A 133,949-nucleotide genomic window follows, 5' to 3' on the forward strand; every position below is an offset into this window, starting at 1 on the left:
AGGCCCCGCCCTCACACCCTCTGACCTGTGACCCCAGGCCCCACCCTCACATCCTCTGACCTGTGACCCCAGGCCTCGCCCTTACACCCTCTGACCCGTCTTCTCCCGGGGCAGCGCCTCTCCTCGCTGACACCTCTTCCGGTGAATGAACTTGACCTCAGACCCCTCACCTTCCTCTCCGCAACAGACTTCTGTCCCCAAAGTCGCCCCTGATCTCAGGGACGGAGTTAAAGCAGCCGCCTGTGACCCATTCCTCCCGGCCCACCCGGCTTGGGGAAGGAAGCCCTCGCGAGCCAGCGCCTGGACGGCCTGCCGATAGGCCACGAGTTCCAGGAGGAGACTCACGTGCGCAAGGCAGAGGCGCTCCCCGGGGCGGGGGGGCGGGTGCCGCCACACCCCCAGGGGCTCAGGAAGAACCCCGGCAGGCGCCGCCGCCCCGCAGGCCTGCCTCCCTGCACGCCGTGCCGCACCCGCCGGGCCAGGCTCCTCAGCAGGCAGGAGCGCAGACGTCCCTCCCGCGGGCAGCAGGCTCCCGGCCAGCGCCCTGAGGCACAGGGCAGGCGCGGGGCCACCTTGGAGTGGACAGGGAGCTTGACTCTCCTCCTCTGTTTTGTCCTGACACAGAGCTGCTGGCTGGGCCCAGTGGGCGGCAGGACCCAGGGCCAGCCTGCTGCGAAGGAGGCAGGAGTGGCCAGAATGCCCACTGCTGGGGAAGGGGGGGTCCTGAGACAGCAAGCAGCTGGCGCCGGTGGGCGGGCAGTGCGGGCACCGGGGCTGGACCCTGAGGGGTGACGGGAGGGGTCCTCCTTCCGAGCCGATGGCTGAACAGGTCGAACTCTACTCCCAGGGAAACTGCACTGAAGTCACAGAAAAGGATGTTTAGAGGGCAAAACCCAGACGCCTGCCTTGGGCACCAGGTCCGTCCCTCAGCCTGAGGAGACTTCTTCATTCCCGCTGTACAGCCAGACCCCAACTCTGGAGGGACACACTACTGAGACACTGCCTTTTTCATAAGAGGTGGGGCTACTCCCACCTCCTTCCCTACTTCCAAAAATAAGCACACAAAAAAGGGACCTGGGCCTGGAGCAGAGAGGGCTGCGGTGAGGCCGGATGGAGTGAGCGTGAGTCCCACAGGGCTGCGGCTCAGCTCCAGTCAGCAGCAGGGGCGGGGAGACCCTCCTGCACTCAGCAGCAGGGGCGGGGAGACCCTCCTGCACTCAGCAGCAGGGGCGGGGAGACCCTCCTGCACTCAGCAGCAGGGGCGGGGAGACCCTCCTGCACTGAGCTGAACTCTCAAGGTTGGCAGCGACCCTTGAATGAGGGAAGAGGAGAAACTAACCTCTCTGTCGAAAGCTTCCTAATCAAAACGAAGCTGTGAGTGCAACTCAAAACCCACCAGTTAGACAAGAAAGCAAGTCATTAACATGGCCAGTCAGCAGGGATAGTGAGAAGCAAACAGGTAACCCTGGAAAAGAGGGGTCGTGCGGGATGACAGGCCCCAGCAGGTTGGACAGCTGAGCTGGGCATAGCTGGAGAAAGAACCGGTGAACTGGACGGTACATCACCCAGAACGCAGCACAGAAACACAAAGAAACAGAATATTCAAAAAGATCAGGGATGTAAATGACAAGTTATAAAATGTTTTACATCAAACTCTGACAGAATTGGGATGATGGGGAGGAGACGACATTTAGAAGAAGACTGAGAAAGCTGTAGAGCTGGCTGAAATAAAAGGGATCTTCAGAAACAGAAAGCGCAACGTGCCTCAGAGGACAAAGGAATGAAAGCGACCCACGTCCATCGGGGCAAAAAGCCAAACACGAAGCGGTGGGGAGGCTGCTGCCCTCTTAGATCCCCGGAAGTCACTTCAGCCAGAGCGGGAGAGCGTCCCAACAATGGTGGAGGCGCAGCAACGATGGCCACCCACCTGTTTGTCTGCTCCTGTTATTAGAAGCAGCGGCGATGAGAGCACAGTCCCCAGTATCTGCTCAGCTCAGTTCAGTTCAGTCGCTCAGTCGCGTCCAACTCTTTGTGACCCCATGGACTGCAGCATGCCAGGCCTCCCTGTCCATCACCAATCCCGGAGTTCACTCAAACTCATGTCCATTGAGTCGGTGATGCCATCCACCATCTCATCCTCTGTCGTCCCCCTTTCCTCCCGCCTTCAATCTTTCTAAACACTAGGGTCCTTTCAAATGAGTCAGCTCTTCGCATCAGGTGGGCAAAGTATTGGCGCTTCAGCTTCAGCATCAGTTCTTCCAGTGAGTATTCAGGGCTGATCTCCTTTAGGATGGACTGGTTGGATCTCCTTGCAGTCCAAGGGACTCTCAAGAGTCTTCTCCACACCACAGTTCAGAAGCATCAACTCTTCGGTGCCCTGCCTTAATGCTGCAGCTCTCAATCCATACATGGCCACTGGGAAAACCAGAGCTTTGACTAGACAGATCTTTGTCAGCAAAGTAACATCTCTGCTTTTTAATATGCTGACTAGGTTGGTCATAGCTTTTCTTCCAAGGAGCAAGCATATTTTAATTTCATGGCTGCAGCCACCATCTGAAGTGATTTTGGAGCCCAAGAAAAGAAAGTCTGTCACTGTTTCTATTGTTTTGCCATGAAGTGATGGGACCAGATGCCACGATCTTGGTTTTTTGAATGTTCGTTTTAAGCCAGCTTTTTCACTCTCCTCTTTCACTTTCATCAAGAGGCTCTTTAGTTCTTCTTCACTTTCTGCCATAAGGATGGTGTCATCTGCATATCTGAGGTGACTGATATTTCTCCCGGTAATCTTGATTCCAGTTGGTGCTTCATCCAGCCCAGCGTTTCTCATGATGTACTCTGCATATAAGTTAAATAAGCAGGGTGACAAGACAGTATACAGCCTTGACATACTCCTTTCCCAATTTGGAACCAGTTTCTGGTTTTAACTGTTGCTTCTTGACCTGCATACAGATTTCTCAAGAGGCAGGTCAGATGGTCTGGTATTCCCATCTCTTTCAGAATTTTCCAGTTTACTGTGATCCACACAGTCAAAGGCTTTGGCATAGTCGATAAAGCAGAAATAAACGTTTTTCTGGAACTCTCTTGCTTTTTCCATGATCCAGCAGATGTTGGCAATTTGATCTCTGGTTCCTCTGCCTTTTCTAAAACCAGCTTGAACATCAGGAAGTTCATGGTTCATGTATTGCTGAAGCCTGGCTTGGAGAATTTGGAGCATTACTTTGCTAGCGTGTGAGATGAGTGCGATTGTGCGGTAGTCCGAGCGTCCTTTGGCATTGCCTTTCTTTGGGGCTGGAATGAAAACTGACCTTTTCCAGTCCTGTGGCCGCTGCTGAGTTTTCCAAACTTGCTGGCATATTGAGTGCAGCACGTTCACAGCATCGTCTTTCAGCATTTGAAGTAGCTCAGCTGGAATCCCATCCCCTCCACTAGCTTTGTTCGTGTGCTTCTTCCTAAGGCTCGACTTCACGCTCCAGGATGTCCGGCTCCAATGTCTGTACAGGTCTTTCGTGCCACCCCGGTCCCTGTAAGCTGTGTGTAGGGTGCCAAGTAGCAGGTGTGTGGCCCCCATCTAGTGACTCAGGGTTGAGGGCTGGGTAGCCCCTACCCACTGAGAGGACCGGAGTTAACTACATGTTGCCATTCAAGGCTTCCCCGGGAAGCTGCAAGCCTCCAGAAGACTCCAGAGTCTCCAGACGGTCACATCAGGGGATTCTGCCCCTGCGGCTGTTGTCCAGGTGGGAGACAAATTCTCACCTGCCAAGGGTTTCCTGCTGCGCCATCTTCCACTGTCTTTCAACGCCCGCGTCTGTTGGGCAGAATAGCGTCAGCCCCTTCACAGGAAAGCTGGTGTGGAAAGTGTTTCCACTGGGCTGCTGTTGCCTTTAAGCTTTTTCAGCAGACAGAGCTAGGAGACACTTTTGTGCTGAAGCACGTCTTTTAAAGTCCCTTGGTGCTAAAGTCTCTCAACTGTTGTCGATCTGAAAATGTATCTAAGCCCTCATTCTTGAAAGATGGTATTGAGGTCACGACTCTGGGTTGCCAGCTCGTTGCTCTAAGTATGTTAGAAGCTCTCTTGGGCTGCCTTCTGACTCCCTTGTTACTGTTGAGAAATTGCTGTCTTTCCCACAAACACTCCTGTATAAGCGATCTCTCCTCCTCCTCTGGGTCCTTGGAAAGTCTTTGCTCAGCACAATGACAGACGTCCCTCTCTGTCAGCCATTACTTTATGTGGAAATGGATTAAATGTTCTAATCAAAAGACAGACACTGGCAGAACGGATAGAAACACATGACCCAACTATATTTTGTCTGCAAGAGACTCACTTTAAATCCAAAGACTCAGAGAAATTGAACTTGAAAGGACAGAAAGACACTCGTGCAAATGGGAACCAAGAGAGAGCAAGGGTGGCTCTGCCAGCATCACACACAAGAGAGGCCTTGAGCGAAAAATAGTCACAGGAAACAAAGGACGTTAGATGCCAACAGAGCTTTCAACACAGCAAGGAAGTAAGTTACACACACTCACACGCCTAATGACAAGGCATCGAGAATATATGAAGCAGAGACAGGGAAACTGAGGGAAGAGACAGCTTGACAATAACAGACGGAGACTTCAGTATCCCACTCACAATAATGGACAGAGCGACCAGTCAGAGAGAAAGCAAGGAAACAGGACTTAACCAACACAGCAAGCTAGGTCTCACGGAGCTGCACAGAACGCTCTCCCGACCACACACACACAGTCTCCTCAGATGCACACAAGGCGCTTCACAGACGAGACCACGCATCAGGCCACGTGTGTGTGTGTGTGTGTGTGTGTGTGTGAGAGTGTGTCAGTCACTCAGTTGTGTGCAGCTGTTGCGATCTTATGGACTGCAGCCCGCCAGGCTCCTCTGTCCATGGGATTCTCTAGGCAAGAATATTGGAGTGGGATGTTATGCCCTCTTCCAGGGGATCTTCCTGACCCAGGGATCGAACCCACGTCTCCTGCGTTGCAGGCGGATTCTTTACCACTGAGCCACCAGGGAAGTTGGAAATGAAATATAGCACCCCAAAGCTCAGAATGCACTGAACGCAGGGCTGATGCGGGAAAGTGCAGCTGGAAACAGGGCTTCTCCAGCGTGTGAGGGGTAAAGAGTCTGCCTGCCAGTGCAGGAGATGCAAGAGACGCGGGTCCGACCCCTGCATTGGGAAGACCCCTTGGAGAAGGAAATGGCAGCCCACCCCAGTATTTCTTATCTGGAGAATTCCATGAACAGAGGAGCCTGGTGGGCTGTAGCCACAGGGTCACAAGAGTCGGACATGACTGAGCGAGCACACACACACACAGCTATAAACACATTAAAAATAGGAAAGATGTCAAGTCAACAACATGTCTTTAAAATCTAAGGAACTAGAAAAAGAAAGAACTAGGCGCAAAGCTGGCAGAAGGAAGGAAATAGTAAAGATTAGAGCAGAGATAAACAAAACCGAGAACAGAAAAGCAGTAAAGAAAATCAATGAAACCGAAAGCTTACTTTTTGAAAACATCAGCAAAACTGACAAACCTTCACCCAGATGGACTAAGAAAAGAGAGAGGAGACTGAGCTTACCAAAGTCAGGGATGGAACTAGGAACGCCAAAATCCGCATGCAGAAGAGAAAGGAGCACGAGAGCACGCGAGCAGCCGCACAGACAGGTCAGATGGTCCCGCTGAAATGGACGAATTCCTGGAAATACAAACCCTCCCAGGACTGGATCACGCAGAAATAGAAAATAAGGCTAGAAATATAACTAGTAAGGAAATTGAATCAGTACTAAAACCAATAATAAATCTCTCAACAAAGAAACTGGACCTAATAGCTTCACCTGTGAATTCCATGAAACATTTAATGAGGAACTAATATCAACCCTTCTCAAACTTTTCATAAACACTTCAGAGGCAGGGACACTTCCTGACTCATTATTTGAGGCATTACCCTGAACCGAAACCAAACAAGGGCGCTACAGGGAAACTACAGACGAATGTCTTTTATGAGCACTGATGCAAAAATCATCAACAAAACATTTGCAAACTGAATTCAGCAGCATATGAAAAGGCTAGTACACCGTGACCTCAGCAGGACCGCGAGTATCTTGGCCTGCATTGCTAGGCAACAGGATGCCCGTGCCTGTTCCTCCCAATGTGGTTCTCGGCCCAGATCGGGTGGAGCGTCTAGGAGTCAATCCTTGCCCTCAGAGCTGGTCCACGGGGCAGCAGCAGCCCACTGGTCCAAGATGCCATTGAAAACTGATGCGGTGACCAACCTCAGATCTAGAGTCTGCTTTAAAATACTCCAGGGAAAGTGTGAATGTGCATGTGTTGGTTAAATGAAATGAGATTGGGGCTCATTACACAGTTCCCTGGTTTATGTGCTTGGAATTCCATAATGAAAGTTCGGTGGAAATGCGAGGTGTTGGAGTAGAGATGCCTCGTTGGGATCAGCCTTCCAGGGGTCAGGCTGTGGCACAGTAACAGCAGACATTCTGGAGGGTCCCCACAACCCAGGGGTCCTACTCTAAGCACGTCACATGGGTATCACGTGGGCTTTACAGAGCCCCAGGAGGCAGAGACTACTATCACCCCAGTCCTGCGGGTGAGGAGACTGAGCCGCCTCAGTCTCAGAGAAGGCATGTGTGGACGGGGCAGCCCAGACCGGCCTGTGTTCAGGCTGTGGACACTGTCTGTAGCACTGTTCACAGGCCCGTGTTCAGGCTGTGAACACCCTCTCTAGAGTTGTTCACCTGCCCGTGTTCAGGCTCTGAACACCGCCTGTAGTGCTGTTCACAGGCCCGTGTCAGGTTCTGAACACCCCCTGTAGCGCTGTTCACAGGCCCGTGTCAGGCTGTGAACAGCCCCTGTAGTGCTGTTCATCCACCCATGTTCAGGCTGTGGACACCCCCTGTAGTGCTGTTCGCAGGCCCATATTCAGGCTGTGAACACCCCCTGTAGCGCTGTTCACAGGCCCGTGTCAAGCTCTGAACACCCCCTGTAGCGCTGTTCACAGGCCCGTGTCAAGCTCTGAACATCCCCTGTAGCGCTGTTCACCCGCCCGACACCCCCTGTAGTGCTGTTCACAGGCCCGTGTCAGGATCTGAACACCCCCTGTAGCACTGTTCACAGGCCCGTGTTCAGGATCTGAACACCCCCTGTAGCGCTGTTCACAGGCCCGTGTCAAGCTCTGAACACCCCCTGTAGCGCTGTTCACAGGCCCGTGTCAGGTTGTGAACACCCCCTGTAGCACTGTTCACAGGCCCGTGTTCAGGATCTGAACACCCCCTGTAGTGCTGTTCACAGGCCCGTGTTCAGGATCTGAACACCCCCTGTAGTGCTGTTCACAGGCCCGTGTCAGGATCTGAACACCCCCTGTAGCACTGTTCACAGGCCCGTGTTCAGGATCTGAACACCCCCTGTAGCGCTGTTCACAGGCCGGTGTCAGGCTGTGAACATCCCCTGTAGCGCTGTTCACCCGCCCGACACCCCCTGTAGTGCTGTTCACAGGCCCGTGTCAGGATCTGAACACCCCCTGTAGCACTGTTCACAGGCCCGTGTTCAGGATCTGAACACCCCCTGTAGCACTGTTCACAGGCCCGTGTTCAGCATCTGAACACCCCCTGTAGCACTGTTCACAGGCCCGTGTTCAGGATCTGAACACCCCCTGTAGTGCTGTTCACAGGCCCGTGTCAGGCTGTGAACATCCCCTGTAGCGCTGTTCACCCGCCCGACACCCTCTGTAGTGCTGTTCGCAGGCCCATATTCAGGCTGTGAACACCCCCTGTAGCGCTGTTCACAGGCCCGTGTCAGGCTGTGGACACCCCCTGTGGCGCTTCCCAGAGGGACAGCCTGGTGGCCGCTGCGGTCTGAATCTGTGTGCTAGAATCCCAGCGGCCCCAGGGATGGTGTCAGGACGGGACCCTGGGGGGTTTCAGCTGGGGCCACCGCCGTCCCTGGACGCCCCTCAGGGCGCCCTCGCCCCTCCTGCCGTGTGAAGACCTGGTGCGAGGGCGGCCATCTGTGGATGGAAGCGGGCCCTCACGAGACACCATCGGCCTCCAGGACCGTGAGAGACCAGCGTCTGTGGTGTTCAGCTGTAACGGCCCAAACAGACCGAGACAAAGGCCTGGGAGGGGCCGGGGTGCTGCGGAGGCCGGCAGGGAGCACCCAGCATGGTCTCTGAGCACAGGCGAGGACGGGCCCCAGGGCCGGGAGGGCCGGGGCCGGTCATGGTGGAGGTGCTGCGGAGCACCTGTGCTCAGCAGCTGCAGCCCGCACCAGGCCCGCGTGCAGCCCCGCCCAGCCGCGCGCACCTCCTCCTGGAGGCCCCTGCGTGCCTGGTGCGGAGCCAGGGCCTCACCTGCGCTCTGCGCTGCGGAGAGAGCCGCCCCGCCCCGCCGGACAGAAGGGGGCCTGCTGCCGGCCAGCGGCCAGCTTTCTCACGGCTCAAAGGCCCGTCAGTGAAACAACCCCGTCACAGGACCTGTCTCTTAACCCAAAAGCAACGCTGCATTTCCTCCCGTTTCTGCTGGTTTCAAGTGCTCATACGTACGTGATGTGTTCTTTCGATGATATACTCGCATTTTTAAAAAACAGTGCGTGTGTGCAGAAGTGGGTGAGATCCCGCGGGTGAGCCCATAGTCACAGTGCAGCGCACTCTGCCAAGGCTGGAGTCCTGTCTCCTGGGGGCAGTGCCATCCCCTGGCCCTGGAAGAGGTCACCGCTGGGGGCTCGGGGGATGGGACTGTTTCTGCAACTTCTCGCGTCTATAACCCTTCAAGACCAAAGACAGAGAACGCTGGGCAGGGTCTGGGGAAGGGCAGCAGGCGAGCCAGTCGGCTGCGAAGGTGGCCAGAAGCAGCCCCTGAGGCAGCCCCAGAAGCAAGCCGGGGAGGCGGATGGAAGGCGAGGAGGAAGGAGGCAAGTGCTGGAGACACTCAGGAGCTGACAGTGTGGGCGGCGGAGAAAGGTTCCCAGGCCCAGGTGGAATTCAGAAATCTGGCAAAGAGTGAGCTGTGCTTTGAGCCTCGTGACCCTTGGTTCCATGCCTCTTTAAACATCTGGATTCCCTGCCATAACATCTGTTGCTGCCTATAGCTACAATGAAGTGTCGTCTTGGAACCTAGTGTATGTTTAAGAATGTGTTGCGCTAAGTTGCTCAGTTATGTCCAACTCTGCAATCCCGTCGCCTCTGGCCTGCGAGGCTCCACTGTGCGTGGGATTCTCCAAGCGAGAGGGCTGGACCGGGCTGCATTTCCTCCTTCAGGGGACCTTCCCAGCTCAGGGACTGAACGCACGCCTCCTGCGTCTCTTGCCTCTCGCATTAGCAGGTGGGCTCTTTAGCACTAGGGCCACCTGGGAATAAACTTCTGCAAAAAAAGAAAAGGGAAAACATCGGCTGCGGAGCTGAGATGTAGGAAGTCACACCGGGTGACTGACTGTTTTAGTGAGGAAGCGGATCCTTGGAGGTGAGGACTGGAGCCCCAGCCGGGAAGCTCTCCCTTCAGCACCTGCGTCTTCCTCCACCCTGCGTGCTCACCAGCCTCCCTCCCCGACCTCCCGCCAAGCGGAAACGACACTGCTGCACAGCTCAGGCCTCCACTGGGCATGCGTTGGGTGTGGCGCTCTGGGGAGTCCTCCTCCACCTGCCCCTTGGCCTCACTGTCTTTCATTCCCTCGGAGCACTTCAAAATCCTTAAAACTAACAGGTGCCAAGGAATTCTGATGTCGAACTGAGCGTGGCCCTGGGGCTCCCTGGGACTTGCAATCACCTGCCCAGGTGCAGCCACCACGTGTCTCTTCTCACAGAAATCAATTTACAAAGAACAAACCAGTGAAATACAGATACTCCGCAGGCAGTATCGCCTGCAGTTGATCGTTTCCAGAGCAGTACAGGGGTGGCTAAAGCAGCAGAAATGCACAAGGCGACGTTTCTTTTGAGCTTTTGTTTTTCGCTTTCAACTGCTTTTTACTTCCACATGGGGGAACGAGAGGAGAAATGCATAATAGAAGACATTCCGGGCGACACCCTGATAACAGGTGGGTTGAACGAGTCGCTGAACGTTGAGCTCAGGATGCTGCCTTAAGGCTATTAAGGTTATTACGCTAACTGCTTGATGTACAAGTTAGTCGGCAGACTCACCCTGTACAGTTTTCTCGCAGCGTTTTTTGCATATCAAATTATACAAAACTGCCGTGAAAACAGGCTCAAGACTGAATTGCGTAATTCATGAAACAGGAAAGCCAGACGCAAGGGCACAGAACCCAGGCTTGATTTGTTTTCCGGTTGTCAGGTCTCCTTCAGTTAAACAGGCTCTGAGGCCGTGAGTCATGCTGACTGTGGCTGAGTTCTTGCGAGATGACCAAGGTCTCTAGGCTGGTTCCCTGACACAAGGCAGAGCAGCAGAGGTCAGGGTGTCCTCTGAACTTCAGCCTCAGAATCAGGAGGCCGCTTTTCTGACATAAAAAGAGAAGCAGGAGCTCAAGCTAGCAGCATTTCTCACACGTGCTGATCAGGTATTTTTACACACAGTGCAGCCTTACGCTGAACGTTGTTGCACTCTCCTCTCAATTTATCTTGGCCATCACACCTGAGTGTTCTGTTGCGAAGTGTCATAACTCATCCTGCAAAAGCCGCAGGAGACACAGCAAGCGTGGATGCAGAGAGAGAGACTGCAGAGTGAGAGCCTGGGGTGAGGGATGGGGAGAAGGCAGGTGAAGACGTCTCCTGCGTCTGCAGCCGCAGTGGGCAGAAGCTGTGTCTGTGGCTGCAGGGAGTTAAAATCGCCCGGATCTAACCCCAGAGCTGCTGGGAATCGCCATCTGCCCTGGGCAAGCTCCTAGCCTCTCTGCTGCTTTTCAAAGTGGGATAAAAAATAACCACACCGATTCCTTTCTGTTGTGATGAGGACAGAACTGATACTTGTAAGGCTCCTGGAGCCCGGCAGACACACAGAAGGCACTGTGTTCGCTACTGTTCCCCAGCCCGGACTCTCTCGCCTCCGGGACGCTCTGAGCCCCCGGCTCTCCAGCAGCTGGCTGTTCTCCTAGTAGCCTGGGGGGTTTCCAACCCGCACTCGCAAGGGCAGAGGAGGAAAGGGACAGGAGCGGCCTGCCCACCTGCCGGCTGGCAGTCCGCCAGCTGTGCGGACTTGGCCTGGACGTGCCCGCAACACAAGTCAAGAGACAGCCGGCTCAGGTGAGGGTCTGAGGCAGGAAGGCAGGTGCGGCAGGATGGCGTCTGGCAGCTGTGTGGGAACAGGCCCCGAGTCAGGGACTCCCGAGAATCCCTGTGCCCTCGGACATGGCTGCTCGCACCCCTCCTTGTCCTGCCCTGCCCCCACTCCCGCCACCCGCCTCGGTCTCTGTCCCCCGCCCCCAGCAGTCACACAGAGTCAGAGTCAGCTACTTGGCGTCCGCTGCAACTACAGGGAAAACGTGCGAGCATGTCAGGACACGCGTTTCAGTTTTTCTCTGAGAGTATGGTCCTAGAGCCCTAGAACATATAGTGTGTGTGCTGAAGGAGGAAACGGGAAGATGCTCAATACTTCTAACAGGCAAACAAGGAGGGGAAGGGGGGGGACAAACAGGACAAGTGAAAAGCAAACAGCACCATGGTGGGAACAGCACCATGGAGGGAACAGCAACTTGGAGGGAACAGCAACTTGGAGGGAACAGCAACTTGGAGGGAACAGCAACTTGGAGGGAACAGCAATATGGTGGGAACAGCAACATGGTGGGCTTAAACCCAACTGCACTTCACGTTACGTTAAAGATGGCTCAGCTGGTAAAGAATCTGCTTACAATGCAGGAAACCCCGGTCTGATCCCTGGCTTGGGAAGATCCCCTGGAGAAGGGAAAGGCTACCCGCTCCAATATTCTGGCCTGGAGAACTCCATGGACTGCATAGTCCTAGGGGTCACAAAGCGTCAGACACGACTGAGCGACTTCAACTTTCACTTTCAAGTGTAAATGGGCAAAACTCTCCAATGAAAAGACAGAGACTGTCATACTAAACTTAAAAAAAAGAAACACACGGGACTTCCCTGGTGGCGCAGTGAGTACGAAGCCGCCTGCCCGTGCAGGGGAGATGGGTCCGATCCCTGGTCTGGGAAGATCCCACATGCCGCGGAGCAGCCGAAGCTCTAGGGCTGCAGCTGCTGACCCCAGCCTGAGGGCTGTGCGCTGCAACGAGAGCCCCTGGGCAGCAACGAAGGCCCAGCACAGCCAAACACAAACAGGCAGCTAATTTTCCTTAAAAAAAAAAAAAAAAAAAAACAACTATACGCTGTTTCCAAACAAACCACTTTAAATACAGGGAAAGGTTGAAAGTAAGCGAATGGGAAAAGACATGCCTTGCAAATATAAACCAAACCGAAGTTGGTGTAATCAAAGGAGATTTTAAGAAAAAAAATATTACCAGAGTTAAAGAGACACAAAAATCAGAGGCCAGGTTTGGTAATAGATGCTTTGGAGGTGTTTCCTACTCTTATGATCTTCTTTTATAAGAATTTTGAAAAAATAAAAAAAAGAATTTTGAACATGATGGACCATCACTTAAGTCTCTGTTCTTGTCATTATTTTCCCTTTAATTACAATCAGATCCTTCATCATCAGCCCACCTCTTTGATGCACTAAATAGTATAACAGCATACCCCCAGACACAATTCTTAAGACGTCTCCCTTAAAAATCCCTTTTATAACAAACTTTGCTGCACTTTTACTGTGCTTTTGTGTTGCAAGCCCCTTCGTCTACCTCAGCCGTCTGCTGGCCGTGTGCATCCATTCCCGACCGCAGCGGGCTCTGCGTGGTGAGGCTGCCTGCTCCGCAGACGACTGTCTCCACTCGCTGCCTCGCTGACCTAGCGCCAAACCTTTGCTGCCTGTCACATCCTGACTTTTGCTCAGCGACACTGGATCATAAGCGCACGGATCAGGTCCTACTCGGTTACGAAGTGCCAACCAAGAACACGCTATAATTAATACTTAGATCACCAAAGTGGGAAAACAGATGTTAAGACTTTCTGGGGATCTGTGGGGACCTGAGAACACGTCAAGACACCCCGTGGCCAGGAAGAGCCCGCGGCAGCTCTGCCTTCTCTCCCACCAACTTGCAGTTCCAAAGGGTCCAGGGCAACACACCTTCCAGACGCCGAAGACAGGTGGCCTCGGGGCCATCTGGTCAGATCCAGACCTCAAAGTGAGTTTTGCTGCTGGGGCTAAAATAGGCCACAGGGCATCTGGGCAGTCAGCAGCCAGGTGCCCAGGGGAGGCCGCGAAGGGCACTGCAGGCGGGCAGCGGTGCGCAGGCGGTGACTCTGTCGCTGATGTTTGTTGACTCTGAGCCCCGTCTCCTCACCTGTGAGCTGGAGCAGCTGGCAGGCCCGACAGCCACAGGTGTGCGCACGGGCTTCCTCCCACCCTCCTGGACTCTGTCTCCAACCTGGCCAGCTTGGCCTCCCAGGGTCTGTCAGAAGCTTCCTGGGAAGCAGGGTGGCCTCGACTCTGGCTCCAACCCCTCCCTGAAAGGGAGGAAATTTCTGAGAAGAGCCTGGAATTCCTGTGTTGAACGTTAAAAGGGAAAAGGCTCAGAGCACCCCCGGTGTGGGGTGCAGGGTCTGAGAGCCGCCCACACCCCCGGTGTCCTCTCAGTGGTGGGGGCTCTGGCTCAGGTTCCTGAGCTCCGAGCCCGGGCCTCACCTGCTCGCTCCCCCCACCTGGCCTCTCTCTCTCTCCGGGGCAGGCACCCCTGTAATGAATCACTTGTGCTTGAGTCCTTGGCTTGGGCAGGGGCGAGGCTTCAGAGGCTCCCAGGCCTCACGCTCCCGTGCAGTGAGGAGTGACGGTCCTCCTCCTCCTCCTCGACTCCCTCCTCCTCCACCTCCTGGTCTCCGGGAAGCTTTGCACTTGGAGGAAAGAAGCTGAAGAACCCCAGGAGCTGGCCCAGGGCCAGAGTCACGTCCAGGGACATTTCAGAAGGGAGCGACCAGGACCCAGACTTCAGCGCTTCTGAATTCTAATTCTCTTTTCTTGGCCGGGCCACGGGGCACGCAGGGTCTTTGTTCCTCGACCAAGGACTGCCCCCGACGGTGGAAGTGGAGGCCTAAGGGCTGGACCTCCAAGGAGTTCCCGCCTTGCTTTCCTTTTAACGAATTCTCCCGCACGTGGTCACTGCGCTGCATGGCACCTCTCCCCTCGCTTGGCGCCTGCCTTTGTAGAAACTCACAGCCCGCTTTAAAGTGTCCGTGGGGACCAGCAAGCAGGTGGCCACACTGCCTGTCCGGCGGCCACGGAGCTGGTGCTCCTGGAGTCCCTCGTCCCTCTCCTCTCCCTCCCCCGAGACACCTTGCTGCCCAAGTTCATCAAAAAACCTAGAGCTTGTTTTTAAAGAGCATCGCTGGACGGCATCACTGACTCAGTGGACGCGAGTCTGAGTGAACTCCGGGAGGTGGTGATGGACAGGGAGGCCTGGCAGGCTGCGGTTCATGGGGTCCCAAAGAGTCGGACACGCCTGAGCGACTGAACTGAACCGAACTGAAGAAGAGCTAAGAGAAGCAGAGCAAAGGGACACGACAGGTTCGACTGAAGTTTCCAAACAAGCCTCTGGGGCCAGGGTTTTGTGCCGTGTGGGCTGCAGTGCCCACCTGCCTCAGGCCCCTCCAGACGCCAGGGATCCGAGGACCCAGGTCCCAGAGAAGCTCTCTGCTCCCCCGGCCTCTCCTGGGAACACCGTGATTCTGCCAGCAGAGCGGGTGTGCGAGGAAGACCACGCCTCTGCTCCCAAGGGGCCAGCACAGAGGACTGTCCCGCGGTCAGGGGAGGAGGCCTGGAATGGCCAGGGGCGGGCAGAAAGGCTCTGAGTCCACGCCCGGCGGGCGACTCAAAGCCCGGCCCTAGACGCGGCTGCACACCCACGGGTCAGAAAACAGGAAGTAGCTGGGGTGCCGACAGGTGTAGGCCCCCGGCTCCAGGCCTAGCCCTCACCCCGACACACGTGGCGCCCCCAGAAGATGAACACACGCCCAGCCTGGATCTGGTACACGCAGGACTCGCCCAACAGAAACGCACAGGCGCTCAGGAGATCCTTAAGAGCAGCGCGACACGAAAGGGCCCACACCAGGTCCCTGGAGTGCCCAGGCTGGCGAGGGGGAGAGTCAGTCATCCGTTCACGGGACAGGACACTGCACGGCAGCGACGGGGCGGTGGGCACCTGGGCCGCACGGGAGGCCCCTGCACGCAGGCTGAGTGCACTCACGGGGGGACACGCAGGGGACGGAGAACAGGCACAACACGCTGCGTCTTCACGGGTCGGAGGGCTGGGCGTGGTGCTGAGGGGCACCGGGCGTCTGGAGGCTGGCTGGGACCTGGCCGCAGACTTGGTGGTGACTGCTGGTTGGCTGGGCCCGACGGGGCGTGGGGCGCCTCCGCCTGGTGTCAGCGGCCTGGGGCTCCCCCCCTCCCTCTGCACAGAAAGAACCTCAGCCAGCTTCACAGGCTGGAAGGAAGCCAAGGCACCCGGGAGCCTGGGGCACCTGGAAAGGGCCGCTCTGCGTCCTCGGTGACCTCGAAAGCACCTGCCTTCGGGCCAGGCTGCTCCCGGGCTGCGTGGACGGCTGGTCTGAGCAACCCCGCACAGCAGCCATCCTGGCTGCAGCCCTGCCCCCCGACACGGTGGGGCCAGTTCCTGTCTGCAGAGCTCTGGGCTCAGCGCTGGACATGACATGGTTCTCTCTTCAGCTCTCTGAACAGACCTCAGTCAAGCTACAGAAGAGCATTTAAGGACATACAAGGATGGCTGCAAAAAGCTGGTGGAAAAATCAAATCAGAGTTGTGCAGTATGACCTCATTTTTTACGAAATATACTGTGTGTCCCCGTGGGGAAAGGCTAGAAGGGTAAAACTGAGCACCAGAAGCCTGTGGTGGGGGCTTTTACTTTCTGAAATTCCCACCACGGCTGCGTCTCACTTGTCCAGCTCAAATGGCCCTGGGTGCCAGCCTCCAGGACTTGAGTCTGGAGCAGAAGACACAGCTGCCTTGGGGCGGGGAGGGGGAGCTGAGAGCCTCAGCAGGCGTACCTTGGCGGGGGTGGGGTGGGGTGTGGGGGAGGGCAGCCTGGCTCCCCGCCAGGGCCGCTGACTAGAGCTCCAGGAGGAGGGGCGCCTGGAGGGCAAGGTCAGTGCAGGTCTGCAGGCGGGGTTAGCACGCGCCACACGGCTGGGGCCAGGAGGCGTGAGACCAGGGCCGAGCCTGAGAGAATCAGCCTGTGCCGGTTTCCCTCGTTTTCAGGGCTTCCCTGGGGGCTCAGTGGTAAAGAACGCACATGTCAATACAGGAGAGTCAAGTTTGATCCTTGGGTCAGGAAGATCCCCTGGAGAAGGGCATTGCACCCCACTCTAGAATTCTTGCCTGGCAAATCCCATGAATGGAGCAGCCTGGTGGGCTACAGTCCATGGAGTCTCAGAGTCGGGCACGATGCAGTGATTGAGCGCACACGCTCCTGTTGCGGGCTGGAGGGCGTTGATAAGTCAGTAAGCTCTTCAGCTCACGCCCTCCTCCGCTGTAAACGTGGGTATTATTGTACCGACTTTGCAGAGTTGCAGAACCTAATGGGAGTTGACAGGAAACACCGCATGTGAAAAGCCCAACAACTAAGGAATAGTTCATCGAGGGCTTGCGTCAGGCTCACCATGTGTTACGCTCTGCATTAAGCCGTGTGCCCACGGTCGCTGGGTCGTCACACCGCAGGGGGCTGGTCATCGAGGCGGCCGGCTCCGCGCGCCCCCCAGCGGTGCTGCTCTCCTGCCACCTGGCGGCGGCCGCGGGGCATGACGCCTCCCGGGGCCAGGAACCCCGGGCCGTGGGCTCACGGCCGCTCAGAGTCCTTCCCTCAACACGTACCAGGGACACGTCCAGTTCAGTTCAGTTCAGTCGCTCAGTCGTGTCCGACTTTTTGAGACCCCACGGACTGCAGCAAGCCAGGCCTCCCTGTCCATCACCAACTCCCAGAGCTTGCTCAAACTCATCCATCGAGTCGGTGATGCCATCCAGCCATCTCATCCTCTGTCGTCCCCTTCTCCTGCCGCCTTCAGTCTTTCCCAGCATCAGGCTCTTCTCAAATGAGTCAGCTCTTCACACCAGGCGGCCAGAGTATTGGAGTTTCAGCTTCAGCATCAGTCCTTCCAATGAACATTCAGGACAGACTTCCAGTCACCCCACAGACCTCACCAAGCTTCGACCTCCCTCTGCAGCAGGCAGGGGGCCTGCAGAAGAGGACACGGCGTGCCTCCAGGCCCGGGGTGGGGGCGGCTCGCAGACAGGACGAGCATGGGTGGCGAGTGTGGGAACGGTGGCCACAGCAGGGCCCTGGGGGGCAGGAGGGCGGCTGCTGACGGGCCCAGGGGCAGGCGGCGGGGGGGGGGCGGGCAGCCAGGGGCCAGGGTGCTCCTGGTGAAAGCGGGTCCGTGTGGGCGAGGTGGGAGGCACGGAAGGAGGCCCCCAGGAGACCCAGGCGCCCTGGTCCTCTGGGAGGACGGGAACCACGAGGCAGACGTTTCCAGGTGCCCGGGGGCCAGGAAAGCCACCTGCCTGGCCGTGCGCTCCTCCAGGAGCACTCAGCAGCTTCAGCAAAGGCGCCGGGGCAGGCTCGGGGCTTTGTTGCCCAGCTTGGTGAGACGCCCGTGCACACCTGAAGCGCAGTGTGTACCCTGCCGTCCGGGGAGACGCGCGGGGACGCCAAGCAGGCACAGCGGCGGTGCGAGTCAGCTCCTCCGCGGCCAGCAGCCCCACCACGCCGAGGAGTGCGGGCGGCCCTCAGGGAGCGGTGGACTTGTCCACGCCTCTTTCAGCGGTTTTGCTTCAGGTTATTTTGATGCGTTTAGGATGGTTGTCTTCGTACTGAACTGGCCCCTTTGCCATCGCATAAGGCCCCTCTGTGTCCTTGGTGACTCTCTTTGCTGTGGGGTCTTCTTTATTTGGTATTTATGGAGCCACACGAGCTTTCTTTTGATTGTTGCAATGATACATCTTTTTTATCCTTTTACTTTTAACCTATCTCCCTTCAACTGTCAAATAACTTTTTTTTTTTTTTTAACACGGAAGAGAAAATTCTATTGTGGTTTCCCTTCCCTGGGGTTGACCTGCCCGTTTTTCCTCCTTCATTCCTGCTATTCCAAATTCTCTTACTATTGTCTCTGTTTTAAGAAGTTCCTTTAGCAATCTTTTTACAGCAGGTGTTCTAGTGAAAAGTCTTCCCAGTTTTCCTTGACCTTAGGAATACTCTGCCTTCATTCTGAAGGTATCTTTGGTGGGAATAGAATTGTTTGACAATTTCCTCTCCTTTCAGCACTTGGAAACGTGCCCCTTCCTTCTGGCTTCCATGTTCTGATGAGAGGCCTGCTGTTACTCAGGTCGTTTTCCCTCAGCAATGAAGTTTCTCTCTGGCTATTTTCCATAGGTCTTTTTTTTTTTTTCCTTTGGTCCTAAGAAGTTTAATCTTGCCATGTCTGGTGGTGAATCTGGGAAGTCTGGCCTTGCAGGGTTGTTTAGCCTCTTGAGTCTGTGGGCGTCTCTCACCCGGTTTGGGGAGTCGCTCACCCTCACTTCTCATGTGTTCACTCAGCCCCTCACTCTCTCCTCTCCTCCCGACTCACAAATCCTAGACCTTCAGCTCTTGCCCCGAGGGCTCATGGGCTCGTTTGAGGTTCTTCTCTGTCCCCATGTCTTCTCTATCCATTGACCAGATTTGATTATTTCATTGATCTAGTTTCAAGCTCGCCAAGTCTTCCCTCTCATCTCTCTTTTACTGAGTCCATTCACTTGCAGATACTGTGCTTTTTCTAAGGTTCCTTTTTTCCCTTTATGTCTCTGCTCTTTTTCTGAGACTCCCTACTTTTCCATTTAAGGGTGTTCAAGCTCACGGATGTGTTTTCATGCTGACTTTAAAACTCTTGTCAGATAATTTCAACTCTGCGTCATTTTGATGCCGGGTCTATGAGCCGTCTTTTCTCATGCAAGCTGGAGTTCTCTCAGTTCTTCGTACGGTATATAATTTTGTACCCTAGACGCTTTGAGTATTATGCTATGATATTGGTTCCTATTTAGACATTTTATGTTAGCCAGTGGTCAACCCATTTACGGCTTCTCAGGCGGCACTAGTGGTAAAGAACCTGGCTCCCAGTGCAGGAGCTGGAGAGACAGGGGTTCAGCCCCTAGGCTGGGAAGATGCCCTGGAGGAGGAAATGGCAACCCACTCCACTATTCTTGCCTGGAGAAGCCCACGGACAGAGGAGCCTGGAGGGCTACAGTCCACAGGGTCACAGAGAGTCGGACACGACCGAGCTGCTAAACGCCCACAGCCCACTTCGATTCGTGTGACACACCCCGACGTCAGTCTCTGGAGGCTCTCTACCACTTTCCGGGCCTGCCCTGCTCGTGCGCTGCTCAGAGGCCAACCTGAAACCCGGGTGTTTCCCACACCATGGTTGGGTTTGCAAAGGTTTTGCTGTGTTTGTTCTGGTTTGTGGCAAGCACAGGCTGCTCAGAGAGGGTGCCCAGAACACCCCATGCACAGATTAAAGATTGCTTCCTCCTGCTCCTGACTCTCTGTAACCCTCCCCTTCAAAGAGGACACGGCCCTTTACAGCGCTGGCGGGGCGCTGGCCCTCCAAGCAGTTAGAAAGTGACGCGTAACCTGCAGGGGGCCCCCCACGTCTGCGCGTCCACAGCCCCAGGTTCAGGAGCCGCGAGTCATGCAGCAATGTAGCGTCTCCTGCACTGAAGAAATCCCGCAGAGAACGCAAGCTGCCCTGCATGGCTCAACCCCATGCTGCTGGGGGTCAGCTGTCCTTTAGAGCCAGGGGGTCAGCCGACAGCTGCACGGTGAGCAGCTCCCTTCAAGGGCGTGACAGCGGCTGGAGGAGCTGAGGGCGGACGAGCAGCATGGGCAGCGTCCTCGTCCTCACAGAGGACAGACAGCAAGGAGACGCAGAGCGTCGAAGACGCCACGTGTGCTGTGAGAGGAAGCAAGTGGCAGGGCAGGGGCGTGGGGACGTGCACGGAACCTGTGGGGAAGTCAGGCAAGTCTCCTCCGACACTGCGCCAGAAGCAGGTAGGCGAAGCTACAGGAGGAGGGCAGAGGCAGGAGGCCCGTCCGCAAGGGGCGGTCCTGCCACAGGACAGTCACCCTTCAGGGGCAAAGCTTCTGTGGGCTCATTTTTCTCAGCAGACCTCGGAGAGATGCAATGCTGAGGTGTGCAGTGGCGAAGTGACTGGTGAACAACGATGAGAACCGCACCCAAAACTCTACATTCCAGAATCTTCCGACACCTCTGCAAGAGCTGATCACTAAGATAAGTTGCTGTTCAGTCGCTCAGTTGTGTCTGACTCTGTGACCCCATGGACTTCAGCACGCCAGGCTTCCCTGTCCTTCATTATCTCCTGGAGCTTGTTCAAATGCATGTCCACTGAGTCGGTGATGCCATCCAACCATCTTAACCTCTGCCACACCCTTCTATCCCCACCTTCAATCTTTCCCAGCATCAGGGTCTTTTCCAGTGAGTCAGCTCTTCGCATCAGGTGGCCAAAGTACTGGAGCTTCAGCTTCAGCATCAGTCCTTCCAATGAACACTCAGGACTGATCTCCTTTAGGATGGACTGGCTGGATCTCCTTGCAGCCCAAGGGACTCTCAAGAGTCTCCTGCAGCACCACAGTTCAAAGGCATCAATTCTTTGGCGCTCAGCCTTCTTTATGGTCCAACTCTCACATCTGTACATGACTAAGCTGTTCAAAATAGCAGCATTTTTCTGATTTGGATAGTTTGAAAACTTTGTTTCTCAGTAATCATGTATAACTATTAAATTATTTTTTAATAAATGTCATATCTTTGAAACAGGGAGTTTCAAGATACAACAATGGGACTTAGGCAGACACGACTTCCTTGAATCTGCTCCTGGTCTGGGAATGTTTGTGACCGTCACAACTTACAGCGATGAGGTAAAACACACTTTCTGTCTTGTTACTGAAATTGTACGTGCTCAACACCTAGCATTTCATTTTTAATGAGTGTGATCCTGACAAAGCACCACACCAAAACGCGGGACGTGCCCACAGTCGAGCTGAGCAGCAGGGACTATTCAAAGTGGAAGCTCAAGGCAATACAGAGGGTGGGCCCCACGCTCATGGACCTGAGGTTCTGCCACTCTTGCCGGGCAGAAGGAACCCACAGGCCGCATGTGCCTCTGGTCTTGCAGGAGCTGCAGCCTCACCCAGACACAAGGACCACTCAGGCCACCCGTCCCCCCTCCCATCCGGCGGGGTCTCTGCAGGGACGTGGCAGCCTCTGCGTCTGTCTCGCCTCCTAGGGCGCTTCCTTGCTGGGAGTCGGCAGGGGAGAAAAGGCACCAAGGTCGAAAGGGAAGAAGGTGGGCCTTGGGGTCAGGGCCAGGTGTCACTGCAGACGGCCACCTACAGGTTGGCTCTCGAGCAGCTGCCTCACTGCTTTAAGCCCCCGTCTTCTCCCGGTCCCACAGCGCAGCAGACGTTCCCCACCAGGCCAGCCCAAGGCCCAGCACTGTGGCCTGCCCTTCCGATAATTCCAGCGGGGTTGTGGGAGGCACTTCCCCTTGGATTCATCTTGGGAATGCGCTCACGGGGTGGCAGGTTAGTGGTGGAGCAGGGCCCCGCAGAACAGATGGGCAAGAGGAGGAGGGCACTTGACACGGACGGGCCCAGGCTCCAGTCCTCAGGAGAGCTGTGCTCAAGCCAGGCCTGTGACGCCCCCACGCACGTGGAGACTGGGAGATTCAGTCCCGCTGGACCGCTGGACACCCGACTCCTGCCGGCTGTAGCAGCCTTCTCCTGGTGCCCTGGGCACCCTGTGACGAGAGTTCCCCTGGGTCCATTCTCCCAGTTCTAGCACAGCTGCCTTCTCCACCTGATACCCCCCTCCTTCACTTCCTGCCCAGTTAAACCAAAACACAAATCTCTGCTGTCCTTTTCTGTCATTTTTCGTGCTGCTTAGATGCTCAGTCGTATCTGACTCTGCAACCGCACAGACCATAGCTCACCAGGTCCCTCTGCCCATGGGGTTTTCCTGCCAAGAATACTAGAGTGGGTTGCCATCCCCTTCACCTGAGGATCTTCCCGACCCAGGAATCGAACCCGAGTCTCCTGCCTACCCTGCAATGGCAGGCGGGCTCTTCACCACTAGCGCCACCAATAGTTCCACATTTGGCATGGCCTAGGAGAGAAATGCCTGGAATGTGGGAGACCCGAGTTCGATCCCTGGGTCGGGAAGAGCCCCTGGAGAAGGAAAATGGCAACCCCCTCCAGTGCTGCTGCCTGGAGAGTCCCGTGGACAGAGGAGCCTGGGAGGCTACAGTCCATGGGGTCGCAAAGAGTCTGACACGACTGAGCGATTTCACTTCACAGGAGAGAAAACCCTTACTGCAAAGCCCTGGTGGTCAGGAAGGCTCTCTCCATCGGGCAGTATGAGGACCAGACACAGATCCGGCTTTAGTATTTCTCACATGCTGCTGATTCTGAGTCGCTTCAGTCGTGTCTGACTCTGTGTGACCCCACAGACAGCAGCCCACCAGGCTCCCCCGTCCCTGGGATTCTCTAGGCAAGAACACTGGAGTGGGTTGCCATTTCCTTCTCCAATGTATGAAAGTGAAAAGTGAAAGGGAAGTCACTCAGTTGTGTCCAACTCCTAGTGACCCCATGGACTGCAGCCTACCAGGCTCCTCCACCCATGGGATTTGCCAGGCAAGAGTACTGGAGTGGGTGCCACTGCCTTCTCTGTGCTAGCACCCCCTAAAAGATGATCCTGTGAAAGTGCTGCACTCAATGTGCCAGCACATTTGGAAAACTCAGCAGTGGCCACAGGACTAGAAAAGGTCAGTTTTCATTCCAATTCCAAAGAAAGGCAATGCCAAAGAATGCTCAAACCACCACACAATTGCACTTATCTCACACGCTAGCAAAGTAACGCTCAAAATTCTCCAAGCCAGGCTTCAGCAATACGTGAACCATGAACTTCCAGGTGTTCAAGCTGGATTTAGAAAGGGCAGAGGAACCAGAGATCAAATCCCCAACATCTGTTGGGTCATCGAAAAAGTAAGAGAGTTCCAGAAAACATCTATTTCTACTTTATTGACTATGCCAAAGCCTTTGACTGTGTGGGTCACAACAAACTGGAAAATTCTTCAAGAGATGGGAATACTAGACCACCTTACCTGCCTCCTGAGAAATCTGTATGCAGGTCAAGAAGCAACAGTTAGAACTAGACATGTAACAACAGACTGGTTCCAAATCAGGAAAGGAGTATGTCAAGGCTGTATATTGTCACCCTGCTCATTTAACTTCTATGCAGAGTACATCATGTGAAATGCTGGGCTGAATGAAGCACAAGCTGGAATCAAGATTGCTGGGAGAAATATCAATAACCTCAGATACACAGATGACACCACCCTTATGGCAGAAAGCAAAGAACCACTAAAGAGCCTCTTGATGAAAGTGAAAGAGGAGAGCAAAAACATTGGTTCAAAATTCAACATTCAGAAAACTAAGATCACGGCATCTGGTCCCATCACTTCATGGCAAATAGATGGGGAAACAATGGAAACAGTGACAGACTTTTCTTTTCTTGGGCTCCAAAATCACTGCAGGTGGTAACTGCAGCCATGAAATTAAGACGCTTGCTCCTTGGAAGAAAAGCTATGACCAACCTAGACAGCATATTAAAAAGCAGAGACATTACTTGGCTGACAAAGGTCCATCTAGTCAAAGCTTTGGTTTTTCCAGTAGTCATGTATGGATTGAGAGTTGGACCATAAAAAATGCTGAGTGCCAAAGAATTGATGCTTTTGAACTGTGCTGGAGAAAACTCTTGAGAGTCCCTTGGACAGCAAGGAAATCAAACCAGTCAATCCTAAAGAAAATCAGTCCTGATTATTCATTGGAAGGACTGACGCTGAAGCTGAAACTCCAATACTTTGGCCACCTGATGTGACGAACTAACTCACTGGAAAAGACCCTGACGCTGGGAAAGATTGAAGGCAGGAGGAGAAGGGGATGACAGAGGATGAGATGGTTGGATGGCATCACTGACTCAATGGACATGAGTCTGAGCCAGCTCCGTGAGATGGTGATGGGCAGGGAAGCCTGGCGTGCTGCAGTCCATGGGGTTGCAAAGAGTTGGACATGTCTGAGTGACTGAACTGAACTGAGCACCCCCTTAGGGTGTGCCGGGTACAGGGTGCTCTCGGGTGCTCACCTGACCGCATGTGCTCTCCTGTGGCACCGTGACTTTCAGGCTGGTAAGGCCGTTGGGGCAGATGATGACGAGATACACGCATCACTCAGACTGTGCCTTTATATTCCATTTCCCATTATTCTGTATCCAGTATTTCTATTCCATTTTGTAGAAGGGAAACTGAGGTCCTGAGAGGTGAAATGACCTATACCAGATCACGTCATCACCAAGCGGAAAAACCGCTTGAGGTTTAAATTCAAGCATGTCTTTCCTCAACACGACAAACTAACAGGGACTCAAAACATGTTTGCTGTCTTGAACATTCATTGGAAGCAGAACCCTGACAAGACACTGAGGCTCAGAAATTGAAGTTAATAGGTGATGAATCATCCCTGAATATTTTTTCAGGAAAGAGTGCTGTTATTCATAAAAAATTAGAAATCAATTGGAAAATCTGACTTTTGAGTGCAGATTTAACAGAATATCCTATCAACAATCTGTTAAGTGAAATGAAGTACATGGCAAGATGCTTTAATTTTCTCCAAATCAAAATGGAAAGACTTAAAAAAGGAGAATCTTGGGTGCACTTTGCTATGTGCAACATACACCCGTTCCTGAAGTGATTTAACAGTCTTCTCAAGCAGCTTTAGGTTCACAGCAGAATCCTGCAGAAAGCACCGCATTCCCACGTGCCCTCCTCTCCCACCAGGAGCACCGCCTGCCGCAGCGTTATAGCGGACACGCTGCATGGAGGCATCCTCTTCACCAAAGCCCGGAGTTCATGTTAGGGTTCATCCTTGGGGTCGTACATCTACACGTGTGACGAATGTGTCCATCACCGCTGTATCAACACGGAGCAGTTTCACTCCCATGCAAATCCTCTGGAACTGTCTCTTCATACACCGCCCCCCTGCGCCACCCCCAACCTTTGGTGACCACTATACTGTCAGACTTTATCTTTTGGGGTTCCAAAATCACTGCCGATGGTGACTGCAGCCATGAAATTAAAAGACGCTTACTCCTTGGAAGAAAAGTTATGACCAACCTAGATAGCATATTCAAAAGCAGAGACATTACTTTGCCGACTAAGGTCCATCTAGTCAAGGCTATGGTTTTTCCTGTGGTCATGTATGGATGTGAGAGTTGGACTGCAAAGGCGGCTGAGCACCGAAGAATTGATGTGTTTGAACTGTGGTGTTGGAGAAGACTCTTGAGAGTCCCTTGGACTGCAAGGAGATCCAACCAGTCCATCCTAAAGGACATCAGCCCTGGGTGTTCTTTGGAAGGAATGATGCTGAAGCTGAAACTCCAGTACTTTGGCCACCTCATGTGAAGAACTGACTCATTGGAAAAAAGACTCTGATGCTGGGAGGGATTGGGGGCAGGAGGAAAAGGGATGACAGACGATAAGATGGGTGGATGGCATCACTGACTCGATGGACGTGAGTTTGAGTGAACTCTGGGAGATGGTGATGGACAGGGAGGCCTGGTGTGCTGCGATTCATGGGGTCGCAAAGAGTCAGACTCGACTGAGCGACTGAACTGAACTGAGCTGAATCTCTTAATTGTCTCCATAGTTATGCCTTTCTCAGAGTGTCATATAGCTGGAGCCGTACAGGAGGCAGACTTCCCAAGCTGGCGCCCTTCACTTAGGATACGCACTCAAGCCGCCTCCATGTCTTCATGACTTGAGATCTCGTTTCTTTTCGGCGCTGAATTTTATCCCATTGTCAAGATGCAAACCGTGGTTGCCTGGTGCATTCGCGTGCAGCAGGACATCGCGACAGCTCCCTAATTTTGGCTATTATAATGAAGGTGCCATGAGCGTGTGTGCACGGTTCCGTGTGGACGTAAGTCTCCACCTCACTTTGGTAAATAAACAGCACGATGGCAGGTCTGTAGGGGAATGCATGTCTAGTTTTCTAAGAAACCAGCAGACTCCGCCATTCTGCGTTCCCACTAGCCATGATGAGAGTCCCTGTCGCTCTACATCCTTGCCAGCATTTAGTGTTGTGGGTTGTGTTGTATTTTTGCCATTCCCATAGGTGTGAAGCATCTCGTCGTTGTTTTTAAACGGCAAGTCCCTAACGACATGTGACGCTTGTTTGATGGCAAATATGGCGTATTTGCCATCTGTATGTCTTCTTTGGTGTGTTGTCTATTCAGATCTTTTGCCCATTTTTCAACTAATTGGTTCATTTTCTTGCTGTTTTCAGAATTCTTTGTAGATTCTAGATAGCAGTACATTATCAGGCATGTCTTTTACAAATAGTTTCTCCCAGTCTGTGGCTCGTCTTGACAGAGAGATGGTGCTCTCTTTTGCAAAGCAGAACGCTTTAATTTTAATGAAATTCAATGTTTAAACATTAATGCTAAATGTTTAATGAAGTTTAATTTTAATGAATTCCAGCTTCTCAATTCTTGCATGCATCGTGCCTTTGGTGTTGTACCTAAAAAGTCGCAACCAAACCCAAGGTCATCTAGACTTGCTCCTATGCCACCTTCTAGTCTGGTCTTCGTTTTGCCTTTGGATACGTGCTCCACTTTGAGCTAATTTTTGTGAAAGGTGTAAGGCCTGCATCTACATTCATTTCTTTGCCTGTGGACGTCCAATTGTTTCAGCACCATCTGTTGGAAAGACTGCCCTTTCCCACTGAACTGCCTTTGCTCCTTGTCAAAGACCAGCTACCGCTTTTGTGCTGGTGTTTCTGGGCTCCCTGTTCTGGTTCATTGGTCTTTCTGCTTTTCACCAACAACACCCACTTGGTTATTGCAGCTTTACAGCAAGTCTTGAAATCGAGAGTGTCAAGCCCCTGCCTTTATTCTTCTTCAGTACCATGTTGGCTATTTTGGATCTTTGGCCTCTCCATAGAAACTTTACAATCAGCTTGTAGATATTCACAAAATTACTTGCTGACATTTTCACTGGGATTGTTGAATCTACGGATTGAGTTGGGAACAACTGAGATTTTCACAACGTTAAGTCTTCCTGGCATGAACACATAGTATCTCTCCACGTGTTTTGCCTTCTTTGATATCTTTCATCAGGCTTTAAAATTTTCCTCATGTATCTTTCACATATTTTGTTTATATCCAAGTACTTCATTTGGGTGGATGCTAAAGTAAATGGTATTGTTTTTGATTTCACATTCTATTTGTCCATTGCAGATACATAGAAACTGATTCACTTAACATATTAACGTTGTATCCTATAACCTTGCTATAATCATTTATTAGTTCTGGTAAGTTTTTTATTATTTTGAATTTTCTGCAGACAATCCTGGCATCTGTGAACACAGCTTCATTTCTTCCTTCCCAACTTATATATCATTTTTTCTCTTCTTCTCTTAATGAATTAGCTAGGGATTGAACCGTGATGCTGAAAAGGGATAGTGAGTGGGGAAATGCTAGCCTTCTTTCTGATCTTAGTGGGAAAGCCTCTAGTTGTTCACTATTAAGTATGTTAGTTGTAAGGTTTTTGTAGATTTTTAAATCAAACTGACAAAGTCCCCTACTCTTAGTCTGCTGAGTTTTTACCGTGATGGATGGATGTTGGATTTTGTCAAATGCCTTTTTTGCATCTATTGATATGATCATATCCTGTTCTTTAAGCTGCTGATGTGATGAATTACATTAATTGATTTAAAAATACCAAACTAGCCCTGCATATTAGGAATAAATCTGACTTGGCCATGGTGTATAATTCTTTTTATACATTTCTGGGTTCAGTTTGCTGATATTTTGTTGAGTATATTTGTGTCTAGGTCCATGAGAGATAATGGTCCATAGTTTTTTTGTGTCTTTCTCAGGCTTTGGTATTAGGCTAGTGTTGGCCCCAGAAAACAGTGCAAAAACTATTCTCTCTACCTCTGTCTTCTGGAAGATTGCAGAGAATATGTTGGATTTCTTACTTAAATCTTTGGTGAAACTGACCAGTGAACCCATCCTGGCTTGGGGCTTCCTGCTTGGAAGTTATTATCAATTCAATTTCTTTACTAGGTGTAGGTTGTCTATTTCTTTTTGTGTGACTGGTGACAAATCGCATCTTTCAAGGAATTGAGCTATTTAATCTAGATTACCAACTCTGTGGGCACAGCATGGTTCATAGTATTCCTCTGTGACCTTGTTCCCTAGTATTTCTCAACGACCCTATTGATGCCCATGAAACCTGTAGTAACACTCTTCTTTCATTTCTGATATTATTAATTTGGGTCTCTTTTTTTCTTCATTAGCTGAGCTAGAGGTTTATTGACTGTACTGATACTTTCAAAGAACTAGCTTTTGTTTTCTTGGTTTTCTCTACTTTATTTCCTGTTTTCATTGATTTCGGCGTTCAGTTCAGTTCAGTCGCTCAGTCGTGTCTGACTCTTTGAGACCCCATGAATCGCAGCACGCCACGCCTCCCTGTCCATCACCAACTCGACTCAGACTCACATCCATCGAGTCTGTGATGCCATCCAGCCATCCCATCCTCGGTTGTCCCCTTCTCCTCCTGCCACCAGTCCCTCCCAGCATCAGAGTCTTTTCCAATGAGTCAACTCTTTGCATGAGGTGGCCAAAGTGCTGGAGTTTCAGCTTCAGCATCAATCCTTTCAAAGAACACCCAGGGCTGATGTCCTTTAGGATGGACTGGTTGGATCTCCTTGCAGTCCAAGGGACTCTCAAGAGTCTTCTCCAACACCACAGTTCAAAAACATCAATTCTTCGGCGCTCAGCCTTCTTCACAGTCCAACTCTCACATCCAAACATGACCATAGGAAAAACCATAGCCTTGACTAGGCGGACCTTAGTAGGCAAAGTAATGTCTCTGCTTTTGAATATGCTATCTAGGTTGGTCATAACTTTTCTTCCAAGGAGTAAGTGTCTTTTAATTTCATGGCTGCAGTCACCATCTGCAGTGATTTTGGAGCCCCCCAAAATAAAGTCTGACACTGTTTCCACTGTTTCCGCAACTATTTCCCATGAAGTGATGGGACCGGATGCCATGATCTTCGTTTTCTGAATGTTGAGCTTTAAGCCAACTTTTTCACTCTCCTCTTTCACTGTCATCAAGAGGCTTTTTAGCTCCTCTTCACTTTCTGCCATAAGGGTGGTGTCATCTACATATCTGAGGTGATTGATATTTCTCCCGGCAATCTTGATTCCAGCTCGTGTTTCTTCCAGCCCAGTGTTTCTCATGATTTCTGCATTAGCGGGATCTTATTTCTCCTCTTATGCTTGGTTTGGATTTAGTTTGCTCTTCTTTTTCCTGGCTTCCTAGGCTTAGATGATAGTGCATTTTAGGACTTTCTTGTTAATACACGCGCTCAGTATTATAATTCCCCCTTTCAATACTTCTATCACTGTGACTCGCAGATTTTGATTATGTTGTATTTTCATTTTAGTTCAAATATTTTTTGAGATTTTTAAAATACACAAAATTCACCTTAATAATTACTTAGTACATGGTTCAGCGATAGTAAATATATTCATGTTGTATAATCATCACCCTCATAACTCTTCAGTCTTGGAAGTGAAACTCTACATCCATTAAACAATAACTCCATGCTTTTAAGTACTCTAAGTATCTCAAAACATTGACCCACATAGTGTTTGTCTTATGATTGGTTTACTTCATTTATCATAATGCGCTCAAGATCCATCCATGTTGTAGCACACGTAGGAACTGTCTTCCTTCCTAAGGCTGAGTAATATTTCATTGTATACCATACACTTTGCTTATTCATTCACCTGTGAATGGACATCTGAGTTGCTTCCACATTTTAGCTGTTGTGAACAATGCCGCTGGGAACATGAGTGTACAGATACCTCTCTGAGACCCTGCTCTGAATTCTTTGGGTAGATATCCAGAAGCAGAGTCACTGGACCACGCAGCAATTCTACTTTCGTATTTCTGAGGAACCACCACGCTGTCTTCCACAGTGGCCGCACGGTCTTACACTCCCACCAACAGTGCACAAGGGCTGCACCTTCTCCACATTCTTGCCAGCACTTACCGTCTTTTACAGCAGCCATTCTAATGTGTGTGAGGTAGGCTCTTTGTAGTTTTGATTTGCATTCCCTTAAGGACCAGTGAAGTTGAGCTTTTTTTCTCCTGTGCTTATTGGCTTTTTTTTTTAAGCACTTTGAATATATCTGCCCACTGCTTCTGTTCTCCAAAGTTCTGATGAGAAATCTGCTGGTAATTTTATTGAGAATCCTTTCTATATAATGACCTCAAAAGTCCCTAACATTTGGAGGACAGGGTCTGTTATGCCTACCCTGGCTTCTAAAGGATGTGTGCAGGCTGCCCCAGGAAAACCTGCACAGCTGCTAGCCATGTGGCTGGGGCAGGGGTGGGGGGAGCGGGGAGTGGCTGCTACTGTCTGAGAACTGAAACTGACCAAAATCAACCACAGTTTACCATCCAAGTCTTCCCCCTGGAAGTGGCAAGGCTTCAACAGACTCCAGAGCGCCGACAAAGCTCCGACATAGCTCCATCAGAGCCTCCCAGGATAGCTGTTGTCTCAACATAGATTCCTGTTGCCTCCTGGACCACCACCTTCCCAGAATCTTCGTGTTGATAACTCAAAATACTTTTTCTCTTGAGATGTTTTCCTTGACTCATGAGCTATTTAGAAGCGTGCTGTTTAATCTCTAAATGTCTGGGGACTTTCCAGCTATCTTTTAGTTACTGACTTCTTCTTTAATTTCATTACGGTCTAAGAGCACACACTGTATGGTTTCTATTCTTTTGAATGTGTTAAGGTGTGTTTTGTGGCCCAGGATGTGGTCTGTCTTGGTGAGTGTTCCATGTGAGTTTGAAAAGAATGTGTATTCTGCTTTGTTGGATGAAGCAGCCCATGGATACTGGTTATACAGTTGGTTGACAGTGCTGTTGAGCTCAACTGTGTCCTTATTCATCTTCTGCTAGACCTGTCCACCTCTGATGGGAGGATCAATGTCTCTGATTGTAACACTGAGCTCCTCCATTGATCCTGGCAGTTCTATCAGTTTTTGCTTCATATATTTTGACACTCTGTTATGCATACCCATTAAGGTTTGTCTTCCTGGAGAGAGGGCCTCTTCATTGTTACCTAGTGCTCCGTTACACAGCATTCCTGGTAATTTCCCTTGTTTTGAAGTCTACTCTGCCTGAAGTTAACATAATGACTCCAGCTGTCTCTCGATTAAAGTTGGCTAAAAGTTAACATATACATTTTTCTCTGTCCCTTAACTGTTAATCTATATGTGTCTTTACAGTTAAAGTGGGGGTTCTTAGAGACAATACGTAGATAGTTGTTTTTGTTTTTTTTAATCCACTCTGACAACCTGTTTTAAATGGTGCATTTAGACCACTGACTTTCAAAGTGACTACTGATACAGCTGGGCTAATAGCATCATGTTTATTACTGGTTTCTGGTTGCTACCCTCGTTATCTGTTCCTATTCTTGTTTTCCACTGTTTCTGTCTTTTGTGGTTTTGATTATGATTCATTTCCTCTCTTTTCTTGGTTATCAACTACACTTCTTTTAACTGTCAGTGCTTGCAATATACCTTCACAACCAATCCAAGTCCACTTCCGAATAAAAACTTTTCACTTCACAGGTAGCACAAGTGCCTTATGAGAACAAAGCAGTCCTAATCCCTATCTCCCATCCCTTGCATCTTTGCTGTTACTAATTTCATTTATACATAAACTGTAAACATCAAATACATTGCTATGATTTTGAAAGAAGTATCTACTAACTCAGTTAACAAGAAAAATAAAAGTTTTAATTTCACCTCCATTTATTCCTCCTCTAACGCATTTACAGCTTCCACGCACATCCAAGTTTCCGACCAGCACCGCCATGCTCGTGCCTGAAGAGCCTTCATCGTCCCTTGTGAGGCAGGTCTATGGGTGACAAGTCCTCTCGTCTTTTGTTTGAGAAAAGCTTTCTCTATCACTTTTGAAGGAGAGTTTTGCAGGATACAGCATTTCTAGATTGATGGGTTTTTTTCTCTCAACACCTGAAATGTTTACTCTCCTGCGTGCATGGTTTCTGAGCACTTGTGCACGACTCTCGTCTCCCCTAACCAGAAGGGCCTTTTCTGGCCCTTCCCAGGCTTCGCCTCTGGCGGGTGGCCTCTGTGACTCTCCGCAGGGCGGCTCTATTGGCGCTCCTCCTGCGTGGCGCTCTCTGCGGCTCCCAGCTCTGCCGCTCGGTGTCTGACGCTGACTCGAAATCCTGCTATCACTGTCCTCAGTGTCTGTTCCGTTACTTCCTCCCTTCACCTTCTGGTGCGCCCAGTGCTGGTGTGGTACCTCTTCACCTGTCATCCTGTGATCCCTGTTTATCGTTCCGTTTCACTCCCAGTCTTTTTCTGCTTTGTAGCTTTAAATGTTTCTGTGGACGTATCCTCAAGCTCAGAGTCTTTCCTCAGCCCTGTCCAGTCCACCGAGCCCATCAAAGGCACTCTTCATTTCTGCTAGTGTTTTTCATTTCTGGCACTTCTTTTTTATTCTTTCATAGAATTTCAACCCTTCTCCTCACATTTGTTCTTGCATGTTGTCTACTTTTTCCATTACAGACCACAGAATATTAATCACAGATTTTCTAAATTCCCAACATGATCATTCCAATATCCCTGCCATATCTGAATCTAGTTTTGACACTTGTTCTGTCTCTTCAAACTATGGTTTTCGCCTTTTTTGGATGCCTTACTGTGTTTCTGTTGCTGTTAGAAGCCAGACACGATATGCTGGGTAAAGGAATCCAGTACTGGTCCCCACAAGCTTTCGCTCTGGTACGTTGTGACTGCCTGCATTTGTCTATGTCTCCAATTTTGAGGGAAGTAGCCTGCCCTGGGACCTCAATTCTCTGACATATCTAAGAACTGACTTTCTTTTCATGCAGCTTTTTACTTGTTAAGACAAAGCAACAACTTCCAAGCTCCTTATGTACCAGACTGAAAGTCCTATACTGTTTTTAAAGTATCAAACAATATAGAAATGTACTAAGCAGAAAAGTCAAAGTCCCCAACAAACACCTGCCTAATAGCTTGCAATCTTTAGAATATTTGGAACCTTTATAATCTTCTTCTATGCACATGTACTTTTACAAATAATGCTTCACAAAAATAGGACCCTATACGGCCTACCCCTAATATCGTGGACACCTTTAGTACAGATACAGGTGTTGTAACAGTCTCTCTTACTAGCAATTTTTCATTTGTCTTCACGTAAACTTAATCAGTCCCTACTGAAATCTATTAGTTATGTCAGAAATGCAAACTTTAAAATAATTACCATTACACTGAATAGCTTTACATATAACTTTGTCTACTTGAGCATTTCCATAGGATAAGCTTCTATAGGTAGCCCTGCTGGGTCAATGGATAGATACGCTCTACCTTTTCATATGTGCTACCAAACCATTCTCTGAAATGGCTGTTCAATGTACATTCTCAAAACAGTGTTCAGAGGTAGCATTTCCCAATACTATCCCCACCCCAGGTACTTTTAAGTCTTTGCCAATCTGATAACAAAGAATATCTAACTGTGGTTTGTACTTTGATTGGCAGCAAGACTGAATATTTTTCATGTTATCGGTAATGTGATTTCTTCTTTAAGAACTGCACAAATTTCACTAGACTACATAGGGATGGTTTATTTTTTCAATGGAATATAGAGAGTAATGAACTTAAACTATGGAAATCTTTAATCCTAGGTATTATTGTCAAGGTTACATGGCCCACAAGGAGCGTTCTATTTTACTTCACATTCACCTGGTGAGCACATCATTTGCTTACAATCTAATTCTACAAGGCTTGTGTCATTCGGAGGCAGTAAGCTGGTAAGTAAATGCCCTTGTGTCCTTGCAGATGAACAGTGTCAGCATTAGTCGGGCGTGACAATGATATGCAGAACCATTATGCCCAGGCCGTATTAAACTCCTGCACCCAGATCTCAGCACAGCAACTAAAGAGGGAGCTGGAGAGCTTGGAAGGGGTTCAAAGCAGAGCCACAAAGTTGATTAAAGGGCTTGAAAAATGAGAACTGGGAGGGAAGGTTGAGAGAACTGTGATTATTCAGGCTTGAAAACAATTGAAGGCTGAAGGGTGAATTAATAGTGGAATTTCAATCAATGAAACTCTTACACGGTAGATGGTGATTGGATATTTTCTAAAGGTTCGGAGGCATCAGAAATTTAGTATGTAGAGAACCTTTTCCTGAGAGTAATCAAACTGTCTCAGGGCCAAAGGCATGTGCCCGGAAGTCTAGAGGACACAGCTCAGGAAGCTGCAGTTGCCCTTTCAGGGCGGCAGGTGCCACTTAACGCATGCTTGTGACAGTGAAAGACTCCCGAGGATAACGTGGAATGGAGCGGCGGCGAGGCGGAACGAGAATGGAGTGTTTGCTCTCAGAAAGGTGGCGGGGGTTGCAGGGTGGAGGAAAAGGAGGGACTGGGGGGGGGGGGCACAACGAGGGAAAAGCAGGAAACGAGCGAGCCCCATGAAAGCGCGTTTCTTCCCTTTTACTGTGTCACAGCGGGTCCACTTAGATATTCGAGTCGGAGAACACGACCTTGATGCAGCCATTACTCAAGCAAAGGACAAAGTCAATGAAGTCAGCTTCAAGCTTGAACATCTCATCGAGCAAATTGAGCAAATAGTCAAAGAACAGAACTATCAAAGGGTCAGTCTCCCTAATCAGCTTACACCCTCTCTTCCTGCCAGGAACAGAATTCTTGACTAAGCCCTCGAACCAGGGAAAGACTAAACTGCCTGTTTCCTGGGTTTCTCCAGGACTGCGTGGATGTGCAGGGTTGGTGGGGGTGCCCTTCTGCCGTCTGCTGGACCGTGAGCTCCTCTAGGAGAGGGGCTGCGGCTCGCTCGCCGCAGGGCTGTGAGCTCACAGATGAGTAAGTGAGGGCTTCCCACACACCCTGTGCATCGGCAGCATTGTTTTGCTCCTGAGACGTCGTGCGTCTCCCGGGCCACTGCGCTCGGCGGACCCTGGCTGCACGTGGGCCTGAATCCACCCCCACTCACTAGCCTTCTGCTGTCTCTACGCTTCAGCTTCCTTATCCGGAAAATAAAATGAGCAGTGCCCAGCTTAGCGTAAAGTAAGAACTGGAATGATAAAAAAAAAGTGTCGATCGGGTAACACACACTTTGATGCTAACAAATAAAACATGTAAAGTAACAGATCAAACACTTGATATTTACAACAAAATATGAAAGTATGTTTTATAAGGTTGACGCCTCCTCATCTTTGGCTAAAAACACACCTTAACTTAGAAAAATCAGACAGTGCTCTTTGGCATAAGACATTACCTGAGCGACATTAAGCACCTTGAATGTGTACAGTACCTTCCCCTCAAATTCATGCATGAGGCACCTTAAGAAGCCTAACCTGCAGACTTCTCTTCTCTATAGGACCGTGAAGAAAAATTCCGAATGACCAGTGAAGACACAAACAGCAACGTCTTATGGTGGGCATTTACACAAACACTAATCTTTATCTCAGTTGGAATTTTCCAAATGAAGTCCCTTAAAGACTTCTTCATAGCTAAGAAACTTGTATAAAAATGAATTAAAAAATAAAGGCAAATAATTACCTTCTACCTTGCACGATGTTTGAGTTAATAAAATATATTCATAAGTGTCATTATTTTCTGATTTCAAAGGCATCTAAGGTTGGAATTGATGTTATAGCATTGTAACACTGATAAAATGTCCAACTGTCAAGTACGAATGTCAGAGTTGGACTACAAAGAAGGCTGAGTGCTGAAGAATTGATGCTTTCGAACTGTGGTGTTGGAGAAGACTCTTGAGAGTCCCTTGGACAGCAAGGAGATCAAACCAGTCCATCCTAAAGGAGATCAGCCCTGAATATTCAGTGGAAAGACTGATGCTGAAGCTGAAGCTCCACTACTTTGGCCACCTGAAGTGAAGAGCCGACTCACTGGAAGCCTCTGAGGCTGGGAAAGACTGAAGGCAGGAGAAGAGGACAACAGTGGATGAGATGGTTGGATGGCATCACCGACTCCATGGACACGAGTTTGAACAAGCTCTGGGAGTTGGTGAAGGTCAGGGAAGCCTGGGGTGCTGCAGGCCATGGGGTCACAGCGTCCAGACACGACCACAGACTAGACAACAGCAGTGGTAGAATGTCACTCTAACAGCAGCTTCTGAGCTTGACAGAATGAACACACAATTATGCTCTTAAATCTGGACTAGACCAGCCCTGTCCAACAGAAATAAAACGTGAGCCACATACGGAAATTTAAATTTTTCTGGTTGCCACATTGAACAAGGTTTTTAGAGAGTAAAATTAACCCTAGTGACATGTACTTACCCAACACATCACCATTTTAACATGTAATCAATACAAAATTACTAACGAGATAGTTTGCTTTTCTTTCTTGATAAGAAGTCTTGGAAACTCAGGTGTATTTTGCAATCAAAGCACATCTGAACTTGGACCCAGTCCCATTTCAAGGTCCAATGGCCACAGGACGCTCCTAGCTGCAGCCTGGGGTACATATTTTCCCTAACGCACTCCAGAGTCATCCCGAATCGCTGAGTCTTCCTGTTTCCCTGAACGCCACTTTGCTCCTTTTGCACAGAGACTTCCTCTGAACTAAGTTTGCTCTGCAGGTCCTACCTGATCCCCCTCCACCTGGATCAGGGCGATCGAAACAGCTCTTCCACGGAGAGCTTGGGGCATTCCATGAGGCGTGAAACAATATGAAGGTAGCTCCCCTTCATCCTCTCTAATTTTCTTCTTCCTTTGGACCGCACAGGATGCGGAATCTTGGTTCCACGTCACCTGCACCGGAAGCCCAGAGCCGCAACCACTAGACGCTCAGGGAAGTCCTTCTCTAACTTCTAATTACAAGCCCTTTAGAAGCTACAGAAAATACAACAGTCCTTTCCACCAGCTTGCCTGTCTCTTTGTAAACGGGAAACAATCTTCTCTAGGTCAAGACTTTTCATATGCTCACGCCAGAGGCAAGCAAGGCCCTGGCTCCGCCTGGCCCACCTTTGCCACGTGACCGGGTCAGCTGGTCCTGGGCCCCAGTGACACCCCACCCTAATCCACCAAGCCCTCCTGGCACCCCGTCCTGGCCCACCGATCTCCTAGAACCCCACCCCAGGGTTTCCCGCCCCTCCACCTCCCGTTCCGCTGACCCCACTGGTCCCCCATGGCCCAGGGCCCCTTCCTCTCCCACCTCCAGTCTGCAGCCCTGCAGGCCCCTCCCCCTCCCCCACCACCACAGAACCGGGGCCTCCTGGCCGGTCAGCCCAGCGCAGTGCGCTCAAGGCTGGCAGACGTCCTGCCCCCTGTGGCCCCCTCCACCCTTCGCCCGGGCACTGCCTTCTGTGAGGCCGCGGCCCCCGGGAGGGTCCCCGAGACTCGGCGGCCTCGGCGCACCCACCTCGGCGCCGCCCGGGGGTCCACGCGGGTCCGGGAGTACCACGCGCTGCAGCGCTGGAGCGAGTGCGGCCGGGAACGCCTGAACGTTCCAGCTCCCTGACGTCCGGCCGAGACCACCCGCAGACGCGGCAAAGTGTAATCCTCCCCCCGAGCCCGTCCCTTCCTGCCTTGGTACCTTCCGCGCGCCTTTTGGCGGGAGCGGCAGGCCCTGGCGCGCAGGCGCGGAGTCACGCCCTCGGGCCAGGCTCAGATCCCGCGCGCGGCTCTCGCGCGGCTCTCGCGCAGGTCTCGCGCGGCTCTCGCGCGGCTCTCGCGCAGGTCTCGCGCGGTCTCGCGCGGCTCTCGCGCGGCGGCGGCGCGGCCCTGGGCCCGACATGGCCAGCTGGGTGTTCTGTAACCGCTGCTTCCAGCCGCCCCGGGCGACGTCGAGCTTCAGCCTGACCAGCTGCGGCCACGTGTACTGTGACGCGTGCCTGCGCAAAGGTCAGGGCGGGGCGGCGGCCTCGCGGGGCGGCGGCGCCCTGAGGAGGCGCCCTGGGGCGGGCGCGAGGGCCCCCGGAGCCGCGCTTCCTGGGGGAGCGCTGGCGGCGCCGGGCGGGGCCTCCGGGCTGGGGCAGCCTCGGCACCACCTGCCGCCTGGAGCCCGGCGGGCGAGGGGCGGGAAGCGGGGTCCGCAGAGGAGACGGGGGAGTGAGGCCCGGAGCCGGCGCGGGGGGGACCCCGGGCGGGCCGCGGGGGGACCGGCCGCCACCGCAGCCCCGCGCGCCCAGCGCCCGCGCGCCTCCGGCGCCACCTGGACAGACCTTCTCTGTCTCTGAGGTGCTTCTGTTGACCTAGAGGGCTCAGGCAGGAGGAGAGCCCAAACGAGCACGCAGTGAGCTCTCTCAGGGTGACGGGCCTGCGGTGCCAGCTCGAAGACCCTCTGGCGGAAGTGGCGCCCGTCTCCGTGGGCAGCCCTGAGCAGGGCGTCCGGCCGGCGCCGGGCTCGCCCCGCACGCCGCCCCGCGCGGGCCCGCGTCTGGCCCTCTCCCTCAGGACCCTGGGCGCACGCTTGCCCCTCGCGCCCCTGCCCCAGCGCGCCTGCTCGGCCCGGCGTGTTTCCCAGCTCGCTGCTTCCCTCGCGCTCCTCCGGCCTCTGTCTGCCGTGGTGGTGCCACAGGTGCGCTGGTGCTGGGCTCGCAGGTTCTGGGGTTCGGGGTGCCACAGGCGCGTGCCCAGGTGCGCTGGCCGAGTCTGGATCCTGGCAGACGAGGGGGCAGGCAGCACTCTGGGAGGAAGCGGAGCCCAGCACAGGGAGGTGTGTCCGAGCAGGGCAGCCACCAGGGCAGGACAGAAGCAGGGCTCATGTTGGGCAGACGAGTCTGGGCGGCAGCTGGCCGGACTGGGGGTGAGGCTCCCCTGGCCATCCAGAGTGCCAGGGGAGATAGCAGGTTTGAGGCAAGGCTCAGGACCTCACGGTGTGGAACAGAGGTGCCAGGGACCGCCGTGCAGGGAGACCGCAAAGGGCTGTGAGCGCACAAGGGTCTGGTGGTCCAGACAGTGGAGGGCCGCGGGGAGGGGACTGCAGGGGCCGGAGTGAGGGGGGGCCGGAGGCAGGAGAACCACACGCCTGTTCTCACCTGGGGAAGAGCCTTTCCTAAAGAAGCTGGGTGAGGGCTGGAGGAGGCTGGGGTGGGGAGAGACCGCCAAAATGTCAAACCAGGTCGCCCAGGGCAGTCAGGGCGCCGGCCTTGGTGTGAGGATTACCTGCCTAAGTGCCCTGCGGAGAGGAGAGAGGGGCTGGCTGGGTGCTGGGAGGAGAGAGGGAGGGCTGGGGTGGAGCTTAGGGGGTCTGTGGGGAGGGCAAGAGCCCTCTTGGAGGCAGTGGGTGGGAGAGGAGGTGAGCCCTCCCTTGGAAGACTAGGCCTGGGATGGGGAAGGGGAGGCGTCCCCTAAGACACAGGAAAGGGGCCTAGCCCATCAGCCCTGGTGTGGGCAGGGGGAGCGAGGCACGCCTAATGGGGCCTCTTTCTCAGGCGATGACTGTGGAGGGGACAGCCCTGGGACTGGGCCGTTGATGCTCCCTAGGAGGACCTGGGCCAGTCGGGTGTAGATGCCTCGCCTCCGAGCTGCCTGGTGGAGAAACCAAGATCAGAGGCTGTGAGGACCGGGCAGGGCCAGAGAGGAGCTGGAAGCGAGGGAGCTGAGGAGCCACCGCTGCGGGGTCCAGGGCCAGGCGGTGGAGGAGGGGCAGGGGGAGTGGGTGGGAGGAGGCTGAGCACGGGCGGGGCGGCAGGGTGGCCGGCGGTCCAGCCGCCTCGACTCTCAGCTCCCAGTGCGGCCTGGCCCTCACAGGAGTGCTGCTGCCAAGGCCGAGGGGAGAGCAGAACCCTGGAACTGTCAGGTGGGGGTGGGGGGAGCTTTCATTTTGTAGTGTTTAAAATTTTCAGCTAAGTTATCCCCATTTTATTCCCATAAAATATGCTTGTGGGAGATAATCTGGGCTGAGCTAAGATTAAGTGTTGTTGATCTGTGTGACCACTGTTTGGAGCATATTTGGAAAATAAGAAAAAACGAATTGTTAGTGTATAATTCTTTTCCAACTATGTGCATGCCCCCAGGCTTGTCCACGGTAAGGCCTGTAATCCTGTACACTTACGAGAAACACTGTAATTTAAGGTCTGCATTTGTGTGTGTTTAAAGGTACTATTCACTATAATCGAGTTTGCTTTCTTTTGTAGGTGAAAGGGATGAATGTTTGATTTGTAAAGTTGCTTGTCGTACAGTTCTACTTTCGAAACATGTGAGTTGAAGTCTGTAGTGTGTTAATGTTAATCGGTGGTTTTTTCTAAGTGTGACGTTCAATTTTTATTCAGTTGTGGTGTCTACAACTTTTGTCGATTTGCTTGGTGTGCTAGGAGATCGCGGAGACTTTCTGTATAAAGTCCACTAGTGGTTCTGAATCCCTCACACAGCTGTCTCCTCACCAGAGCCCGTGCACTGCTGGGGACAGGCGTGGGGCGCCGGCCCCTGCAGCTCCTCATGGTGGTGGGGTTGGTCTCCCTGGGGTCCATTCTAGTTAAGAGGGTCGAGGGAGTAAAGCTGATCCCTTCAAGTTTAGGTCCCAAGATGTGTATTTGATCTGATGTTTAATCTGTAAAAGTTCTTTTTCTGATTACAAACATAAAATTACCTCAAACCTCAAACATAACAGAAAACCATAACAGAATGTGAAAGTCCCCAACTCCTGCTTCCCAAGGACAACAAGCAGGAGTGTGGGCCCTGCTCGGGGTGTTGGTGGGACTTTGACAAAGTGGTGCTTCGCAGTTGGCGCTACACGTCCCGGAGTGCGCACTCGCATTCTCTGAAGATGGCTCCCGGTGTGATAGGAAAACCTTCTGGCTTTTTCAGTTTTTACTACTGCAGTCTTAAGATGAACATTTTTTTTTTTTTTTAACCATAGTTCTGCATACTTGTAAGACTATTTCCGGAGCATAAATTCCTAGAAGTAGGGAAAAGAGAGGCCTGGTGGGATGGGAGGGTAGGGTGGTGGCGCAAAATGTCTCCCTAATCATCACAAACAAAAAAAAGAGAGAGACAGAGGGGCACTGAGAACCCAAGGCTGACTGATTCCAAAGCCAGCCAGGGCTCTTAGCCACCACACTGCCCTCAAAATAGAAAGAAGGCATCACTTCGTTAAACCTCCTCCACCGGGCGCTTCTCAAATGCGTTTGCGACAGAATCCTTTTTCAAGGAGCACATATTAATACCCCACAGTCCACACTTGGAGGAACTGTTTTCCCGTATAAGCTTCTAGGGAGTAATCAGCGTGTCTTAGCGTGAGCCCAGCCCTGGAGTCTAGCAGACCCAGAGCAGATTCTCATCCTAGCTGTGGGCTTCTGAAAGAGTCTCTTTCCCATCTGCTCTGGGGCTCTCGTTACATTGTTGAAAAGATTAAATGAAATGACACTCAGAATTTTTCTATTAATATTTCCTTCTCCGTACATAGGGCGTGCAGTCGCCCCTTCTGTGCCATTGGGGGTCCCCATCCCTGTTTCCCCAGGGAAGCCCTGGGCCCCGGCAGGTCAGCACTGACACCCTAGCCTCCCCCAGGGCCTGGGAAAGTCTCCTTGTGGGGCCTGGTCCTCCGTGGGCGTCAGTCCGGTCTTCATCATTGGGGTCCCTGCCGCTGTGTGTAGGGCTCACTGGGGCCCTTGGAGGTGGGGGCAGACTTCTGTCCTGTTTCCTTCGAAGTACGGGGCTTGGGGCGTTGGGTGCTGTCCAGGGTCTCAGATGGTGTACTCGGAGCGCCTGCAGCAGGCCCCTGCCCTGCCGGCGCCCTTCCCAGCCCCTGCTCTGAGCAGAGTCTGGGGCCGTTTCCCCTGTAGCTGCCCCCACCTGCAAAGCAGCTGCCCCCGTCTCCAATGAAGCGGCCGCCCCCTCCCCTCCACAAGGTCCTCCAGCAGCTCCTGGGGCCCTGGCCCCTCGAGTGTTTCCTGACTGCTCCTGCGGGCCTCTCTCCCTGAGTGCAGCACGACCGTCACTCCACCGTGCATGGGCCCGTGTGTGCCCTTGTCTGCGCCCCTGTGTCCCTGGTGCTGCCGGGGCGGGGGGGGCGGTGGGGGGAGAGGAGAGGCAGGCCTGCCTGCAGGCGGTGTGCCCGGGCAGGTGCCGGTTCACGCACCCTCTCTCGTCATGTTTACGCCGAAGTGACAACACATACTTGTGAGAGTTAGAGACTGTGCCCGTTGCTCTTCCTGCTTCTGATTCCACCGTTTCCTTTGTACCCAGCTGCCCCAACCCCAGCCGCCTGAAACTCCTCAGCGCCACCCTTGGTCCCCTAGGAGGTGGCGCTGCCCTGCACCCACACCCCGCGTCCTCGGTGTCCCTGGAAGCCGCTGTGATGGTGTCCTGGCCGGTCTCGGCCCTGAAGCGCTGCGGCCCTCTGGGCCTGGAGGCAGTGTCGGCAGAAGCAGCCTTTTCTCTTTCAGACGGACTCCGACATTCAGGCGCTCTTCATGGGCATAGACGGCCTGTGCAGGAAGTACGCCAAGGAGACCTCCCAGGTAAGTTCCCAGGCCCTGGAGGTGGGGTGGGAGTCCAGTCTGCGCCCGCCCCCACTTTGGGAAGGCCGGGCACCACTCCCGTGTCTGAAGGCGAGAGACACAGCGGCTGCTCGGGCAGGACGCCCACGCTGCCTCGGGGATTGAGGGCTGGGCCGCAGCTCTGGGTCTGGAAGGTGGGACGGGGGCGTCCAGACACCGGGCAGGGGGCTGCATCTCCTGACACCCTCTCCTGACCCCTCGTGCCTGCGCGTCCTCTCCTGACCCCTCAGTACCGACGCCCTCGGCCTGTGCTGCTCCCAGACCATAACCTGGCCCGAGGACACGTGTCCTCCCACCGTCCCGGGCTCCAGGGGGCGTGGCCATGGCCAGCTCCTCAGCTTCCTTCGCGACCCCTGGTGGGCTGCTGGCGGCATAGCCTGCAGCCTCTGTGCGAGTCTCTTCAGGCTCACTTCTGTCTCGCTCCAGCTGGGGCTCAAGCCCTGTTTTGTTTTGTTTCTGTCGGTCAGGCCAACACTGAATCCCGAGGCTGGCCCCCACCCAGGGCAGGTGGTGCGTGGCTACACCCGAGCACACCCGAAGCCCTTGCCCTCAGTGGGGCTGCTCCCACCTGCTGCTCAGGGACCACCCCTTCCCCGGCCTCTTGCCCACGGTCAGCTTTGCCCATGGCCCTGTTCCTGCTATGGCCTCTCCTGTCCTGATGGATCTGAATCTCGGAGCCCTGCGTGCTTGTCCTCACCAAGGTCCCCCTTGGAAGCGGCCTGTCCACGGGCCTTGCTGGGCCCAGTGCCTCAGGTGGGGTTCCCCATGACTGTCTCCCAGACGCTGCTGAGCAGGAGCTCGGGGCCACGCCCAGAGGCGGTGCTGCTCCTGTTTGGGCCCTGCCCCAAGGCATGCGTTCAGAGGTCAGCTTCGGACATCGGTCTCTCTTGCCCTGAGCATGGGGCCCTCGGAGGAGTGAGCTGAGAGAGGTGACTGTCACCTTGTCTTGCTTCAGTGATGGGAAGGGCGCTTTAGACCTGTTCAGGCCCCTCCCGGGGGCACGGCCCTCACCTCCAGTCCCGCCCGGGGGAGGCAGAGGGAGACGCAGAAACAGTCCCCGGCTGATGAGTGAGGACTCAGAGCCTGCCTGCGAGGGCCCTGGCGGGGGCAGCGGGCGTGAAGGCCCTCGGTGCGATCCAGAACCTTCGGGTGGGGCCTCGGGAGCAGTGAGGACTCCTGCAGCGGCAGCCCTCGGCACCCTCCCGTCACCCTCTCCACGGGCGGGCACTCCAGGCAGAGCTTGTGTCCACTGCCCCACCTCTCGGTGGAGACACGCGCCCTTGTCCCGTGGGGTGGGTCCCCGACGGTGAGGGCTCTGAACCCCTCCGACAAGGCAGTAGCCAGAGCAGCAAGGGCCCTGGGAGGGTGTTTGCCGTCCACCTGCGGCTCCCCACCCTGAGGCAGTCAGAAGGACTTCTTCGCTCCGTCTGGACCAGATCAGGGAGCCTTGGGAGCATGCCCTGCCGTCTGCACGCCTAGGGGTAGCGCCCTGGCGGCAGGGAGTGACTGGGGGGGCGCTTATATGATGTTGCCCCGACCAGCCTGCTTAGTATTATTTGCGCTGTCTCTCAGCTGTGCACAGATGACAGCAAGAATTAGGCCTAAACAGTTCAGTGTTTCAAGAGGGTGGTTGTCGTCTGAAAAGCCCAAGGTTGCAGAATAGCTCTCCCTGGTGGTCCAGTGGCTGAGACTCTGTGATCCCGGTGCAAGCGCCCGGGTTCTGTCCCTGGTCAGGGAACTAGATCCCGCATGCTGTCACTGCGGATTCTGCACTCTGTAAAGAAGGTGGGAAAACCCTGCACACCACAACCAGGACTGAGCACAGCCAGATAACTGCATGGATGAACAGCTCGCTCTTCCCGCAAGTGTCCGTCATTCTCTCCTGATGTCAGTTGGCTCGTCCAGGAACAGTCCAGGCTCTGCTCCATAGACGTGGAGGTTGGGGCTCATAATTGGAGACCAGAGGTGGTGGTGATTTCAGGCACTGCTGACCTTGACCGGCTAGTAAAGCTCACTGGGCTCTCAGAGCGGCGTGGCCCTGCCAGCCTACCTGGTGGCATCCCTGCCCAGTGAAGTTCCGGTCAGGGGGCTCCTGTGATCCAGTGGCTGCTACCTGAGGGGCAGCACATGGTGACTAGCCCATGTGGGTCGTGTCCCGTCCTGTGTCCTGAGCACCACTGAAGCACGTGGAAGGGAGGCAGAGCAGCCGCCATGCCCACGTGGTCTCCACGTGGAACCCATGGTGCTCGCCACCTCTGGGTAGAGCTCGTCCGGCCAGGGCTGCCCACTGAGCCTGGGGTCTTCGGCTTCCGCTCTGGCTGCTGGGCAGCAGGGGGACAGTGTCTGGGGAGGAGCTGGGGCTTCAGGAAGCCCCCAGCCTCAGCCTCTGCAGCAGCTGACACATGCTGTCTTCTCAGATCTCAGAATTTCAAGAAAAGCACAGAAGAAGACTGTTGGCCTTCTATGGAGAAAAGGTAACTCCAGTCAGCGGGCCACAGGGAGCGAGGTGGCTGTGTTACCCCTCCTGGCATAGGCCGCTGGGTGGTGTCTGCCTACAAACGCTCAGCCCGCTGCACGGTTCCTCTCTGAGGTCAGCCATGCAGCCACCTGGGGACCCACGCGTGGTTTCGCCTCCACCTTGGGCGTCACTACAGACCCATGGTCAAACCGTGGTTTCTGCGGTGCTTTTTGATAAATGTGAGCATAAAGTTGTTCTGACCGATCTTCACAAAAGGAGGTTTAGTACGCATTTGCTTATCCCCAAAGCATCCTCCTCGCTTGGTTTTGAAACTCTAAAGAAGAAAAATAAAGCTTCAGGGAAAACAAATGTGGCACTTCAGCTGTAACTTGGGTTGAAGCCTCCTATTGGGCCGTGCGGGTGGAGAGGAGCAGTGGGTGGGCACCAGGGGCGCTCTGCCCGAAGGCTGCTCCGCGGGGCAGGGTGGTGCCAGGCCGGGCTGTGCACTTCCCAAGAGGTTCCTGGAGCCGGTTTCCAACACACCTGGTGGCCTGCTGCTGCTGCTGGGTCGCTTCAGTTGTGTCTGACCCTGCGCGACCTCAGAGACGGCAGCCCACCAAGCTCTGCCGTCCCTGGGACTCTCCAGGCAAGAACACTGGAGTGGGTCGCCAAAAAAGCGAAGTGGGATTGGTGCAGATCCTCACAGAAAGTGCGAGGGCCTCGGCCACGCCACCTGCACTCTGATGCCTGGCTTAAGAACTTGAGAATTCACTTGTTCCCGCTAAACTCTCACCGGCCTGTGTGGTGATAGGAAGTCATTCAATTGTGTTTAGATTTCTCAGTTGGAGGAGTCCCTCAGGAAGTCGACACTGCGGGTGGAGCAGCTGCAGAGGTGAGTCCTGGGGGCATGCGGGGGGGAGGGGACGCAGGGCGGGTGAGAAGGCCTGGTGTCTCCAGATTCGAGTTTGCCTGTTTCCCTCCATCTCCGGGTGGGCTGCTTGTGGCGCGGGGGGTTCTGGGCCAGGCCCCCCCACTGACCACTTCACTCCGCTTGCACTGGTGTGGCTTACATCTCCCTCCAGGAGGAACCTGTGCCCCCAGCCCCCACAGCTGGCACCCTCACCCCAGACCACACGCGCCCGGGTCTTCCCACCTGCCCCGGTGGTGTCTCTGCTTCTGGCTCTGTCTCGGGGACCGTGGACGCTTGTCCACCCCACACACCAGCACCCAACTTGTTTCACGAGGTCACCTGGAAGCAGGCACGAATGTCCTTTGGGAGCTGGGCCCAGCAGCCGGTCCTGCTCAGCAGGCTTCTAGGGAGCGCCCACTGTGTTCTCAGCGCTGTCTGCTGTGTGTTCTGGGGACTCGGGAGCCCCTCTGGGGTGGACCAGGCCCGTGCAGGTTCCCGAGGTGAGGAGGGGCCAGAGCGTGTCATGGAGAAATGGGTCCTTTCTGTTTCTTTACTTCAGGTTGGAAGGAATTATCTGGATGTAAACGTTTGCGATTCAATAACGCCTTTTCTCCATCTATTTAGGGTGAGGTCATCACAACAAACAGCTTTCAGCACAGTAAAAACTGCAGCTTCAAGTAAGTGAAGTGACGCCTAGAAGGGGGAGGGTGGCAGAGGTGCTGGGTCCGCCCGTGGCTCCAGCACTGGGTCTCTCGTCACAGCACCTTCTGCAAAGCCGAGTGGACCTCTTCTGTTCCAGCCCCGTGGCTCGTCAGCCTCTGAGAGGTCTGCGTCCTCAGCCCCCACCCCCAGCGTAGGCACTGGGCGCAGGCGCCCCACCCTCGCCACTCCCGTCTCCAAGCAGAGGGGTGGGCGGGGTGGCCACGTGACCGGGCTGGGCCCTTCCTTGACTGGGATGGGAGGGGTGACCGGTGGCAGCCTCTGGGACCTAGAGCCCCTGGTGAAGTGCTTTTCTTGGAAGTGTGCGCTTGGGCCCGTGGGCAGCAAGGCTGATGGGGGTGCCCTGGCCGCGCCCGGCAGGCCACACCCCTGTCCCCAGCTCTTCAGAAAGCGGAGAGCGAGGCCCCCTCCTAGCTGCCCTGTGCTCCTGCGAGGAGGCCTGGCCTGTCCCCGCCAGCCTGGAGCAGGTTAATTAGGGAGCTGGCGTGACTGAGCGCTGCACGCGTGAAACGTGGGCCGGGCCATAGGGTGGACAGAGGTAGTGGTCCCGCCCCAGACATCCGGCAGGAGGTGGGGGAGCCCAGGGACGGTGCAGGTGGCGAGGAGGAGCCAAGGGGCCCTTCCTGGGATGGACGGGGGCTGGAGACAGGAGGGCCCTTCTAGCCGCACGGTGGGCGCCTCCGTGTCTTGGGCAAGTGTGTCTGCTTTGTGGGCCTTGCTGGCCTGGGCGGGGCTGTGATCACCGCACTCTGGGAGTGCTGAGCAGCTGTAGGGAGGGGCCCGCAGGGCCTCGTGTGTGCGCATTTGCACGTGTGTGCGTATGTGTTTCTGTCACCTCAGTGCAGTCACCCGTGGCTGTCTCGCTGTCTGTGTAACAGGGCAGAGTCCATGGAAGTCGACTTCACGCCCTCTCCGAGAAGAAAGGTGAGCATACTGACTTCACGCGTGTGGCCCCAGGCGCTTTGCACGGGTGGTCTTTCCCGGCGTGGATAGCTGTCCCATGGCACATGCGCAGAGGCAGCCGGTCGCCAGGCAGCTCCAAGGAGAGGCCTGATGGGGAGGCTGAGGTACGGCCTGGGTGGGGGTACCCCCTCTCTTGCTGGCCCGGTGGCCTCGTGACGCCTCAGTTCCTGCTGCTGCTGTGCTCACGCCCTCTCCAGCCTGGGCACTGGACGCCCCGCGCCTGCAAAGTCTTCCTGTGTACCGTCACGGACCCTCACGCGAACAGAGGGCCTGGGCCTGTGAGAGAGGACGCTTGGATTCTGCCCGACGGGAGCAATTTTGTCCCCGTGCTGTGACTAACCTCTCAGAGTCGGCCCGTGACGGACACGGGGCACCAAGTACAGGACAGGCCAGAGGTGGGGGTGGGGAGCAGGGGGCAGAGAGGGCCCGGGAGGGGCCCAAACCGGAGGGGCTCTGAGCGCAGCAGCCGTGGGAAGGCTGTGGGGTGGGGTCTGCTCACAGCCAGCCGCACCGCAGCCTCGGCGGTGAGTGAGGGTCACGTGGAGCCAGCACCGTCCTCCCCTTGGGCTCTGTGAGGTGTCAGCCTGTGCTGGGTGGGCAGGGGCTGGAGCCCAGAGGCGGGGAGCTGCTGCGTGGGTGGACACCGGGTTGCTGGGCAGTGTGACCCCACTTGCAGTGTTGGGGGTCTCTTCGAGGCTGTCATCCTGCCAGCAGAGGTGAGGCTGGGGTGGGGCTGTTGGCAGAGGGGGTCCTGGACTGAGGCCGCCACAGCTGGTGCTCACCGCGTGACGCTGGAGCAAAGGAGCACTGTGGTGACAGGCACGGGGGCAGGGCGAGGGCGCGTTGGCGTCATGGGGCTGGTGGCTGGCAGGCAGCAGCAGCAGTGCCAGGCCCAGGCTCCTGGCCCCCAGCAGGTGTGTGCCCCCCACCAGGCCCTACCACTCAGTGGGAGGGCTCCGGGCCGCAGGGTGGGGTGGGGCCCCGCCTGGTGGGTGCGCAGTGCAGAGTGGGCCTGCCCTCACCACCGCCTGCCAGTGTCTGTCAGCATCTGGATTTCAAGGTGATGAGACGCTCCCAAAGTGAGGATTACTCAGGCTTTTCGAATTCCTAATGCCAGCCAAGAACTTCGTTTACTTTTCCTCTTGTGAGATCCTTAAAGTCACCAGTGGAGCCTTCATCCACTCACCACCTGGGCCCCTGGGGCGGCAGGCGCAAAGCCGCCAGCGGCCGCGTTCCCACACACAACGGTGCCGTGTGTCAGGCAGGTGCGACTGAGGATCTGTGTTCTTAGCAAACAGGGACAGTCTCTGCTCCTGAGCCAGTCTGGAGCGTCAGCGGTCACTTTCTCTTTATGAGGCAGCCTGAGGTCGCCACTGGCCCGCCGCGGATCTCCCTGCTCAGCCCACCTCGGGACGGGCGCATGGGTAAGTGGAGACGCCTCGCCTCGCCCAGACCTCACCTGCCGCAAGGCCTACCCTGCCCCCAAAGCGGCCGCTCCTGCCCTGCTGTCCTGCCTCAGCGCCAGTGCCGCCGTGCCTCCTGGTGGCTGTCGGCGTGGCCGCGGGTGAGCGCCCGGCCCTTCCTGGGGTCAGCGTGAGCACCAGGCTCAGGCTCAGGCTCACGCTGTCCTCCCCGAGTCCCTCCCTGGAAGATCCCTCGGTGTCGTTGTGGAAGCGCACCCGCGTGAGCCGAGCGCTGGCTCCTCTCCAGCCTCAGCGCCTTAGCTCGCTCTCCCCGCGGCTGCCGCACGTTTGCCCTTGGCTTCCTGTCCTCTTGCTGAGGCTGAGGCCCTGAGCGTCACCCCTGAGGTGTGGGTGTTCTGCCCTGCCTCGTCCAGGGCCTGTCGGTGCCCCCTTGGCACCTGAGCACCTGGTTGGCACTTGGTTTCCTTCTGCCCAGCCTCAGAAGCAACCGTGGGTGCAGGTCAGGCCTGCGCCTTCCCGTCTCCCTGCCACGCGCTCCTGGGGTCTCAGGCTGGCAGTTGCGCCCAGGCGCTTCCGCGCCTCCTGCCCACCTCCGTCCTGTGCAGCTGGCGTGTCTACCAGTCAGGGTCCCAGCCGCTTATTCCGTGGACGCAGCGCCACTCAGCCCCGTGAAGCCGCCTCTCCCCGTCGCCAAGCACTGCCTGCTTCCTGCTGGCCCATTCCATCGGCGATGGAGGCGGCCTGCCTTCTGGGCACTGGGCATTCTGGGCCCCCACCTTGGTACTTCCCTGCAGGGGTCGGTCTCCTGTCAGTGTCTGCGGGCCCAAGGCACCAAGCCTGCTGCTAGGAGCACCTTCCCCTTAGGAGCCTGGGGTCTGGCCGATGGTGATCGCAGTTCCCCGTGCTGTCGCAGCAGGACCTTGTTGCCTCTTTGTTCTATCAACATCTTGTAAGAGCCCATAATGGAAAAGAATAGATTAACGTGTAACCGAAACACAGTTATATGCTTACAACTAGACAACATTGCGAGTAAACCGTACTTCAGTTTTTAAAAAACAAGAAAGGACCGTTTTAAATCTGGAGGAATGGAAGCAGTTATATTAAAAAGCATTTAGAAGGCAACAGAAGCCGACGGGCAGAGAGCACTGAGGCAGAGAGAGCAGACGGCATGGTGGCGGGAGCAGGCCGACGCCGGCCCCTCTGATCCCACGCTGAGCGGCCGGCCTGCCAGTGAAGAGGCGACCCCACCCCTGAGACGCGCTCCAGCGGCAGCGCAGATGCAGTCAGGGTGAAAGGAGTGACCCCACACTGGATGACGCCCGAGAAACCCACCAGCAGCGCAGGGAGCCTCGTGGTGACGGCGCAGTGCTCACGAAGGTGTCCACCCCAGACCGCAGTGCAGGTGCCCGAAGCAGAGGCTGACAGGTGCTGGGAGGAGCCAAGTGCGTTCTGGGAGCACACGCTCCCGCTCAGAGGCAGAAACAAGCAGTGAAGTGGACACGCAGCGTCGGCCTTGGACAGTGTCTGGTGTGAGTGCCCACCAGGGCAGAGACCTCCGCCTGCTGTGCGCGGTCTGCGGGGGACCTGCCTCATGCCCGGAGGTGCAGACAGGCTGAGACACAACTCAGGTGCCTCTGCGAGCAGTGGGTCAGATTGGATGTTCTGTGAAGAGGACCTTGCAGTGGGGTATAAGACAGGCCCTGACACTTGGGAAGAACTGTTTACACAGAGGTTATCTTGGGGCCAAAGTGGAATTAAGTTGGAAATCAGCAAAAGAAAAAATCTAAGAATAAAATATTTGAAAACACAATTATAACTACCTTATGGATCAAAGGAAAAACACAAAGCCTTTGACTGTGGATCACAACAAACTGGAAAATTCTTCAAGAGATGGGAATGCTAGACTACCTTACTTGTCTCCTGAGAAACCTGTATGCAAGTCCAGAAGCAACAGAACTGGACATAAAACCATGGACTGGCTCAAAATTGGGAAAGGAGTACACCAAGGCTGTATATTGTTACCCTGCTCATTTAACTTCTGTGCAGAGCACATCATGTGAAATGCCGGGCTGGATGAAGCAAAAGCTGAAGTCACGATTGCTGGGAGAAATAGTAGTAACCTTAGATATGCCGCCCTAATGGCAGAACTATAATGACTGTACCGTGGAAGCAACAAATAGATTTGAGGGACTAGATCTGATAGACTGCCTGATGAACTATGGACGGAGGTTCGTGACATTGTACAGGAGATAGGAATCAAGACCATCCCCAAGAAAGAGATATGCAAAAAAAGAGAAATGGCTGTCTGAGGAGGCCTTACAAATAGCTGTGAAAAGAACAGAAGCGAAAAGCAAAGGAGAAAAGGAAAGATATACCCATTTGAATGCAGAGTTCCAAAGAATAGCAAGGAGAGATGAGATAAGGAGATAAAGAAGTAAGGAGAGATCGCTTCCTCAGTGATCAAAGCAAACAAATAGAGGGAAACAATGGAATGGAAAAGACCAGAGATCTCTTCAAGAAAATTCGAGATACCAAGGGAATATTTCATGCAAAGGTGGGCTCAATAAAGGACAGGAATGGTAGGAACCTAACAGGAGCAGAAGATATTAAGAAGAGGTGGCAGGAATACACAGAAGAACTCTACAAAAAAGATCTTCACGACTGAGATAATCACGATGGTGTGATCACTGACCTGGAGCCAGACATCCTGGAATGTGAAGTCAGGTGGGCCTTAGAAAGCGTCACTACGAACAAAGCTAGTGGAGGTGATGGAATTCCAGTTGAGCTATTTCAAAGCCTGAAAGATGATGCTGTGAAAGTGCTGCACTCAGTATGCCAGCAAATTTGGAAAACTCAGCAGTGGCCACAGGACTGGAAAAGGTCAGTTTTCATTCCAATCCCAAAGAAAGGCAATGCCAAAGAATGCTCAAACTACCGGACAACTGCACTCATCTCACATGCTAGTAAACTAATGCTCCAAATTCTCCAAGCCAGGCTTCAGCAGTACGTGAACCGGGAACTTCCAGATGTTCAAGCTGGATTTAGAAAAGGCAGAGGAACCAGAGATCAAGTTGCCAACATCTGCTGGATCATGGAAAAAGCAAGAGAGTTCCAGAAAAACATCTATTTCTGCCTTACTGACTATGCCAAAGCCTTTGACTGTGTGGATCACAATAAACTGTGGAAAATTCTGAGCGAGATGGGAATACCAGAGCACCTGACCTGCCTCTTGAGAAACGTGTATGCAGGTCAGGAAGCAATAATTAGAACTGGACATGAAACAACAGACTGGTTCCAAATAGGAAAAGGAGTACGTCAAGGCTGGATATTGTCACCCTGCTTATTTAACTTCTATGCAGAGTACATCATGAGAAACGCTGGGCTGGATGAAGCACACGCTGGAATCAGGATTGCCAGGAAAAATATCAGTCACCTCAGATATGCAGATGACACCACCCTTATGGCAGAAAGTGAAGAAGAACTAAAGAGCCTCTTGATGAAAGTGAAAGTGGAGAGTGAAAAAGTTGGCTTAAAGCTCAACATTCAGAAAACTAAGATTGTGGCATCCAGTCCCATCACTTTATGGCAAATCGATGGGGAAACAGTGGCTGACTTTATTTTTCTGGGCTCCAAACTCACTGCAGATGGTGACTGCAGCCATGAAATTAAAAGACACTTATTCCTTGGAAGGAAATTTATGACCAACCTAGACGACAAATTGAAAAGCAGACATTATTTTGTCAACAAAGGTCCGTCTAGTCAAGGCTATGGTGTTTCCAGTGGTCACGTATGGATGTGAGAGTTGGACTATAAAGAAAGCTGAGCACCGAAGAATTGATGCTTGTGAACTGTGGTGTTGGAGAAGACTCTTGAGAGTCCCTTGGACTGCAAGGAGATCCAACCAGTCCTTCCTAAAGGAGATCAGTCCTGGGTGTTGATTGGAAGGACTGATGCTGAAGGTGAAACTCCAATACTTTGGCCACCTCACGCGAAGAGTTGACTCATTGTAAAAGACCCTGATGCTGGGAAAGATTGGAGGCAGGAGGAGAAGGGGACGACAGAGGATGAGATGGTTGGATGGCATCACCAACTCAATGGACATGGGTTTGGGTAGACTCTGGGAGTTGGTGATGGACAGGGAGGCCTGGCATGGTACGGTTCGTGGGGTTGCAAAGCGTCGGACACGCCTGAGCGCCTGAACTGACCTGACCTGAACGGCAGAAAGTGAAGAGGAACTAAAGAGCCTACTAATGAGGGTGAGCAAGGAGAGTGAAAACCTGTCTCAACATTCAAAACCAAAGGCCATGGCGTCTGGTCCCATGATTTCGTGGCAAATAGATGGGGAGACAGTGGAAACAGTGGCAGATTTTATTTTGTTGGGCTTGAAAATCACCGCAGGTGGTAGATATAACCGTGACATTAAAAGATGTTCCTTGGCTGGTGCTCCGGGTGCAAGAGGCAGGTCGGACCGCCCAGTCTGCGAGGTGCTGTGCCGTCCCGGCACCAGCCTGAGGACTCCAAAACTACCGTCCCCCTGCCGGGCAGCATGGGCGCCCTGAACGGAGCGGGTATTCCAGCAGGACTGAATTCGGAGAAGGTAGCGGCTCTGCTTCAGAAACTGAATTCTGACCCTCAGTTCGTACTGGCCCAGAATGTCGGCACCACTTGCAACCTGCTGGACATCTGTCTGGAGAGGGCCTTGCTCCTAGAGTCGAGTCGGGGGAAGGTGCCCTGATATTCAAGCTCTCGAAACTGCATGCTTCCTGACGGTGTCGCTGTCCCTCCGAGGCGGCATCACTGAAGTCTGTTTGTCAGGGTAATTCTGTGTGCCTTGACTAGCCCAGGAATGGGAGGTTGATCAAAATCGACATGATTCCTTCCAGTTGTTCTGAACTGTGGAGAACACGGCTCTACTTGAGTCGTGGTTAAGTAGAGGGTTAGAGAAAGTGGGTGAGAGAACAACCAAAAACTTACCATGATCTGAATTATAATCATTAGAGGGAGCTCTCGCCAAATGGTTTAACTCCGGCCTCTGGAATTGGGAGTTGGGTGGGGCACAAAAAGGGGGTATCATCCATTCTTTCTGACAACTAGATGGTGCTGAGAAGCTTTTGAATAAAACACTTTGCTTTAAAAAAAAAAAAAAAAAAGTTCCTCGGAAAGAAAGGGAAAGTGAAAGTTGCTCAGTCGTGGCCGACTCTTTGCAACCCCATGAATCCATGGAATTCTCCAGTCCAGAGTACTGGAGTGGGTCGCCTTTCTCTTCTCCAGGGGATCTTCCCAACACAGGAATCGAACCAGGGCCTCCCGCACTGCAGGCGGATTCTTTACAAACTCGGAGATAGTGGAGGACAGGGAAGCCTGGCGTGCTGCAGTTCATGGGGTCGCAAGGAGTGGGACACGGCTTGGCGACTGAGCGCCGAGCGCGGTGCATTTCCACGTGAACCCTAGATCCGCTGACCAGGTTCTCCCTGTGGGTTTTGTAGGAGCTCATGGTTTGAGGGATTCCCCTCAATGAGACCTGACTACTTACTGGTCCCCAAGTGACCTGAAGAACTGCCATTTTCGGCGTATGAGCCTCGTGCTTGTTTCATGAACTGGAGCCTGAGGAATGAGTTATCTGACAGTGGAATTTTCCTCGTGGAATTCCGGATCGGGTGCGGTGTGCAGGAGGCATCTTTTTGTCCTTTGCTTTCACCCATTTGCGTCTCTGGACCTAGAGAGTGTGTTCCGTGGACACGCGTGGTTGGGTCGTACTCGTGATCTGCGCCTCTGCGTCGAGCGTTCGGTCGCTGGGCCAGCACGGCTGTGAGTGGGCCTGGACTGGCGTCTGTGCTGTGTTCTCGTTGCCGTGTGGGGCTCCGTGTGTGTCCGAATCCCCTCAGCTGCCGCCACTGGCTTTCACCGCGCTCAGCGCGCCATTTGCTGTGGACTGTGTCCCTCGAGGCTGTGTTTGGAGCTGGGGTTTTCTGGAGGTCAGCGCCGCCCTGAGGGTGGGACCTAATCCGGTTGGATCCGTGTCCTCCCTGGGAGATGCACACACGGGAAGAGGTCACGTGAGGACACAGCCCGAAGGCGCGTCTGCAGGCGGTAACTGGGATCCGCCGGATCTCCAGGACCCAGACCTGCCTGTGCCCTGCCTGGGACGCCCGCCTCGGGACTAGGAAACAGAGATGGTCTTGGCTGAAGCCGAGCCTGCAGGGAGCCAAGCCGACCGGGAGACACCGGCCTGTGGTTCTCGTGCCTGGGGAGCCGTAGCCTCTCTTGCCACCCGACCGAGTTCTGATCAAGTAGTTTCCCCCCAATCCAAGAGGCTCTGATGACCTGGAGCCACAGGTGACAAGAGCCCACAGCCCGGCTCTCGTGCCCCCTTTAGAGACGCTCACTGTCTTAGAGGCAGGAGGAGTCAGGCCCGCTCCACGGGCGTCTGCACCCGCCTCCTTCCCCTCAGAGCCGCGTGCCTGTGGCGTCACTCTCCCACCCAAGCACGACTTCACTGTGGGGCAGCTTGGCCAGCAGTGAGCTCTCCTAGGTTTTGGCTTCCTGTGAACAGCGTTGTCTTCATTTGAGGACACGCTCCCTGGGCAGAGTCTCACCTGGCGGCACCGTGCAGGGTCGTCCTGTTGTCTGGCCCCGAGTTTCTGACCAGGAGTCGCCATCAACCCTGTGCTCATGTCCCTGTGTCCCCATGTGTGAGGAGATACTCTCTTTGCTGAGGACTCTCCACCCTTTGCTCATTTTGGAAGGCTTTTCAAAATGGTGCAAGTCTTGAGGCCTCTTCCTACTCTTCCGGGAGGGCTGTGGCTGGTCTGGGGTTCTGCGTGCTGGCCACAGCGCCGTGCCCTTTCCTCCTGCTCGCGACCCCAGATGCAAAGCCGCAGGTTCCTAGCCGCCCTCTCTCAGCCCAGGCGAGGGAGCCCCCTCCCCAGCCCGGCGGCAGTGGGTGTCCAGGTGCGGGGCTGTCAGCTGCCTTGGCGGTGTCCTGGAATGGTCCAGTCTCCTCACAGATTTCAGCTCCGTGGCAGCTGAAGTCAGTTCTTGGCAAACACTCCTGGAAGAATGGAAGCCGTAGGACCGTGGCTCGACCCCCTTCCGGGTTCCCATCCATGAGCCCATGCACCTTGGTCCCCCAGCTGTCGGCGCCCAGGGTCTTGTCCAGGGGACCCTGTCCTGGCATCACGGGCGCGAGCACGCTGCGTGCCCAGCAGTGAGACGTCCCCTCTTTAAGTGTCAACATGGTCTCCATCTGCATTTTTCAAAAGGAAGTCTTGCCAGACTCCCTCAGTCACGCCCCCTGTGTTCCTGAACTGAACCCTGGCCCAGACCGGGGGACGTCCTCAGCGGGCCGCTGGCCTCTAGTTGGGCCGCAGCTCCAGCTCTGCAACAGCTGCTCGGTGCCACCCGGCCTTGCCGCCGCCTGGCCTGCTGGGCGCTGGGGTTAGCACCCTCAGGACAGAGACCCCAGGGTCCCTGATTCTCAGGCAAGATCCGAAAGACCACCAACTGTGGGCCTGGCACCTGTCTTCCTGGGCTCAGACCGCTACCCACACAGCCCGTGAGTTCACCTCCTAGGGCCTTGGGGTTCTCGGCGGTGTTAACAATAGTCGTCCCCACAGAGTCGTGTAAAGCACAGGTGAGAGACTGCTGCCGCTGGCCATCGGGGCGCGAGCGTGTGAGACCGAACACGCGGTTTTCTCTGGGAGGCCAGCAGGGTGGGAGCCGCGGGCAGCACAGACTCACAGTCCCCGGGAGCAGGCTGCAGGGCTTCCTGGGAGACGCGGGTGCAGGCCTGGGCCAGAGCCGGGGCGGGGGCTGGGAGGGGCGGCGGGGCACACAGGCTGGCGGGTGGCAAGGCCGCCCCACTTGTCTGGGCTGAGTGTCTCCACAGACAGGAGCCAGCCCTGGCCTGGCTGCTCTCACGTCAGAGGCACGCACGCGTCACGGGCACAGTGGGCCCACCTCTGAGAGCCAGCCCACCTGGAGCGGCGGGGAAGGGGGGCCGTCCCTCCAGGGTCAGTGAGGCCCCAGGTTGTCAGACCCTGTAAAGCCCCAGAAACAGCAGGCGTGATGAACGCAGCTGTTGAGATGGTTCATCCTGGCTCTCAGCCATTCTGGGGGTCTCCTGCGGCAACCCGCAGTGGGCTGTGTCTTCACAGTGCACACTGCCCCAGGCAGAGAGATGAGACCTCCGTGGGCCGTGGGAGGGAGAGGCAGTCACCCTCTCTGGTCCAGGTTGGTCACGGAAGGGGTACGCGAGGGGACACAGAGCCTCAGCTAAACGCTGGTGTCTTCTTTTTCCCACTTCCTCCTGATGCAACTCCAGAACTGAGATGCAGGAGAATTCAGGTATTCGAAAGAACAGTTTTTTTCATACTTGCCCCCTGGTGTGGCTGAAGCACGCCAGGGACCATTTACATCTTTAACAGAAGCTTCTTACTAGCCGGGAGGGGTCAACGGCAGAAGTCAGAGGGTAAGCCTCCGTGCCTTGGGTGGAGACCGCACAGTGGTCCCAGCGCCTGACGTTGCCTGTGGCTGCTGCCCTCCTCAGAGCCAGAGGGGCCTCCCTGCCAGTGGCCTTCGGGGTGACAGGTCCAGACGTGGGCCGAGAGCTGCCACACACAGGAGCGTCCTTCCCGAACGGAGCCGTGGGCAGCGGCGCGGGGGGCAGTGGCCTCAGACCGCCTGCTCGGGCGAGAAGACGGGAGCTCGGGGGGTCCTGGCTGGGGGCGGCAATGGGCACAGCCCCCCGATCTGTCCTTGCAGGCAGCATCGCCCACCGCCCTCAGCACCTTGGCCTGACGCCCCGATGCTCCAGCGAGCCTCAGGCACCCAGGTAGGTCCCACCCTTGGTTTCTGGGGGGCGCCGGGACCCTGCCAGTCCCATCCCGGGCTCTGAGGGAGGCTGTGCTGTGGGCACCGCTTCACGTTCTTGAAGCTGAAAGGCGACATGGGCCACCATCACGAACACCCTGGAGGACCCATCCTGGCTGCAGGGCCCCGGGGGTGGCAGGGTCCCCGGCAGGCAGGTAGCCGTTCTGCAGGTGCTGCCCGAGGGGCTCCAGCTGGAAGGGCCCACAGCATGCCCGGCCCAGTGACACCATGTGCAGCGGCAGACGCGCCAGGCGTGGGCCACCTCCCCCGGGGGCTCCTCAGCCCTGGGAGTGCAGGCAGTTTCTGCAGACGGCAGACCCTTCTTTCCCTCACTCCTCACCCAGAGCCTGTCTCCACTTTGCCATTTAGCACCGCCCAGATCCCTGGCCTCCAGACCTCTGGCCCCCTGCCTGTGACTGACAAAGCCATCCCCTCGCCTGCCTAGACTCGGGCCGCAACCCAAACCTCCGAGGCCACTCACCCCATTCCATGTCAGGGGTCTGCTTCGTGCCCTCTGACCCCCAGACAGCCAGCCCCCAGGTGCATGCCCTTTGACCTCCAGGGAGTCGGTCCCCCTACTCCATGCCTTCTGATCCCCAGGAAACCAGCCCCCTTATGCACACCTTCTGACCCGCAGACAGCCAGCCCCATCCCGCTCCGTGCCCTCTGACCCTCAGGGAGATGCCCCCGGCTCCACTTCCCGGCTGTACCTTGCCTTTCTCAGCATCAGCACAGAGGACCCTGGGAGACCCATGTGGATGCTGGGCCCCGTGAGTGAGCAGCGGTTCTCGGCACCCTGCTAGGGTCACCACAGTCCAGACCGGGCCTCCCGTGAGGCTGCCTGCTGGGCGCTGTGTGGGGGCTGCTCCCGCTGGACCTGTGGCCCCAGGCCGGCCGTGTGCCCTTCGAAACTGAGACGCAACCGACCCTTGAAAGACCACGCAGTCAAAGTCACTGCTGATTTTATCTATCAAATTTGCTGCTAGGATCCCGGCCCTGCAGATGCCCCGTGAGTGGCCAAGGCAGAGCCCGGCGCCTGCGGCGGGCAGAGGGGCAGCACCCAGGCAGCCCATCAGTGTCTCAGGGCTGATGCAGAGGCAGCGTCCAGGTAGGCGGGGCCCAGGGAGCAGCCGGAGCCCAGCGCGAGAGCCCCCGCGGCCCCTCACAGTGGCCCTGTCTCCCTGCAGGGCCTGCAGGCCTCGGGGGGCTTGCACGCGAGTGACAGAGGCTCCTCCCGTCTGGGCGTCCACGGGGCACTCGGCACGGCTCACAGCAGGCTCCTCCCGTCTGGGCGTCCGCGGGGCACTCGGCACGGCTGACAGCAGGCCCCTCCCGTCTGGGTGTCCGTGCCGCCCGCCTGCTGCTTCCCGACAGAGCGGCTCGGCCACGCGGGTGAATAAATGGCCACCGGGCTGCCTGGGCCAGCAGTGTGGCGCGTCTGCTCTTTACTCCGTAGGCCCTCCTTACAGGCAGCCGGCCCCCACCTCCCTGCTGGGGACCGCGACAGGCTTCTGGGAGGTGGCGGGCTGGTCCAGGCCACGGCGGGGATGAGGCTGGCGATGTGGCCTCACGGGCAGGATCCGTCCCTGACCCCGTCACGTGCGGGCTCGTGTGTCTCCAGCTGTGGGCTTCACGTGACCTCCCGGGGGCCAGGTGCGCCCTCCTCGCCCCATGTGGCTTCGGACACGGCTGGCTGGAAAGACAGAACTATGGTCCTCACGTCGCAGTTAGCTGAGACCTGCCCCCAGAGCCCTAGGTCCTCTCACCTGGGTCAAGCCCACGGCCGAGCTTGCTGAGAGCAGGTGATCCTCTGCCCTGGGGGGCTGAGCAGGGCAGGCGGTGCTCCGCCCTGGCCTCCACGCTGCGGGCATCAGAAGTGCTCCTGAGGGCACAGGTGGTGCTAGCCGGTCTGCCTGGGCACACGCCTGCAGGGTGAGCATGATGCCCCAGACAGGGATGTGGGCGCCGTGCAGGGCAGACAGCTCGGCAGGAGGGGCGAGGGCGGCGGGACCGGAGGGGGCTCGGCGGCCACAGAGGAGCCCTCGTGATGCCGCCTCCAGGCTTCCTGCAGGTGGAGCCCTGGCTCCGTGGGTCTGGGGCCTGGTCTGTCCTCAGCTCTGAATTCCCCTCTTCCATCACCTCCTCTCACTTTTCAGAGAAAACCCCCGATGCCACGTTGTCAGCGTCGTTTATTCTTTAGCTTTGGTGCTTTTCACATTGGAGTTTCAGTCTCAAGGGCGTCTAATCGGGCTCATGCCTCCTGCCCTCTGTGCGTGGCTCACCACTAGTACCAGCACCCCGACTCTCCTCTCGGCAGCTCTCTTCATTGGAAAGGCAAGACTGAGCACAAATCCGAATGGCAGTGCACATGCTGCTGTAGGCAACCCACAGCCCAGCGCCCAAGGCTCCCGCTCAGACCTTCCGTCCGGGCCGCGCCAGCACCAGAGCCAGCCCCGGCCCGGCAGGGGGGCGCTGCGTGAGGGGGCGGGTCAGAGCCGACGGCCTCGGCCTGCCTGGGCCCCACGTGTCCTGGCAGCTCAGGCCTGTGCCGTCCTGCCTGGTGGCCAGTGGCCTAGAGGTGGCCGTGTCCAGGGACAGCCGGGCCCGCCCAGTGTGGCAGCCACACTTGGCCAGGTGGGGCCCTCACCCCGCCCTGGGCGTGGAGTCAGGTGTGACTCGCCCCACGTGTCACATGAGGACACCTGCAGCCCGGGGGCTGTGTGACAGCCTAGCCCCCTGGCCGTTCCATCCCTGCAGCCTCCACACAGTGGTGCCTCAGCTGGCTCTGGCCTGGGGACTGAGCTTGGCCAACCCAGTAGGGCCTGGTGTGGACAAGACCGTGTATCACACAAACCCTCCTTCGAGGGCCAGGGGAGTGTGAGTGTGTCTGTCTGTGAGTTTTAAAGGAAATCTGAATTTTAAGGGGAAGCAGAACATGAGGCTGAAATGAGCAAGGTGGGGCAGGAGACGCCAGTGCCGCGCAGGCCTGTGAGGAGGGGCTCAGACGGGCTAGACAGCGGACAGAGCCTGGCCACGAGGCCGCTCGGGAGAGTGGGCCTCCATCTGGTCACTGCCCGTCTCCTTCGAGAAGCTCGCTGTTAATAATGCTGCTCTTCCCAGCGAATGGAACCGTCCAGGGTGAGCAGGCTGCTCAGACCACATCCTCCTGGTTCACCCCCCGCCACGTGGGCCCCGTGTCCAGGAAAGGGGGCCGCCTCCAGGCTGCTGGGGAGTCTGAGAGCTCAGGCAAGAAAGCAAGGCAAACCACAAGATAGGTGGGGGATGTAGCTGTACCCCAGGCTGGGTCTGCAGAGTGAGGACCGTGGAGCATGCTGGGGGGCGAGCCCCCAAGCAAGGGGAGGGGCCCACGCTGGGTCCAAGAGAAGCCCTGGTGCCTGGTGGCTCTGGGGATGCTCAGCCAACCTCTGACGGTGTGTCTGCTGTGGTGACTTCTTTCTCATCTGATTCCAAGATCATGCCTATTCACACGTTGCTTTGCCAACAAAGGTCCTTCTAGTCAAAGCTATGGCTTTTCCAGTAGTCATGTACAGATGTGAGAGTTCGACTATAAAGAAAGGTGAGCACCGAAGAATTGATGCTTTTGAACTGTGGTGCTGGAGAAGACTCTTGAAAGTCCCTTGGACTGCAAGGAAATCCAACCAGCCCATCCTAAAGGAGATCAGTCCTGAGTTTGTTGGAAGGACTGATGTTGAAGCTGAAACTCCAATGTTTTGGCCACCTGAAGAGCTGACACTGGAATAGACCCTGACGCTGGGGAAGACTGAGGGCAGGAGGAGAAGGGGGCGACAGAGGATGAGGTGGTTGGGTGGCATCACTGACTCAACGGACTTGAGTTTGAGCAAGCTCCGGGAGTTGGTGATGGACAGGGAGGCCTGGCGCGCTGCAGTCCACGGGGCCACAGAGTCAGATGTGCATGAGCGACTAACTGAACTGAACCTGTTCATTGAGCCCAGGACGGCAGGTGGGAGGTGTGTCCTCTCCGGTGGCCCCTCCGGCATCTGGACTGACCTCAGCTCGGGTGCATTCGGCCGCCTCACCCACGCTTGAGACACAGCGTGTTCCCAGCGTGTCCTTTCCTCAGAAGCCGGCTCAGTGGGTCAGGTCACTGGCTGTGCGCTTGGTGAACCTGGGCTCGCCTGCGGGGCTCCCGGGGCCGGCTGGTGGGGCGCTCGTCCGGGGGCCCCCTGGGCTGTGCCCCGCCCCCTGTGCTGCTCCCATCTCGGGGCGCCCGCAGCATGCCGGGCGCAGGCGGCCACGCAGTCCTCAGTGCCCGCGATGGGGCGCCCCCGGGACGAGGCTGGAGAAGGGTGCACAGGACCCCCGCAGGTCACAAGGGCCCTCAAGCTCCTGACCCGGGGACGCAGCTGGGGGTGCCCTGCAGGGCCAGCAGACAACCCGGGGGCGTGCGGGGTCTGGAGCGTCCCAGGACGGGATTCAGTGGTTCTGGTGTGAGGCGGGCTGAGGGGGGCCGAGAGGCGAGGAGGGCCCAGAGGAGGCCTGAGCAGTCAGCAGGGGAGGTCAGAGGGCGGGGCCAGGAGAGGTGGCGTGCCCACAGCAGGGACCACCCCCCCGGGGACCAGCCGGGTCAGAGCACCCGTGGGGGCACCCCTAGGGACGCACACCTGTCCCCCAGCTCTCCGTGTTCAGGTGTTGCTCTCAGCCCCATCTGCTCACAGGCACATCACATCCTACGTGTCTCTGAGGCCAGACCCTCCCAGGGAGATCTCAGAGGGCGCCCAGCGTCTGCCCCTCCTGCCGCCCCCGCGAGCCGGCCCTGGAGGGCGTCCCAGCCCCTCCGCCCGCACGGCCCCTGGGGTCCGGGATCCGCTGCCATCAGGCGTCCCGGGCATCACCCGTCTGAGACAAAGCCGAGAATGGCTGGCAGAAGCCTCGCTTCAGCCGTAAAGTTTCCATGAACAAACAGCGTCGAGTTAGGGATAATTTACAGTCGCTGGATGTGTTTTTCCAGAGTGAAAGTGTTCCGAGCAGCACTATTTCCCGGCACAGCGAGTGAACTGCCGCCAGCCTGGGGGCCTGGGCCAGCCCGCAGGGAGCTTCACGGAGCCGTCCCGAGGCCTCGGGGCAGACAGGAAGCCCGGGGGGCTGAAAGCCGGGGAGAGGAGCCCCCAGGCCCCCTGGCCCAACCATGCCCGCCTGAGAGGAACAGACAGGAGGTTGGGCCCCCCCCCGGGCCGACCCCCGCGTGCACGGCCTCTGAGAGCACAGGGCCATTCCACGCCCCTCAGAGCCACGAAGGAGGGCTTGAAGGGGTTTTCATTTCAGACTAATAGGAAATTCCTGGAATTCTTCAGTGGTAAATCCAGGCTCCTGCGTGGAGTTCATGGAGCCGCAGAGCCGGGACATACGTGGCGGGAGGGGGCTGGCGTCTTGGGACCCCCGACCCCCGGGGTCTGGTGGTAAAGGCAGCCGGCTGGATGGGCCCACCACCCCCTCTGGGCAACCACTGGCTGGAGACACAGGGCCCCCCCCCGCTGTCTGCATAAGCCAGTGTCCAAAACCCGGAGAGGCCTGAGATGGGACAGCCGTCCTGGCTCGTGTGCGTCTAGGCACAGTCACCAGCCCCGCTCCACAGACCACGCGGCCCCCAGGCTCCCGACACCGGCCACCTGGACGCGGGCCAGTCACCACCCCGGCTCTACTCAGCCCCACTGTCGAGCTTCAGCTCCACTTCCAACGTGGACAGACCCTCACAGAACAGTCACAGAGTCAGACGCGTGCGGAGGACCCGCCACTCTCTCCTTGGACTCCCCGCTGTGGACAGGGGTCCACCTGCTTCACCACTTGGGCGGTGCACACGTGTCTGCACGCACACGTCTGTGTGCACATGCGTGTCTGCACACGCACACGTGTGCCCAGGCCTGCCCTTCACGCAGAGTGGCTCTAATCCTGGTTTCGTCTGCTGTTCTCTCGTGGCCAGCGCAGGTGTCCAGATGGAGAACCACTCACGTGCTTCCAGGCACCAAGGGTTGGCACACCCGCTGGTGATGAGCTCCGCGTGGACACACGAGCTCCACGGGGACACAAGCTCTGCATGGACACACGAGCTCCACATGGACAGAGAACTCTACGTGGACACACGGCCTCCATGAGGACACACGAGCTCCGCGTGACATGTCTCCCAGCTCTACACGGCTCCCTCTGCCCCTTCACCTTCCAGGGATACCACTGCCTTGCAGTAATATGCTCTCTGCCGGGGGTCCTCCTGACACCTGGCGCAGACAGGCACACGGGATGGGGTGGGGCGGGCACTGCACACAGCAAAACAGAACAAGTGCCGCGTGCCACCGGCTGGTCACATCGAGGACAGACCCAGAGCGGCGATGCAGAGCTCAGCGAGTAGGATGCTGAGCGCGCGTCCTGGTCCACCGCAGCCTGGAAGCTGGCGCGGACGTTGCACAGACACAGCAGGCGCACGCTGAGACCTTGCCGGCCTGGGGTGGGGCTGGGCAGCACAGCTGCTGGTCGGGCTTGCAGTCGGGTGCGGAAAGCGTCCCAGAACTGGAGACGTGATGGAGGCCTCCGGCCTACACACTTTAAAATGCTTACAGCAGTACGTTTCGTGAAATGTAGAGCTTCAGTTCAGTTCAGTCGCTCAGTTGTGTCTGACCCCTTGCAACCCCATGGACTGCAGCACGCCAGGCCTCCCTGTCCATCACCAACTCCTGGAGCTTACTCAAACTCGAGTCCATCGAGTTGGTGATGCCATCCAGCCATCTCATCCTCTGTTGTCCCCTTCTCCTCCCGCCTTCAATCTTTCCCAGCACTGGGGTCTTTTCCAATGAGCCAGTTCTTCGCATCAGGTGGCCGGAGAATTGAAGTTTCAGCTTCAGCGTCCGTCCTTCCAACGTAGAGTTTACCATGATAAAAAAAACTGAAGGCACACTGAGATTGACTTCAAGACACTGACACATGGAAACATTTCCACAGTTTGAAAGGGTCCATGTAACTCACACCAATGTGGAAAGTGGGCAGCCATGAAATTAAAAGACGCTTACTCCTTGGAAGAAAATTTATGACCAACCTAGATATCATATTCAAAAGCAGAGATATTACTTTGCCGACTAAGGTCTGTCTAGTCAAGGCTATGGTTTTTCCAGTAGTCATGTATGGATGTGAGAGTTGGACTGTGAAGAAAGCTGGAGCGCCGAAGAACTGATGCTTTTGAACTGTAGTCTTGGAGAAGACTCTTGAGAGTCCCTTGGACTGCAAGGAGATCCAACCAGTCCATCCTAAAGGAGATCAGCCCTGGGATTTCCTTGGAAGGAATGATGCTAAAGCTGAAACTCCAGTACTTTGGCCACCTCATGCAAAGAGTTGACTCATTGGAAAAGACTCTGATGTGGGGAGGGGTTGGGGGCAGGAGGAGAAGGGGACGACAGAGGATGAGATGGCTGGATGGCATCACGGACTCGATGGATGTGAGTTTGAGTGAACTCCGGGCGTTGGTGATGGACAGGGAGGCCTGGTGTGCTGCGATTCATGGGGTCGCAAAGAGTTGGACACAAGTGAGCGACTGAACTGAACTGAGGCTGTGTGAGTGGAGTCCGGTCACACACCTGCTTCTGGGGACACCTTAGTAAGCGGGAGGGAAGGCTACTGGCCAGGGGGGCAGAGTCCACGCCCGTTTGGAGAGGCCTTGGGAGCCCTCTGCGCCTCAGCTGCCTGCGGTCTCAGGACCCCACCCCCGTGGCCCCGGATCCCAGAGGTCCAGGGAGGGGGCAATGGGCAGTGGGGCTTGGGAGGTGGATGGCCAGCCCCCTGAGGAGGGGCCGGGGACCCCCAGGGAGACCGTGCGACCATGCTCAGCGCCTGCCCTAGCTGGCTCCGGAGCCAGGGCCCAGCCCAGCATCTGGTGGGCGGTGGTGTCCAGGGGCAGGCAGCCGTGCCGATTGAACACATGGCCGTGCAGCCACGCTTAGGACACGGGGAGCAGCTGGACGCACGCCAACAGCACGCTTGCCCCAGCCCCTCCCAGGGCTTTTCACTCTGAGCCTCTTTAAAAACCTCATTTGTTACCGAGTTTACCTCTCTAGACAGCAACCAGGCGCTCAGCAACTTTCATTCCTGGTGCCCTGCTCCTGCCCCGCGGTAGGTGCCCGTGAGTCCTCACACAGGACACGCTCTGGCTGAGGGGAACGCCCTCCAGCCCAGAACCATCCCCACCATGGCTTCTGGGCCAGGCTGGTGGCCACAGGCCCAGAGGCTGGGGGACTGTGGCTCCCATCTCACCTAGACCACCAGGTCCCACAAGATGTGCCCCAGAGACGAGCACAGACCGCAGATACGGGAATGAGGAGGGCAGCTGAGGGCCCAGAGTCACTAGTGGTCGCTGCTGTGCCCACTGGACTCACGGCCCAGGCATTCAGCACAGGCAGGCACAGCCGCTCCCAGGAGCCGGGCAGGGCCAGCAGCCGCAAGCCCAGCGTGCTCCAGGAGGGCACAGGCGACTGGAAGGGGCTGGACGGGGCTGGCAGACCCCAGAGGCAGCGCATTCCCACGAGGCGGCGGCAGGATGGGGCACAGAGGGCAAAGCTCTCCTCTCTCCCACCATCGTCCTCTCCGTCGGGAAAACTGCTTTCAGAAGAGCCCACCCGACCCAAGGACCCGTGGACGCGCTCAGCAGGGACGCACTGGGCGGGCACACCAGCGCTCGCGCCACGGGACTCAGGTTGGATTTGGCAGCTCAGGCACCGTGTAGAGCAGAGAATGGCTGAGACTCATCAAGGTGGTGGTCTCGGGACCCTTTGGGCCTCAGGGAGGATGGGGACCAGCCCATGGCCCTCTGGCTGCAGGCGGCTGGCGGTACGGCCCCCCAGCCCAGGGCCACGTGGCAGCCCAGCCTCATTCCCCTGAGCTCCTGTCCTGGCAGAGTCGGCCCCAGCACCAGCCGGGGGCCTGGCAGAGGGCGCCTGCGCACTTGGGGCTCTGACACCCGCAGCCTGCCCAGTGCCTCCCCCGGCCAGCACTCCCGCTGATGCGCAAAAGCACCTGGCCCCCAGAAGAGGATCCAAGTGCAGCCGCGAAGCGCAGCAGGGGTGGGAAGAGTCCCATAACTGGGGTCACAACCCTTTTTCAGAAAGATGTGTTTTGTCCGCCAGAGGACCCTGGAGCCGTGGCCTTGCCACCAGGGAGTGCAGCACCGCCTGCAGGCCAGGACAGGCAGCCCAACCAGATGCAGAGAAGGCCCCCGCCTGGCCCAGGCACAGAAGCCAGGGCTGCCCCACCCGCCTCCCTACCCCGCCCTGCCCCGCAAAGGGCTGGCCGGCCACGGGCGCGCTGAGTCTCCCTGCTGCAAGCCAGGGCAGCGTGGCTGGGGTGACTGGCACCCCATGGAGGTGGGCTGACCGGGAGGCCAGGCCAGGACCAGGCGTGGGGTTGGCAGGGGGCGCAGAGCTGCCCTGTGGCCACAGGGCTGGGCCAGCTCCACCACCTCCACTGGGCGGCACCCTGCCCAGGTAAGGTGCCCTGCCTGGTGTCCAGAGCCACCTGGGACAGGATGTGGCCCTGGGACACACTCCGGCCACAGGCACTACATGTGAGCGGCCGGCCTGGGTCACTGTGTCCAGGAGCCCAGCTGGAAGCTCTGCTGGCCAATTCTGACACCTCCAGGACCCTGTCAGGCGAACCCCTCCCCACCCCGGGCACCCACGACGCTGTCCCCAAGCCCCTGGGGCGGCGCCCGGGCTGGGCAGACTGAGGGATACCTGGACACGGGGACGGAGGCACAGGTGCGCGTGACGCGGGGGGTGCGGGGGGACCCTTGCATGGCCCCGCTGGGGGTCTGCACACCGTCCTGGGGGTGTGGTCCAGGTGGGCAGCTGCTGTTTCTGGCCTCAGGTGACTCGGCTCTGATTCCAGCGTCAGGCCAGCAGGAAGGGAGCCTGGTGGGCGCGGGCAGATGCCCAGGAGAGGCCCCACATTATGCTCCCCCTGTCCCCTGTCCGAAGCCCCCGCTCCATGCCCTCCACGGCAGTCAGCGCTCAGGCCCTCCTGGGCCTTTCTCCCGAGCCGACGCCTCTGGGCGTCTCCTCTGTCGCAGCCGGCTTCCGCTTCTTTCACATCTTCCACCTCAGGGCCCTCCCCCCACCACCCCAGGTGGATGCTTTCGAGCGAGCGGGTCTCCACGTGGGAGGCGCGTCCTTGCCGAGGAGTCTGTTTTCTTTTCGGTGGAGCTGGAATCTGCAGCTCCTGCGTAAACCCGGAGGTCGTTCACGTCCCCGGTGAGGAAGCACAGCTGTGGTTTCCTGGCTTGTGCCCCGGTGCTGGGCCCCCCCAGCCACTCCGCTCGTCCCCACTCCAGGGAGGACCTGGGGTTACCACGGCTCCTAGATGCCCCCGCAGGTCACGGGGGCATGTGGCTCCCCTGGGCCGAAGGCCAGTCTTGCAGTGGGCCTCCCAGGACCACCTCCAGCTCCTGCCCAGAGGAGCCTCCGCTGGGGACTGAGAACTCCCTCCCAGGCCAGCATCCTGTCCACACCGGCCGAGCTGGGAGCACCCTTCGGGCAGTGCAGGCATTGAGGGGGAGGTCGGACCCACCACCATCCCATCCTGCAGGAGACAGCCCCATTTCCAACTGCGGGAAGCTCGAATCCAGCCCGTGGAAGCGATTCCAGATGTTTTTGGCACCAGGAAGAGCCTTCTGTGAACCCAGGAATGTGGCCGGGGCAGGCAAGAGTCCCCATTGACCCTGTGGCACTTCTGGACGGGCAGCCACACGGCACCGAGGATGTTTGCTGCTTTGCGAAGCAAACAGGCCACTGGGCAGGGCCCGCCTCCCCGGCCTGGGGACATCTAGCGTAGAGGACACACAGGGGCCAGGGCAGCAGAGAGAGGCAGCCCAGGGCCTCTGCACCTCCCTGAAGACCCACTCACCCTCTTGTACTCAAGTCCCGCCGTGACCCGAGTGTGGGGGCAGCTGCAGATGTGCCCAGACTCACACCACACACACCCTTACGGGAGTGCAGACGTGTGCACACACCCAGCCCAGCCCCCTCCACACAGATGAGGGCTGTGGCAGGCGACAGCGCTGAGCCCCGGAACAGCCCCGCCGTCCCGCACCCTGAGGCCCCGGGAGCCAGCGGCCCCCAGGGCTCCTGCCCCGCAACCTGGGGTCAGGTGCAATTGCCAAAGGCCTGAGTGGAGGACGACCTCGCAGGACAGAGGGGCCCTTCCTGACGTCCCTGCGACTCTGGCCACCACAGGCTCAGCCTCCCCGCCTCCCAGGACAGGCCTGCACCCCAGGGCCCCTTGGCCAGGCCAAGGGGGTGTCTCCCCAGAGCTGCAGGTCAGCCCTGCCGACGGGCCCTCCACCGGCCGCTCTGGGCCTCAGCCATCACCAGCTGAGTGAACGTCAGGAAACTGGATATATTTACAATTTTTTAAAAGCTTGGAGCCAGCGTTCAAAACGGGGCTGTTTTTCCACTGGAAATTGTAATGTGAGCCCAGAACCTTCCCGCTCACCCTGTTGGCTTCTGAGGCTGGTGCCCGCGCGGGGGCCACCCCAGGCCGGTCCACCGCCCTGCCGAGGGGGTCCTGCTGCCGCGCCTGCCCTCCTGACCAGCCAGGAGCCCAGCCTGGGAGGGAGGCAGGGCTGCCCACCAGGCCGGCAGGCGTGGGGCCAGGAGGGGGCCCTGAAGCCCCGCAGCCAGTCCCCCTGCCCTCCCCGCTCAGACCCCAGGAGGCGTCAGACGGTTCTCAGCGCGAGGCTGGGAGCGGGCACCTGACCCCGCAGCCAGGCCCTGGAGTCTCAAGTTCCCATGGCCCTCCCGGCACCCCAGGCTGGGCCCACCTGCGCCCGCCTGTCCTCCTTGGAGGGGTGGCCGTCCCCACCTGCGCCGGTTTGAGCCACGGAAAGGCAGGATGGTCCCTATGGCCACCCAGCCCAAAGGCAGGTGCTATGGGGCCACCACGAGGCAGAGCCCCCGACACCCAGGGGAGGTCCCCCACAGCCTGGGACTCCCGAACTATTGCGCCCCCGCCCCCACGCTATCTAGGAACCTGGACCTGAGGAAAGGGGTGGGGGCCACAGACCACCATCACCCCACCCCCCGGGGACGCCTGCTGCCACCTGCCCCCGGCCCTGAGCCGCAGGCCCGTGACACAGACACGCCCTGGAGGACAGACCCCCGTGGGCTGGACACACCCATGTGCCACCTGCGGGCCCCTGGTTCCGAGAGGAACTGGCGGGTAGAGGCAGGCCCTTACCGCCCCAACCTCTTCCCGGGAAGAACAACAAACCACCCTCGGCCCCCTGCAGGGGTGGGCACTGGGGGACCGTGGGACTTCGGGCTCCCTACCTGAACCGAGTTCCCCTCCAGGCCCAGGGGGCTGTGGGGTGGGCTCGGGGGTGGCAGGGGCCTGGGCTGCAGACCAGGACAGCTGGGCAACCGTCTCATGGACTCTGGGGAAAGCAGCGCGGGCAGTTCCTCCTCTGAGGTGGCGGCCACACTCCTTAGTCCTGAGGGTGTGGCACCCCTGCCTTCCCGGCCAGGTCGCCAGAGGGGGCGTCACTCGGGGAGGCCCTGGTGGATGGGAGGGGCGGCCTGGGACCCCACACGAGGGCCGTCTCCCAGTCGAGGCGAGTGGGGGCCGCACTGGGGCGGGGAGTCGCTGGAGGCCAGGCCTGCTGGGGACCCGGCTTCATGGGGCTGGCCCCCGCTCTGCCCTAGGAGGACCACATCCTCCAGGCTGGGGGGCGGCACGGTCCACCCGTGTTCACTGTAGCTGGGGTCTGGGCTGGGGGTGGGTCAGGGCAAAGCCCCCTGGGGCTGCGGGAAGGCACGAGCCTCGGGCTGGGCTCCGCCCACCTCCAGGAAGGGCTCCCAGCTCTGGGAGGGTCTGTGCAGCCCCTCGTGAGTGCCGGCCAGCGTGGTCCTCATGCACGGGTGTGTGCACACGTGCGTCGCAGGGTGGGGCCAGATGCCCAGGCCTCAGAGCCCCGCCCTGGCCCCGAGGACCTCAGTCCAAGCAGGGCCTCCACCGTCGGTCCCTCCCTGCTGGGGGCCGAGACAGCACCCCGGGAGTGGACGCGGGCCTGGTGTCGGGGGAAGGAGAGCCCCCAGACCCACCCTGGCCCCCGGGCTGAGTCTGGGCCTCAGGGATACGGCAACAGCCCCTGCCCCATGGCCCCCTCTCTCTTCGGGAACCCCAAGGACCCAGCACCCAGACCTGAGCTGAGGTGGGCATGTCACCCCAAGCTCCCGCCCACCGCTCAGGTGGGACCCCAGGCCGCCCCCGCTGTGGGGTCAGGCCTGGTGGGATTGCTGCCTGTGAGGACGAAAGTGGGCCCTGCCAGGTGCCTGGCGGGCGGTCAGCCCTCCCCAGAGGAGACGCGGGTCTCAGAGACAATGGGGACTCGGTCCCATTTCAGCCTCAGCACAGGCCGAGGCGGCGCTGAAACTCTCCGGAGTTGGAGACATGGGGCAGCCTGGGGCCCACCGAGCCCGCTGCGGCAGGCCTGTCAGGAGACCCCAGGGGCCCCCACCAGGAAGTCTCACAACCGAGCACTCCGGGAGGCCTCTCGGAAGGGTGTGTGGATGAAGGGAAGTGTGAGGGAGCGCCCCCAAGCCCCACACACCCACATGCAGAGCTGCGCGCGTGTGCCCACAGTCACACAGTGCACAGGTGTGCGCAGGCCCCCGTCAGGGGCCCCAGGCCCCCCGGGACCGCACTCCAAGCCCCAGGCCCGCCCCCCTCAGGGGGAAGGGAGAGCTTGGCTGCTTCAGGGATGGACCGCAGACCCTGTCCCCTCCGTCCTGTCCAGGGGGCTCTGGGAAGCGGGGAGGGTTGGGGTAGGGCGTGGGCCAGCCCCTGGCCAGTCAGACCGTGCCTCCCACTGTGCACCCTCAGCCAGAAGAGCCCCAGCGCGTGTCTGCGGCCCCTGGGGGGAGGAGGCCGCCGGCAGGCCAGCCTCAGCCCGGAGCAGGGCCTTCCCAGGACGCGTGCTCCGGCCATGGCCCTCCACGGGGCACAGGGCAGACCTCTGGTGGGCGTGCGGGGTGGGGGTGTGGGCTCTCTGTCCACACCGCTCAGCCCCGCCAGAGCCCTCCCCAGGGCCCCTCCCCAGGGCCCCTCCACTTCTCTGTGGGCCCTGCCCAGTGTCCACGGGGCCTGGCTTGAGGGCTGCTGGCTGGCGCGGCCTCATTTCCTCTTGGCCCGCAGGCTCCGGGCGGCCACGGGAACAAAGGGTGGATTGTGCCTCATTCTGGGCCTGCTCCCCGCCCGGCCGCTGCCCCCGCGGGGCCCCAGGGGTGATGCTTGCATTTGCAGCCAAGCTGCTAGGGCTCAGTGCACGGACGGCCTCGGGTACCAGCCGCGGGCCCAGGAGCCCAGGAGCCGGCAGCCTGTCCTGGACCCAGCTGGCCTGCCACCCTTCCCCAACCAGCTGCCCGAAGCCCCAAGGTGGCAGCCGGGCAGCTCCATGCCTGCCCCGCGCTGCCTCCTGTGCAGACACTTGCCGTCACCAGCCCACAGCATGTGTCTGTCCAGCCCCAGCCCAGCCCAGCCCGGCACCCCCTTGCCCTGTGATGCCCGTGACTCCCTGTCACCCTGCGGCCCATCCAGGCCTCCCTGGCATCTGAGGGTGCCTAACGCTCCGAGCTGGCTTCTGGGGGGTCACAGGGGGGCCAGCCCTCTCGGTTTCCAAGAGGGCAGAAAGGAGAAGAACCACACCCTGACATTCTGCCGCCAACAGCCCCTCTCCAAACATTCAGCGAGCGCCGCTGTGTGCCCGTCTGGGCCCTGCAGCCCACAGGTGGAGACACTGGCAGCGAATGGACAATCCAAGGCAAACGCCATTCCATCGGTCAGCCGGGCACAGGGTCCTGTGGCCGCAGACCTCCCAGCAGGCTGGCACCCACCCTCGGCAGACCCGAGTGGACACGAAGGCCCCCGCGGCTGCCCCGAGAACAGCCAAGGCGCCTCAACCACGGGTGCTGGGCTCAGGGGCCACCATCCTCCCAGCCAGGAACAAGGCTGAGCCCGGGGCTGGGGTCCCTGCTGGGCCCCCACCCCCACCCCGGTACAGCCCTGCCCCTTGAAGACACCCTGAGGCCTCGCCAGGGGCCCCCGGCCCCCCTCCCCCACTGTTGGTTTAGCTCCCGCCTCTGCCATCAAAGGAGCTTTGTGGCCACGAGTGGAGCCGGAGCCGATGGTCTTGGAGGGGCTCCAGGAATGAACAGCAGAGGACGGCTTCTGGAAGAACGTGGAAAAAAAAAAGAGGAAAAAGTTGTGAAGAAAGAAGGAATTTGCTTCTGCGGAGCCCGGTGCCACCCCAGCCCGCCCCGCCCCGCCCCGCCCCGGGCCCCGGTCCAGGCGGTCCACTCCGGGCCGGTCCACTGTGGGCCGGGCCTGCGCTCACCCCCTACCCACGCAGTGACAGCGGCTCCTGCTGGCTGGGGCCTCTCACCCGTGCCACAGAGGAGACTGAGGGTCAGAGTGGCAGGGAGCTGCCTGGGGCCTCAAGATGGGAGGGTCTGCTGCCTGAGAAGACAGCTCGTGTGCGCTGGGTGGGAGGTCAGCCTGGGGTGCTGCCAGGCAGCAGACAGCAGGGTGAGGGTTGAGGTGGGGCCTGCAGCCCAGGGCTGGAAGGGGATATGGTGGTGACCCCAGACCCCCACCGCCCTAGCCAACATCAGAGGTCAGAGGCAGGCCGGGCCATGGCCGTTGACCACTGCACGCTCTTCTCGGCCTCGCCGCAGTCCTCCTGGAGGCTGGCAGACCCCCTGTCCCCACCACAAGACGGAAGAGGGCAAGGGCAGGAGGCAGGGGTCAGGGACACGGAGAGCTCCCTGCCCCTGCCCCCCACCGCACCATCCCCCTTCGCTGGAGATGTACACCCAGTGACGGGTCCCCAGGGCAGGGCTGAGGGTGGGTCCCAGCAAGGAGTGGGCAGGCCACAAGGCTTCATGAAAAGCCCACTGGGACGACCTTGGGGCAGGCCTAGGGAGCAGGAGGGACGGGGCAGCATCCCAGCAAGAGCCCAGGAACCCAGGGCCCGACAAGAGAGACTGCCAGGTTCCAGGAGGGTCAGGAATCCTGAGCGCGGGGAAGGGACAGTGTCAGCGGGAGGGGTGAGGCACCTCCTCTCCCCAGGGCCTCCCCCCGAAGCCCCCCTTCACTGCCTCCATCGGGGTGATGCTGGGGTGTCCTTGCCCCCCATGGAGCCCCCCACCACTGGGGCCCACAGAAGCAGATGGTGCCCCCTGGGGGCACAGCCCAAGTACCAGGGCCAGGACACCCCTGCATGTCCTCTCCACGAGGGTCTCTAGGGCCCAGGGGTGGCGCTTTGGGGACACAAGGACAGCTCAGCCTTTCCTCCAACCCAACGCTCTCCCCAACCCCCGAGACTCAGAAGGGGCCCCTCCAGCCAGCTGCTGGCAGCTGTTGGCACCTGCAGGCCCAGAGCCAGATGCCCCATGGCTGCAGGGCGAGGGGGGCGCTGGGCCCGCCCCGCCCTTACCTGGGGCTGCTGCAGACCTTTCCCTGGTCCCTCCATTAGGCCCTGGGGCCAAGGGTGTGTCTCAGCCCAGCCCCCACGGGGATGGACGTCTGATCCTAACCCGAGGCTGCTCCAAGGCAGGCCCGCACGCACCCTCTCCCCGGGCTTGTCTGTGGAGTTGGCGGGTCCCACAGAGCTCAGCTCCATGGAGTCTTGAAGGTGCGGTGGGGGAGGGGGTGGGGGTCAGTGAAGCCTCTGGGGGTGCCCTCACCCCTGCGGCCCTGGAGAGGGGAGGGAGCAAGCCTGCCAGCCCCAGGCAAGGCCGGGGTGGGACTGAGCCCAGATCCAGGCAGGAGAGGCCGCACATCTCAGCACTGGCCACAGCGCCCGACCGCGGCACTCCATCTCACTGCCCCCGACAGGCACCAGAGACAAGACCCCCAAGGAGCCAGCCCACACCCCTAAACGCAGGAGTGTGCTGAAGGCCCCTGGCCCAGGGCCTCCTTCGCCCCGGAGCAGATGCGGAGCTGGTGCTGGCCAGGGAGCCAGGGTGGGGGCGTGCGATGCCAGGCCCAGGACAGGCGCAGCCACCCAGGGCTGGTGCAAGCCCCGTGTCAAGGCTTCCATACTTCACGTCAGCGATGCCAGGGGCGCAGGCAGCTGACCAGGGTGCCAGCTGCTGCCCAGCAGAGGCGCACTGGATGGCGGGCTCTTGCGTCCTCCAGGCACAGCTCCAGGTGACCCCAGGCAGCACAGCCAGAACAAGGCGTTGGAAGCTGCCAACCCAGGGCTCCATCGGGGCCCCCCCGGGGGTCTCCACGGGAGAAGCCCCATGGAAGGCAGAGCCCCCTTCCCAGGCACTATATTCCCCAGTCTGGGGACCGCTACCAGCTCCCACCCACTCACCTGGGCTCACTAATACATGTGGCCTGCTGGGAAGCTCACCCTTCCTTCCACAGACAGCGGCAGTCCAGGAGTCAGGGTGGCTGGGCCAGGGGGATCACCGGCCTGCGGAGGCCTCTTGAGCCAAGGCAGAACCGAGGTGGGTGTGGGGAGGGCACCTAGGTGGGACTGGCAGGATGGGGGCTGAATCGGGAGGACAGCATGGACCTTCATAGGGCTCCCAGGAGAGCCCCTGGCCCCGGGCTCCCCTGATGCCCGGCCCATCTCCTGAGGGCCCTGAGACCAGCCAGCCCTCGGGGCTTGAGTAGGACGGGCTCCTGCCCCCGGGGTGAGGTCAGAGCGGCTGCAGAGGGAGCCTCCGGCCAGGCCCCGCCCCCTGCGCGTGACGAGCAGCCTCGGCCCCGCCCACTGCCCGCAGGAGGGCTGCATGGGGGCTGGTGCCCAGGTATACTGTGAGGGCTGCTGCCTGGCCTGGCCCAGCCCAGCCCCGGGTGGCTTGACCCTGTGGGATCCCCGCGTCTCCGCACCCCACCTCACAGCAGCTCCGCCTCACAGGCCGTCACGTCCCAGGGCAACCCGGCCTGTGCCCTGGGTCTGGGCTGTGCCCTGGGTCTGGGTACTCACCTTTCAGCCCCTTGACATCGCAGCCCCTCCACCCCACCCTGGCCCCTGAGCAGGCCTAGGCCCCTGCAAGCTCTATGCAGTGCCGCCCAGGAGGCTGGGCAACCTGGCTGGCACCTGCAGGCTTTGACCCCACTTCCCGAGCCCTGGGTGAGTCTGTACTGGGCAGGGTGTCCTCGTCCCATGTCCTGAACCCATGACCCAAGTTCCTGTCCCCTTTCCTGAGTCTTAAAGCCTGCATTCCTGTCCCAGGCCTCCTGGCCGGGCCCCTGGACAAGGCTCTGATCTCCTGCCAGGCCCTCCCACAGGTGTGGCCCTACACTCCCCCATCTTCACCCTCCTGCCGCGACACCCGGTCCCTGGACATCGGCCTCAGGGCCCCCACTCTGGGACAGCTGCAGAAGCCTCTCAGCCGCCCCTTTGAAACCAGGAGGGCCGGGAGGTGGGGGGGACGGGGTGGGGGGGGTGGGGTAGGGAGGGGCCGGTCACACCCCAGAGCGTCAGAGCTTGAGCTGCCCTTTCAAGTTCGCAGGTTTGAAGAGGACAGCTTGTCACAGCCCAGGCCACAGGGAAGGTGCCGGCCTGGCTCTGGGCCTCCGCCCTCCTGGGAGTCCCATTTACTCAGCACCCAGAACCCCACCATGGGCATCAGGAGTTTTGGTCCCGGTGGCCCAGTCTGGCCTGGGAATTACGGAGAACACAGCTGGGTCCCCCTCCTGTTTCTCGAGACTGGGAACCCCCAGGACAAGGTGCAGGGCCCACTGCCACCCCGCGGGGACTCACGAAGCTGGGGGCAGGGCAGCTTTCGTGCTCCTGCTTGGGACCCCAGTGGCGTCATGGGGGGCTGCTTGCTGGTCTTTCTGCCTGTGACCAAGGGCACATTAGGTCCTGGCCTTGGTATTTATGGAGGGGCAACTGTGGAAGGCCAGCGGGGCCAAAGCGCGGCCCCCAAGCGCCCAAGAGGCGAAGCCCTGCCACGGAGCCTCTCCTGGTGCGACCCCAGGAGAGCCCCTGACCCGACTTCGGAAGCGGGCCTGACTCGGAGACCCTCGGGACCTCCTCACCCCAGACCCTCCCCTCGCGCAGCCCGGCCCCGCCCACACGCGCTCCCCCGGCCCCGCCCCGCCCCCGGCGCCCCGCCCACTCAAGGCTCCCAGGTCTCAGCAGGGCCCCCCAGGGGGCGGGCCCGGCCAGAAGCCCCGGGTAGGCAGATGTCAGCCCGGATGGACTCTGCATGCGGTTAGGGCGGCCCTGGGAGCCTTGGTCCACGTGGTGCCCTCCTCCCTCCACACCTGCCCCACCTACAGCTGGAAGTGGGAGATGGCGTGGCTGAGGACTCTGATCGCCAAGGTGTGGCCGGCCTGTAATCCGGGGCTGAGTTTCTTGGTGGCCGCCCAGCCCCATGCCGATGGACCTGTCCGCTCGTCCAGACCCCACCCCCGCCCCCACACCTTTCCTGGCACCCCAGCAGGTCCACAGAGTGCCCAGCCCACCAGCAGCCCTCTCTCCAGGAAGGGCGCTGGGGGGTGGACACTGGTCTCCAGGGAACCAGACCGCTCAGGCTGAGACAGGCCCTACATTAGTCCCCTGCCTTCCCTGGGGCAGATGGTGAGGCTGGTCCCCATGAGCCAGGTGGACAGCACCGGCCTCAGGCCAAGGGCACAGGGCTGGGGTCCCAGTCTCCTCTGAGGTTCTGAGGGACCACACCGTCCAGGAACCTGCCCCTCTACCCGCACGCTGGGGAGAGGGCAGCTCAACTCCTATGACCCAGAGATGGCCCACTGCCTGAGGTCTCCCCACTGCCCAAGGCCTCCTCTCTCTCCACCCTTCCCCCTCAGACTGAAACCCAACCAGACATTGGCTGCAGCCAGTCCTGTCTGGGGCACATCTGTTTGGTCGCCAGCTGTGGGCCACCGGCAGCCCCCACTGCCGCCCGTCTTCCCACCGCCAGCCAGGCCCTGGGTCTCCCTTGGGGCTGTGGGTGGCCCCCGTCATCCGGCCTGAGCTTGGTGAGGGGTCCCTCAGGGCCGGCCCCTGCCTCCTTGGAGACAGGAGTGGGGTCCACCCTGGGGGGCCAGAGGCTGGGGGCACAGCACTGAAGTGGACAGGGGGTGCCGTCCTGCCTCTCCTGGGGTCCCAGCAGAGGAGGGAGGGGCAGCTGGAGGCAGCAGAGGCGGGGGTCCAGCTCGGAGCCTGGGAGAGGAAGTGGGCCGCAGCCCAGCAGGGGGCCACGGAGGAGGCAAGATGGCCTGGCCTCCAGGTCAGGCAGGGCCCGAGCTCCTGGCCTGAAGTGCTGAGAACCAGAACCAGGCTGGCCCCAGGGGCCTCTCGAAAATCGCACAAGCTGTCCGTGCTCTTCCTTAAGAGGCTCCAGAACCTACGGGCCGGAGCAGGCGAAGCCCTGCCTGCTGGCCGATGAGTCAGAGCCTGTCTCCCCGTTGAGGGAGGCACTGCTGCCCCAACCAGGGTGGACGGGGCCCTGCGGCAGCCCCCAGCCCACCTGCCCGCCGAGGGCACACGGCGAGCCCCGGAATGTGGGGTGGGAGGAGCACAGGCCCTGTGGTGAGGACTGGGGGTGGGGGGTCACACCAGCAGAGAGAGCAGACCCCCAGACAGCCAGACTCTGGGCTGGCCAGAGACGCGAGTCCCAGACACTGATGGTGGGCCCCGGGGGACCTGAGCCTGCGGCCTGGCTGTGGGGCTCCTGGCATACAGGCGCACGCGCGCATGGGAAGGAACACCAGCTTCAAGGAAAAGGATGCACGTTTTCTTGTTTTACAAAATAAATTAAATATACGAAGCGTCAGCTCAAACTCTATATAAAATTACAAAGGTCTGGGGCCACGGGTAACAGGGTGATGGGTGCCCAGGCCAGGGTGGACATCCAGTGTGGCCACAAAGCCAGGCGGGTCCTGGGCCCTGGAAGAGGCCAAGTCTCCGTGGCCCAGCCCTCCTTTCATCATTATTAATATTATTATCTTAATTTCTTAAATATAAATATCAAGGCCCCTCCTCTCTGGCAGTGGGAGGCCGGGTGGGACGAAAGCCACCCCCCGCTGGCTCCAGCTTCTCAGGACAGGGCCCAGGACTGCTCCGCCCGACCCCCCTCCAGGGTGCTGGTGGACTCCTGGACACCAGGACAGGTGGTGGCAAAAATAGCCTGGGCAGGGACACAGGCAGGCAGGCGTAGGGAAGGGGTCGGAGTTTTTGGTTTGCAAAGCCAGGGTGCCTCTCAGATCTCCTGCCAGGCCAGGGTGGGGGGGGTGCCCGTGGCCCCCGTGAAATCCTTCTCACAGGGCCAAGGGATTCCTTCACGAGCTAGCCGGTTGCCACATGCGCAGTGCGGTTACAATACAGACCTTCCCAAAGGCTTCTCAGTCTGAGAGTGTGTGTGTGTGTGTGTGTGTGTGTGTGTGTGTGTCCACAGGTATGTGGTGTGTGTGTGCGCATCCACGTGCGTGTGCGCCCCCCGGGGCATGGGGAGACGGGCCCGTGGTGCGTCCCCGCTGTGGCCCTCTGCCCCCAGCCTGCACGGGGTGGCCTCTGCAAGCCCCCCAGGCGCCTAGCACTGGCAGTGGGTGTGCTGATGCTGGTGGACTTTGCCCTCCACGTGTGAGTGTGTGTGTGAGTGTGTGTGTGAGTGTGTGTGCGTGTGTGTGTCTGTGTAGAGTTTGGGGTAAAGCTTGGGGCCAGTGGCTGAGCCGGGGCCCAGCAGATGTTGGGGGGCAGCCGGGGGCCCGAGCTCCTCACACAACCCCACTCCGGGGCCGGAGCCCAGGGTGGCGGGGGCGGGCAGGTCCTTATCCCCGCCGCGGTCGCGGGCTGTGGCGGGCGGGCGATGTGCAGGGGCCGGGGGAGCCGGGGCCGGGGCGCACGGCTTCTTCTTGGCCTGGCAGAGCCACAGGACCACGGTGCCCACGATGAAGACCGCGCCGGCCGGGATGCCGATGACCACCGGCCACGGCAGGCTGGTGGTGGAGGACGAGGGGGCCACGGGCGGCCCTGGTGGCTTTGGGTCTACGGGAGAAACCGAGGAGGGCAGGGAGGGGACTGTCAGGGCGCGGGCATCCTACAACCCAGCTGGTGCGCATGGGCGGGGCGGGACCCCGGGGGGCGGGGCGGGACCCCGGGGGGCGGGGCGGGACCCCGGGGGGCGGGGCGGGACCCCGGGGGGCGGGGCGGGACCCCGGGGGGCGGGGCGGGACCCCGGGGGGGGCGGGACCCCGGGGGGCGGGGCGGGACCCCGGGGGGCGGGGCGGGACCCCGGGGGGCGGGGCGGGACCCCGGGGGGCGGGGCGGGACCCCGGGGGGCGGGGCGGGACCCCGGGGGGCGGGGCGGGGCGCACTTACCGGGCAGCACCGTCAGGAAGGCGCTGCGGAAGCTGTAGCCCATGGTGTTGGCTCCCAGGCAGATGTACATGCCCGCGTCGTCCTGGCGCGCACGCGTGATGAGCAGCTTGTTGAGGTAGGAGCCGTCGGGCCGCGACCACACGTCGCCGGTGGGCAGCACCACGAACTTCTGGCCGCCCACGTCGATGGTGGAGTTGTAGCGGCCTTCGGCGCCGTACTCCACGCGCTTCAGCCACTGGATCACCGGCTTCACGTCGCTGCGCACTTTGCACTGGAAGGATGTCGTGCCCCCGAAGTCCACCGTCGTGTTCACGGGGTGCGTGCCCGTGAGCACAGGCTTGGAGCGCGTCCGCTCTGCGCAGGGACAAGCGTTGGGCGCGGCCCCAGGGCTGCAGCCCACCCTCAGCCCTCGCCCCACCCACGCCCCCGCCCGAACTCACGGATCACGTCCACCTTGTAGGTGGCGTTGATGGCGCCTGCGCGGTTCGACACGCGGCACGTGTACTTGCCACTGTCCTCCGGGCGCAGGTTCTTCAGGCTCAGCGTCCACTTCTTCCTTCTGTGCTCGCCCGCCTCCGGGCGGGTCAAGGCCTGGTCATCCTTCATCCACGTGATATCGGGCCGCGGGTGCCCGCTGGCCACGCACTTGAGCCGCACGGAGCTGCCCACGGGCCGCGCAATCACACGGCGCCTCATCTTGGAGGGCTGCGTGAAGCGGGGCCGCGCTGCAGAGGGAGGGAGGCATGGAGATCAGAGGGCCAGGCGGGGTTGGGGGAGCGGTGAGGCCCAGCCCCCAGCCCACCTGACGCCCCTCTGCTCACCCCACTGCTTGCCGGCTGGATCTTCCTGGCCCCCAGAGGAGCTGTCGTGCCCTGGGCTCTCCCTTCCTGGACTGGTGTCATCTGGGGGGGTGGGCACGTGAGAGGGGCCTCAGTAGCCCCTGTGAGACCCCAGCATAGACCCCAGCCCCAGGCCCAGCTTGGAGGCTCCAGCACACCAGCAGGAGACCGTGGATGCATGCCCGCAGCTCAGAATCCCAGGGACAGCTGGGCGGGAGCCGCCTCCCGGCCCACTGCCTGGGTGCAGGTGACCCCGCCAGGCGTGGGTGGGATAGAGGTCTGGCTCTCCCACCCTGGCTCCCGGGGGTCTGCAGGGCCTGGGGGCGGTGGGGGCCGGGGCCCGCCAGCAGCTGCAGTAACCCTAGCCCACATCAAGGGGCCGAGGGCTCGGTGAACTGACATGGCTCGCATACCGCCTGGTCATCCTCCCCTTTGAAAGGACGTGGTGGGGGACACCCACAGTATTCCCATTCCACAGTCCAGAGGGAACCTGGGGGGGGGGTGCGCGGGGAATGCTGAGGAATGCCCCCTCCCCGGGACAGCCGCTGCCTCCAGGGCCCAGGACCAAGGCCCAGCTCTCGGACCCCACCCCGGAACCCAGCGGCAGGGCGTGTGGGTCGGGCTCCTCCTTTGTGCTGCTCCGGCGCCCGTGGGGGAGGGCCAGGCCAGCGCCTGGTACCAGCGAGTGAAGGGCGTGTTGCTGGGGCGCCGCCCAGTCCCCAAGCCCAGGCCCCCGGAGGCAGAGGAGAACACAAGGCCCTTGCTTCCCAGCGGCCCCTCTGAACTCAGAAACCTGAGCCTCAAAGTCACGGCCGACGCCAAGGCTACCGGCCGGCCTGGCCCACCAGGCTGCACTTCGGTTCAAGCTGGGGCCCCCCACCCACTCCTGCCGTCTCCCAGCCAGCCCTGGCCCCTCAAGCTGGCAGAACTTTGGCGGAGAAGAAGCTAGGAGGAAAGGGCCCCCCCGAGGTACAGCCTGAGGAGGCAGCCCGGGCTGGCGGGCGTCCTGGACTCAGAGGCAGCCAGCGGGACCCCAGGGTCCTGAGGGGCAGTGGGCAAGTTCAGGCAGGACAGGGGGTGGCGGTGGGCACTCAGGGAAGCGCTGCCTCCCTGCCGGCGCAAGACCCTGCCCCAACACTGACCCATCACTATGAGCGTGTAGTTGACGCTGAGGCTCCCGAAGCCGTTGGTGGCTTTGCACACATAGGCACCAGCATCCTCTGGTTCCACTTCCTTCACCTTCAGCCCTTGGGGCAGCACGCGGAAGCGGCTCCAGCCGCCGTGGATCGTCCGGCCGTCCTTGGTCCACATGGTCAGTGGCGGCGGGTCCCCCTCCACGGGGCACTGCAGCCGAACCGTGCGTCCTAGCCGGGCCACCTGCCTCGGGACCACCTTGTCCGCCATCCTCGGGGGCCCTGTGGGGGTCAGAGGGCTCCGTCAGGGAGGAGGGAACTGGCAGCGGGTCGGTCAGGGCAAAGGCAGTGTGGGCACTGGGAGCTGGCGGGAGGGCTGTCCCTGCCAGGAGCCCACCCAGACCACAGGGGCCCCTGCGCGCTCTCGCACAGGGGCCGGAACACGGTCCGGAGGACCGGCTCACCCAGGATGCACGTGCACAGGCCGGAAAGGACAGCCCCTCACGGGCAGGGTGTGCACATGTGAGCGTCTCTGCATCTGTGCCCGTGTGTGGCTGGGCTACACTGAACCAGGTCTGTCTGCCCGGACAAGAGCCTCCCCGCTGCCAGCCAGGCCACGCCAGGTCACCAAGGCCTTGGGGTCAGAGGGCAAGCAGCTGGGCACCCCCACTATGGGTGACCACTCTCTCCCATGGGAGAAGCCAGAGTCCTGGGCTGAGGCCACTGGAGCCCCTGACCGTCCCCGATCCCCCTGGCCTGGGTCCAGCTTCAGTTCCTCTGGGGTCAAGTATGGGCACAACGGGGGTGATCCGGTCTATACGGCAACAGGAGACGGCTCAGGGGAAGGACGCCGCGGACACCACAAGGATACGGAGCTACCTCCAGGGGACCCTCAGCCCCCGCCGTGCCCGGGGCCCAGAGCCAGGGCCCGCGTGCAGCTCCAGCACCACGGGAAGACCACAGGGGCTTCGGCCCTCTCTCGCGGGCAGCCACCCCGTCCCTCAGGCCAGGAGAGGCAGCCATGAGCACTCAGCTGCCCTTCCCAGGGGCTTGACTGGGCTTTGCTCCCGGGACTGCAGCCACCAGCCACTGGAAGGTGCCTCCACCCCTCGAGTCTGCCACTCAGGCCAGGAGGGCCGCGGCCGGGTGTCCTGGCCGCGTGGAGGTGCTGGCCTGGCGCGGCTGCTCTGAGACGCTATCGTTCGGGGCCCAAGGGCGGCGTGTGTTTTCAACAACCAGCGGGTGTTTCTCCAGCACGGCCAACTGGTCCCACCACTGCTTTGCAACCGGAGGGCTCCTGTGGGTCCCACAGATGCTCTGGTTCCCAGGGCCCTGCAGGGCGTGGACCCCCCCGCCCCTGCCTGGGGTGCTGAGGGGGGGTGGCGGCTGTGACCCCGGGGATGGGCAAGCTGACGGCCCCGGGCTCCGCTTCTCTGGGGCCCCAAGTGGGGAGGCGGTCCCGAGGCTCTGCTTCCAGGGGACCGGGGTGTGAGCGACAGAGATCCTATTCGGGGGGCTGCACCCCCACGAGGCAGCTGCACCGGCCAGCCAGCCCTCGTGCTTCCCCTGACCATCTCTCCCTAATGACTTCGCAGTCTGCAGGGCCTGCCCCCAGGCACCCACTCAGCTCACAGTGCGGGGGGTGTCAGGGGCCCCAGACGAGTGGACCCCAGGAAGGCCCAACCAGGCTGCCCAGGGCCCAGGCCTCATTCCCAGGCAGACCCTGTCTACCACCTGTCACCGCCTGAAATTCCACCATCCCCAGGGGCCTCCCAGGCTGCAGGACAAAGCGGGTACCCCCAGCCTGTCCCCGGTCCCCCAGGCTGACACCTGGACACAAGGATCACACGCGCAGACCCACACATGTCCACACAGACACACGCGTATGTGGAGCCTCCCCGGTGGGGCTCTGCCTGTCCTGACCACAACCTGCAGGGACCACTGGGCCCTCGCCAACACCCCCAGACCCTGAGCAGCCTGCCTCAGTGGCAGAGAAGGGGCCCTCCCCATTCCCCAGGAGGCCTTCAGAAGTGGGGGTGGGGCAACTGTGAGTGGCACGGACGCTGCCCAGGGTCACTGCGGAGAGGAGGGACGGGCTCTGCTGACCGCCAACGGGCCGGAAGTGTGGCCCCGCGAGCCGGCCTGAGCGGAGGGGGACGAGGCAGTGCGCGCGGAGCCAGCCGCATCCCAAAGCAAACAGCCCCTCCCGCGCGGCTGCCCCGCCCCCACCTGTGCTCCGCCTGGCCAGCCTCTGCAGAGACCCCCGCAGGCTCACAGGCGGGAGGCCCGGCCCCCCAGACTCCTAGGGGTTTTGGCTGCCAGCACGGCTGCGGCAGCCCTATATTTAGCCCAGGAAACACAAGCCCCGTTGTTCCACCTGGACGGGGCATCCCGACGCTTTGCCATGGAAACTGAGGCTCGCCTGGGGACCTGGGGCCCCTGCAGGGCCTGGTGGTGTGGGGGTGCCTAGGGGGATAGCCTCTCAGCTCCCGGCAGGCCCTCTGCCCAGCTGCCGCCCCTCCCTAGAGCGCAGCCTCCAGGAAGCCCCAAACTAGCACCTCCCCAGAGCCACAGTGCGGGGAGGTTTGGGGCACAGGCAAGGTGCAAAGAGGGTGTGGAGGCGGCAGGCTGTGCAGGGTCTCACCCAGGATGCAGGCTGAGCATCGTGGGCGTGGGCAAAGGGGGCAGAGCCCCTCCCTCCTCCCCTCCCTCCTCCCCTCCCTCCTCCTTGCCAGGCTCTGCAGCTGCTCCAGCGTTCAGCTGCTAAGTCCGTAGGACTCTGCGACCCCATGGACTGCAGGCCGCCAGGCTCCCCTGACCATGGGCTTCTCCAGGCGAGGACGCTGGAGCGGGGTGTCGTGCCTTCCTCCAGGGGATATCCCAACCTAAGGGTCGAACCTGAGTCTCCTGCATTGCAGGTGGACTCTTCACCCCTGAGCCACTGGGGAACCCGGAGCTGGGGCCACACGCAGCCGCGATACTGCCCCCAGACGCTGTCCCCCAGACGCACACCCCAACGGGGGTGCAGACCCCCTCCTCTGAGCGCCGGAGACCCCCAGGCTTGCAGGCCCCCCGCCTGGCCGGGGCTCCACTTCCCCAGGTTTGCTATAACAAGACCCTGCTGCGACCCAGGGCAGAGGTGCTGGGCAGATGGAGAAGGGACCCCCCGCTGGAGCCCCCTCAAATCCCCCAAGTCATCATCACAGGGCCCGGGGGCCACCCCGAAGTGCAGCACCCGTGCCTCGCGGCCTCTGCCCCCCTGGGGCGGGGTGAACTGCCCTGGCCATTCCGCCTGGACCCACACTCCCTGCTCTGTCCACAGTCTGCCAGGGGCCTGGCCATGGGCAGCGGGGGCACTCCAAGGTCGGCCCTCACCCCTCCCAGGCACCCAGGGTGCTTGGTGGGCCCTGGCCTGCGACTCCAAGCTCCCTTCAAGGCGGGTGAGCCAGACACCGCCCTCCCCCAAACCCCAGGTGCCAGAGGCCTCAGAGCAGGTGAGGTGATGGAGCCTGAGCCCTCAGCCTGCACGTCAGGGCAGCTCTGTCCCCAGCAAGCCCTGCAAAGCCCCCAAGTTTCCAGCCTGAGGAATGCTCTGGCCGTGGCAAGGCTGGGGGGTGGTGGATCAAGCCGACCACGGTGGGCCTGGCTACGGGTGGGGGCGGCCGGTTGGGAGCTGCCATCGTGCCGTGTGGGACCAGCTAAGCCAGCAGGTGGGGAGGGCGCTGGGCCCCAGAGGTGGACAAACAAGGCCGGCCTGGACGCCTGCACCAGGCACTAGGCTGTCTAGGGGGTGGGACACGTGAGGTGTTCGGCACGGTGGGCGCCAGGCTCTGGGCCCAGCACCCTCCCCAGGGAGGCGAGGCCCCAGGGGAAGGGCAGGAGCACCCGGGTCGGGGGGTGCACAGGGGAGGACCACCACGCGGCTGCCAGGAGGCGGGCAGACCCCCACCCAGCACCGCTGCACAGCTGCCCACGCTCACAGGCTCCTGGTCACCAGCTGGCCCGGGGCGGCCCCGGGGGCCGGACCCACGGGATCTGTGGTGGAACTGGTAGGACCCGCAGGACAGGTGGTTGCCCGAGAAACCAGGCCATTCTGGGCGTGGCAAAGGGACGGCCTGGCCCACCGAGCAAGGCGGCGGGAGTGTCCCCGCCACCCGCTGCCCAGCTGCCCGGCAGAGGAGTGGGCAGCAGGGGGCCCTTCCACTTCCAGTGGAAGCCAGCCTCAGGGCTCCTCTGCCTCACCCTCAGCACCCCCGGACCCCGGCCCAGCATCCCCGGACCCCGGCCCAGCACCCCCCAGACCCCGGCCCAGCACCCCCGGACCCCGGCTCAGCACCCCCGGGACCCTGGCTGGGGGCCCAGAGCATCACCCTGATGGTGCCACATCCCTGGGGGCGCCCATGGGAACTGCCAGTGGGGGACGGTGATTGGAAAGCACCCAGCCTGCCCAGGGGCACAGCTGAGCACTGGGCAGCCCTCGCGCAGTGCCAAGGTCTCACTGGGTCCACAGACTCAGTGCCGACCCTCCCGCAAACCTGCCCGTGCCTGCCCCCCGCCGCCACCTCACAGACGCGCTCCCAGCTGTCAGAGGGCGGAGAGGGCCCTTGTCCACCGGGGCCTCCCACACCTGCCGTGCTGGATGCAGCGGACAGGGTAACGTGCTTCGGGGCCCAGACCACCCCAGGGGCAGTCACCTAGGAGGTGAGAGGACCCTTCCTGAGCCTGGAGCCCCCTGGCGTTCAGGGCCAATGCAGGGTCTCCAGGCTACAGCCGCAGACGACCAACCCCCAGCAGCCGGCCTGGTCCCACATCCGCTCCACTGAGCCCTGAGCGGCTTCTCCTGGACAGGCCTGAGGCCCTGAGGCCCGAGTACCCAGACTGGGCACCCCCAGGCCCCAGAGGCTGTGGGGTGGGCCACCGGACTCTCAGGGTGAGCTCTGGGACCAGCCCCACAGTGCAGCCAGGACCCAGACTGGCTGCCGCGCAGGCGGGGGGCAACCCTGGACACGAGGGCGCCTGGGGGCAGCGTCACGGGAGCCGGGGCCTCCCTCCTCCCTGCCGGCTCCACAGGGCCCGTTATCCAGCACACAGCTTGTGAAAATCTCTCACAAAATAAACTCCCCGGCAGGAAGAAGAGGAGTTGTGTTTCCTGCCAAGATGGGAAACCCTGGGGTTCGGCAGCCCTGAGGCTGGGGCAACTCCCTGCCCTGCCTCCGGCTTGGGGACAGCTCCAGAAGCACCCCCCCCCGGGCCAGTCCCCCCCTGGGCCAGTCTGCTCCGTGTGGGCATGTGCCCCCCCACCCCAGCATGCCACCTCCAGACCCTGCCCCAGCCACTCAGCAGGGCACAGGGTGGGAACAGAGGCCCCAGTGGACCACCCCCCAGACGCTCCCCTCGGCCGACCAGCCCAGCCCTTCCCCACCCGAGGGCCCTACCCTGCTAGGCCGAGGCACTGTGCCCACCCTGGCCATGGTGGGCTGCCCACCTCTGCCCACGACACTCCTGCCGCTGGAGGCCTTCCTTGCCTCACCTGACCGGGACCACCTCTCCTTCCAGGCCCATCCCACCTGGTCCTGTGAAACCCGAGCCTCTCCAGGGAACCCAGGGCTGCGAAACCCACAGGACGGTGGCCCCTGCTCGCCTTGGGCCCTGAGAGAAGGCAGGCTGTGCTTACTGGAGCACCCGGGACCACCGCTAGGAAGAGTGGGGGGCCGCACCAGACAGGGCGTCCATGGGGTGGGCACCCCTTCCTTCCGCGTGCTGACCTGCTCACTGAGGCTGTCCCCTGGACACACCAGGCTGTGGTCACCCGTGGAGGCATAGAACGGGGCAAAGCAGGCCAAGATGGGCTGCCTCCGCTCACCTCCCCCGCACGTCCGTGGGGCCTGGGCTGCCCAGCCGACCCAGAGGCTGGGGCTGCTACTGGAGAAAACCAGCAACTCCCTCGTTAGGGCTGCCGCAGAGCCAGGAGGACTTGGGGGCCCATTGATCCTGACGCACTGGAGACGGAGCCTGGTAGGCAGCAATTCCAGGTCCAGCCAAGGGCGACTTTCTTTGCTCCCTCTTCCCCGCAGAGTGGGCAGTGGTTTATTTTCCTTTCCAGGAGTGGGGCCCAAGACAAGACATAAGCGGGCCGCTGACCTAGGTCCACCTTGCAGAGCCTGGGCCGGGCTCCGGTGAGTCCACCTCGGCCCGGCCGCACACTGGCCAATGCTGCCTGCAGGGGCCTGGGGGGCAAGGAGGCGGCCCCTTGCAGCCCGGTCAGAGGCTGAGGTCCACCAGCACACACATCACAGCCTTTCTGACAGCCGCACGCCTCCCTGTGGACTCACATGCCCTGGCAGAGCCTTCCACCACAGCCCCCAGGCAAGTCGGCCTGAAGTCTGTCCCATCCCACAGGCAGAAGGTGGCCGGGCATGCGCTGGCCAGGTCCAGGGGAGGGAGAGGGGCCTCCAGGGCCAGCTGCTCAGAGACCGTCCACTGCACCACCCTCAGAAAAGTCCAGAGGTGGCACTTCCCAGAAAGCCCTGAAATGACTCTTTTCAAAGTAAATTGTAGAAGGCACTTCATTCGGAGCCTCTTGAATTCCCACTGTGAGAAATAAAGTGGAAACGGAGAAAGCCAAATTCTGTTTTCAAATTTGAAAATAAAAAAAGCTTAAGACTTAACCCACCAAGATTGTGAAACTTTAGGAAAAGGGGAACCTTAAAAATACTGAGTCTAGAAATGTACTGATTCCAGAAACTGTGACACCACGGGGGAAGCGGCTTCAGAAAGCCACCCAAACTCTCTCTGCGCCGGTTTGCCTGCCTGAAGAAGGCCCACACGCAGCCTGTTCACGCGCCAAGTGGGAAGGGCCTGAGACAACTCTACCCTCCAGTCCAGGCCTGGAGGACAAGCCAACACGACCCAGGAAGAGCACCCCCACCAGGAACCACAGAGGCCCTTGCTTGCCCTTGGAAAGCGGCTCCCACCTCCCTGCGGCCGCCAGGGCCCCCACCATGCAGCCCAAGGCCTCAGCCAGAGGGCACTGAGCGGGGTGTGGCCCCTGCTGCCTACGGCCGTCCACGGCCCACTGCCACCCGCCCCTCCACTTCAGGCTCCAGCCAGTGGCCAGGTCAGGCCAGTGGCCTCCTGAGCCTCCCTAGCCAAGCGGCCAGAGGACAGGCAGGTTCAGGGATGGCGGAGTCCAAGCAGATGAAAGAGAAATTGGAGGCTGAGCTGCTGGCCCCAGGGGTGGGGAGCCTTGCTGGGCATGACCCAAGTGTCCGCAGCACCCTGGGCACTGCCATCTCGGCCACGCCTGGGCAGCCCCCACCCTCAAGCGAGCCAGCCAGTCCCCGGCAGGGCAGGCGGGGGGGGGGTACCGTGGCATGAGGCCCACCTGGGCCGCCGCCCGCCACCCCACACCCGAATGCAGCCATATAAGGCCAGCCTGGGCTCGGTGCGCCTGCGGGACAGCGGCGGGGGCGGGGTGCGACGCCTCAGAGGACTGGTGGACAGGGCAAGGGCGATCCTGAGTGGTCAACACCCCCACAGGGCTGGCCTGGCCGCAGGTCCCGCCTCGCTGAAGGAGGCCAGCGCGGAACATGGCGGTGGGAGGCCACGGGCACGCATCACCCATCGCCCATCAGCCAAGGACGCCCCTTGCTGGGGCAGGGCTCCCTCCAGGGGTATCTAAGGCCGCCCTCTTGCACAGAAAGTGTGTCAGCCCGTGTCCAGGCCCCCCTGTGGCACACACGCCACGCTGAGGGACGCACTGTGTGCCTGAACGAGGTGGCCTCAGCGTCTGCTTTAAGACAGGCCCCAACTCCCCACCCCGTGTGCTGGGTCCTCAGTCCCCTGGCCCCAACCTTGCACCTTCTTGGAGACGGGCAGGCCTAGCGCACTGGTCTGGGTCGTTAGGCCCACATGCTAAGAAGGTCCCCACTGTCCCCACACCCGGCGCTGGCCACCAGGGGGTTTCTGTAGGTTGTCAGGGGCCTAACTGGGTCCACTGTGGCCAAACTGCCCACTGCCCAGGAATCCTCCACCAGCGGCTGCCCTCAACTGCAGCGGTGGGTGGATGTGTGTGCTCTGAGGGGAACTGGGGCCAGAGCCCAACCTGCCAGCCAGTGTGGGACCCCGTGCCAGAGCTGGGGGAGCCTGCGCAGTGAGACCACCCCGTGGGTGATCTGGGGGACCTCATGGCGAGAGGGGAGGCCCCGCAGACAGCTGAGGAGCCCTCGGGTGTGGGGCCGACGCGGGAGCTGCCCTGGCCCGTGGGTGAGCCGGGGGCCCAGTGGGTGAGGGGCCGGGCTGCGCGCGGCCAGCAGGGGCGGGGCGCAGGCACGCGCGCCAGGCGGGCACTGTGGCAGAGTTCAGGGCCGGAGGGAAAGGGGCGGCGCTGGCGGAGGCCGGGGCGCCGGGCTGGGCGCCAGCACTCACCTCGGGCGGCGGCGGCCGGCGGGAGGGCCCCCAGCAGCAGGAGCAGCAGCGGCAGCACCGACGCGGGGCTCGGCGTCATCTCGGCCAGTGCGGACCTGGGGGGGATTCAGAGGCTGGTCATCTACGTGCGGGTGGGGGGGCGGGTTTTCCGCCCCGCTCCCCCTCCTCCGGGCCGAGGGCCCCGGAGCAGCCAGCACCCCGGCCCTGGACCGAGGGGGACCGAGGTGCGGGCCGCCCCGCCTTCCCTGGCGCGCTCCGGGCGGAGGAAGCGGCGGCGGGGGAACCGTGGGTATCAAAGGCAGACAAAGGGTTTACACTAATTACCGACCTCCCCCGCCCCCCCTCCAAACACCGTCTGGATTCCTGGCGCTTGTAACTCGGGCCCTGCCCGCGGGACACACAACACCGGCGGCCCCGCAGATAATCGCCTGCGCCATTAGCGGACAAATTTGCGTTGGGGGGGCCCACGTGGGGTGCAGGGGCGGGGGCGGGGCGCGGGCAGGACCTCGGGCCGGGCGGGAGCCGCGGCGGCGCGTGCCGGTGCCTGCGGCCCCTCGCCGCGGAGCGGGGACCCGGACGCTCGGCCCCCGCCGCCCCCTCCCGCGGCCCCGGCCCCCGACCCTCCGGAATCGGCCCTCCCAGTCTGCCCCGGGAATCGGAGGCGCGCGAAGGGGCTCACCTCGGCGGGGCTCGCGGGCGGCGGGGCTCAGGGCCGGGCCCGCGGGGCGCGCTGCGCGGTCATTGCCGCCCCGGGCGCCGCACCCCGCCGCCCCGCGCCCCCGGGCCCGGCCTCGGGACGGGGCGGCGCTACCTGCGCGCGGGCGGCTCGGGCTGGGGCCGGGGCGGGGATCGGGGGCCGGGGTCGGGGCGGGGGGCGAGGAGGGTGGCGAGGGCGGTCCGCGGGCCGGGGCCGCGATCCCGGGGCGGCAGGGCGAGGGGCCCGGGGCGCCACGCCGCGAGGCGTCCTTCCCTGCGGGGCTTTGTCAACTCTCCCGGAGCGAGCGCCGAGCCCGCCGCGCGCCCCGCCCCGACACAACTTCCCGCCAATCGGCGCGCCGCAGCCCCCGCGCCCCGCCCCGCGCTCCGCCCCCGAGCCCCGCCCCGAGCCCCGCCCCGCGCTCGAACTTCCCGCCAATCGGCGCGTCCTGGCCGCAGCGCCCCGCCCCGCGCCCCGCCCCCGCCCCCCCGCCTCGCGCCCGAACTTTCCGCCAATCGGCGAGCGCGCCCGCCCTGCCGCCGCCCGGCTCGCGGCCTTAACCCTAGCAGTACGGGACGCCCGCGGGGGGCGGCTCCCGGGGCGCGGCCCCGCCCCCGCCCGCCCGCCTCGCCCCCGCAGGGCCCTGGCCCCGCCCCCAGCTTGTTTCCAGCCGCTGGCGGCCGGGCCAGCACACCGCGCCCCCACGCAGCCCCGGCCCAGCCTCGCCTCGCGCACCTCCAGGTCCCGCGCCGTCCACCTCGCACCTGCACCCGTTGGCGCCTGCATCCGAGTCCCCAGCCTCAGGCCAACAGCTCTCCGCGCGCCTCTAGAGTCGTCCCTGATCGAGCTCCAGCTGGGCAGTCAGAGTCCCGACATCTGAGCCCCCCGGTGGTCGTCGGGAACGGAGGGGAGATCCAAGACCCCGCTCTGACCCCAGGCGACTCCAGGGAGGGCCAAGTCGGGCATGACGTGGGGTGCAGAGATCCCGCCCTGGCGCCTCGGCTCATAGATCCGCTTGCCGGAGAGCAGATGTGTTCCCGCCGCCCACCTGGCGGTTTGCGGCCTCCTGTCCGCTAGCGATGGGGTGCGCGTGCCCTCAGTCGTGTCCGATTCTGGACTGTAGCCCGCCAGACGTCTCTGTCCATGGGATTTCCCAGGCAAGGGGTCTGGAGTGTGTTGCCCTTCATACTCCAGGGGATCTTCCCCACCTAGGGATCAAACCTGCCTCTCTTAGGTCTCCTGCGTTGGCAGGTGGATTCTTTACCGCTAGCACCAGGCGGGAAGCCCAGTGATGCTAACAGAAGGGTATTAATAACTCAGCACCGCCTTTAATCCTCATAATCAGTCAGACGTCTCGCTGTCACTTGTGCAGGCACGGCGAAAGCAGGTAATTCACCCAGGATTGCCCAGGAGCTTGAGATGCCCAGGACTGGAGCCACGCACTGGAGAGAGCCCCCGGCCTGTGTCTCTCTCCACCTTGCCCTCTGCCCTTCCCTTGGCTATTCAGCAACCAGCATCCACTGGCCCCCATGACTGCCCTCCTTCCGTCCGTCACCTGACCGCACCCCAAGCTCACTGGCCTGAATCAGTGGGCCCGTCTCCCCTGGGTTTCCCTTCACTGTCTCTTCACTGACATTGTGAATCATTTTCTAAAAACATTTAAAATTTATTAATTTCCTTTTTGGCTGTGCTGGGTCTTCGTTGCTGTGAGAGGGCTTTCTCTAGCTGAGGCTAGTGGGGGCTACTCTTCTGGTGGCGTGCAGGCTTCCTGTGGCGGCTTCTCTTGTTGGGAGCACAGGCCCTAGGTGTGCAGGCTTCAGTACTGGCGGCACGTGGGCTCAGTACTGGCGGCACGTGGGCTCAGTACTGGCGGCACGTGGGCTTAGTTGCTCCGGAGCATTCGGGATCTTCCCAGATCAGTGGTCGAATCCATGCACCCTGCACTGGCAGGCAGATTCTCAACCAGCGGACTCCAGGGAAGCCCCAGACTCATCACTTAAAAACACAACCCTGATGCATCTCTGGCTCCCTCAACACAAACCCCACCGCCCCTGGGCCCTGGGTGCCTGGGCCCTGCCCAGTTCCCACCTCGACTCCCCTGTAGCACTCCCTGCAGCCCCTCTGGACCTCTGCTCCTGCTATTCCTCTGAGAACACTTTCTGGAACAAGCTCTCTCCTCTTAGGGTTCCCTCTTCCAGGAAGCCTTCCAGGGAAAGCTGAAACTGGAGAGGTCTTACAGGTCAGCATCCCCAGGGCAGAGGAGCGCTGGATTGGGGCTGTGAGCCATCAGGGTTTCAGTCCCTGGAGACCCAGGCTGCCCACTCCTTCCAAGCCAGCGATAGGCGGTTCCTCAATGCTGTTTCTGGGCCAGTAGGGCGCCCACCTCGTGGGTGGGTGGTGGTGAGCTGGGTGCTCACCATCCTGCCTGCACGCTGAGTGGAGGCCCAGACGCAGACCCGAGTAGCCCTCCTGCAAAGGCCCATCTAGTCAAAGCTATGGTTTTTCCAGTGGTCATGTATGGATGTGAGAGTTGAGCCATAAAGAAAGCTGATCACCGAAGAATTGATGCTTTTGAACTGTGGTGTTGGAGAAGACCTCTTGAGAGTCCCTTGGACTGCAAGGAGATCCAACCAGTCCATCCTAAAGGAGATCAGTCCTGAGTATTCATTGGAAGGACTGATGCTGAAGTTGAAACTCCAATACTTTGGCCACCTGATGTGAAGAATTAACTCACTGGAAAAGGCCCTCATGCTGGGAAAGATTGAAGGTGGGAGGAGAGGGGGACGACAGGATGAGATGGTTGGATGGCATCACCAACTCAATGGATATGAGTTTGGGTCAACTCCGGGAGTTGGAGATGGACAGGGAGGCCTGGCGTGCTGCAGTCCATGGAGTCCACGGGCTCACAGAGCTTCGGACACGACCGAGAGAGGACGCGACCGAGAGAGACTAAACAGCTGAACTGGGAGTCAGGCTCGGCAGCAGTGGGCAGGAAGCCAGGAGCGGCCGTTCAGCGCCTACCTGAGGTGGGTCGCAGACAGGAGCCCTGGGACAAAGGGGGCAGGTGGGCTCTGGGGGCGCCGCGCAGGGCCGCGGGGGCAGGTTTGCGGGGAGACGTCACCGGGCGAGCAGAGCTGACACAGGTGGGCGGCTGCCTGCAGCAGCTGTGGGGAGGTGGGTGTCGGAAGCAGGAAGTGGCCGAGGCGGCCCCGTGCGGAGAGGGGATGAGGTGGGCGGGTCGGAGGGGAGTGGGGTCTCGCCGGGGGAGCGGCCGCTGGTGCGGGCGAGGGTCCGGCCGGGCGAGGCTTCTGCACGGGGAGGCGCTGCCCCCTGGCGGAGGCTCGGGGCGCGGCGGGCCGCGAGGTCGCCCGAGTCCCCTCCCCACCCCGGACCTTGGCCTCCCTCTCCGCCAGAGGCGCGGCGCTCCCCACGCGGCGCCAGACCGGCCTGCCGCCTCCACCGAGCTCTCCCATCAGCGGCCCCCGCTCCCCCTCCATGAGACTAGCCCCGGAATATGAACACTTTTAAAACTGAGATCTGGGCAATTAGCTAAGCTCCTGGTCTCAGTCCTCTCACCTGCAGTCCGACCTCGTCGAATGATCTTGGGGACTGCGAGTTTCCATCCCCCACCTGCCGGATGCAGCGAGCCCCAGGAGGTATAAATCTGCTGCCTTTCTTGCCACCCCCTTTCCCCCCGGACAAGCTGAGCCCTGGCTGTGTGCCAGAGGCTGGGACAGGTGAGGGTGGGCAGACGGGGAAGGTCCACAGCCTGGAGAAATGGCATCTCAGGAGCAGGTGTAGGGGCCAGGAATCACCTCTGAGGATGGGAAGTGCTCACCAGGGAACTGAGGGCCCTGACACCAGCTTCTGCTCCCCATGAAGCAACAGGGACCAGACTTACATGCTCTCTGCATGTTAAAAAATATTTAAACTTAAAAAATTCAGAATACTCTGCCGGTGGTGCAATGGATGACAACTTGCCTGCCAATGCAGGGGACTCGGGTTCAATCTCTGGTCCCGGAAGATTCCACGGGCTGGAGCAGCTAAGCCCGGGCACCGCAACCACTGAGCCCTCTAGGGCCTGCGAGCCGCAGCTGCTGACCCCCCACACCACAGCTGCTGAAGCCTGGAGCCCGTGCTCCACAGCAGGAGGGCCACCACAGGGAGAAGCCGGCTTGCCACAGCTAGAGAAGGCCTGTGGGACTCAACAAAGACCCAGTGCAGCCAAAAAGAAATAATTCTTTAAAAAATCAGATATATATTTGTGTGAGAGAGAAAGAGAGTGAGCTCCTGGATCTCTCTTGGCTGGGGACAGCAGCCAAGATGGGATCAGACAGCAGGAGACGGCCACCCTTGTGAGCTGGCTCATGGCTCTCCGCTCCCTGCCTCCCCACGGTTTCCAGTGCAGGCAGGGGGGCCCAGACAGAGCCCAGTGGGAGAGAGGTTCCGGAGAACGTGATGGCTGGCCTTCACGGGGCAGAGTCCTGGAGAGGAGAGAGCCGCGCGGACAGTGCCCCAGGGGCCCACAGAGGGTCGCCTGGAGGCTGCAGCTGAGGATGGATCAGCCCCGGAGTGGACAGGAAGCATCGGAGGCTGGGGAAGAGCCGCCCTGAAGGCTGGGAGCTTGCAGGCAGGAACAGTGCCTGCCTCCAGCAGCCAGAGTGGAGACCCTGGCTCACTCTAGGAGAAGTAGAAAATCTGAATATGTTTATTAAATAATTTGAATTTTTAGTGGGAAACCTTCCCACAAGGAAAACACCAGGCACACGTGGCTTCACCAAGAAATTCTACAAAACATTTAAGAAGGAAATAACACCCATTCTATGCAAACACTCCCAAAAAGGGAGAGGAGGGGCTACCTCCCAACTCATTCCATGATGCTGAATCCAGAAATCCACAGAACACCATCGGGCATGAACACAAATGCAAAACACCTTAAATGTTGGTTAATCAAATCCAACAATATATATATATAAAGGACAATACATGATGATCAGGCGGGATTTATCCAAGGATGGAAAGTTGGTTTAACATTTGAAAATCAGTCACTGTAACATACCGTATCAACAGAAAGCAAAAACGTGATTATCTCAATAGATGCAGAAAAAGCTCTGGACAGAATCCAGCACCTGGTCCTGATGTTGTTAAAAAAAACCTCTCAGCAAACTGGCAAAGACAAGGCCTTCCTCCACCTGACAAAAGGCATCTGCGGAAACATTCCAGCTACCATCACGCTTGACTGTTAAAGAGTGATGCTCCCCGCTTACATCAGAGCCAGACCTGGGGTCTGCTCTCTCCCTGGTACTCAGCATCGTGCTAGAGGGTCAAGTCAGTTCAGACTGGAAAGAAATAAGTAAAGTCTTGATCTGTAAATGACACAATCATCTATGGGAACAAATCTATGGAATCGACAAAAAAAAAAAAGTCACCAAAATGAACAGTACTGGTGAACACAGCAAGGTGGTGAGACAGCCCAGTACTCAGCTCCATTGGCCTTGGAGCAGTGAGCCGCACACGCACAGCTGGGTCAGAAAGGTTTTAAAGAGCCGAGCACGCATCTCATCAGTAGTATGGCCCGCTCCCCAGGTCAGCTCAGTCGCTCAGCCGTGTCCTACTCTCTGCGACCCCACGGACCGCAGCATGCCAGGGCCCCCTGTCCATCACCAACTCCCGCAGTCCACCCAAAATCATGTCCATTGAGTCGGTGATGCCACCCAGCCATCTCATCCTCTGTCGTTCCCTTCTCCTCCTGCCCTCAATCTTTCCCAGCATCAGGGTCTTTTCAAATGAGTCAGTTCTTCTCATCAGGCGGCCAAAGTATTGGACTTTCAGCTTTAGCATCAGTCCTTCCAAAGAACACCCAGGACTGATCTCCTTTAGGATGGACTGGTTGGATCTCCTTGCAGTCCAAGGGACTCTCAAGAGTCTTCTCCAACATCACAGTTCAAAAGCATCAATTCTTCAGGACTCAGCTTTCTTTACAGTCCAACTCTCACATCCATACGTGACTACTAGAAAAACCATAGCCTTGACTAGACAGACCTTTGTTGGCAAAGTAATGTCTCTGCTTTTTAATATGCTGTCTAGGTTGGTCATAACTTTCCTTCCAAGGAGTAAGTGTCTTTTAATTTCATGGCTGCAGTCACCATCTGGACCGATTTTGGAGCCCCCCAAAATAAAGTCAGCCACTGTTTCCCCATCTATTAACCATGAAGTGATGGGACCAGATGCCATGATCTTAGTTTTCTGAATGTTGAGCTTTAAGCCAAAGTTTTCACTCTCCTCTTTCCTCTTTCCTCATCAAGAGGCTCTTTAGTTCTTCACTTTCTGCCATAAGGGTGGTGTCATCTGCATATCTGAGGTTATTGATATTTCTCCTGGCAATCTTGATTCCAGCTTGTGCTTCATCCAGCCCAGGGTTACTCATGATGTACTCTGCATAGAAGTTAAATAAGCAGGGTGACAATATACAGCCTTGACGCACTCCTTTCCCGATTTGGAACCAGTCTGTTGTCCTATGCCCAGTTCTAATTGTTGCTTCCTGACCTGCATACAGATTTCTCAAGAGGTAGGTCAGATGGTCTGGTATTCCCATCTCTCTCAGAATTTTCCACAGTTTATTGTGATCCACACAGTCAAAGGCTTTGGCACAGTCAATAAAGCAGAAATAGATGTTTTTCTGGAACTCTCTTGCTTTTTCCATGATCCAGTGGATGTTGGCAATTTGATCTCTGGTTCCTCTGCCTTTTCTCAAACCAGCTTGAACATCAGGAAGTTCATGGTTCACGTATTGCTGAAGCCTGGCTTGGAGAATTTGGAGCATTACTTTACTAGCGTGTGAGATGAGTGCGATTGTGCGGTAGTTTGAGCATTCTTTGGCATTGTCTTTCTTTGGGACTGGAATGAAAACTGACCTTTTCCAGTCCTGTAGTCACTGCTGAGTTTTCCAAATTTTCTGGCATATTGAGTGTAGCACTTCCACAGCATCATCTTTTAGGATTTGAAATAGCTCAGGTGGGATTCCATCACCTCCACTCGCTTTGTTCGTAGTGATGCTTCTTAAGGCCCACTTGACTTCACATTCCAGGATGTCTGGTTCTAGGTGAGTGATCACACCATCGTGGTTATCTGGGTCATGAAGATCCTTTTTGTACAGTTCTTCTGTGTATTCTCGCCCCCTCTTCTTAACATCTTCTGCTTCTGTTAGGTCCATACCATTTCTGTCCTTTATCGAGCCCATCTTTGCATGAAGTGTTCCCTTGGTATCTCTAATTTTCTTGAAGAGATCTCTAGTCTTTCCCATTCTATAATTTTCCTTTATTTCTTTGCACAGATCACTTAGGAAGGCTTTCTTATCTCTCCTTGCTATTCTTTGGAATTCTGCATTCAAATGGGTATATCTTCCCTTTTCTCCTTTGCTTTTCTCTTTTCTTTTCACAGCTATTTGTAGGGCCTCCTCAGGCAGCCGTTTTGCTTTTTTGCATTAAAAAAAATTTTTTTTTCATTACTTTTTACCCCAGGTCCAAGGTAAGAGAAACCTCGCTAAGATGGTAGACGTTGAGAGAGAGCATCAGACGGCAGACAGACTGAAACCACAATCACAGAAAACTAACCAATCCAATCACAAGGCCCACAGCTTGTCTAACGCAATGAAGCTAAGCTATGCGTGTAGGGCCACCCAAGATAGACGGGTCATGGAGAGGTCTGACAAAACATGGTCCACTGGAGAAGGGAATGGCAAACCACTTCAGTATTCTTGCCTCGAGAACCCCATGAACAGTATGAAAAGGCAAAAAGATAGGACATTGAAAGAGGCACTCCCCACGTCGGTAGGTGCCTGATATGCTCCTGGAGACCAGTGGAGAAATAACTCCAGAAAGAATGAAGGAAGGGAGCAAAAGTGAAAACAGCACCCAGCTGTGGATGTGACTGGTGACAGAAGCAAGGTCCGATGCTGTAAAGAGCAATATTGCATCGGAACCTGGAATGTCAGGTCCATGAATCAAGGCAAATTGGAAGTGGTCAAACAGGAGATGGCAAGAGTGAACATCAACATTCTAGGAATCAGTGAACTAAAATGGACTGGAATGGGTGAATTTAACTCAGATGACCATTACATCTACTACTGCAGGCAGGAATCCCTCAGAAGAAATGGAGTAGCCATCATGGTCAACAAAAGAGTCCGAAATGCAGTACTCAGATGCAATCTCAAAAATGACAGAATGATCTCTGTTCGGTTCCAAGGGAAACCATTCGATATCACAGTAATCCAAGTCTATGCCCCAACCAGTAACACTGAAGAAGCTGAAGTTGAATGGTTCTGTGAAGACCTATAAGACCTTCTAGAACTAACACCCAAAAAGATGTCCTTTTCATTATAGGGGACTGGAATGCAAAAGTAGGAAGTCAAGAAACACCTGGAGTAACAGGCAAACTTGGCCTTGGAATGCGGAATGAAGCAGGGCAAAGACTAATAGAGTTTTGCCAAGAGAACGCACTGGTCATAGCAAACACCCTCTTCCAACAACGCAAGAGAAGACTCTACACATGGACGTCACCAGATGGTCAACACCGAAATCAGACTGATTATATTCTTTGCAGCCAGAGATGGAGAAGCTCTATACAGTCAACAAAAACAAGACCGGGAGCTGACTGTGGCTCAGATCATGAACTCCTTATTGCCAAATTCAGACTTAAACTGAAGAAAGAAGGGAAAACCGCTAGACCATTCAGGTATGACCCAAATCAAATCCCTTATGCTTATGCAGTGGAAGTGAGGAATAGATTCAAGGGCCTGGGGATGGATGGATGGACGGATGGATGGATGGAGGGAGGGATGGACGGACGGAGGGACGGGTGGAGGGATGGACGGATGGATGGACGGAGGGATGGACGGATGGATGGACGGACGGACGGACGGACGGATGGACGGACGGAGGGACGGGTGGAGGGATGGACGGATGGATGGACGGATGGACGGACGGACGGATGGATGGAGGGATGGATGGAGGGATGGATGGAGGGATGGATGGATGGATGGATGGAGGGATGGACAGATGGATGGACGGATGGACGGATGGATGGAGGGATGGATGGATGGATGGAGGGATGGAGGGATGGATGGAGGGATGGATGGAGGGACGGATGGATGGATGGATGGATGGACGGAGGGATGGATGGATGGACGGACGGATGGACGGAGGGCCTGAGGACCATGGACAGGCCTGCTTCCCACGCACAGGTATTTACCCGACAGGAAAGGACGCATTAATAATGTCCACACAAAGATTCGCATGCAAATATTCACAGCAGCTTTATTGGTAATGCCCCCAAATTGGGAACCACCCAAATGCCCATCAACGGGCCACAGGGCCAACCATTCTCCATCCATACGAGGAGAGACGTGGTCAGCAATCCAACATGAACCATCTGTCAACACAACCTCGCAGGTGTCTCGAGGCAGTCGTGCTGGTGGACAAGGTGTGGGTGCCATGCAGTGGCGTCTGTGCCACCTTCTAGAAAGAGGCGGGGTCCACAGTGAGTGAAGCAGATGTTGGGGCTGCCCGTGTGGTGCTGGGAGGGGGCCTGAGACGACCCCGGGGGTGCGGGAAACATCCAGTGTCCAGATTGTGGTCATGGTGTCAAGGACATAGGTCAAAAGTTATCAAATCAGATGCTTTAAATAGTGTCAACTTTACCATAATAAAGGTTTGTTTTTTTTTTTTTAAAGAAAAAAAAAGATTGACCTGCTAGACAGACTAGAGCCCTCCGTGGAGGGCCCTGGGGGGCGGCTGAAGCCACAGGAGTCAACACGCGTGGCCCCTCTGACTGCAGCTGCGGAGTGAGCACCACGCCCGAACGGGGTGGCATCGGCTAGACTCTGTAAGGCTCCAAAGACCTCATTTTGGCTTTACCTTCTCTCCTGAGACCCTCACTGGAGCCCCCGTGCACAGGCTGGCCGCTCTTGCCCCTGCACTGGGACCCTCGTGGGAGGGACCCTCTGTCCTGGGGGACACCGGTGTGTCGCTAGTGACTCAGACACACACCACAGGCACGAGCTTGGAAGGGTGGCCCCTGGTTGAAGCCTTGACCTAAAGTCCCCCAGAGGGTGAGCTGCCCCACAGGAGCTCACGGGGTGTGGACATTACCCGGGCCTGCTTCCCAGCGGGCGGTTGTAGGACGGGACTGGAGTTTCTGGACATGGCCGCTGGGCAGGACTGCAGGCGAAGCGAGCCCGGCCAGCTGGGCTGACCAGCGCCCCTGCCAAGACTGGGCCCCACTCCTGCAGATGGGCACCTGAACCCCCAAAGTCAGAGCAGGACACTGGCCACGCGAGCCCGTCCCGCCAGCTCTGTCGGGTGGAGCAGCCTCCCTGGTGGGGAAGCCTGGCCAGCCACCATCACCAGCCTGCCATTTGGCGGTCTGAGGGCGAGGGCTGGGTCAGTGCTGGCACCCACGGCCTCGTCTTGCAGCAGGGGTGCCCGCCACTCACTTTGCCGTGGGCAGGGTGGGGCTGCTCCCAGCATCCTGTGCCGACCCAGGTGGGGCCCCTTGACCAGCAGCCTGCAGGGGCATTCTGCCCTGGTGCCCAGGAGACAGCTGGTTTCCTGCATGGTAACGTGTAGGCGAGGGCAGGCACGTGAACCCCAGCCGCTGTGCTCAGGACTCTCATCCTGGGGAGGTCCCATCACAGCGAGGGGCTGGACCCTATCCATGTGGCCCACTGCCCACGTGGCCCAGGGCCCTCTCGGGATCATGGGCGAGGGCACCAGGCTGCCTCCCCTATAGCCCCTCATCCCCCAGAGGCCCCAAGAAGGGCCCCCCCTGCTCCCAGGGGGCCCACTGCCCCCCTTCCTGTGCTGGGCCCAGGTCACCCCTGGGCATCTGGTAGCACACCTGGCAGGCGCCTAAGGCTGGGGTCTGAGGTCGCAGGTCCGTGGGCAGCCCATTCTTCCTCTTTCCTGCCTGGGGGGGCGGTAGTGCCCACCTCTGCAGGGGACCCTCTGGGGACTCCTGCCCCTCAGGACCAAGAGCACCCAAGGTGGTTGGAAATGTAGTCTGGGGCCCCATCCCAGGCAGACCAGAGTCACACCGTGTTTGCCAAGCCCCCAGATGACTCACACATGTGAGCGTGTGAGGCCGTGGGCTCCTGGGGCCCTTGGCAAAGGTGAGAAGGCTGATTACACGCAGAGCCCTGAGCAAAGAGACACACGGGCACCTTCTGGGGTGCTGCTTGAGGCACAGGCAGTAGGAGGCTGTAGGTCTGTGGGCAGGGCTCTGAAACCGCCTGTCATGCGAGGCTGGGCTCACGTCCAGGACCCAGAGCCTTGATGGAGGGAAGGCTGGGTGCCCGTGCAGTCAGGAGCCTGCGCCCCCAGCTGTGGGAGGGGCACCCAAGGCAACTAGTGACCACCCATTGGAGGGGAACCCTCGGACATCCTGGGGGCTCCTGGACGACGGCTCTGACCTGAGGCAAAGCCACACTCCTGAAAACCACCAGTGCTGGTCAGACAGGGCTCTGGCCTGAATCTCTGAGCCCATGGGCAGCCCCTCCTGTGGGCGTCCCCATCTTCCTAGAACACAGGCTGGGCTGTCCACAGCCAGCAGCAGTGCCCCCACGGCCCCCTGGCTGGAGGAGGGGACGTGCTGTGGAAGCCCCCAGACCTGCCCGCCATGTGGGGGACAGAGACTAGGTCCCACATTGGAAACCGGGGGATGCGACTGAGGGCCGCGTGGGGGACAGAGACTAGGTCCCACGTTGGAAACCGGGGGATGCGACTGAGGGCCGCATGGGGAACAGAGACTGGGTCCCACGCTGGAAACCGGGGGAATGTGACTGAGGGCCTCCTCTGGTCTCCGTGCCACTTGCCAGACTGGTGTGGGTGACCGACGATCAGCGTCACCCGTGGCAACACCCATCGGCTGACACCTGGACGCGGCACCTTTACTGGACGGAACCGCAGCCCCTGGCACCGACATGCTGCCGCCTGGCAAGTGCTTGCTTCCCTACCCTCCTGGACGAGACCAGCAAAGCCCTTGGGTGGCCAGCATGGTAGCTCAGCATCAGAGCTCACCTGCTGGCACCACTCCTCCCAGCGTCTTCATTCATTCAGCCCAGGGACCTCGAGGACAGTATGCCCATCAGGAAGGCAGAGCAGCGATACGCACCCTGGAGGCCTGGGTGAGGCCTGTCCTCCCGCAGCGGGTGGAGGTGAGCCGGGAGAGTCCAGGCGACTCCAGGGGAGTTTGCAGTCCGAGGGCTGGCCGTGCCGGGGTGTCCGAGAAGGTGGGTACTGGCAGTGCGGGGGTGTCCTGTGGAGGTGGGGTACTGGCAGTGCGGGGGTGTCCTGTGGAGGTGGGGTACTGGGAGTGTGGGGGTGTCCTGTGGAGGTGGGGTACTGGGAATGTTGGGGTGTCCTGTGGAGGTGGGGTACTGGGAGTGTGGGGGTGTCCTGTGGAGGTGGGGTACTGGGAATGTTGGGGTGTCCTGTGGAGGTGGGGTACTGGCAGTGCGGGGGTGTCCTGTGGAGGTGGGGTACTGGGAATGTTGGGGTGTCCTGTGGAGGTGGGGTTCTGCCTGTGTTGGGGTGTCCGTGAAGGTGGGTACTGGGAGTGTGGGGGTGTCCTGTGGAGGTGGGGTTCTGCCTGTGTTGGGGTGTCCGTGAAGGCGGGGTACTGGCCTGCTGGGGTGTTCTCTGTAAGTGGGGGTGCTCTCCTCCTCTAGGACCACTTCTGGGAGCCCAGCGCTTGCTGGGGCTCAGGGTGGGGGCAGCAGACACTGCACCTACACACGCTGTTCTGACCCCTCCCGTGGGCCACGGTGTGCCAGCCAGGGGCGACACAGGCCTGTGCCCGTGGGTGATGGCCCGCAAGGGCCCGGCTGGCAGGAGCATCTGAGGCCAGCCCCCGGCAAGTGCTCTGGTCCAGGGCCCGGCACCCTGGAACACAGCCGCCGCCTCAGCGGTCGGGACCGACTCTGCTCTCGAGAAGCCGCTCTGGGGCGGCTCCAGCCACACTTACGGAGGAGCACGACCCCAAGGCCAGTGAGAAGCCAGCGCCCGCAGCACGTGTCCAGAGCCTGGGCCCCGTGCGTCTGGAAGCGGGATGTGTGACCCGGAGGCTCCCCCGCCACGTGGGCCCGCTCTGGGAGCCTCCAGCGGCCCTGGAGGGTAGTCCGAGGGCACACACCCACCAGCACCTCCGCACGTGCAGGACCGAGGTGCACGTCTGGCTCCAGCAGGCCACGTCCAGCAGGGCAGCCAGCGGGCCAGACTCAGGATGACGAAGATGAGACACCTGGGGACAAACGCCTGGGGAGGGGGGCAGAGAGCTCTGCGTCCTGCAGGAAGGCCGCACGGGTCCAGGGAGGGACCCCTGCCGCCAGACAGGGCAGCCTCTTGCCGTCCTGGGGCCATTCCACGGCACACACGCGCAGCGGCCGTGCCAGCAGGGACGATGGGGGATGTGCAGGGGCCGAGGACGTGGCCTTCCCGAACTCTCAGCCCCGAGCTAGCAAGGACCGAAACACGGTCGGAGAGCGAGGACACGCCCACAGCGTGGGGGCTGTCTGACGGCACGCCAGCCACGGTCCAAGGGGAGATGGTGACTTGCCCCTGGAGACAGCCAGGGCTTGACCGTCCCGATGGGACTCAGGGGCCAGGGCCGAATCCCCGCGGATGGCTGCGAAGCCACAACTGTCTCCCAAGGAGGTGCCCTCTCCCCAGCAGCGAGGCGGCAGTGGGCTCCCAACTGGAGGCTGAGGAGCCTGGGCCATTGTTCTGGGCCTGGAAGGATGGGCAGGGGGTGATCTCTGCTCCCTGGAGGGTAGGTGGGGTGCACGGTGTCTGAGGAAGGAACCCGGTACCCCTCCCAGGATGCTGAGAGCTGAGGTGGCCCCTGACTGTCTGGGTGCTCAGGCCACCGAGCCAGGAAGTGGGGAAGAGGCTGCTTTAACGCCGGGGCGAGGTGTCCCCGCCACAGAGAAGAGGACCAGGGCTTGGTGCAGGCAAGCTGCCTCCCGCAGGTCAGACGCTGACGCCCTACCCCCAGGGCCTCGGAATGTGAGTGCTGTTTGGAGTGGGGGCCTCAGAAGAGGTGGCTGGTGACAGCGGGGCCCTGGGCACCAAGCCCTGAGGCAGGGGGACGGGCGCTGATCTTGGGGTTCACGTGGAAAATGGCCGAACCAACACCCTTGCCCAGGACAAGGTGCTGGTGGGCCGGCATGCCCGTGTGCTCCACGTCGACAGGGCAGCAGGTTCAGGGAGGGTCGGGGGACGACCAGGCCTTGCCTCCCACCCGCTCAGCCAGGCCTGCAGCCCCCCTGCCCGAGCGCAGGCGGCTCTGGGAGGGCAGCAGGCGGCGGCGGGTGGGGGGGGGGCAGGCCCACTTCTGCTGGGTGCACTCCTCTCCTCACTGGGGGCCTCTCCACACCTTGCTCTGCGGGCTCCATCTGTCCTGGGATGCAGGTGGGGTGGGGAGGAGCCCCAGTGTTCCGCACCACCCCTGTGGCTTCCCTGCCCTCTGCCCACACGTCCGTCCACAGCCCCTAGGGTGTCCTCATCTGGACATGCCATCTGTTTCCTCCTGGGGCTGGATGAGCAGCCCAGACGGCCACGGAGTGGACTGTCAGCCTCTCTCTCCGCTAGACAGTCTGGCCCAGGCAGCCTGGAAACCCCTGCCCGGGGGGCGCAGGGGGCAGTCTGGCTGGGCCTCAGGAAGCGGGACTCCTCTGGGCTCCCCTGGGACTCCCAGGCCACCCCCTACGGGCAGAGCCTCAGGTCCTGCCCTCCGGGGACACAATGGGCCCGCTGCAGCCAGCGGTGATACCAGAGACCCCAGACAGGCAGGGTGGGCACTCCAGCTCAACACTTGTCTGCATCCCAGCCGAGAGGAATCCGGGCTCCCATGGGCGGGCAGGGGCCTCGGGTGGGCTGGCGGGCATGGCCGCGCTCCAGCCGGGCCGCGCGTCCCCAGTGCCCACCATGAAGGCTGTCCCCGAGACCGTGAGTCATAAGGCACTTTAAGGGGGTGAGTGAGGGGCGGGAGGAGACCAACAGAGGGGAGGACTGGCTGGCAGGCTGCTGGCAGTTGGGCCCAGCCTGGCTCCCGGCCGCCAAGGCTCACGGTCAGCACAGGCCCAGTCGCTGGGCAGCAGAGGCCCTCAAGAAGCAGGGGCCTCCAGGTACCGCACGGGGCTGGAGAAGGGGCCTGGTCGGGCCCAATAGTCCACGGCACAAACCCGATAGGAGCCGGAGATCACAGCTGTGTCTGTGGACACAGAGGCAAGTGCTTGTCTGAAGCCTGAACCCCCTTTCCCCCCAAACTCCAGGTGTCAAGAGGTCCTGGACCACCCTACTCCTCCCAGGGACTGTGCTGAGGTGGCGGGCACACCTGGGCTGAACACGAACAGGTTAAAAGTCGAAGGCTTCCTGCTGATGGGAGCGAACACTCCCCCCTCTGGGCAGAACTGGATCTCATAGGTCCATAGGCACCTGGGGAGGTCAGACCAAGGCTGGGGTCCAGAGGGGCTGCAGAAAGGGCAGGCCCAGAGCCCTTCCCTCCCCCTCCCAGGCCGCGAACACTCCCCCTGCAGCGACGAGGGCCACCCCGGCTGGAAGGAGAGAGCTGGACCACAAGCATCACGGGCAAAGATCCCCTGAAGGCGCCCCCACCCTACATCAGACAGGGGCAGAGCCATGGGCATTGGCGCCAACAGCGGAGGGACGCGGACACATCCTGCCGGGGCGGTCAGAGGGGCGCTGGGCCCTGCAGCAGGGAGGACTTGGGGGCTGAGGCGGGGTGGAGGACAGGGGTAGGGGCGCTGGCCGCACTCACGCACTTGGAGCCCACACGCTCGTCCGACCAGACCAAAAGCAGCTGCCCGCGGGCTAGGGGCAGAGCACGGAGCCGAGTCACCTGGGGGAGCGAAGCGCAGAGTTGGCAGGGCGGGCGCCCCGGGCGCGCGGAGCGGCGGGGCGGGGGGAGCGGCGGCTTGCCTGGCCCGGGGGCTCCTCGGGGCGCGCGCACACGTGCACCAGCAGCAGCGAGGGCAGAGCGAGCCGAGGGCGCAGCGTCAGGCGGCCGCTGCTGGGGAAGGAGCGCGGTTTCACGGCCGCAGGGTCCTGGGGACAGAGTCGGGTGCTCGGGATCCTGGGACCTCAGGAGGCGCCCCGCCCGCCCCTCCCCCTCCCCCTCCCCCTCCCCCTCCCCGCGGACCTCGGCCGCGCGCATGCGCCGGAACTGCGCTGCGGAGGGGAACACCGGCCTGCCCAGGCGCCGCCACTCGCCGTAGGGGTTGCAGAGCCAGTTGTCCACGTAGAGCTGGACAAAGACGACCTCTGCGGAGCCAGATGCTGGGGCCGTGCCTCGCCTCCTCCAGGCCCCGCCCGCCCCAGGGCCGGGGTCCCCTCCCCCCGACCCCTACTCACCGGGGCCCGGGGGCACCCCGTGCAGGCTGAGAATCAAGGGGACCGTGCGGTTGGCGTGGGCGCGGGTGTCATCGCTCCCGTAGACCAGCACCGTGGCGCGCCAGGCGTCGGCCGGGCCAGTGGGGCGGTGGGCGCTGGCCAGGACGCCCACCGTGTGGTTGCTGTCCAGCACCGCGCCGCCCCGAGACACCTCGGCCCAGAGTTGCTCGCCGTCTGCAGGCACGCAGGGGCGGTCAACACCGGGGTCCCGGCCGCTCTGCCCTCCCGGCCGAGCTTCCCACCACTCGCCCTCCGCGGGAGGTCCCTGGCCACGTCACAACCTCCTTGGCCCCGTGAGCCAGGAACAGAGCGGGGAGGGGCGAGAGAAGAGCTCCCCGCTCCGCGGCAGGGCCCGCCGGCCCTCGGGCCTTTGCACAGGCTACCCCTGGCCTAGAGAGGCATCCCCGTCCAGCCGAGGCGCGGCGCGGCCCGGCCCCCGCAGCAGGCGGCGCGGGGCGGCCCGCCGCTCACCCAGCAGCGCCAGCAGCGCCATGGCGGCGAGCACGGGCTTGCGCAGCAGCTGCACGTGCGGCGGGCGCGTGTCGTTGACCTGGAAGCGCGCGGTGAGCGTGCGCTGGGAGAACTGGTGCGGATGGTAGCTCAGGAAGGCGTTGTCGTTGCTTAGCAGCGCGTAGCGGACGGCCGAGCTGGCGTTCGCCAGCAGCAGGTTCTGGTGCTGCGCGACAACCTGCGGACGTCGGGGACGTCGGGGCGGCTGGGACCGCGCCGGTGGGGCGTCCACCCTCCCACCCGGGACTCCCGGGGGCGGGCCCACCTTCACGACCATGGCCGCGTAAGTCACGTCGGCCCTCCAGGGCTGCGGCAGGGACCAGCCCACCAGCGGGTCAGCCTCGTCGTTGTAAATGGGGGTGTCAGCAAACTTGGGGAAGAGCCGCTGGATTTGCTGCACGACCACCGCCTCCTGCTCTAGGATGGAGATGGAGCTGCCCGCGCCCTGCGAGCAGCCGCCTGAGCACCTCGGGAGGGCCGCCGAGGGGCCGCGGGTGTGGAGCAGGGGTGGAAGCGCGAGGTCCCCAGCCTACCTTCTTGTGCAGCGCGATGTAGTCCAGCCGCACGCCCACCTCCCCGGTGAAGAAGTTGCTGCCGTTGTTACAGTGCCCCAGGAGGCCCCAGCAGAGCGGCGAGTGGGGCGGCGCGTGGAAGGCGTCTCCAGGGCCGCCCAGGCGCAGAGCTGGGCTGGCTGCTCGCAGACCCTCAGAGCAGGCGTCGTAGTAGTTCAAGAAGCCTGGGCGGGAAGGACACAGAGTCCACACCCGGGGCCAGAGGGGCCCGCTGCCAACCCCTCCCAGATCCATAGGACCCCAAGCCCACCCACCTTGCAAGGTCATGGACACGTTGTCAAAGTCGTGGTGGTCTGGCTCGTTCCACGTCTCAAAATTCCACTTGGAAACGTGCTCGAGGCCATACCTACCTGCAGAAGGTCCTCGCTGTGGCAAGAGGGCCTTTCCTCTGGGGTGGTGTCACCAGCTCATGGAGCCCTCTGGGGGGGGGGCAACCACGGCTGGGAGGTTTGGATGTGATGGGAGGGTCTGGGTGCCCGGGAGCTGGCCCCCCCTGCCCAGCCCCTTGCTCATCAGGAGGCCCTGGCTTGGTGACTTCATGAGAAAACCAGGTGGGGGGTGGGACAGAGGGCAGCCTGCACAAGAGTGCCCACCCCGCCCCCGCAGGGCACGAGCCCCGCCCACCGATGTATCTCCTGGCGAGGAGAGCGACCAGGTTCCTCCACTCAAACACCTGCTGCTTGTCCTCAAAGTTGGTGAAGCGTCCAGAGGGGCTGCCCATCAGCTCGAAGCCTGCAGCAATGAGGGTGGCATCCCACAGCTCACCTGCCTGGCGCAGGCAGGCAGAGGCAGCCCCAAGTGCGCAGCCAGGAGGACCCAGAAGAACCAGGCCAAGGAGAGATGGGGAGGCCAGCGGCACCAGGGCGATGTGGCAGCTTACCTGGGACGAGCTGGTTCTCCCTGAGAAGGTCCAGGTACCGATCCAAGTGGGTGAAGTTGTAGCGCAGGCCCTGCCCGAATAGGCCCCTGTGGAACGATGCTCAGTGTCAGGGTGGGGAGGTGGGCCGGGGGCTGAGACCACAGCCACCACTCAAGCAGCTCGGGAACCAGCACGGCGCCCTGCAGGACTAGGCTCCAGACACAAGTGGCCTTCCTCCTCTGAGAAGATAACTGTGAGCCTAGCAGTCACTCACAGCCTAGCATGCGCGAGCGTGTCTGCACTGGAAGCTCACTCTCAAGCCTTCAGGGGCTCAGAACAGCCTGGGGCTCAGAGCAGGAGGGGCAGGCAGGCCTTTTGGAAAAGGTGCCACAGGATGGAGGCGGGGAGAGCAAGACGGCTCACAGCGAAGAGGGAGGCTGTGTGGTGGGCCTGGCAGGACGCTGCCCTGCCAGATCCTGCACCTCCTGGGGCCAGGGGCCTGGATCTGGCTCCACAGGACCCCTGTGCCCTCCCGCAATGAGAGGTACTGTGGACACAGTACCCCACCCCGCCCACTCTCCCCCACCCCTCCCACGGTGAGAGGTACTGTGGACATAGTAACCCCACCCTTCCCACTGTGAGGTACTGTGGACACAGTACTCCACCCCTCCCACTCTCCCCCACCCCATCCACTGTGAGAGGTACTGTGGACACAGTATCTCCACCCCTCCCACTGTGAGAAGTACTGTGGACACAGTACCCCACCCTTCCCACTGTGAAGTACTGCAGACACAGTACCCCTGCCCCTCCCACTGTGAGAGGTACCATGGACAGTACCATTGCCCACTTCTACTTGGAGACGTACTGTGGACACAGCACCTCTGCCCTTTCCCCATTCTGAGAGACGACCTGGCCACAGCACCCGAGCCCCATGCCCCTCTGCCGGGCACCGTGGACAGTACACCTGCCCCCTCCCCACACTTTTGGCACCATGGACAGTACCCCTGCACCCTCCCCGTTCTGAGAGGCACCATGGACCGCACCCTTGTCTCTTCCCACTCTGAGAAGCAATATGAACCCTTTTTATGCCTTCATGTTTTTGAGGCTTAATTTTTTAGCGCACTTCGGCCTCACAGCAAAATGAGAGGGAAGTGGAGGCTTTCCCAGTTACCTCTGCCACCCGACAGGCACAGCCCCCGCCCCACAGTCAACTCCCAGAGTGGGACATTTGTTACCATTTTCGAACCCACACTGACATAATCGCCCCAAAACCACAGTTCTGAGTGGTGGTGTGGAGCTGAGCGGATGGATGTGGAGGAGGGGCAGCTCGCACTGACTGAGGGGCTTCGCTTGAGGCCCTGGGTCGGGGGCGGCTGCAGCGGGCAGGGGCAGGCAGGGGGAAGCTGAGTAAGATGGGCCTTGGCGTGCTGGTGTGGCGCGGAGGTGAGCATCCGAGGGGAACTCGGCTCGGGGGCTGGCAAAGGGAGCCGGTGCCCGGTGGTCGCGCGGAGGCGTGCGGGGCGGGCGGAGCAGAGCAGAGAGGGTGTGAGGCCCACCGGGTCCAGATCGGAGCCGGAGTTGCAGCTGCGCCCCCAGCGGCTCCCTCCCGCGCGCGGCGGCGGCGGCGGAGGGCAGAGGGTGAAGTCCGGGGGAATCCGGCCCTGACCTGCTCTGTTCTGTCTCACCCCGGTCTGGGCTGACCAGCGCTGAGCCCCGGACGGAGAGCGAGCGCTTGGGCAAGTCAGCACCCTCCTCCCGGGCCTCCGGCCCCCCACTCTTCTCTACACAGAGTCGAGGCCGAGCCACCACGCACCCAAGTGCCTCCGGCTGCGGTCGGGCCCGGTCTTCCCGCCTCGGGGGGGGGGTCAGCCCCAGGGCACGTGCTGCGCAGCGGGGATCCGCCCCTCCCCCCCTCCAAAGGTCACAATCAGCAGCAAACGGAAAAAACCTTAAGCGATAGGGTAAAAATTAAATGCGCGGCAGGGGGCAGGTTCCAAAGTCCCGCAGGTGGGGGTGGGTGACGCTGAGGAGCAGGTGCCAGGCTCTCTCTGCGGATCCCGCGAGCGAGGAAGGCCTCGGGTAAATGCTGTTCCCGCGCTCTGGTCCCGGGCCAGCAGGGTGCCGCTAGGGGAGCCCCGGCCCGGCCGCAGGGCCGATGCCAGCCCGTCACTCCGAGCGGACCTCCTGAGAGGTCCGCTGACCCGTCCGGCGTCGGCCCCCGGAAATGCCCTGGGGGTCGGGACACTTGCTCCTCCGGGACCAGAAGACCCAACACTGGGGGGATCCCGGGCACAGAGTCCCGGAGGGGCGGCCCTTGGGCCCCACTGTTGATGCCCAGGTCTCCATCCGTCTCAGCCCCGACTGGGGAAGGAATGGGAGCGATCAAAGCCAGCGAGAGGGCTGAGCCAGCGCTGCAGTGCGCGGCCCAGCCCAGCGATCCCCTGCAGGGGCCGGGGTCACCGACGCAGTCGCCCCAGCTCCTCTCCACCCTGCTGCCCCGCGGGGGCCAATCCTGGGTGGGAGGCACAGGCGGGGTCGCCTTCCGTTCCTGCAAGGGGGCCGGGCCGCGGCGGGCGCACAGCGGCGGCTGCACAGCGGCTTCATTCACCGCGCAGGCGGCCAGCCGGGCGGCGCCGAGCCCACCCCCGCCCCTCTGCCCGAGCGCGTGCGCCGCGAGGACCCGGCGGGCGGCGCCCAGGTGAGTGCTCGCGTCCGCGGGGCGGGGCCCAGACCCCGCTCGTGGAAGAGTAGGGACGCCCGGTCGGGGTGCTCCCCGGCTGGTGCGGGAAGGGATGCGCGGGCAGGCGGGGGCGCAGGCTGGAGCCGCGCTGCTCGGCTTGGGGGCGGTGCGGAGTGGGGGCGCACTCGTGAGGGGGGCGACCGGCAGACCATGTGTGGAAATGCACGCGGCGGGAGCCCGGGCCGCCCCTGCTCGGTGCGGGTGGGACGCGCGCGGCCGGCGTGGGCGAGTGCGCGGGGCGGGGCTGGGAGCGCCCAGCGCGGAGGCCGGGAAGCGCCGCCCGGCCAGGGCTGCGACTGGGCAGTGGGGAGACGAACCGCGAGCTGCGCCCTGGAGACGAGGATGGGCTGGCTCTTCTCACGTGCCGTGGGGACACAAAGCTCCTTTCCAAATACGTGAACTCAGCTATGGAGACGGTGATTTAAGGACCAGTATTAAACGACCGTGAGCACAGGACTGGAGGAGGCAAACGGTGGGCCGTCCCCCCGTGCCCTCTGCGGTCCAGCTGCGCGCCAGGGCCCTGCTGTCTCCTGCCCACGCAGAAAAGTCTGCAGTGGGCTTCAGCCAGCAAGGCCCCGGGCCCCAAGGCCGTGCCTGTGTTCCCACTCAGACCACAGTGAAGAACAGGGGCCTCAAAGCACAGAGGGCAGACAGCACGGCTCAGGCCCCCGGGGGTCCTGCTGGTTCTACCAAGGACAGGAGTGAAGCCTCCTCAGCTGTATCTCCTCACTTGCTTAGACGCAGGGGCTGGGGGAGTAGAAGGCCCAACCCCACCACCTCGGCAGCCAGGCCAGCCCCCAGACAGCCCTCCCGGGGCTTCTCCACCCGCCAGTCCCCAGAATGCCCTCCCACCTCCAGGCTCCCCTCCCCGCACCAGCTCCCTAGCCCATCACATCCCACCACCACCACTCCACACACTCAGGAACCCCCGTGTGCACAGCCTGGGCCTTGCCCCCACCCACAGAGACTCCCAGGGTGGGCAGAGCACCCCTTCCCCAGGCTGAGGCCCCCAGCTCCACCTCTGCCCACGTGGCAGTTCCCGCCCTGCTGGTAGCCGGGTTGGAAGATAAGCGCTGTGACCCGGAGGGTGCACGCTCCAGCCCGGAGAGGACTCTTATCTGCCCCTGGGCAGCCGTGACTCATCCTGCCTGCTCGCGGGCCAGTGGCTCCTGTAAATAAACCACATCCTTGGGCAAACAGCTCCCTGCTAGGGTCAAGTGGGCCCTGGGCAGGACTCTGGGCAGCAGGGGGGGCCCGCTGAGGGGTGGGGGCGGCACGCTGGGGTGGCCCAGGCTCTGGTGGAGTCCTCAAGGGCGGGGAATCTGACTGGAGCTGAGCGGCGGGGCCTGGGCGCTGACCACACAGCCTGCTGCTGCAGGTGCGGGGAGACCTCCCACTCTCGGGTGCTCCCCCGCCCATCCTGGGGTTCCACCCCCATTGTGGCCCCCAAATGGGGCTCTGGTCTTCCCCAGCCAGGCTGTGGACTTGAGAACAGGACACACCTTTCAGGGGGCTCTGGGGGAAGGTCCCAGAGTGAGGCCGAGTGTGTTAGGAACCTGGAGAGACCTCCGCCCGCCCCCCATCACCAGGGGCCTCGGGGGACAGCAGGCCCAGGCCAGCTCTGCCTTGCAGCCTCGTCACAGCGACCCTGGCCCGGCGCCCAGGGTGGAGGACACTCACGGCCCAGGAGACGGGCTCTTCTTGCCACGCTGCCCCTCAGACACCCACCTGTTCCTTTTCAAGGTGGGAGAACTGAGGTCCTGAGTACCCTTTAGAGCAGCAGCCCGCTCAGTTCACTGTGTGTGGGACACGAGGGCGGTTCTCTAAAGCGACTGCTTACCTTCCCACTGGCCCCAAGAGGGAGGGCCCACCACCCTGGAGGAGCGGACGGAGGTGTGGTGAGGCCAGGCACCCGCCCTCAACACAGGGTCGGCACCTGGCTGGGAGCCAGCGGGTTGGGCTCCAGAGGGCAGAACCAAGGCCCCCAAGGCCCCCAAGGCCCCCACCGCCCCCAGCAGGAAGGACACGCCCAGCTGGTTACTGGATCTCCATACCGGCAACCCTAGAGTCCTCAGGCCTGCCCTCCACACAGACCCAGAGCAGAAGCCAGCCCGTGTCTGCCTGGGGCCCAGCCAGCTTCGGCATGGACCAGACCCACCTCCTGGAAGACAGGATGTCCAGGGATGGCGCTGGGGGCGGGGGGGGGGGCGCGTCCTTCCCGCAGACCCCCACCCTTGCCCACATTCCAGGTCCTGGAAGCTGTGGACTTGCCCCCGAGCTGAGGGCTCACCCTCTGGCTGCTCCCCGCCCCCACCCCAGCTGCCCTGTCCACACCTGGAGCCTGGCTCCTGGGAGGCTGGAAGCTTATGAAAGGCCCACACAATTGTCATTCTCTGAGCCTCTGAGTACAGAATAACTCCCCGGATTAGCCGCTCAGGTAACGCTCATCTTGGGGAAAGCTGTGACTCAGCAATCTCTGGAGTAAATGATTTAACTGCAAGCCCAGCAAGCTGGGCAGTCAGATGCTGAGCACAGACCACTGCCCGCTGGCCAGCGCAGGCCAGCCTGGCCTGAGCCCACCGAGGCACGCCCCACCTGCAGACTGAGCCGGAGGGTCCCTGGGACAGACGCGCCAGGCCTGATCTACACGCTGAGCCCGGGAGGGGTCCCTCAGGTGAGAGTCCCCCGGGGCCCGCTGCAGGACAGCGGGGCTCTGGACCACCTGGCCACAGCAGAGGTCAGCGCCCCATCTGCAGAGCAACAAGGCCAGACCCCGAGGTTTCTTCTATGGACTCCCAGGCGTTCAAACAGTCCTCAACCGACGCCCCTGGACCCCAGAATCCTGGCTGAGCTCAGGGGACCCCGACAGAGCCGCCAGGGGCCACGCCCGCCTCACGAAGGGCCGTACCGCACCCGTCCTCCGCACACAGGGCCGCCCCAGGCCCCAGGCCCCAGCCCCCAGGCCCCAGGCCCCAGGCCCCAGGCCCCAGCCCTGTGTGCACCTGCTGGGGTAACCAGGCTCTGGGCGGGCAGAGACGGTCACGAGGGGGACGTCAAGAGCGGCAGGCCGGAGGGCCCTCAGGACAGCTGGGAGCAGTGCCCTGGTGCTCGCTGAGCAGGCGGCAGGCCGGGCCGGGCCCGAGCGGCAGGCTGCCCTCTGGACCGGAGAACGGTTGGCACGCGCTTCCCACGGTGCCCATGGGGTCTGAGCCAGAACCCAGCTGCATTAACTCATGCTGGGAAAGGGGGCCTGCGTCCAGGACCCCCCGGCGGGTGGCAGGCGCGGCGCCCCACCTCCCCCCCAGCTGCACCGCCTGTGCAGGAGTCTGCCCCAGGAGTGGCCACGGCCGGCGCTGCTGCAGCGTGGGCTCGGGGCTCCGGCCTCTGCGAGGCTCTTCCTGTTGCCCCAGGCCAGGTGTCCGGAGGGCGGGTGGGGCGGCCACTGGCGTGGGTGCGTCTGCCTCCCACGAGGCCCCCTGACCCTGACAGCTTGGCTGCCCCAATGGTGACACCCACCTCCGCCCGCTTTGCAGGTTCTCCGGGGGGACCGCTGCCCCACGATGGAAGCGTCCCCCGAGTACATGGAGCGGGGCGGGCGGCTGTTGCTGGTCCGACGGCGCCCCCCGCCGTCCCCGGGCCTGGGCGAGGCCCTGAAGGCTGGGCTGCGGCGGAGCTGTGCCTGCAGCGTGCAGGGCGCCTGGGCGCAGCTGCAGGCCCTGTTCCCCGCGATCTGCTGGCTCCGCCAGTACCGGCCCCGGGAAGCACTGGCGGGCGACGTCATGTCCGGGCTGGTCGTCGGCATCATCCTGGTGCCGCAGGCCATCGCCTACTCGCTGCTGGCCGGGCTGCAGCCCGCCTACAGCCTCTACACGGCCTTCTTTGCGAACCTCATCTACTTCGTCATGGGCACCTCACGCCACGTCTCCGTGGGCATCTTCAGCCTGCTCTCCCTCATGGTGGGCCAGGTGGTGGACCGCGAACTCCTGCTGGCTGGCTTCGACCCCGTCCAGGATGGCCCAGGGCCCGGGACCAACCACAGCAGCCTCAACAGCTCGGCAGCCGTGCTGGCACTCGGGCTGCAGGACTGTGCGCGGGACTGCTACGCCATCCGCGTGGCCACCGCCCTCACGCTGGTGGCCGGGGTTTACCAGGTGAGGGGCTGTACCTGCGCCCCCACGGGGAGCCTGTCCGGGTGGCCGGGGGCCGTGGCCCCGGGCCCAGGCATGCCCCACTGCCCCACCTGGCCCCAAGTCCTCCCTGGCTTCCTGTCCCAAGTGGGACCCTGGGGCCCACCTGCCTTCCTGAGGCCTCCCCGGACCCGGGCACCTACCTCTTCCCAAAGGCCACCCCAGTCCCTGCCCTCAGCTCTCCTGGGAGGGGGGTGGCGTGCCTTCCGACTCCTGGAGTCCCCATCTGTGAGGCTGTGCTGCGCCCTGTGGACATGGCGTGCGCTCCAGCGTCTGCTGGGCCGCCTCGTGTGGGCCCCAGGGAGACAGGCAGTGTGAGGGCGGGGTGGGGCTGTCCGCCTGCAGCTGCGGCTTGTCCACAGGTTCTCATGGGCATCCTCGGGATGGGCTTCGTGTCCGCCTACCTCTCGCAGCCGCTGCTGGACGGCTTTGCCATGGGGGCCTCGGTGACCATCCTGACCTCCCAGCTCCGGCACCTGCTGGGCGTGCGGGTCCCGCGGCACCAGGGGCCGGGCCTGGTGGTCAGCACGTGGCTGAGCCTGCTGCGCAGTGCCGGGCAGGCCAACCTGTGCGATGTGCTCACCAGCGCTGTGTGCCTGGCCGTGCTGCTGGCCGCCAAGGAGCTCTCGGACCGTTTCCGGCACCGCCTGAGGGTGCCGCTGCCCGCCGAGCTGCTGGTGATCGTGGTGGCCACGCTCGTGTCCCACTTCGGGCAGTTCCACGGGCGCTTCGGCTCTAGCGTGGCGGGTGACATCCCCACCGGCTTCGTGGCCCCACGGGTGCCAGACGCAGGGCTGATGTGGCGGGTGGCGCTGGACGCCGCCTCCCTGGCCCTCGTGGGCTCCGCTTTCTCCATCTCGCTGGCGGAGATGTTCGCCCGCAGCCACGGCTACACCGTGCGCGCCAACCAGGAGCTCCTGGCCGTGGGCTGCTGCAACGTGCTGCCCGCCTTCTTCCACTGCTTCGCCACGAGCGCCGCGCTGGCCAAGAGCCTGGTGAAGACGGCGACAGGCTGCCGCACGCAGCTGTCCAGCGTGGTCAGCGCCGCCGTGGTGCTGCTGGTGCTCCTGGTTCTGGCGCCGCTGTTCCGGGACCTGCAGCGGAGTGTGCTGGCCTGCGTCATCGTGGTCAGCCTGCGCGGGGCCCTGCGCAAGGTGCGGGACGTCCCCCGCCTGTGGCGGCTCAGCCCCGCCGACGCGCTGGTCTGGGTGGCCACGGCCGCCACCTGCGTGCTGGTCAGCACCGAGGCCGGGCTCCTGGCCGGCGCCCTGCTTTCGCTGCTCAGCCTGGCCGGCCGCACCCGCCGCCCGCGCGCTGCCCTGCTCGCCCGCGCCGGGGGCTCCAGCTTCTTCGGGGACCCGGCGGAGTTTGAGGGCCTGGCCCCTGAGCCGGGCGTGCAGGTGTTCCGCTTCACGGGGCCGCTCCATTACGCCAACAAAGACTTCTTCCTGCAGTCGCTGTACAGCCTCACGGGGCTGGACGCGGGCTGCGCGGTCGCCAGGAGGAAGGAGGGGGGCCCCGGGCTGGGGGCCGGCGCGGGAGGCCCCGCGGGGGGCAGGGACCCGGGCTCCGGGAGCGGCGCAGCCTCGCTGGTGCCCGCGGCGGCCCGCTTCCACGCGGTGGTCATCGACTGTGCCCCGCTGCTGTTCCTGGACGTGGCCGGCCTGGCCACACTGCAGGAGCTGCATCGAGACTATGGGGCCTTGGGCATCAGCCTGCTTCTGGCCTGCTGCAACCCCTCGGTAACGGACACACTGAGGAGAGGCGGCTTCCTTGGGGAGGACCAGGGGGACGCGGCTGAGGACGGGCAGCTGTTCCCCAGCGTGCACTGTGCCGTGCAGGCGGCCCACACCCGCCACCAAGAGCTGGCAGCCGCCAACTCCATCCTCTAGCGGAGCCAGCGCCCACGGCCAGCCCCCACGCCCATGCCCGTCACGGCGCCCCGAGACAGACACCGCCCCGGCGTCACGCCAGGCACGGCGCTGTGCGCCCACGGTCCCTGGGGCCAGTCTGACACTTGGCATCCTGTCTCGCTTGGAGGACCCTGAGGCAGTCACCTGGCGTTCGAGGTGCCAAAAGGACATCGGTCCCTTGAGCCGCCAGCCCCCACCCCCCGGTGAGAGCTGGCTGCTCTGGCCAGGACGTGAGGGTCTCTGTGTCTAGGAAACCCCACGCTGCACACACCCAAGTGTCTCTCACAGCGTGTACCTCAGCCCCGCTGGGCCTCGCAGGGCCAAAGGCAGCGGGACCAACATGCCTGCAGCCTGGGCCTGACGGGGCAACCCTGCACAGCCTGAGCAGAGCAAGTGTGCCCACTCGCCGCTGTGGGGTCCAGCCGTGCCTCCAGGGTGGCCGTCAGCAGGACGCCTGCTGTGCCCGAGGCAGGGGCTGCTGGGAGGGGGCCCTGCACTGTCCCTGCCCCATGCGGTCTTTGCCGAGAAGCAGAAGGGCAGTGGCTCCCGGGCGCAACACCCCCTCACTGAGCCCTGACCAGGGCGCATGCCGCACTGTCCTCCAGCCCAGACGCCACCTCCTCTCAGTCTTGCCCGTACCGCCCCCAGGAGCTCTGCCCAGCAGCCCAGCCCCTCCGTCACCCACCTGGCCGTGATGAGGTCCAGCAGCCAGTGGGTCCGAACCTGCTCAATGCCGCCATGAGGAACCGCGCCCACGTAGGCCAGGTTGAGCTGCTGATCCCAGCTGAGGTCATACCGGTCGGCCTGGCCGTGCGGCAGCGGGGGACTGGGGACAAAAGAGGGGGGAGTGGAGCCATCAGTCCCCAGGGGAGGGGCTTGTGGAACAGCCTCCGCACACACCCCACCTGCAAACCCAGGGGAGGGATGGGGTGTGCCTTTCTGCCCATTAATTTTACTGCCCCTGACATAATAAATCAGTCCCTAACGCCAGGACTGGGTGAAGCCTCAGGTTTATGGGGGTCAAGCGCTCCCGGGGAAGCCATATCCCCACCTAAGCCCTGCCCGACCGTCAGCTCCAAGCCTGACAGAGGCCACTAGGGGCACCAGTCACGGGAACGGGTCCCACTGCAGGGTCGTGGGAGACGCTGAGGTTGCCCCCTTGAGACGGTTCTAGGCCACAGCCCCTCCTGCAGCCTGGGGTGTCCTGGGCGGCCACCAGGCTCTTCAGACTCCTGGGGGTGACCAGGCACCCCTGGGACCCAGCCCCTGACGGCAGGGGCAGCTGCTCAGCTGGAAAACCGCGGCTGCAGCGGTGGAAGCGTGGCACAGGGCCAGCAAACAGAGAGGAGCGCCCCACCCTGAGGGCCGTTCCGAAAGGAAGGAGGGAGCCGCGGCCCCCCTCACTCGGGGCGCCCGCTCCAGCTGCGACAAGGGGCCCCGGAGGCCCGGGTCGGGGAGGAGCGCGCGGCGGGCAGGCGCTGGCTGGTTGGGCCGCCGAGACCTCGGTGTCCCCGCGCGGAGCTCACCAGAAGCCGGTGCTCCTCCAGAAGGGCCGCAGGGGCCGCAGCGCGCGGGCCGCGTCCACGCGCACCAGGTGCGGGGCCTCGGCGGCCGCGAGCGCCGCCGCCCAAAGCGCGCCCAGAACGGCGAGCAGCGCGGCGGAGGGGCGCGGGGGACGCATGGCGGGGGCGCGGGCGCGGGCGCACCCCAATCCCTGCAGACGCCCCCGGCGCTCTGCGCTCCGAGAGAGCCGAGGTCCACGCCCCGCCGCCCGGTTCCGCCTCCGGGTCGCGCGCCACGTGACCGCAGGCGCGGGGAGGGATCTCGGCGGGACCCGGGCAGGCGGGGTCAGCTCGGGGGCGGGCGTGGTGGCCGGGGCGGGGCCGGAGCGCGGCCGGGAGGGTCCGGTGGGGACGGTCCCGGGCGGTGGGCGTGGGGCCGCTGGCCGGGCTTCCGGGCGCCCGCAGCTCGGAAGCTGGAGCGCGTCTCTAGCCGAGGGCTGTGCCCTGCTCCCGCGTCTGGAGCCCCTCCCTAACCCTAAGCCCTCCTTCCGCCCCGGCGGCGGGCACCGGCCCCTCCGTCCCCTCCCACGCGGCTTGGAAAGCGCTTGGGGGTGGTGTCAGGGCTTCAGAAGGTCGTCCGGGAAGTAGCCTAGCGCTCCGGCCGGGTGGCTGCGCCGTGGCTGAAACCGCGACGACTGCACGGTGCGGGGAGGTGACCAGATGTGGACCCATTTGGAAGGTGGGCTGGTGGCCCTTGGGAATTTGGCCGGAGCCACGTGGGGACCTGCGGTTTTCTGAGAGAGGAGCTGTTGTTAAGCAACCAGGGTGGCCCGGGGCCGGCGCTGCCTTTGAGAAGTGCAGCGGACCCCTCTGCGGCGGGATGGGCAGCCTGGCCCATGGGTTGGGGGAGGTGGGGTCAGCGGTGTAAGTGCTTCAGCTCTGAATTGCACACGCACACTGCGAGCTTCTGTGCCAATGCACGTCCTCCGCCAGACATCTCGCGGCGCAGGGAGGGGCCTCCAGCCCCCACACTGACCTCCCTTGACAGCAGAGCCCACCCGGAGTCCACCCTCGTCCGCAGTCCCCTGCGGTGAAGACGGAGAGGAGCTGATCGCGCTCCAAGAGTGACTGACGCCGTCCGGCCACGGCATGGAGCCGAGCTGCGCGGCCGGAGAAGAACGAAGGCAGCAGAACCCAGGAGCGTCCCGGTGAAGGGCCCACGGCAGAGCCAGAGGGGGGCCTCCAACGCAGCTGGGGGGAAGGACCCCTCGCCTCCCAGAGCCGGGCAGCAGGGAGAGCAGCGAGCTTCCGGCAGAAGCTACAGAGCGCGGAAGGGAAGGGAAAGCGAAGTCGGTTGCTGTCAGCCAGGTCGTCTAAACCCAGCACAGACTGTGCTTTGAGACGAGGCCAGAAGAGACGCTTCTGAGGCTCCAGCTCCGAGGACGTTCACCACCACCAAGCCTCCCTGATGGCAACTGGCGTCCTTGCGGGGGGCGGGGACCCTCACGGGAAGGGAGGGCGCACAGCAGGAAGGCCTGCTGTCCGCAAACCCGATGGAGACCCCCCCACGCGCGCGCGCGAGGCTCGAGGCAGATCCCCGTGGAGACCCCCCCACGCGCGGGCACGTGAGGCTCGAGGCAGATCCCGAGACCGAAGCCCCTCCGTCAGTTGCCAGGAGTTGCGCGGGGCACAGCGGTGCACGGGCGGCTGGCCGCCCCGTCCCGAGTGGAGCTGCGGCCCTGAAGGGACTTGGCAGCTGCGACTGAGTTAAGTAAGGGCCTTACAGTGAGGAGATGATCCTGGATTATCTGACTGGGCCCTAATGTCCTTGTCGGGGGGAAACGGGGGAGATTTGACACGACAGAGGCCCCGTGGGAACTTCAGAAGAGAAAGCCTCCTGAAGACTGCCCTAAACTCTGTCCTCGGGACTTCTTTTAATCAGGTATGGTTAGACCAGAGGACACAGACCCCAGAGAAAAGAGGCAGGCCCACACGGGGAGGCCGAGAGCAGAGGAGCATTATTAAAGGATCCCACGTGCAGGGCGTCTCGAGTGCCCAGCGGCAGCATGCGTCCCCTTTAACAGAGAAAAGGGCAGTGGAAAGCTTTAGAAGCTGGCATGGGGGTGAGTTGGCCACGGTGCTTGAATGAAGGGAGATTCAGGCCTGGAACGAGACAGGGACCCTCCTGGAGGCCCACTTGCTGGACTGGAGTCTGGAGAAGGCTGCCCGAGGAGGCCCGTCTGCGTCTCAGTTCAGCCCCCTGGGCGCCCTCAGAGCCAGGCTGTGAGACTGACCCTTGTGTGTGTCAGCCCGAAAGAACCAGCTCCCCCTGACCCCATGCGTGGCCTTCGTGCGCCTGGGGACATGCGGGATTTCCGTGTATTCATGTGAGACCAGAGATTCCCAAAGTCCTTCACTCCTAAGCGGGGATTTTAGGCAAAGCTTGGACAGTGTGATCACATGGGAATGGGCCACTCGGGGGGCCCGCTGCTGGTAGGCTGAGCTCGGGTTCTTTCCGTCACCAGGGCTGAGGGCCAAGGGCAGCAGGGCTGCAGGGAGCCCGGTCACAGGGCGGGAGGCGGGGTGTGGCTGGAAGCACCCTTCGCAAGTCCAGGGACGCCCACACTGAGACTCCGGTCGTCCTCCAGGTGGCCAGGAGGTCTGGGGGGAAATGCGTCGCTCCCAGACCCAACAGAGATCGGAAGACGTTGAATCTGTGTGTCCGTGTCTCTCCTTGGAGGAGGGCGTTGCCATGGTAAAGCCTCACCTGTGCTTGGAGGAGGGCGCTGCTCTGGTCGTGGGCTCAGGGCCAGGCCTGCCCTGGGCAGCCTGGAGCAGCGGGGCTGTCCCTGGGGGTGGAGCCAGCAGCAGGAGAGGAAACTGTTCTGGTTGCTGGCTGCTGAGGCCTCGGTGCTGACGCTGTAGAATTTCGGGTGTGGGGGCCCAGCAGCGGGACCACTGCGGCCTGGTGTGGTTTTCGCCCACCCAAAATTTTCCTGGGAAAAGAGCAGGCTGAATCAGGCTTCGTTCTCCCCTCGATGCCCTTAAGTCGGCTTTTTTCCTTTCAGTCTTTTCTCCTTCTTCGTTTATTTATTCATCCATTCTCCTGTTGGGGTTCTCGTCCCTGTCTCTGGCTGGAAAGAGGGCCAGGGCCCTGCCAGCAGCACCAGCAGTCTTCCCTTCTGCTTTGTCTTAAACAAAAGTCTCTTTTCTCTCTTCAGTGAGCCCTGGCCTCCGTCTCTAAGCAGCTGAGGACGGTTTGCTTTTACCTGCCCCTGTCCATCTCTGACTGTATCGACGATTTTTGCTCATTTCCTGTGTCCCTTCCTGGAGAAGGGAACGGCTGCACACTCCAGGATTCTGGCCCGGAGAACCCCCAGGGGTCGCAGAGTCGGCCACGACTGACCCCCACTCCAGGATTCTGGCCCGGAGAACCCCCAGGGGTCGCAGAGTCGGCCACGACTGAGTGACTTTCAGTCTCACTCTCCCTGTGTTCTTGGCGCTCCGGCCTCTGGGGCCTTGATCCTGGAGAGGCTGCCCCTACCCAGGACTGCACCCCCTTCTCAGACAGGTCCAGAGCCCTCACCCCAGTCGGCCCTTCACCTGCACTCCTGCGGTGCCTCATTATGCCCCCCAGTCACCCCCAGGCTGGCGCTGGATGACCAGGGGCTGCCCCGGCGCTCGGGCCTGCCGGAAGCACTCGAGCTTCCCAGTCCCGGGCTTCCTCCGCGGCCCTGCGCTGCTCCCCACTCCTTCCTGCCGAGCGCCCGTGAAGGCTCTGGGCCATGCTTTCTTCGCTTCTGCCTCCTGACCCAAACCTCGACTCTGGACGTGCCACCCCTGCTCTCAAGCAATGTGAATAATAAATTCTTCGTCCTGAGGCAGTGTCTCCCTCACTTTACCACATGTGATTAAAACAAATCCTGGGCACAAATTTTTGAACAGAGGTGTCGTGCTGAGGCTCTGATGATGGAGGAGGGGGCCTCAGGCTCCAGAATGCCGAGAACAGGGCTCAGTCACTGGGCGGGAACGTGGACCTGCCCACAGCCTGAACACATACCGGGGCTCCTGCTGGCTGAGACTGGACCGTGACACCAGAGCGGCGGGGCTGCATGGCACTGGGCAAGGAGGGACAGAGGCACCCAGGGAAGGTCCACGCGACAGCCTGGGTTCACACAGGGCCTCGGCCACATGCCCACGAGGCTTTGCAAAGCTCGCTGGATGCCATGTGTACAGTTGATAGCCAACGGGAATTTGCTATATGGCTCAGGAAACTCAAACAGGGGCTCTGTATCAACCCAGAGGGGTGGGGAGAGGGAGATGGGAGGGGGGTTCAAGAGGGAGGGGGTCTATGTATACCTATGGCTGATTCATGCTGAGGTTCGACAGAAAACAACAAAATTCTGTAAAGCAATTACTCCTTCAATTTAAAAGAAAAGTTTAAAAAACTTGCTAAATGAAGACAACGTGACCGCGGGGGTTCCCACACTCTCTCGGGTGCCCCGTCGCACTTCCCTCTGGCTGGAGTGGTCCTGGGGGGCACTCTGGGGGTCTAGCCCAGGGGAAGTTGGTTGTAGGGACATCAGTTGGGGGTCAGTGGGGAAGCCACGTGCTTGGGAAGTCACGGCCAGACATCCTGGAGTAGAAAACAGCTTCCAGGAACTCCCATCGCAGCTGCCCAACAGGAAGGCGTGAATCACACCAGCTTTGGGAGAGGATTAAACATCAGCTGACTTAACAGGAAACACTGACCTCCACAAGATGCCGAGGTCCCTGACTGGCAGCGACAGGGACATGACGGAAGGAGCTCCGTCAGATCGGCGGGGGCATTTAGTTTAGTCCCAGCCCAAGGAAAGGACACAGCCCTGAGGCTTCCCAGCTGACGGACGAGAGAAGTTGACAAAGTTCTCCCCAGGTGTTTCAGCGGTCTTAACCGTTCATGTGATACAACCAGTAATGACTCGCCAAGTGGAGACTTGTGAGACAGCGGCCAGAGGACTCCAGGATAAGGGTCCACCTGCCAACTCAGGGATCCGGGCTCGGGCCCTTGTCTGGAGGACACGTGTGTCTCGGAGCGGCGGAAGCCTGTGGGCGACTCCTGACCCAGAGCTCCAGAGCTGCTAGAGCCCTACTCCACAACAACTGATCCCCCGCCGTGAGAAGCCACGAGCTGCGGCCGGAGAGTGTCCCCTGCTCCTCAAAGCCAGCAAAGCCAGGGCACGGCGCAAACCCCAGCCCAGCCAGAACCAGCATGCAGACGCCCCCCCAGCACAGCCAGAACCAGCATGCAGACGCCCCCCCAGCACAGCCAGAACCAGCATGCAGACGCCCCCCCAGCACAGCCAGAACCAGCATGCAGACGCCCCCCCAGCACAGCCAGAACCAGCATGCAGACGCCCCCCCAGCACAGCCAGAACCAGCATGCAGACGCCCCCGGGGCCGCCATCGCCGTTCCGGAGCAGCTGCGCCAGAGGGACTCAGTTCCCTCTCTCTCTCTCCCTGGACTATGAGACTGTTATAAAGAGAGGCAATAAGAAGATGCAGCTGAGGGAATTCCCTGGTGGCCCAGTGGTTAGGACCCAGCGCGCTCTCTGCCCAGGGCCTGGGCTCAGTCCCTGGTCGGACCACTAAGGTAGTGGGGCAGCCGGCAGTCATGAGTGAGAGTTGTCTTTCTCTAGATCTGGCGTTGTTTTCTGCCATTTCTTGATTTTTCCATGGTTGATTTCTTGTGATTTTTTTCCCTCTGATTCTGAATAAGTATGTTTCTAATGTTATCAAAATGATGTTGCTTGTTTTGAGTTAGGGTCCCATCGACTTCAGGCTACCCCAGCCTTGGCAGGCCCAGCCCCACGCTGACCCGGTCACCTGTCGGTCACGTGGCGGTGCGCACGCGCCTGGCACCTCACTGCCCTCTTCCCGGTCTCGGGCGCTTCGCAGCCTCGGTGTGGGCAGTGCTCAAGCAGGACGCGGAGGCCCTCCCCGGAAGGCAGAGGCTGATGGTTGGCCGAGAGGGAAACACAGAAGGCCGCTCACCACCAGCCAGGTGGGGGGGGGTGCAGACGGGGCCCCTCCCAATAGTCCTGGGTCCTGTCTCTGCGAGCCCACCTGCTCGCCAGGCCCCGCTTGTCCGCGCCGTCGGCACTGGGGGGCCCGCGAGGGCACCACGGATGGAGGTGCCTGGAGCCACCGAGGCAGTGCCTCCCCGCTCCCGGAAGAGCCGTCTTCTCGCCCACACGGGGCGCGTCTCCGCTCTCGTGCTTCTGGGGGTGACTTTGCGGCTTTCGTGGCCCCGGCCGAGAGCTCGTCGCACCCAGTGACCTGCGCGCAGGAGGCCGGACGGGCCCCACGGGGGAGCCCCTGGAGCCCCTGTGCCGGGCGGGCTCCGTCCAGGCCGCGCCGGTGGCGTTGCCGCGGGGGGTCAGTGCGGCGGAGGAGCGACAGTGCGCGCGCGTCGGGGAAAGCGCTAAGACCCAGGAAAGGTGAGTCGGAGTTCCTGGAGACCACATGGAGCATGACTGTGAGAGTATGGAGAACTGACTGTAACCAGCAGACGAGCCACCTCCAGAATATACAAAGAAGTCCTGCAAATCAGTAAGAAAAGGACGCTTCATAGAAAGTGACCGAGACATCTACCCATGCCTCGTAGGAAGTGCTGCAGACGGCACAGAGGTCCTGCGAGGTGCAGGCCTCCCGTGCCATGCCACAGGGCGAAAGCCAGGGCCTCATGGACACCCTGCACCCTCGCCAGGAAGGCTGATGCCCTCCGGGCTTGGCAGGGCTCCTGCAGTGCTGGTAGGGGCGAACCTTTATTTCTGTGTGAATTTTTGGGAAGCTGTTTGGGATTATCTTCTAGAATCAAGCAGAGCATGTTCTACTTCAGCAGACACGTGGGCACGTGTGTGTCCGAACACGCGGGTGAGAGTGTTTCCGGAAGCATCTTCCATAACAGCCAAAGTCTGGGGCCAGCACTCAAGCTTGCGGCTTGGGACTGAGTGGGAGCACAGAGCCGCCAGAGCAGGCCCCCCCACGCGCCCAGGCGTGAGCAGCAACAGACGGACCTGCAGGGGGGCTCGAGGCAAGGCGTTGGCACCGGGCCTCCTGGCAGAGCAGTGGATGGGAACCTGCCTGCCAATGCAGGGGACATGGCTTCCGTCCCGGTCCAGGAACCACAGGCTCTGGGGCGACTCAGCCGGTGTGCGGGGACTGCTGCGGCCCGCGCACCTGGAGCTGGCGCTCCGTGGCGAGAGAAGCCACCGCGATGAGGAGCCTGGACGCTGCGACTCGAGGAGGCCTGTACAGAGCGATGGAGACCCAGCGCAGGCAGAGACGGATCGCCTAGGTTCCCACACAAAGCGCCACAAGCCGAGTTTCCCACTGGTTAAGCTCTGGCCTCCATGGAATGGTATTTGGGGCTGGGCCCCTCGGGATAGTCAGGGTTGGAGGTCATTAGGGTGGGGCCCCACGACAGGTTGTCCGAGGAGGCCTTACAAATAGCTGAGAAAAGACAAGACACGAAAGGCAAAGGAGAAAAGGAAAGATATACCCATCTGAATGCAGAGTTCCAAAGAATAGCAAAGAGAGTTAAGAAAGCCTTCCTCAGTGATCAGTGCACAGAAATAGAGGGAAACAATAGAATGGGAAAGACTAGAGATCTCTTCAGGAAAGTTAGAGACACCAAGGGAACATTTCATGCAAAGATGGGCTCAATAAAGGACAGAAATGGTATGGACCTAACAGAAGCAGAAGATGTTAAGCAGAGGTGGCAAGAATACACAGAAGAACTGTACAAAAAGGATCTTCATGACCCAGATAACCACAATGGTGTGATCACTCACCTAGAGCCAGACATCCTGGAATGCGAAGTCAAGTGGGCCTTAGGAAGCATCACTAAGAACAAAGCTAGCAGAGGGGATGGAATTCCAGTTGAGCTATTTCAAATCCTGAAAGATGATGCTGTGAAAGTGCTGCACTCAATATGCCAGCACATTTGGAAAACTCAGCAGTGGCCACAGGACTGGAAAAGGTCAGTTTTCATTCCAGTCCCAAAGAAAGGCAATGCCAAAGAATGCTCAAACTACCGCACAATTGCAGTCATCTCACACGCTAGTAAAGTAATGCTCCAAATTCTCCAAGCCAGGTTTCAACAGTACATGAACCGCGAACTTCCAGATGTTCAAGCTGCATTTAGAAAAGGCAGAGGAACCAGAGATCAAATTGCCAATATCCCTTGGATCATCGAAAATGCAAGGATCTGCTTTATTGACTATGCCAAAGCCTTTGACTTTGTGGATCCCAACAAACTGTGGAAAATTCTTTAAGAGAAGGGAATACCAGACTTGTCTCCTAAGAAATCTGTATGTAGGTCAAGAAGCAACAGTTAGAACTGGACATGGAACAACAGACTGTTTCCAAATCGGGAAAGGAGTACGTCAAGGTTGTATATTGTCACCCAGCTTATTTAACTTAAGTGCAGAGTACATCATGGGAAATTCCAGCCTGGATGAAGCACAAACTGGAATCAAGATAGTTAGGAGAAATATCAATAATCTCAGATATGCAGATGACACCACCCTTATGGCAGAAAGTGAAGAGCCTCTTGATGAAAGTGAAAGAGGAGAGTGAAAAAGTTGGCTTAAAACTCAACCTTCAGAAAACTAAGATCATGGCATCTGGTCCCATCACTTCTTGGCAAATAGATCGGGAAACAATGGAAACAGTGGCAGACTTTATTTTCGGGGGGGGGGGCTCCAAAATCACTGTAGATGGTGACTGCAGCCATGAAATTAAAAGACACTTACTCCTTGGAAGAAAACCTATGACCAACCTATACAGCATATTGAAAAGCAGAGACATTTCTTTGTTGACAAAGGTCCATCTAGCCAAAGCTATAGTTTTTCCAGTAGTCATGTATGGATGTGAGAGTTGGACTATAAAGAAAGCTGAGTGCTGAAGAATGGATGCTTCTGAACTGTGGTGTTGGAGAAGACTCTTCAGAGTCCCTCAGACAGCAAGGAGATCCAGCCAGCCCACCCTAAAGGAGATCAGTCTTGCATATTCATTGGAAATGTTGTGCCCAAGTTGCAAAATCTCCCAATGACCACCAGGGAGCCGGTATCCGATGCAAAAGCAAGAGAGTTTTTATTACCAAGCTCAAGCTGGGGCTCCCACCGTTACCGACGCAGCGGCTAAGGAGAGGAGCCCCGAACTCTGGGTTACATTGCTTATATAGGGTATTCTCGCGCGAAAAATTCGGAAAACGGGAGTTTCCGGGTTGGGAGACGTCTAGTTGGTTGCCTTCTGTGGAAGGGTCAGGTGTTGCGTTCTGATTGGTTCCCATTTCCCGGGCTTAATTTGAATTTCCCGGCAGGTCATAAGTCCTGAACGTAAAGTCAGGAGATCCTGATCTGGGATCTGATTGGCTTGCAGGTGGTGGGGTGAGGTCAGGGGATTTCCAAAGACTCTTTCCTCAGAACTCTAAAATGGAGTCTTTTTTAACAAAATGGGGTGGCTTAGGTTCTTCAGAAGGACTGATGCTAAAGCTGAAACTCCAATGCTTTGGCCACCTGATGAGAAGAACTGACTCATTTGAAAAGACCCTGGTGCTGGGAAAGATTGAAGGCAGGAGAAGAAGGGGACAACAGAGGATGAGATGGTCGGATCGTATCACCGACTCGATGGACATGAGTTTGAGCAAGCTCTAGGAGCTGGTGATGGACAAGGAGTCCATCACTGGCGTGCTGCAGTCCATGGGGTCGTGAAGAGTCGGACACGACTGAGCGACTGACTGAACCACGACAGGATTAGTGTCCCCTCTGCATCCCAAGTCAGCCAGAAGATGGTGTCTGCAGGCCAGACACCCACTCACGTGAACCCACCATGCCAGTTCCCTGATCTCCAAGTTCTAGCCTCCAGAACCAAGACACGTAAGTGTCTGTTGCTGAAGCTGCCTGTCCAGAATTTTAAACGTACCAAGAAAAGGTTTAGATTTAAGTTCTAAGTAGGGAAGCGTTTGTTGTTCAGCTGTGTCTGACTCTTTGCGGCCCCGTGGACTGTAGCCCTCCAGGCTGCTCTGCTCATGGGATTCTCCAGGCGAGAATACTGGAGTGGGCTGCCATTCCCTTCTCCTGGGGGAACTTCAACTAGAAGCTGCTAATTATTTTGGAAGGTATTCTAAGAAGGTTGTGGGACGGTGTGACAGAAGTGTGCTTGCCATTTTATTTAATATGCTGGATCAGAAAGCAGTTAAAATCTTCGAAAATGGTTGGATGTGAATTTTTCAAGATGTTTTCCCTGCTCTCTCCACTTTCTCACAAATGGAAACGCTGCCTCCTGAAATTCTGTCCTCGGGAGTCAGCTGGTTTGGATTATGGGGCGCGGGCTTCAGCAGAACCCTGCTTCTCATAGGCTGAGGGTGCTGAGGACAGGAGGAGGGGCAGGCAAGGCTTCAGGGTTTGGGGAGGGGGGAGTCCTGCGTGAACTACATGCTTCAGCACGCAGGGGCCGTCTGCAGAGCCCTGGGGAGGGATGTCCTTGCCTTTGCAACGTCACCACCCAGGGCTTTGCCCTGTTTGCCCTCTTTGGATGTCTGTCCAGGTAGCTCAGTCCTGGCTCCTTCCATCCATGGCCAGGCACCACTAAGTGGCATTTCCCAGCCTATTTTCCAACTGTTGTCTGTCTGCCCCAGAACTCAGCCCCAGGGGGGCAGGGGTGCCAGCCTAGCGCCCAGTGCCCTAGCAGGATAGGCGTGCCCCAGCAACCCAGGGCTTTGCTCCTCTTTGGGCCAGTCCCCTCTCCTGCCCCACCCCCGCCTCTCCTGCCCCACCCCCGCCTCTCCTGCCCCACCCCCGCCTCTCCTGCCCCACCCCCGCCTCTCCTGCCCCAACCCTCCCCCCTCTCCTGCCCCACCCCTCCCCCCTCTCCTGCCCCACCCCCGCCTCTCCTGCCCCACCCCCGCCTCTCCTGCCCCACCCCCGCCTCTCCTGCCCCACCCCCGCCTCTCCTGCCCCACCCCCGCCTCTCCTGCCCCACCCCTCCCCCCTCTCCTGCCCCTGTGGCCCCTCCCAGCTGGCCCAGCAGTGTTCCAGGCATTTCCTCCCTACTGCACCCTCTCCTGGGACATTCCTCCCCTGGCTGCCTCCGTGCCCGTTTTCCTCCTCCTCTGGGGGCCCTACAACCCTTGCTCACCCTGCCAGGCAGGGGTCTGGCTTGAGGGAGGGCAGCCAGGCCGGTCCCGGGGAAGCCCCTTGGCCCAGGACGCCCATCTTGGCAACTTGGATGACAAACCCCAGTCAGGCCCACAGGGGCAGGAACTCTGGAGCGCAGGCGGCCTCTGTGGACACCACCAAAACACATCCCAGAGACAACGCTGGGGGCAGGGTGAGGGCTGGGATTCACTGCCCTAACTGGGAGTGCGGTGGGGGGGCTGGTCTCCAGGAGGCCTGGGATAGGGTCACCTGTTGGGTCGCCCGGACGGAAAGAGGCAAAACCCTTGGGCTCCGCAAGGGGAAGATGAGGAGGGGGCTCCTCCTGCAAGAACACGCGAACGGGCGGGGCAGCAGAGTCCCAGTGGGTTGAAGGCCCCGGCCAGCGCTGGCTGGGAGACCTGTGGTGATAAGGACGGGGGCCGGCGTCCGCGTCTCCCAAGACTCTGCAGACAGCCGCCCACGCACAGGCGGTGGGAGCACGCGGCAGGCCGGCCCGTCCAGACCCTCGGCCGTATCTTCCGCCATGCGCCCCCAGACTGGGGCCCAGGACCTCACCCTGGGAACACCCCCCACCCCGAGACACCAACACCTTCCCGGCCCCTCTGACTCCACACAGGGCCCCCTCTAGGCCCTGCTCCGAGTACCTGGGGCTGTGCCGCACGCTTGCCGGGTCGCACGGAACAACGGGCAGGGTCCCAGGGCCGGGTGGGAGGCGTCCGTCTGCACAGGCGCGCACCTGAGCGCCGCAGGTGCAGACACTTTGCATCGGTGTGTGGAGGTCTTGTGCTTGCTCCGTCGGACCACCAGACCCATCCACCCGCCGGCTGGACCCAGGACGTGGACCAGCTCCCTGGCTTCCCAGGTCGGCCCCACCTACGCCCCGCCCACCCGCAGGCCCCACCCTGTCCGGCCCCTTCCCAAGGCCGGCCCCTTTCAGGCCCCGCCCACGCCTCAGGCCCCACCCCGCCAGGCCCCTTCCCCGGGCCGGCCCCGCCCAAGGCCCCGCCCCACGGGCGCGCGCCTGCGCAGTGAGCACGGGCGCAGTCGGAAGCCCGGCGCGGACCGCGGGGACCGCGGGGACCGCGGGGACGGCAGCCCCGGTTGCCCACAGCGCGCAGCCCGCAGTCGGCCGCCGCCGGGGCTCGGGCCGCCCTGGCTGGGGATGGCGGCGGCGGCCGAGTCCGGGGCCCGAGGATGGCTTGGCGGCGGCTCCCCTCGCCCTGGCAGCCCGACCTCCAGCCCTGAGCTGGGCGCCGGAAGCCGCTCGCGATCGGGGCCAGGGTCCGGGCCGGGGTCGGGGCCGGAGCGGTCGGGCGCCAGGCCCCCAGTGCCCGCCGCGCCGAGTCACAGCTTCAGGAAGGTGACGCTTACCAAGCCCACCTTCTGCCACCTCTGCTCCGATTTCATCTGGGGGCTGGCCGGCATCCTGTGTGACGGTGAGCGCCCGAGACCCCACCGCGGACCCCAGCCCCGGCTCTCTGCACTTCCAGCAGGGGCCTCCCCGGGACAGAGCCCCTTGCCCTCGGGGCAGGAGCTTGCCAGGCCCAGACCTCCCGGCGGAGGCTATGAAGACCAGCTCCTCGCGGGGTCTGGGGGGCGTCAAGCGGCCGCGGCCCCTCCCCAGGACGATAAGGGAAAGAACCGCTCCCTGGGCGTCCTCACCTGGGTTGGAACCCGCTGAGGGAAGAGCGCGACAGCCGCCCGGTGCAGTGACCGGGGACGAGGCCAGCCAACCCTGGGCAGGTGCAAGGGCCAGCAGCGTGCGTGGCCAGGCGGGACCGGCCTGGGCCACTAGCTCCCGCGGCTGCTGCTGGTCTGCTCTCTCTTGGGCGTGTGCTGCTGCCCGCAGGGCTGCCCGGGCTCAGACTCCCAGGGAGCTGGGCCAGGCCTGCCACCCCAAGTGTGACGTGCCCCGACAGGGCCCCAGCCCAGCCGCCAAGCGAGCCTGGTCGGGCGGGGAGGCCCTCCGTCCTCTGGCTCCTGGGCGTCTCCACGCGTCTCAGCGGGAGGTGGGACGGGGCGGGGCGCCCCTGCCCTGCCCAGGGAGACAGGCCCGGGGCTCTGGGGACCCAGGAGCCTGGGGCCTGGTGTGCTGAGGCGGCTGGGCTGGGTCTGGGGGGAGGAGCTTCCAGGGAAGTAGCCGGTCCCCCACACAGGTAGGACCTCCTGCTGGTGGGCGCTGGGTCTGAGGGGCGAAGGAGCTTACGGAAGGGAAATGGGGGTGATGTGCGGACACTCTCCCCAGCTCCGGAGGGTGAGCTGGTGACCTCGGCACGCAGAGAGGCCTGGCAAGGGTGTGGGAGGAAGAGCGCCTTCCCCTGCCAGGGAGCACCCAGGATGTGTGAGGAGCAGGGGCTCTCTCTGTGGGCCAGAGGAGGAAGCTGAGCACCACCTGTCCAGAGCGGCCGCCTTCCGAGGCTGTGCCAGGCGGGCGCCTCACCCTGC

The 133,949-nt window shown here is 60.3% G+C and overlaps 7 protein-coding genes and 2 long non-coding RNA genes across 28 annotated transcripts in view; 6 read left to right on the forward strand and 3 right to left on the reverse strand.

Moving 5' to 3' along the window:
• The first annotated feature begins 16,942 nt into the window (after positions 1 to 16,942).
• Positions 16,943 to 36,627, forward strand: LOC101105412 (transmembrane emp24 domain-containing protein 11). Its single transcript, XM_015096676.4, has 4 exons — positions 16,943 to 21,001; positions 33,956 to 34,081; positions 34,777 to 34,923; positions 35,667 to 36,627. Exons 1-4 carry the CDS (start codon positions 20,969 to 20,971, stop codon positions 35,814 to 35,816), a joined length of 456 nt encoding a protein of 151 aa, XP_014952162.1. The 5' UTR covers positions 16,943 to 20,968; the 3' UTR covers positions 35,817 to 36,627.
• A 1,325-nt stretch (positions 36,628 to 37,952) lies between these two features.
• RNF212 (ring finger protein 212) lies at positions 37,953 to 59,528 on the forward strand. 10 transcript variants are annotated; one of them, XM_042251757.2, is made up of 12 exons: positions 37,953 to 38,154; positions 40,392 to 40,453; positions 42,642 to 42,716; positions 45,173 to 45,229; positions 46,047 to 46,105; positions 46,748 to 46,800; positions 46,885 to 46,948; positions 47,722 to 47,767; positions 49,098 to 49,230; positions 57,994 to 58,063; positions 59,088 to 59,209; positions 59,289 to 59,528. In XM_042251757.2, exons 1-12 carry the CDS (start codon positions 38,046 to 38,048, stop codon positions 59,321 to 59,323), a joined length of 885 nt encoding a protein of 294 aa, XP_042107691.1. In that variant the 5' UTR covers positions 37,953 to 38,045; the 3' UTR covers positions 59,324 to 59,528. The 10 variants fall into 10 exon arrangements, with proteins under 10 accessions (XP_042107691.1, XP_042107693.1, XP_042107694.1 ...); XM_042251769.1 differs by having other exon boundaries at positions 38,031 to 38,154; positions 49,167 to 49,230; XM_042251759.2 differs by lacking the exon at positions 45,173 to 45,229.
• A 19,322-nt stretch (positions 59,529 to 78,850) lies between these two features.
• Positions 78,851 to 91,836, reverse strand: FGFRL1 (fibroblast growth factor receptor like 1). Of its 2 annotated transcripts, none has more exons than XM_060417713.1 (7): positions 91,534 to 91,836; positions 90,855 to 90,949; positions 82,437 to 82,709; positions 81,277 to 81,357; positions 80,896 to 81,180; positions 80,456 to 80,809; positions 78,851 to 80,122 (listed from the first exon to the last, which is right to left on the reverse strand). In XM_060417713.1, exons 2-7 carry the CDS (start codon positions 90,931 to 90,933, stop codon positions 79,668 to 79,670), a joined length of 1,527 nt encoding a protein of 508 aa, XP_060273696.1. In that variant the 5' UTR covers positions 90,934 to 90,949; positions 91,534 to 91,836; the 3' UTR covers positions 78,851 to 79,667. The 2 variants fall into 2 exon arrangements, with proteins under 2 accessions (XP_060273696.1, XP_027827142.1); XM_027971341.2 differs by lacking the exon at positions 91,534 to 91,836 and adding an exon at positions 91,183 to 91,305.
• LOC114115366 (uncharacterized) lies at positions 90,845 to 93,231 on the forward strand. Its single transcript, XR_003589750.3, has 2 exons — positions 90,845 to 90,941; positions 92,924 to 93,231. It is a non-coding gene; the product is annotated as an uncharacterized LOC114115366 (long non-coding RNA).
• Positions 93,232 to 100,839: 7,608 nt separating this feature from the next.
• Positions 100,840 to 104,457, reverse strand: LOC132660031 (nascent polypeptide-associated complex subunit alpha, muscle-specific form-like). Of its 4 annotated transcripts, XM_060417716.1 has the most exons (4): positions 104,185 to 104,457; positions 103,720 to 104,011; positions 102,044 to 102,158; positions 100,840 to 101,066 (listed from the first exon to the last, which is right to left on the reverse strand). In XM_060417716.1, the coding sequence occupies exons 1-4, from the start codon at positions 104,442 to 104,444 to the stop codon at positions 100,984 to 100,986; spliced, it is 750 nt and encodes a 249-aa protein (XP_060273699.1). In that variant the 5' UTR covers positions 104,445 to 104,457; the 3' UTR covers positions 100,840 to 100,983. The 4 variants fall into 4 exon arrangements, 3 of the variants coding, with proteins under 3 accessions (XP_060273699.1, XP_060273700.1, XP_060273698.1); XM_060417717.1 differs by lacking the exon at positions 102,044 to 102,158; XM_060417715.1 differs by having other exon boundaries at positions 100,840 to 102,158.
• Positions 104,458 to 106,553: 2,096 nt separating this feature from the next.
• IDUA (alpha-L-iduronidase) lies at positions 106,554 to 120,534 on the reverse strand. 3 transcript variants are annotated; one of them, XM_042251779.2, is made up of 14 exons: positions 120,325 to 120,534; positions 119,484 to 119,624; positions 109,980 to 110,065; positions 109,724 to 109,831; positions 109,354 to 109,449; positions 109,061 to 109,263; positions 108,793 to 108,972; positions 108,489 to 108,705; positions 107,979 to 108,191; positions 107,767 to 107,888; positions 107,547 to 107,672; positions 107,390 to 107,466; positions 106,942 to 107,042; positions 106,554 to 106,818 (listed from the first exon to the last, which is right to left on the reverse strand). In XM_042251779.2, exons 1-14 carry the CDS (start codon positions 120,477 to 120,479, stop codon positions 106,712 to 106,714), a joined length of 1,932 nt encoding a protein of 643 aa, XP_042107713.1. In that variant the 5' UTR covers positions 120,480 to 120,534; the 3' UTR covers positions 106,554 to 106,711. The 3 variants fall into 3 exon arrangements, 2 of the variants coding, with proteins under 2 accessions (XP_042107713.1, XP_060273697.1); XR_009601194.1 differs by having other exon boundaries at positions 106,707 to 106,818; positions 107,386 to 107,466; XM_060417714.1 differs by lacking the exons at positions 107,547 to 107,672; positions 107,767 to 107,888 and having other exon boundaries at positions 107,386 to 107,466.
• On the forward strand, positions 112,002 to 119,788 carry SLC26A1 (solute carrier family 26 member 1). 2 transcript variants are annotated; one of them, XM_042251778.1, is made up of 3 exons: positions 112,002 to 112,656; positions 116,232 to 116,849; positions 117,248 to 119,788. In XM_042251778.1, exons 2-3 carry the CDS (start codon positions 116,259 to 116,261, stop codon positions 118,775 to 118,777), a joined length of 2,121 nt encoding a protein of 706 aa, XP_042107712.1. In that variant the 5' UTR covers positions 112,002 to 112,656; positions 116,232 to 116,258; the 3' UTR covers positions 118,778 to 119,788. The 2 variants fall into 2 exon arrangements, with proteins under 2 accessions (XP_042107712.1, XP_042107711.1); XM_042251777.1 differs by lacking the exon at positions 112,002 to 112,656 and adding an exon at positions 115,219 to 115,372.
• A 393-nt stretch (positions 120,535 to 120,927) lies between the features above and the next one.
• On the forward strand, positions 120,928 to 124,180 carry LOC121819860 (uncharacterized). Its single transcript, XR_006060241.2, has 2 exons — positions 120,928 to 121,039; positions 121,352 to 124,180. It is a non-coding gene; the product is annotated as an uncharacterized LOC121819860 (long non-coding RNA).
• Positions 124,181 to 132,546: 8,366 nt separating this feature from the next.
• DGKQ (diacylglycerol kinase theta) overlaps positions 132,547 to 133,949 on the forward strand; it is an 11,247-nt gene continuing 9,844 nt past the window's right edge. For 3 of the 4 annotated variants that reach the window (XR_006060240.2, XM_042251774.1, XM_027971346.2), the window contains exon 1: positions 132,547 to 132,940. Coding sequence is in view for 2 of the 4 variants with exons in the window: in XM_042251774.1 (XP_042107708.1) it covers positions 132,667 to 132,940 (274 nt within the window). In the remaining 2 variants the exon portion in view is untranslated. Of the gene's footprint in view, positions 132,941 to 133,541; positions 133,661 to 133,949 lie in introns of those variants that run through there. The other variant, XM_042251776.1, reaches the window with a different exon arrangement.

Source organism: Ovis aries, chromosome 6 (assembly GCF_016772045.2).
Source record: "Ovis aries strain OAR_USU_Benz2616 breed Rambouillet chromosome 6, ARS-UI_Ramb_v3.0, whole genome shotgun sequence".
NCBI classification, from domain to species: domain Eukaryota; kingdom Metazoa; phylum Chordata; class Mammalia; order Artiodactyla; family Bovidae; genus Ovis; species Ovis aries.

Excerpts from the sequence above, each read along its gene's own strand:
- LOC101105412 (XM_015096676.4), top strand. The coding sequence starts at position 20,969 with ATGTTTGTGACCGTCACAACTTACAGCGATGAG. Across the intron at positions 34,082-34,776 it reads CATTCGGAGGCAGTAAGCTG|CGGGTCCACTTAGATATTCG; the intron begins GTAAGTAAATGC and ends ACTGTGTCACAG. Across the intron at positions 34,924-35,666 it reads AAGAACAGAACTATCAAAGG|GACCGTGAAGAAAAATTCCG; the intron begins GTCAGTCTCCCT and ends TCTTCTCTATAG.
- RNF212 (XM_042251756.2), top strand. Across the intron at positions 46,624-46,747 it reads GGCCCGTGCAGGTTCCCGAG|GGTGAGGTCATCACAACAAA; the intron begins GTGAGGAGGGGC and ends CCATCTATTTAG. Across the intron at positions 49,231-57,993 it reads ACCTCGGGACGGGCGCATGG|GCAGCATCGCCCACCGCCCT; the intron begins GTAAGTGGAGAC and ends CTGTCCTTGCAG.
- FGFRL1 (XM_060417713.1), bottom strand. The coding sequence starts at position 90,933 with ATGACGCCGAGCCCCGCGTCGGTGCTGCCGCTGCTGCTCCTGCTGCTG. Across the intron at positions 81,181-81,276 it reads TCCAGCCGGCAAGCAGTGGG|CGCGGCCCCGCTTCACGCAG; the intron begins GTGAGCAGAGGG and ends CTCCCTCTGCAG. Across the intron at positions 80,123-80,455 it reads CTTCCTGACGGTGCTGCCCG|ACCCAAAGCCACCAGGGCCG; the intron begins GTAAGTGCGCCC and ends TTTCTCCCGTAG.
- LOC132660031 (XM_060417715.1), bottom strand. The coding sequence starts at position 104,444 with ATGCTCCTGCCAGCCGGGCCCTTGCGGGCCATCACCCACGGGCACAGG. Across the intron at positions 104,012-104,184 it reads CAACACAGGCAGAACCCCAC|CTCCACAGGACACCCCCACA; the intron begins CTCCACAGGACA and ends CCAGTACCCCAC. Across the intron at positions 102,159-103,719 it reads GCCTCACCCAGGCCTCCAGG|GAAACCAGCTGTCTCCTGGG; the intron begins GTGCGTATCGCT and ends GTTACCATGCAG.
- SLC26A1 (XM_042251778.1), top strand. The coding sequence starts at position 116,259 with ATGGAAGCGTCCCCCGAGTACATGGAGCGGGGCGGGCGGCTGTTGCTG. Across the intron at positions 116,850-117,247 it reads TGGTGGCCGGGGTTTACCAG|GTTCTCATGGGCATCCTCGG; the intron begins GTGAGGGGCTGT and ends GCTTGTCCACAG.
- IDUA (XM_042251779.2), bottom strand. The coding sequence starts at position 120,479 with ATGCGTCCCCCGCGCCCCTCCGCCGCGCTGCTCGCCGTTCTGGGCGCG. Across the intron at positions 108,706-108,792 it reads ACGCGGCCATGGTCGTGAAG|GTTGTCGCGCAGCACCAGAA; the intron begins GTGGGCCCGCCC and ends CGACGTCCGCAG. Across the intron at positions 107,467-107,546 it reads CCGAGGAGCCCCCGGGCCAG|GTGACTCGGCTCCGTGCTCT; the intron begins GCAAGCCGCCGC and ends TCGCTCCCCCAG.